This window comes from Carya illinoinensis, chromosome 6 (genome assembly GCF_018687715.1).
Source record: "Carya illinoinensis cultivar Pawnee chromosome 6, C.illinoinensisPawnee_v1, whole genome shotgun sequence".
Classification (NCBI taxonomy): Eukaryota; Viridiplantae; Streptophyta; class Magnoliopsida; order Fagales; family Juglandaceae; genus Carya; species Carya illinoinensis.
In genome coordinates, this window is record NC_056757.1 from 10,927,140 (window position 1) to 11,071,318 (window position 144,179).

The 144,179-nt window shown below is 36.4% G+C and overlaps 4 protein-coding genes and 1 long non-coding RNA gene across 7 annotated transcripts; 1 reads left to right on the plus strand and 4 right to left on the minus strand.

Annotated features, from left to right (window-relative positions):
* Nucleotides 1–8,006: 8,006 nt before the first annotated feature.
* On the minus strand, nt 8,007–15,325 carry LOC122313452 (protein FAR1-RELATED SEQUENCE 5-like). Of its 3 annotated transcripts, none has more exons than XM_043128479.1 (8): nt 14,909–15,325; nt 12,293–12,462; nt 11,352–11,486; nt 11,121–11,243; nt 8,699–11,017; nt 8,521–8,610; nt 8,374–8,438; nt 8,007–8,297 (listed from the first exon to the last, which is right to left on the minus strand). In XM_043128479.1, the coding sequence occupies exons 3-7, from the start codon at nt 11,412–11,414 to the stop codon at nt 8,391–8,393; spliced, it is 2,643 nt and encodes an 880-aa protein (XP_042984413.1). In that variant the 5' UTR covers nt 11,415–11,486; nt 12,293–12,462; nt 14,909–15,325; the 3' UTR covers nt 8,007–8,297; nt 8,374–8,390. The 3 variants fall into 3 exon arrangements, with proteins under 3 accessions (XP_042984413.1, XP_042984411.1, XP_042984412.1); XM_043128477.1 differs by having other exon boundaries at nt 8,374–8,448; nt 14,909–15,324; XM_043128478.1 differs by having other exon boundaries at nt 8,374–8,448; nt 12,293–12,558; nt 14,909–15,324.
* A 15,995-nt stretch (nt 15,326–31,320) lies between these two features.
* On the minus strand, nt 31,321–33,232 carry LOC122312622. Its single transcript, XM_043127280.1, has 4 exons — nt 31,823–33,232; nt 31,630–31,719; nt 31,467–31,541; nt 31,321–31,395 (listed from the first exon to the last, which is right to left on the minus strand). The coding sequence occupies exons 1-4, from the start codon at nt 32,321–32,323 to the stop codon at nt 31,321–31,323; spliced, it is 741 nt and encodes a 246-aa protein (XP_042983214.1). The 5' UTR covers nt 32,324–33,232.
* A 9,705-nt stretch (nt 33,233–42,937) lies between these two features.
* LOC122313453 lies at nt 42,938–44,455 on the plus strand. The gene is made up of 3 exons (XR_006243405.1): nt 42,938–43,712; nt 43,841–44,108; nt 44,205–44,455. It is a non-coding gene; the product is annotated as an uncharacterized LOC122313453 (long non-coding RNA).
* Nucleotides 44,456–45,439: 984 nt separating this feature from the next.
* Nucleotides 45,440–89,464, minus strand: LOC122313451 (nuclear pore complex protein NUP155). Its single transcript, XM_043128476.1, has 13 exons — nt 89,074–89,464; nt 69,543–69,712; nt 66,812–66,938; nt 65,173–65,435; nt 63,373–65,026; nt 63,081–63,293; nt 62,656–62,903; nt 62,081–62,495; nt 61,665–61,870; nt 51,524–51,881; nt 48,082–48,300; nt 47,613–47,941; nt 45,440–45,828 (listed from the first exon to the last, which is right to left on the minus strand). Exons 1-13 carry the CDS (start codon nt 89,230–89,232, stop codon nt 45,708–45,710), a joined length of 4,482 nt encoding a protein of 1,493 aa, XP_042984410.1. The 5' UTR covers nt 89,233–89,464; the 3' UTR covers nt 45,440–45,707.
* A 24,937-nt stretch (nt 89,465–114,401) lies between these two features.
* Nucleotides 114,402–120,609, minus strand: LOC122312480 (E3 ubiquitin protein ligase RIE1). Its single transcript, XM_043127101.1, has 5 exons — nt 119,905–120,609; nt 116,039–116,158; nt 115,641–115,773; nt 115,396–115,554; nt 114,402–114,974 (listed from the first exon to the last, which is right to left on the minus strand). Exons 1-5 carry the CDS (start codon nt 120,402–120,404, stop codon nt 114,813–114,815), a joined length of 1,074 nt encoding a protein of 357 aa, XP_042983035.1. The 5' UTR covers nt 120,405–120,609; the 3' UTR covers nt 114,402–114,812.
* Between the last annotated feature and the right edge of the window lie 23,570 nt (nt 120,610–144,179).

A 144,179-nucleotide genomic window follows, 5' to 3' on the forward strand; every position in this document is an offset into this window, starting at 1 on the left:
AGTGATGTTTCTCTGATGAGGTGAATGATTAATTGCTTGTTATTCCATATTATCATTAAGATAATTATAAAAGGAAACTACAAAAATTTTCAAAAGTACGAGAATGCACTTCACAATAATCACATTTTTAGTTTCCATACTCCCACTGATTTTGCCAAATTAAAGAAATTTGACATTTCAATTTTCTCAAAATTCAAACCATAAGTAGAAACAATACAACCTAGATCATTTGAATTTCCATAAGGGGAAGAGTTACTCCTACCATGAATGAAGATCTAAGTAGATTGTACACTGCAGAGGAGGTAAAGGAAGCAATGCAGCAGATGAATCCTTCCAAGGCCCCGGGTCCGGATGGCATGTCACCAATCTTTTTTCAAAAGTATTAGCATGTGGTGGGCAACTCAGTGACTGCAGCTATATTGGATGCTCTCAATTCAGGTTCTTTTCCATCTTCACTTAACCATACATTTATCTCTTTTATTCCAAAGATAAAGTCTCCATCTAGAGTTAAGGATTTTAGGCCGATCAGTCTATGTAATGTGATCTACAAGCTGATTGCTAAGGTCATTGCCAATAGGCTAAAATTGGTTTTAAAAAGTATCATTGGGGAATGTCAAAGTGCTTTTGTGTCGGGGCACTTAATAACTGATAATGTTCTCATTGCTTATGAATTAATTCATTATTTGAGACTCAAGAGAACAGGGAAGAAGGGCTTTATGTCTTTGAAATTGGATATGAGTAAAGCGTATAACGGGGTGGAGTGGGGATTTTTGAAATCTATTATGGAGGTTTTGGGTTTCAATGAGGATTTTGTAAAGCTGATTATGGTTTGTGTTAGCTCAGTTTCTTTTTCTGTGCTTATTAATGGTGATCCCAAGGGGCCTATTATCCCTTCTAGAGGTCTTAGACAGGGAGATCCTTTGTCCACCTATCTTTTTCTTTTATGCTCTGAGGGGTTAACAATGTTACTCAAAGAAGCTGGTCAAAGGAAGCATCTTTCAGGGGTTAAGATTTGTAGAGGGGCCCCAAATGTCACCCATTTACTATTTGCAGATGATAGCTTGATATTTTGTAAGGCTGATTTAGATGAAAACAGAAAAATTCAATCAATCCTGGAAGAGTATGAGGCAGTTTCTGGTCAGCGGATTAACCGAGAGAAAACATCAATGGTTTTAGTGGTAATGTGTCAAGTAGAACCCGAGAAGAAATTAAGAATCTTTGGGGTAATTATGAAGTTCAGCAGTATGAGAAATATCTTGGATTACCCCTATTGGTTGGAAGATCTAGAAACTGAGCTTTTCAAGCTATTAAACAAAGAGTGTGGCAAACTTGGAACGATCTAGAAACTGAGCTTTTCAAGCTATTAAACAGAAGTTGCAAACTTGGAAAGAAAAGCTACTTTCTCAAGGGGGTAAGGAGGTTTTACTAAAAGTTGTGACGCTCTCTATTCCTTCTTACTCTATGAGTTGTTTTCTTCTTCCATTAAGTTTATGTGCTGATTTGGAGGCCATAATGGCTCATTTTTGGTGGGGCCAAAAAGAGAATGAAAGGAAAATCCATTGGTTGAGCTAGAATAAAATGTGTGCTACTAAATCGTGGGGAGGTCTGGGTTTTAAGAAACTCAGGATTCATAACTTGGCTATGTTAGCAAAGCAGGGATGGAGGTTGCTTCAAGATGAGAATACTTTACTTCATCGGCTGCTCAAGGCTAAGTATTTTCCTTCATCGAATTTTTAGACAGCTGGTTTGGGTAGATCTCCTTCTTATTCTTGGAGAGAGATTAGGGAGGCTAGGAAGTGGGTTTTGGATGGATGCAGGTGGCGAATTGGAGATGGAAATTATGTTAGTGTTTGACTTGATAAATGGATTCCAGGGCATAATTCTTTGGTGAAGGAAGGCGTTGCGATAAGAGAAGGAACTGAATGGGATTGTGTGAATACTTTGTTTTCTGAAAACTCTAGATCATGGGATATGGAAAAACTTAGAGCTCTCTTTAATCCAAGCACAATACAAGATATTCTGAAAATGCCTTTTGGAGCTGTGAATAGTGGTGATAAAAGGGTTTGTGAATTTGAAAGAAGTGGTTTATTTAGTGTCTGAAGCTGTTATCGTTTTATCATGGATAAGCAAGGTCCTCATGAATCTGAATCATCAAATGCTAGCACCCACAGAAGTATTTGGAAATATTTGTGGAAGATGCCGGTTCCTAATAAGATTAAAATATTTGCTTGGCGTGCTTGTAAAGATGGATTGCCTTCTAAGACAAATTTGCTATTAAAACATGTTTCTATTGATGGGATTTGTAGCTTTTGTAAATAAGAAGAAGAAGGGACTTATCATGCATTGGTGGGCTGTAAGTTATTGGCAGCAACTTGGCTGAGAGTCTTACCTAGATTGGATATTGGAGCCTCTTCTACTGTTATTGATATGGCTCTTAAGCTTTGTATGGCAAAATTGTGGGCTAATTTATCTATCTTCTTCACTGTGGCTTGGGGTTTTTGGTATAGGAGAAATAAATTTTTTTATGATCAAATTGTTATTTCTTCTCACAATGCAGCTGAACATGCTTTATCCTTGATGAAGAATTATAAAGATGTGTATAAAAAGTATAGGCGGCAAGTACAAGACTTCTATCAATGGAAGGTACCTCAAGCAGATTTTCTTAAGCTGAATGTAGATGGATCTCTATGTGTAGAAGCTGGAAACGCAGGAGCTGGAGCCATATTGCGAGATAGTACCGGCAGAATGTTGATAGCAGCTTATATTCCAGAACTGGATGTTGAAGATGTTGAGCATATTGAGTTATTAGCTATTTTTCCTGGATTGCAACTATGTGCAGGTATGAGGATTCATCATATCCAAGTGGAAAGTGATTGTCTTATAGTGATTGAAGCATTAAACCAAGATAGTATGTCAAATTCAATGTATGGTGGTCTTTATCATGAAATTAAACAGTTGTCTTATTTATTTGGGGAATGTTTGTTTGCACATGTTTATAGGGAAGCTAATATGGCTGCTCATTCCTTAGCTAGTTATGGTAGATAGGTTGATAGTATCACCACGTGGTGCGATTGTATTCCAGACTTTTTATCTCAAACCTTATGGTTTGATTTATGTATGTAATCTTCTCTTTGGTTTAATGAAGTTTGAAGTTTGAATATAAAAATATATATATATATATACCCAATAACTATTATAAGATTCAACAATCTTTCATTTGGGTTATAAATTATTACTTTAATTTGACTACCCATACATGAATATGTCTTAAAACAATTCAACTAAAATATAAATCATTAATACCAAAAACACAATATAAGTTCTAAACCATTATAGAACAACTCTTAATATTTTTCATGACACTATTTCAATCAAATTCAATGATTTTTACTTTTCTATCTGATTGTAATTCCTTCCCATGAGAAGTACTACAAGAATTAGTAATGACTTGAGACTTCTCATGTAGCAGCTAGATACATTCATATCATGAAAATCATCTATAAAAAATAATAAAATACTATATCAAACATTATAGAGAAAAAGATTTACATGCGTCTATATGCATTATCTCAATAAACTCTCTATTCTTTGTACCATATTTTCTTGATATGTTTGATCTGAATTTCTTTTATATAATTCAACACACATCCATAGATTAGAAAACCTAAATGCGGAAAATATTTTATTTACTAATCTCTATAACTTTTCTTGAAGATATTCTCCAAACTTTTATGCTACAAATTATGTTTCAAATTCTATGCCATAAATTGTAAAAGTTTTAAGTTCAAAATTTAAATCATGCATTATCAAGAATTTAAACTATTATGAATGAACTGATAGTGTCATCGAAGTCCCTCCTTTGGGAATAACCCAAATACAAAATGTTCTCTCCAGTTTTAAATTCTGTGGATGAACTAGTTGTATCATCAGAGTTCTCATTTGGGAGTAAACTCTGACACACAAAGTGTTCCCTCAAATTTTAAATTCTGTGGATGAACTAGCTATATCATCAGAATTCTTCTTTGGGAGTAAACTCTGACATACAAATTGTTCCCTCCAACTTTTCTTTGATGGATGAACTAGTAGTTTCATCAAAATCCTCATTTGAAAGTAGATCTTGACACACAAAGTGTTCACTTCAACCTTGATTTAATGAATGAACTAGTAGTGTTATCAAGACCCTCCTTTGGGAGTAGATCTTGACATACAAAATTGTTCACTCCATTTTATCCACCTTATTATGAAATTTAATGATTTTTCACTAAAATTAAGAAAATCTTGTACCTTTGGGCAACCAGTTTATAAATCATTTGCCCCATATTCGATGGACAATTATATATATGACATAGTCAAAACAAACAATTCATACATGTATTTAATGATAATAGCATGTATATGACATTTAATAAAATTTAACACATGTAAATAATAACATGCATATAAATTTAATACACAGTAACATGCATAATTGTTTTTTAATATATGCATATAAATTTAATAAAGTTTTCATACCTATAGATAACAATAATAACGTATATAAGATTTAATAAAATTTATTACATGTATTTAACAATAATAACATGCATATGACATTTAATAAAGTTGAATACATGTATTTAACAATAATAACATGTATATAAATTTAGCAATAATAAAATTTTTATACATGTAAATAACAATAATAACATGTAAATAAAATAAAATTTAGATTTTTTAAATAAATAAATAATAATATTATTATTATTATAATCTGTCTGGTTTGGGTTTGAACAGTACCGGTTCAGCAAACTGGGCTAAGACCCGGATTGGTTCAATAAGCCGGGTTAAAACCCGATTTGCTTCACTAATCAGACTCCAGTTGGGTCTGACGAGACTGGGCTAGAGCCCATTGCACAGCCCACTTTCTCTTTAGCCTGTTAGAACAAAACCATTCCTTTCCCTCTGGTTGGGCCTGAATTTAGGGCCCAAGCACTTTACCCATCTGCTAATGTATTCATAACAGATAAAATCAATTGGATTGGGCCAAGGCCCATGGCACACAACCCTAAGCATCATATATGTTCTTCTTCCTCATAAAAAATGTTTAGCGCCACGCCATTATTCCTTCCCTCAAGCCTCAACACGCAGCTTCGCACTTCATGTAAATAATTATACACTTTGGTGCAATGGTGGACGTCACTGGCGAGGAAGAGACGATATGGCATCCCCAGCCTCCTCTCATCGTCAAGGTCCACCTCCCCTCACGGTTTCCCTTTTTTTAACCAACAAAAGAGAGGAAAACCACTAACGGGCAGCAACCATTCAGGGCATCACAGCCCCTTATGCCACACACTGCCGACCCACACGGTGGCCTTTCCTCAACCCCTTCTTTTCCCATCTCAGATACAATACAAACAACAAGTACAGTTCATGAAATCCAAACATGCATAATATCAATACGAAACCTTTTCTTATGAAGAACAATAATTTTACAAACAACGGAAACATTCCCCGTAAAGTTCCTAAGCAGCATATGTTCTTGTCTCAAACCGATTTGAAAAACAAAAAAAACCGAGAGAAGCACTTCATATAAAATATGCATCCATATGTTTATAATATATTTTATCAAGATCATAAAAAATCTGTAACCTGACTCTGATACCACATGTTAAATATTTTAACATGAACATTAATAATTAGATCTTTGATTTTATATGATCCATAATAATAAATAGTAATAAATAAACACGCACATTTCTCTTTAAGTTTGATGAAGAATTAGATCTGACTATGAGAGAAAGATCACCCTAACAACTTAGCCTCCAAGTATCTCCTGATGGCTAGAGGCACAATAATGTTGTAGGTGAGAACCCTTTAATCCCTCAGTGCTATTTATAGATTTCTGGCTATCATGAAATCTAGGGACTTTGTGTCTGATTATGATTGGATATAGAGGTATTCTAGTCTCACTATAACTTAATATATTAAGTGATAAGATTGAGCTAATCTAAACCCATTAGATATGGGTGTGTGGGACATAGAATTTAAATAAAACTCTTACACTAGCAACCAAAAAATGAAAAAAAAAAAAACAGAGCAGATACAGCTACATGTGACATCCTAAATCCCACCTTGTCAATTCAAAATGCAAGCCAAATGAAAGTTGGCTTGAAGTTGATAACCATCTAAATTGTCAACTCGTGGAAGGAAGATTTGTTATCAAAGTAACAAATACTAGAGCTAGAGCAATCGTACAAATAGATAGAATTCTTCATTTCCCCATGTTTTTTCAGTTTTGGTACATTTCAAGCACTGGGAGGGAGAAAGAAAGAAAAAGAGGCAAGAACAATGAACATCCCGACAGTCGTAGTGGGAGGGGAACTCAATTCAGAAGTGAAGCACTACTTTCAACGAGAAAAAACAAGAACACAGTTCAAATAATAAAATATGGAAAAAAATTGCCTAAGCTTCCTTGATCCTTGGAAATGTTTGTACTGGGACCCAAAATTAAAACATTCCAACATTAAAACATTGAACAAAATTTACTGAAGCACTATAGGAAACCCCCAAGACGCAGTCATTTGAGATAGGCTAATAATGAAACTCTGGTACCGATGTGTTTATATGAAAGCTTAACTGTGGTTGGGTATCACACTGAAATTTTGCTCTTCAAAAGTAGTTGATTCCACTTATACATTGCAAATGAAGTGGATCTAGCCTGTTCCACATTCAGCACACCCCAAATAGTCCCAAGAGAACACTTAGGGATTGGTTCAACTGTTCAAGTGGTAAAGGCCTTAGTCTTATGGTATGCTCACTCCAGATCTAAAGTTTAAATCCTTTTAGTTGTAAACAATTCTTAGGGACCATTGGAATTAGTTGCGAGAAATTCCTTGCCGAGGGCATGTGCACCTTGGGATTAGTTGGAACAGACACCCAGAGCCAATAAAAAAAGAAGAAGAGAAAGAAAGATAGTCCCATGAAACCAATGAATCCTTACCCTCCAGAGAACCATAAAGCAATAGAAAAAGAATATCAGCCTCCAAAGTTACTACTTCGGCACCCTAACAACCTTCTCAATCTTAATTGTATCGGTTCTTTAATTACTCTGTTGAGCACAGCAAAACATCTGAGGCTCTGAGCCAAATTCATAACTATAAGTGCTTGCTCTATTCGTTTTGTAAATAACTGAATAAACCATACCTATAAAAAAAATAACTGAATAAACTATATGAAAAAAGTTCTGTTGACAACATTCATCTTAGATAAAAGAACTGGAATGATAATCATATATGTAGAAATAACTTTAACATGCATTTGAAGGACATAACTGTCATAACTCTAACTCATATAGGGAACTGGGCACAGAAAAATGACATGTACGAGTGGCGTTGGGCCTTTTCTAGTTTAAAGGAGTGTGATATTTTGTAGCATACTGACCAGATATGTAACACTAATTAATCATTCTTGATTATCAATTTTGGGCGGCAGCCCATAGACTATCAATATGCCATGAATCATTGACATGCCGTTAGAAATGGGTGAGGGTTTTACATTTGTGTACTACTTAATCAGACAGAACATGCAAGGTGAACTTGCAAGAAACGTTTGAGGCCATAACCCAAAATTTTCATTTCTCACTGTAGCATGACATTCGAAAGTCAATTTGAGGATCCAACTGGGAAATGAAGGCTAACCAACAAAATGATCCCATATAACATAAATAATAAGTCTATTTATATAATAAGAGGAAAAAAACAATTCATATAAAAAGAGGAACATGAAAATTCACGAGTTTACCTATTTGCTGCCCTTGTGATCTTATTGTTCCAAAACCAAATTATCAGGAACCTGTGCAAAATTCAATATGACTCGCGTTGAACATTGCTTTGGTGAATTTTCTGATTAATTGGGAACGGATGCAGGGTGACGTATGCCTAACAGAGATTTGATTATGTTAGAATCATGGCTGCTTGAATCAAATATTCACTGAGGAACTTTTACCCTCGTCTAAAACACTCAAGGTATTGAGATAAAACACCTGGAGCCAACATCATATTTCCATATAAAAAGTCTCATACCATCCAAAAATAACTACAAATAAAAAGCTATCCATCCCAAAATACAAATAATTGTCCAATATAATCCAGCCATTGGTTCCAATACATAATACACAAAAATGTGCTGTGTCGTGTGTCCATGAATTATATTCAATACTTAAGTTTTTGGAATATTAAAATTAAACCATCTCATTGTGCCGATTGTGATCCATCCAAGTCAAGTTGCATTGGTTGTGATCCATTCAATCCAAATTGCATCTGTAACGAATAATATTCAAATATTAATGTGATATCGATATTACCATTCAAATATTTTAAATTTTTGTGAACTTACATTTTCTTGACTTGCAATCACTGTTTCTCGAAGCTGGGTTCCATTAATGTCAAAAGCTGAGCTCTCTGGAATAGACTGGTGATAAATACTCATCAGGAAACAGGAGAATATTGTAATTCAAATATAAATATATAACTATTAATATACCTGCACGCCACCAACATTGGACATATCTATCTCTAAAGGGCCAAATAAATTTCTGCAAGTATCCATGACTGGTGTATCTCGTCCATCTCGCTAATAATCAAGTAACAAATAAAAAAACACATTAGTCATATTTGCATTAATAAAATATAAACAAACATGTAATATTAAAAATATGCACCTCTTTACGTTTCCCCTTAACTGGCATTTTCTTCGTCTTCACTTTAACTTTCCGCATGTCTTTCTCTATCCTAGATGCTCTCCTCAGAGATGGAAGTCTGTCTTTCCCTCTAACAACTTGTGAACTGGGTACTTGTTTTGAACTACCAACTATAGTTGTATCCTTTGTCGTACAACCAACATTGGAACCCGTTAAGATCATCGATGGGGGTTCTTGGTTGTCACGATATAATTCAATCATTGCATATAACTTATTAATTGCATCCTCAGTATGCTCTTTTGAACCCGCTGCATAAGTAATCATTTGATAGCAGATATTCAATAGACTTGAATATCTGTTCGCATCTGCCCGCTGATCCCCTGCATCATAGCTGCTGTGGATTAACATATATCTCCTTTTGATGTCCTTTCGCCATCGATCTAAAATATACTTATTTGGCAATGATTTTATCCCGTTACACTTGAATACGGCCAAAATGTGCCTACACAGAATCCCCCTCATCTGAAATAACCCACACGAACACTTTGTAGTTGCATCTTCCTCACTAAAGTCCACAGAATGTGTAACCAGCTTGGTAAACTCTTCCACACAAATTTCATCCTCTACTAGATATGTCTTTATTCCACCATCCCTCTTAAGTAAAACTGGATCCATATCAATGATGCCGGTAATTTGCTGCTGAACTTCCCTGAATTTTGCATTTGTGTACAAATCTTGAAATCTCTTTTCAATTGGAGATCTAGATATGCAGGGAATTGTGGAGTTGAATGAGTGGAAGTTCGCGCTATTTTCATTCTCAATTTTCTTTTTCAACTCCTCGTCAAACTGGTCAACAAACTCTTTCAAATTTGTCTTAGAATGCACATAACTGTCAAAAAAGGCATTCTTGCTCTCATTTCGCTGGGTTGTATTCATTCCAGCCCAAAAAAACTCTTTTAAGAATGCCGGTACCCAATGCTCACGCTCAGCGAATAAACTCTGCAACCAGGCATTCTCATGCAAGTTATACGTGGTGATTAACTCATCCCAACATTTCTCAAACTCTTCAATAGTTTGGGTGTCATATACACATTTCATCAATTCATTTTTCAACCCACTTTTGTAGGAACCATGGGAGCCAAGCTTTTCAGGGACTTTCTTCATTATATGCCACAAGCAAAATCTATGTCGACTTTTTGGAAAAACAATAGCAACTGCATTTTTTATCGCTCTATTCTGATTTGTGATAATAGCTTTCGGAGCTATACCATCCATACAATGCAACCAGGTCTGGAATAACCACACAAATGTCTCTGTATCCTCACTGGAAATCAATCCTGCTCCCAACAGAATTGATTGTCCATGATGGTTTATACCAACAAATGGTACAAAGGGCATCACAAATCTATTCGTTAGGTAAGTGGTATCAAATGTGACCACATCTCCAAAATATTGATAGGCTACCCTACTACGGGGGTCTGCCCAAAAAACATTTTTTAATTTCCCGTCGTCATCTAAATCCATCAATGCAAAAAACCCGGGATTTTTGTACTGCATCCTAACAAAATACTCTCGAAGCGCTCTAGCACCACCTTTCCCAAGTTGTAGATGTATTGCCTTATCAATGTAATTACAATTGTTTTCCAAATACGAGATGTTCTCGAATCCACCCTCGCCAACGACAAGAGATCCAAAACTCTTATTCATTCGGATGCTAGCCAAGTCGTTTGTATCTAGGACTCTTTTTACGGTCTCACTCACTTCTCTATTACATCGAAAGAAGCGGGATTTCTGTGGATTGAGGCCATGATTATGGATATTATAAACTGTTGTCAACTGCATCTTTCCCTCAACTTTTAAGGCATTAATTTTTGCCTTACATTCCGTCTTTCCTGTCGGACGTGGTTTGACAACATTCAACGTCCTATTCCGGGCCTTCCCACCACGGGCACAAGCAAGAGTGACATATCTAATAGTCTCATCCTCTCCCCTCTCACTCCTTTTTGTCATTACTCCAAACCCACATTTCTTAGCATATTGCTTGTAATAGGTCATTAATTCTTCAAAAGAATTAAACTCCATCCCCGACTTTGGCTCCTCAATCATGTCACCACCATCCATTTGGACACACTTAGGTGTCCCAGCACTGCCATCCTCGATTTCCCGTGAATCTGGTCCATCCTCTTTACTTTCCTTATCAACTCTAGAAGAAATACATGGCGCTTCAAGTTCCCTACAATCGGGTGTATCCTCTATATGAACTCTTGAGCTCATTGTGGAGCTTGTAGTGATGAGAGGAATCGGAGGTCCCATCCCATATTGAAATTGATAACCAACATTCTGCTTAAAGCACAAAAATGAAAGCAGTTAAACTTCCAGGAAAAGCAAAGTTATAAAAAAATAAAAGAAGAAGAAGAAGACATAAACAGAGCTGCATCACCACCTGAATGTTGCTTGGATATTGGTTGCCATCTAGATGTGGCATAAAAGTCGATGACCGTGTAGGCCCTGGTCCATGCCAACCGTGCATGTAATTTGAATGGTTTGGAGTAGTTTTTGGTATGTCCTAACATAAAAAATAATAATGATAATTAGCAAGCACGAAGTTGATGTATTCATCCGATAAACATCAACTCAACACATTCCAACAAATTTTTAAAATAATATAACATACCGTGCTGGGAGGATTTGAGTTAGATGGTGTTAGCGGAGATGAGTGTTCTTCTCCTTTTTCCATGATGACAATCCCAAGGAGAGCTATATACGCGCTTCAGTAAATCCAGTGGATTTTAGTGATGACAGATATACCCTGAAAGATAATAGATTCCACACAACGTAGAAAACAATTCAAACATGAACTAAGACAAGACTGGCATAAATTCTAACCACACATCAAATACATCCGGGCAAGCATGTTGTCATAACTGTAGTCTGTCTTAAAATTGCAACTTGCAAGATTTCTGGATTTTTTAATCATATGAAGCACTATAAGTTCCACAAACAAGCATCTGCCTACCAGAAGTTAGATTTCCTAGCGCAAAGAACACAAAAAATACCTTTCTAACATATTTGCACCTACTTCAACATATTTAGTAAATGCTATCCCAGTTGTAAAGATATCTGTAAGCTCAACTACCACATGACCAGCTAAAGAATTTTATGTCTGAGTGAGTATCTGGCCAATGACCATGTACTTTAATCAGATTAATGTATAAAATATCATAAATGTGTATATTTACTAAAGCACAAGAGATTTGTATAAAATGCTTCGTTTATATTGTATGTAGATGGTAAATAACTTGTCATGTTACATATTACTCTAATAAATATACCACCATCTTGCTCTTAAAACCTTTCTTTATTGTATTTTATGGATTTTTTGTAATTTATACATCATTATTAATAATGTGTGCTTTACGTCAACCAGGCGTGTGCTTGTGCTTTGCGCCTCGCACCTAGGCTTTAGACAGTGTTTGAGCTTTAAGAGTGCCTCGCTTTCACTAACCACCAATACTGAGCAAATCACTTGCCAACAAGAGGATAATTATCATATCCAGGCAAAGAGCAGCTAAATTATTAAAGTAAATAATTCACCGAAAGTCAAGAAAATCTCACCACTTGTCAAAGTGCCAAAGAAACAAAGAATTATCTACCGATGCCCATGCCCGAGGAATCTCGGGAAAAATTCCACATAAGGCAGTTCCTTCCCCACCAGCAGCATTATATCTTTCAATCAGTACTGGAGGTAGCTCCGAAGTATCCACCACCTCAACCAAGGGAGGCCACTGCAGTGAATTTACACAACATTAGACTACGTGAAGATGGGAGTAAACAATCCATTTCCAACAATCCAGGATGTCTATAGAGGCAATCTTTACCACCTAAAATATCAAAAAGTTAACATAAAGAGCAACAAGCATTAGGAATGAACAGAAAATGAACATAACAATAATGATAGTGATAACAATAACAATAAAATATTATATTTCAATGAATGACATCGTAAGACATACACTTACATTAATACATAAGTTTATGGTTATTAGCAGACCAAAACAAAGCTAAAAAATCTCTCTTCGTGCATATTACAAAAAAAAGTGGAAGGTTGTTCAAAACTCCACCTCTCAGATTAATTCATTGAATAAAACATTCAATTAGCTAGAGGTTTTATTCATTATAAAAAAGAATATATATATATATATATATATAAAGAAGTAAACAAAGAAAAAAATTGAGAGCTCTATGGTTTCAGGAGGGGGATCAATGTACAAGTTCTTTGGTAAAGTGGCCAATTCATTAGGAGGAACAATACCATTGACTTATTATCTATTAATGGCTTCTTCAGATCCTTTGGAAATTAGTAATCACATCATGTAGTTTTATCAATATTTGTAATTGGAATAATTCACTTGGAGGCTTGTGTTGGATGGACTTTCCTTTGCTTTGCTAAAAGGGTCTGTCCAATGGTTGGACAGACCCTTTTAGCATTTGGATGGGACTAATATTTTAGGATTCCTCAAAATCCTAAAAGACAATCCAGTTTGGATGGAATGATGAGAGGGAATCCAAATGCCCATGAGAATCCAGATTCCGTTCCCAACCCCCATTTGAAGGGAATTTGGATTTTCCTAAATGAGTAAGAATCCACATTCCCAATCCCTTAGGGATTCCTTTTTATTTTAAATGGGCATATATACCCCTTTTTAGTTTTTAAATTACACGTAATTTTATTTATATATAAAACTAAGTACCTATTTGATTTCAAGTTTGAGAGCTTAAAAAGTACTTTTCATAGCCTAAAACTCTTTTAAAGAAAATGATACGTTTAGTAAAATTTGAAAAAGTGCTTTAAGAACCTAAAAAGGTTGAAAATCCACTTTTAAAAAAAAAAAAAAAAAAACACCAAATTGAAACTTTTGTTGAAAAGCAGTTGCTGAGAACGCTGAAAACCACCCTAACAAATTTATAAGCGCTTTAGGTGTATGTTTCCCAAACAATAAATAGCTTTTCAATGGTAGAACTTTTTACAAAGCTTTACAATTTAAAGCTTTGTTACCTGCAACAATCCCAAACAGGAAACCAAACTTATTAGGCCAGAAAGAATCAAAGCAGAAGATTTACTTATAGCTAATACACGTAAGTCTGATTACTTTTTTTACTTTGATCGATAACTAAAAATATGAATATGTGATTTAGGTTCTCATAGATACAGGGGCGAGTCCATTCTATATGCTATAGGTGACACTGATCTTTAGTCAATAACCTTTTTAAATCTTTCATTAACTTTTTCGGTTTTTGTTGGACATCATTTCAATTAATGCAATTTTATGCTACCATTTGACACAGAAATTTTATAGTAATATTTTATTTTTATTTTTTTTACTCGATGAAATAAAAAGAAGAAGAAATATTGAAAAAAACCTTATATAGCTCAAATAAATAATATATGGATATTTTGGGGAAAAAATTATTCCTCTAGGAATAAACCAAACGTTGGACTATCATGTTACAGTGAATCCCATCATATCTCTAGTTATTTCCAAAAGTGAGTTTAATCACATTCCTAGAAGTCTAGATTCCCAAGCATTACATTCCTAAGAATGAAGTTGCTGGATGAAATGTTAAGAGTCCGCAAACCAAATGCCACATTTGAGGAATGTAAGGTGTGGGAGGTAGCAAAAGCCATGAAAGGTGACAAGGCAATGTGCCCAGATAGTTATTCCAGGGCCTTTTTCCAAGTATGTTGGGATGTAGTGAAGGATAATGTCATGTAGGCGTTTTGGGATTTTCATTGGAAGGGCAAAGAAATTCAACATGGCGAGGGAAAGAAACTATATTTACATCACCAAAGAAGTTCACAGAACGCACACAATGGAGAAATCAAAACAAGAAGATAAAAGTCTACATCCCCAACTGAATTGACAAACTGCTCAAAGTGAGACAAAAGGAGGAAAAATCTCGGGTACCCAACCAATTAATTTCACTCTATTTATATATAGAAACATACATTCATATACATATACACTTTCAGAAATACATCTTGTTCATTCTCTCGGCAAATTTATAACAACTTAAACGAAGGAATAAAAATGAAAAATTCTTATATAAAAAGGAATAAAAACGAATCATTTCCAAAACTTCCAGTAGATCGTAATTCATAAAAATAAGAAAATAGGCGGTAATTCATACAATTCACTTCTCTTCAAGTATCCAAAGAAAATTTGAAATCACCTCTCTGGGAGGAGTCGTATACGGGTGGCTGGCGTATCTCGAAGCTTCTAGGGCTTATTCGAGATCGAGCTGCGACGCAACTTCTCGGCCAATGCGGTCACTTACAACGAGACCAGCATTCATGACATCCCGCATCACAATCTCTTCTTCCCAAGACATCTCTTTTAAAACCCTAGAGCCGACGCAGAAAGCCAAATTATTTCTGAATCCCGGAATGGCCTAGGGTTGTGAAATTGCGAGCTCGAATGGGTCTGCCTTCCCTCGCTTTCTAGGGAACCAAACGAGGGAAATATCGATTTGGAGAGAGAAAATCAAATTGTGAGGAGAGCGGCGAGTTTCATAGGGGTAAAGAAAAGTGACAACAGGGAGGGAAGAGCCGAAGAGTAGTCAGGACCGCGTAAGGAAAGGGTTTTGGCGCCGTTTGCAATTACTAGGCCTGTGCTTAAATGGCTTGGGCCTGATCCATCCGAATAACCCGACCCACACAATCCGTCAAAGACGGGTTCATCAGGTCAACAATTACTTAGCGGCTTGAGTTAGATGCAGCCCGTTGAACCCTTGCAAACCGATATTCCTCTGCCTCGTCTTCTCCCACTGCAAAACCCTAGCCATTGTCACTGTTCTCCGTCGCGTTCTCCATTGCCGTTCCACACTCTGAGTCTTTCTTCCCACGAGAAAAAATCCTAATCTCTCTCTCTCTCTCTCTCTCTCTCTCTCTCTCTCTCCCCCCATGATCGTTGCTCCAAGATCACGTTCATTCTCCTTGCCCGTACTTCCCTCTCGATTTTCTTTGGATTTAAAGACAACATCGACTCGATTTGAAGATCTAGAGATTTGGAGATCTGAAGATTCAAAAACTTTTCTAAATGACAATGGAAGTGGGATCTGCCTAAAGGTGGGTGGGTTTAGTTTCTAAACTAAAAACTCGCTGCCTGGTTCACTTACTCTTATATCTTGCGTTGCGTTGCTTCACTTCTTCAATGCTACGCCTATTTGGAGACTACAACGAGAAAAGATGCCGCCTAAGACGGAGAAGCATTCCAAGGCACAGGAGGACCTTTTCTGCACTCTTGAACAGGCTTCGGCCAAATTTCCTGCTCTTATCGGTATATTTGCTATAATTGGTAAAGTTTTTGGTGTTGTGCGTGAGCCCAAAGGCTGTAGAATTTGGCTCTCAGAGTGTTCCATGGTTTCTTCTTCCATTGTTGTTGGTGTTAGTGGTGATGGGGTGTCGGTATAGAGAAGAAAAAAGGGAAAAAGAAAGTGGTGAAACCGTAAAATGCAGTGTTTGGTTCTGGAAGGCGGTGACCTGGCCCGCAACATGTCGGGTCGGATCGGGTCATTTTCATCTCAGCTGATTACCGGGTCAGATTGGGTCGGCCCCGAATGTGACTACGGTGCATCGGGTTGCAGGCCTAGCAATTACCTTGGCATTAATGAAGCTAGTATAAATATATCTAAACTCATTTTAATAGTCGAATACATCTAAACTCATTTAATTAGATTTTATAAAATTTATTGTAGCATTTAATTCACTACTATTCATAAAGCACTCAACTCAACTTAACATTCAAACGGATCTTAAAAGTTTTATTACTATAGGGCATATTAAACTCTTGCTTTTAAATTAAGGAAAAATATTTTTACAAGCATACTTCGTGCACTAATTCACGCACCGATATTGATATATAAAGCATATATTTAATCAAATGATTTGAATTGAAGGTGGAAATAATTTTTATGAGATATAAGATTTTCTTTTTCTTTTAAATTTTTTATATTTTTTTAATAAAAAAAATCATTGGTACGCGAATTAGTGCATGAAGTATGCTTGTATCTAGCACAACTCATTATTAAATTATTTTAATTTATATATTTAACTTTATAAAAAAATTATAAAAAAATATTTATTGACAAAATTATCTTGAAAATTTTAACTTAAAATAGATTAATTTAGGTTTGATTTTTTTTTCATAAACTCTCATCTCTTCTCATTTAATCATTAAAAATTTCCTATGCTCCTAAACAAAATACAAAAAATAATTAAAATTTTTCTGATTTCGAAACTAAAATAATATTAAAAAAATTATATTCTAATGATATTTTATTCAACTTTCATTCTTGTATCTAATCTAATCTAATCTGTGTAATCAAATGAGGCCTTAATCTATATTCTAGTGACTTCATTTTGAAGGCCAAGTTGTGGGCAAGCAACATTCAAATAATTCAAATTGATATCACATTTAGTGATGATTATTCTTCTAATAAGATTTCATATTTACATTTATAGCTTAATCAATTTTTTTTTTAACATAATCAGACAGACTCTCATTAATCAACAATACAAAGACTCAGCAATTATGTGCTTGGACAAATTCTAGAACAACATCAATAAAACTCTATCTATATCTTCTATGTTTAGGTCCAAGGCAAATTTTGCCAAGTTATGAGCCACATGATTTACTTCTCTTAACGTGATAATTGAATTCTAGTATCTTTATATGAAATTACCATTGTTGCTCAAATCTTCACCTAGTGGTGGGCGACAGTTCACCCAAAATTGCCCTGCCTGCCTCATCCCGCTAGGGGATGAGCAAATGAGTTGAAGGTGAGATACCCACCAACTCAATTTTACACATCTGCCCATATATATATATATATAAACATCCTAAACTAGCCTTCATCTTTCTTCCCAGCTACCAACCTCTCTCCAAAGATTTTCACATTAATCTTCTCCTCCTCTTCCACTTTCTACTTTGAGAACTTTTGTCACAAAGAAACACACGGCATGGGTCACTACTCCTACAAAGACCCATGGTCGTGGGTCTTTATTTGAGCTGCATAATAAGTTTTGAAGAGTCAGTAAAGTGGAAACTCAATCCACATCTTTTAGTAGAGGCACTAGACAAGTAATGTAGCTAAATTCAAATAATATTTTTTGTTTAACGATTAATATTATATTGTTGTTTTATATTATGTTGGTTTGAAACATTTATTTTTTTGTGTATAGGAATTTGATTCATTTTAAACTGATAATCTTGTTGCCCGCGTGCAAAAAAGTCAACTAAAAGTTTATTTGGAAGAACCTAGGGTAGACAAAAATGCAAACCATGATGTTCTTTTCTTTTGAAAAGAAAATGAATTTCGTTATTCTAATCATGCTTATATGACTCGTGACATTTTGAGTGTTCCAATTTCTACAGTTGCATCTAAATCTACTTTTAGTGTTGTGGATGTATCATCGATCAGTCTAGGAGTGCACTAAAACCATATGTTATTGAAGCATTAGTTTGCTGCACAAAAGATTGGTTATATGGCAAGAAAGATAACCCTATTTTTATTTTATTAAATAACTGACTATAATGTTTTCAATACAGTTATTTTATTTGACATAAAATTTTACAAATGACTTTTTTTTTTTTTATAGAAATACAATAAATGAAACTGGACGAGCTAATTGAAGATGTTATGGAGCTGGACATCAATAAGTGCAATGAGGACGCTTATTTCCTCCTTCAAGTTCTAAAATTGTTTAGATCTGTGATTATCATTATTGGGTTGTAACATTAATATTATTACAATATGTTTATGCTTTTATTTTTTAGATTGTAATTTAACTCATGAAGTTATGCTCATATTTGGTATCGTTGAGGTTTTAATGTTGATTTTTTATTGTTTGGATTATTATTTTGGACTTATGTGGTTAGTTTTATATTTTTGGGGGATATTGTGATTTTAACTTTCATATAAAATTATGTTAATCAGGTCAAATAGGTTATTTGGGTTATTTTAATCCATTTACATAAACAGGTTAAACGGGTTTTGTCATATATATCTATTTTTCAATTAATCCATAGAGGGACAAAACGAGTCATGTCATGTCAACCCGTTATTTTAATAAACCATGTTAGGGTTTGGAAATCTAACTCGTAAGGTTTCATGGGTTGTATTTAGGTTGATTAACTTATGATGGTAGTTTTACTCAGTCACCATTAAATGGTTTTCGGCAAAGCACTGTGTTTGTGGTAACCACTACAAGAAATAAAGTTTTTATTGAGAAAAAAATTTGTCGCTAAACATTTTCGTCATAAATAGTTTTTTGCGATGGAAAAAAATCGTCACACATTCATCGAAAACATCTCGTCGTTGAAAGTTATTAATGACGACAAAAGCAAACCGTTGCGAAAGATACCACATTTAGCGACAACAATTTCGTCATAAGAAGGGTCTCATACTTGGTCCCAAAAAATCTCATTCAACCAAAATCATCACAAAAACTAGCGCAATTGTGATGAAAGATTTGGTCATAATTAATATTAGACAATCAATGTGTCGAATATATAAACATCGTAGTGACTAAAATAACTGTACTAATAGAAAACTATTTGTGAGGAAGTATTGTCGTCGTCAAACTAATTTTTGTCATCAAAATTTGTTTGTAACAAATAATACAATAAGATCGAAACTAGAGTACAGCAAAGATGATGAGTTAAATTCGTCTGTATTTTTTTATTATTGGTGACGATTAACTCTCGTCACTACACACCATGATTTAGAATTAGCAACAAATATTTATCATAATAAATGATGACATGCATGAATTAGTGAAAAATATATTTCATTACGTATGATTGCACAATTCTTCATTTTTTATAAATAAAAGACCAAATAATCGCCAATGATTTAATATGAAGGAAAACTTATAACAAATTCTAGTGATATAACAAAATGCATAAAATTAAAGTCATCATTTAAATCTAGTACCATTGTTCATAAATACACTCAAATAAAGTCTGTTCTTTGCAAATTAAAATAGAAATGTGAAATTGAATGCCTCTTTAGGATTCTTTATGAGTCTCTAACTGTGCCATAATTTCTAAGAGGCGATGATCATATTCACTTTGTTTATCTACCATATTGTTGATACTTGATTGCATAGATTATGCCATTTGTACCGACTGCTCCCATTTCTCCTTATAAACCTCCATCTCATTCTTGTATTTATCTACTTGTTCAGTGAGTTGGATGACTTTGGATCAACATGAAGATGATGGAATAGGGATGACATAATTTTCCAAATTCTTTGGCACATCCAGATTTATGCCCTAACACCTCGTTGAAAATATCTTCTGCAATCCGTGATAATCCAATATCATTTCTCTCGTTCCATAAATCTTTCATCTTATGCTGTAAAAGCAAGAGCAAGTTTTTCTTAGAAAACTAAGTTAGTATATGTATACATTGTGCTTGTCCAATTCCAATACATAACCCAAGTAAAATAAAATCAATTAACGTTAAGAAATAAAATATCACAAAAGAAAAAATAAACATTAGTAACATCTCAAAGTTGAAATTGACTTTTTATTTTTGTTCATTGTTGTAAAGTATAGTTTACAACCATGGTTAAAATAAGTGAGCAAGAGGTCTCATCTTAGATTTCTACTACATTATTTTTAAATAATCATAATAATCAATAATGCAAGAACATTCTAATTACATGGTGCCATAAAACACCAAATCTTATAACTAATAAACAACAATGTAAATATCAAACTCTTGCACATAAAAAATAACTTTGCATATAGAGTTTAAGTTATCTGTATCAAATCATCAATGAACTATAGTAAGTAAATAGTGCAAGATGGCATATTCTAACTCTAACTCAAAATGGAATTCTATATAATAACTTAGACAAAGACAATGACAAAAAAAAAAATATTAGATTCCTCAGACCAATAAAAAGAAAAAAACTAGAAATATAACGTCTACATGCTAGAGTTACGATAAAAAACCAAGACTCAAGTTGAAGTAAGGTATTTCGCTAAGAAAAATACATTACTTACATAATTTTCTTCTGTTGCAGGAATCGTGAAAGAGTCATCTGTCGAGTGTGTGAGTTTATGAAATTCAATCAAAGTAGTGTCATCCCCACGCTTCAATAGATTAAAAAAGCTCTCTATTATTAAAAATCACAATGTATAAATGGCACTTAAAAAACACATTTTCTTCGAGAAGTCGAGCAAATGATTTGATCCAGCCACATGATTAACTTTCAAGTTACTTCTATTCAAAGCATTTTGATCACACAATTTCTGTAAAAAATAAACCAAAAAATACAAGTTAATTCTAGGAGTAAAAACATAAAGAAAAAAAAAAAGAGCTGTAAAGTTTATGAGTAGGTAGCAGCTAGCCCCTTTGTCCATCTTAGCTCAATATTTATTTTATTTAGAAATGGAATTAGTACCAACCAACTAGTTTTACCCTTAACATATATACACATTCTCAAACTCCAATTCCATTACAAGCCTACTATATATAAAATGCCCACCATAAACTCCAAATTTACATTATTTGTAAATAATATAGACTTCAATTTACATTTGTTTTCTCATGAAAAAAAAAATTATGCATGCTTGTTAATGACGGAATTGATAGTATTGCCAAATAAAATAGCTTTAAATATGTACATGACAAACTTTAACATTATTTAGAAGTTTAAAAATCTGAGATACTTTGTATTTTGGCTCTGCCCATCGATCACATAATATCTCCCAATTAGCTTGATTCAAATCATTCAGGATATTAGCAATTGCTTCTTTTGTTGAGTATTTCTTGAATATCTAGTACAATGCATGGTGATAGTCATTTTAGCTTCTTTGTAATTTTGCTTTAATGCTCTTTTTGACTTCATCTTCACTTCAATCAAGAATGAATTCTCCCTAAAACATAATTGAATCAAACAACTGTATTACATATTTTTTAAACCAAAAAAATAAAATAATAAATAAGCACAACGATTGCTTACATGGACCCGACTGTACAATTCCTCCTTGTCTACTTCAGGGATGTGCCTCTAGCTTTTGTAAGTAATAAGGGCAAAATGCCTAGCAATATAGCCAACCCCGCTAATAAAAGTAGTACTATTTGTTCCAGTAGCTCCCTTATTGCTTGATTCTATCTTTACTGGAATGAGAGGAGTTTTTCTCAGTTTCTCAAATGATACGCATTGTGCTTTACCATAACCTCGTTTCACCTTAGAAGTGGTTGAAAAATATAGGAAGATATCATTTTTAGAATTACTATTTTGTAGCTTTTGTAAAAGATGCATGCATATATAATAATGTTGACATGTAGCAACTACTTTGCATTAGATACTAATTAATCCAATTGTAATTATTCATCTATTGTATTATATATGTTTCGATCCATCGTCAACAATGCATGTGGTCTATTTCTCAAAGTCTTGTCATTACATACATGTAACATGAGAGATTCACAAAATATATATGCAAGTTCAAAGATATTAGGAAATCATGAGGAAAAAAAATTTGAAAATAAGTAAAACTTAATAAAAAAAGATCACTAATTATTGTATTAACGGGCGATCTGAGATCAGCAAATTATAGCAATTTATACCCATGAACCCACCTTGTGTTTTTCTTCACTAAATATAAACCTTTAGCTACGGTTTTTATATTGTCGCTAAAACTTTTGTCAGTAAAAGCTTTATTTCTTGTAGTTAACATAGATTGCCCTTATCTCGGAGACAAATATGTAGGCAGTATAATCTTGGTCTTAAGGATTTATGTGAACAATAGGAACATATCCTTTTGATTAGAATCACAATTAGAAACAAACCCTTGATGATAGATGAGTTATGCCAACTATAAGCGAGAAGGCTTTGAGTTTAAATTAATGCCTAATGATAGGAGGAGGAATGATTCGTTTTGGTTATGAAGAAGTAAACTGGTCCTAGGTAGATAGAATTCCTTGAGGAAATAGAGAAAGTGGATTTAGTTGTAAATGAATTAAAATTTTTCTAACTGGATTACAAAGACACTTGAAGTGTATCACTTATATTTTTCTAAGGAAGAGCTTTGGGAGATTATCGACTGAAGTTTTAGATTCATAGAGTATATCGGTATGACTCAATGTAACACCCATTCTTGTAGTGAGACTTTTAGAAAATGATTTTAGAAAATAAGACAAGAATTATTGACTTTTTAAAACTTTTTATTTCCCTTCTCAGGATATAAAAGATCCCACAGTTAAAAACTTACATTTATAAAACTAAGAGAAAAGTTTGCAGCAAAAATTATTAAATTAAAATATAAAATCATTTTTACAAAATAAGATTTCATAAATTACATAAAAGGGCCTAGGCTTCGGTCATCTTTTTCTTGGGCCATGTTTGTCCTGACGCTTCATCCTCATTTCATTTCTGGGTGGGGTATACATAAAAATTAAATTAGTTGATTACTCAATAAGCCCTACTTCATACCGTAAAAATAAAAGAACAAAAGCTTCATTTATACATTCTCACTCATACACATACTTTAAATAAAATGTTTTCTTTTCTTTAAAATATTATAAGGTGGGATTTTTCTTTTAAAATGGTTTTCTTTCCTCAAAACATTATCACCTTGTACTTTCCTTCATAAAACTAAAACCCTTCAAGCATATAATTATTCTTATTACTTTCTTTTGACCGGTACACACTATTACGCCCCCGTGTGTTGGGGGTAGAGGTTTTTTTAACCTGATTTCGCTTGTGGTCGTGGGTTGGGAATCTCTCAGTTAAGAGGCAGCACTGAGTGTACTACCAGTACTACTTACCTGACATTGCAATATGCCTAACCCTTTGGCACCATCATTCATTAGTCGAGGCCATTACGTACATTCATACATTAAAACATATTCACAATCATTTCATTTCCTTTTATTCTTTAGGTTCATCAGCTCATTTTATAAAACCTCTTTTCATGACAAAAAACCATAAAACTTCATCATTCATTTAATGAAACATACATACAATACGTACTACATATAGCAATCATTTACATGCATACAACTATTCTTTGGGGTGCATAAAAATAGGCTGCCAAAGAAGGCCAGTACATATATATACTTAAAAATTAATACATTAGCATAGATTCATGAATAAAACTTTTCATTTCATAAAAGAACATTTTCTCATGAATGCATTTTACTAAGACATTCGTTTTCATTTTCATACTTTTAGAAAACTCTAAAAGAGTATGAACATAATACTTACTCGGACTCCATACTAAGCACATTTCATTCACTTTGCTTATGTGCGTGTCAGATGTCAACCTACATATATACAAAACCTCACGTCATTTACTTTCTATTTACATAAAAACCTTAAATTTAAAACTTGCAGAATAAAACTATTCCTAACTCTTAATCCATTATCTTCCATATGGCATTAACCTCTCAAAATTGGTCACTTACTTAGACTTTCTTCACTTAGACTAGTCATCTTCCAATTAATCTCTTTTAACCATTTACTAGCATGCTTTTTCATGACATCCCTATTTGTACAAACTTACACCTCTAGATATTCTAAATATCCACTCACTTCACTTACATGTGTCATCATCTAATTCTTGAAGTATAACCATTGCCATAAATTTTAGGCCTAGACTATGAATCTAGAAATTCCAACTTCATTATTTAACTAACAAAGTGAGCTTTTATGCCTTACTTTAATCTCTAAACAAAAATCAAGAGATATGGCCTTACGAAGTTTTGACCTTATGGTGATTTTCATAATTGTGTTTGGTTTTAATTTTTTTAAATTGATATTTGAGTTTAAGAAAAAATTTCTATGAAGAACGTAAATTTTGGTGATTTTTGGTGTTAAGATGTAAAATCTTTAAGTTAGAAATAAAATGGTCATTTTTCCACATGCAGAGGGTAAAATTGTAATTTTATTCTAAGCTAGCATATTTCATGCTTCTAAATCATTAGTGATAATATTTCTAACATTTAGAACTCATATTTACAATTTCTTGTGTTTCATGTTTTTTCTCGTAAAACGCGATGAACGTTGTAAGTTAACTTCTAAGTTACTGTCAGATTACTATGTATGTGTGATGGGTAAGTGAACTATTGTTTATGTACTTATTTTTATTATCTATGCCATGTCACTACATGTTTATCTGTTACACATAATATTCTATCACAAAATATTTATCTAATATACGATATATTCCATAACACAATATTTATCTGTTACACTATATATATATATATTATGTCACATAATGTTATATGTTATATGTTATATGTTATGCAATGTCACACAATGTTATCTATTACACGTTATGTCATGTTACAAAATGTTATTTATTACACATTCTGTCATGTCATGTGTCGTTTGTCTGTTTCATGTTACGTCAAGTCATGCATCTTGCCTACATGTCAAGTCACGTTACGTCAGGTGATCCGTCTTTTCATTTCATGTCACGTTATATCTCGAGTATAGTTTGTGTATCTCGAAACCAATATTTCCACGTCAGTCAAATTTGTTTACGTTTATTACAACCCTAAATACTAGCATGGGGTAATATCCTAGTGAAAATCATTTGTTCACTCTAGAGTGTCTAATCTAGTGTGAAATCCCATAGGTTGACAAAGTAAAGTTCAACGAGTTTCGAATAAGGCCTAATTAACAGGTCACCAGAGCGAAAAAAAGGGCACTAACACCATTGGTGCCCCCTACACATTTCAATTTTATTTTATACGTACTCGTGCTGGTGCAAATACCTAACACATGATACATTCATTACGTATTTCACAATAGGTGCATATACATGTGAACTAGCACGTATGTTAATGCACTCAAAACTGGTGCAGAACATGTGAACGTAAGGGAATGATTAATAATTAAGGAAGATTAATAAAAGTGAAATGTGGGTACTACATGGGTCCTCTTGAGCCGTGTGTCCCTACCGATTTCCACATCACAGCACGTATGCTCAATAATTAAAAAAATTCCAAGCCTAATTTTTAAAGTAAGCTTCTTTATATTTTGAAGTTCCGAAAAATAATATAATTTTATAAATCATATTATTTCTTTAGGAATATTACGTAATATTCACTATTTTGTCTTATGTTAAAAACTTTATTCATTTAAATGGTTTTATTTCTCTTAAAAAATATTTAGTAAATTTCATCATTTTATTTTATGATAAAAAATATTATTTTGGGATTAATTAAATAAAGTTTGATTTTAATTTAGTCTCATTTCATTTCTATTTTATCTTTCTATCATTTAGTTAGTTTATTTCTAAGTGTTTAATCTCCATTGTTGGATAGAGATTAGGGACATCTAGATGTAGGCTTAGGATTAAATCCCTAGAAATCCTAATCCCCTCATTTCCTCATCCTGAAGCTCACCCCGTAGCCTCTCTCTCTCTCTCTCTCTCTCTCTCTCTCTCTCTCTCTCTCTCTCTTCATGGCACCACTAGCCACCGCCATGGGTAGCCCCCACAAGCTCACCATTGAGCTTCACCGACCACCCCCTCCTTTTCCTCAGCCCCTCACTCTCAAATCTCACTAGACCACCTAACAATGCCGCTCGCCGCCATTTCTTCTTAGCCAGTAACACCACCTCCATCCACCGGCCTAGCAGCCCTACATCTCTCTCTCTCTCTCTCTCTCTCTCTCTCTCTCTCTCCATGGCCTCCTGCTCTTCCCACGCATCCGCTAGCCCCCTTTACCGCCATGACCACCCCTCTTCATCTCCCTTTCCGATCTCCTCAGTCATGGTCGCGCCACCTTAGACCAACATAAAGCCCCTCCTAATGGCCAGCGCCACGAAAACCATAAACTACCACCACCAGCAGTTACGGGTTGTCTCCATCCCAAGTTAAAGCCCTCCTTCAGTTCCACTATCGTGCACAACAAGCCCAGCAAACCCCAGCTCCAGCCACCCAAACATCCTCTTTTTAAGGCTATGAAAGTGACCACCAAGCCCCAATCTAGTTCCTCCTTGCACGTACATTGCCACCATTGTGAGACCATGTTGGGTAGCAAGTGACGCATCAATATCAGCTCCTCAAATTATGGTATAATTCCTATCCCTTTACATTAGGAATTATATTGATGTCAAGCTAAAATTGAAATGGTGTTGTGAATATGTGTGTTGTGAGCTGTGAACGATGAATGAAGTTGTTTGTGATGTGGCTGTGTAATTGAAGTGTTGGGCACTATTATGTAGTTGTGTTGTGGCTATAAGTAGTGTGAAGTGGTGAGATTAAGTGTGAAGTTGTGGAGTGATTGTGATTTGTGAAGTGTTGGGATAGTTGTGAAATATGTTATGTGGTTGTGTAGTTAAAGTGATGGGATTATTGAGCAATTGTGTTGTGGTTGTAAGAAGTGTGAAGTGACGGGGTGGTTGTGTAGTTGTGATGTGGTGGTATCTTATGAATGATAGAAGTTGTGATGTGAAGGATGAGGCAATTGCGTAGTTTGTGAAGTGGTCAGATGTCATGTGATGTGATGGAATCACTGTGCAGTTTGGAAGTGGTTGTGAAGTGAGAGGATATTGTCTAGTTAGTGATGTGGTTGTATGTTGTGTATGTCGTGTGAAGTATTGGGATAAGTTATGTACAGTGATATGTTGGTAGGGATTGTGTTGGCTAGTAGGAAGCTTGTAAAAGCAAGTGGGTGTTTGGGTAGACTATATGTTGATCTTAGGTGATGAAAATAGTTAGTTACATGTGTAAACTGGTTGGACGTATGTGCCAGACAGATTTACCATATGTAATGGATAGTCTGTCTTAAGCATGAGTGCATGATGTTTAAGCTTCAAGGTTGGTTTAAAGTTGTATATTATGCATGGGTAAGGTTACGATGAAGTGTTGATTAGATTGTGCATGAATGGAGGAAGAGATAAATGTATTGATTAGAATTGAGATGTATAACTTGGTTGGTTTAAGTTATGCATAGGAATGGATGGGTTGGTAGGAAGAGCGTGATGAAGATGATAGTGTGTCTTAACCTTTAAAGTGCTCACTTTAAAGGATAAGAACATGAAGTAGAATACTACGTGTTGGGAATGTGACCTCAAGTGGGTCCCAAGCTATGGATTTGAGAATCTAAAAAATTGATAAAGAAAAGCATAGAAGATAGAGTAGGATAGAAGAGTATGTCTAAGTGAAGGAAGTCTAAGTGAAGAGTAGTTTATGTAAATTTTAAGTTTTAGTTGCTTATGCACTTGAGAAAGAAAAATGCTAATTGCACACGCCGAAGGGGACACCCCGCGTACACGCGTTCACGTGGATATAAATTAATGAAACGGTGCGTAGCAGTACCAGTTCTCCTTCATTGATTCTCCTTCTTCGTTGCCTTTCCGCCCTTCAAACTTTCTCCTTCATCGATTCTCCTTTCCCCCTTCAGATGAGATTAGGTCACAAACCACGGATTGAATGCAAGTAATCCATTTCATCTCCTTCTTCTCCCTTCTAAAATCGGCTTCATCTTTTTCTAATATTTCCCTCCTCAATTTCTGGGATGAAATGTATCACTCACTTTCAGCTACCCACGGAATAGATTAGAGTTCAGCATCAAGCTTCCCCACAGACAACCATGAAGACAGGTTATTCTTCCCATATTTTTCTCATATTCAAACTCTTGGAAAATAGTTCTCTTATATTTGTAGTGAATCATTTACAATAGATTTGGAAATGCTAAAATGCCCAAATTATACAAGCATAAAAATTGTAACTGATTTTAAAAATTGGAAACCTAACCCGAAACCTCTTATACTTGTAGTGTTTCTTGAACAATAGATTTGGAAATGCCCAAATGTCCAAAATATACAAGCATAAAAATTTGAACCGATTTGGAAATTTGGAAACCCTAACCCGAAATCTCTTATATTAGTAGTGTTTCTAGAACAATATATTTCAAAATGCCCAAATGCCCAAAATATACAAGCATAAAAATTGTAACTGATTTGGAAATTTGGAAACCCTAACCCTAATTCGCTTATTTGTAGTGTTTCTTGAACAATAGAGTTCGAAATGCCCAAATGCCCAAAATATACAATTGCATAAAAATTAACTGATTTGGAATTAAGTATAATAAATAAAATTCTTGATTTTTTATATGTTGTTTTAATTTCTTGAGTTATTTTCAAGGTTGAGATCAATTTGGGAAAAATATGCATAATCATCTCAAACTACTACAGTCCACTGAAGCAATCATCCCCTAAACTATCAAAAACTTGTAATGCACTTCCTTCTTCCTTTAAAATAGTCCAAATTAGCCCTAACAACCTAAAGATAATAATATAAAATATAAAGTAATAAAAAGACATAAGTAACCCAGAAGAAAAAATAATCATTTTTATATTTTTCATTTTTTAATGAAGGGTTTTTGAAAACTTGTTTTACTTATTGTAATTGATTTCCAAAACATGACATGATTAATAAATCCATTCTCTTTAATCTTTGGATAGCACAAGGATTTATTAAGTTATTAGATCATTGTTTCAAGAAGCTAAAACGGATGGTTTGGGCAACATAATTTACTTTAAAATGCATGACCTCATGCACTGTAATTTGGCATGCTTTTAAGTTAATTTTATTGTTGGATGTATGAGTACTATAATATACTTTATTGCTTGATCATCTACCAGATAGTTTTCTGACTTTATCGAAAGTTAAACAATTACTTAGAAAGGATTCAAAATTTTATTATTTTAACAATTAATTAGTGTTCTATTTTTCTGACAACATTTTTCATGGCATTGAATTACTATAAGAATATGTCATCATCCACAACGACGTCCTCTACCACTTTTGCCAAACGAACTCTAGGTCATCCATTATGCTTTTGTGAGATTGAAGCCCAACTGAGATACTCAAATTAAAAAAAAAAAATCCAAGACAACCCTTCTTAGGTTGTCCAAAGTACAACAAAGAGGTAACTATATTCATATTTAGTTAAATTATTAATATTACATTCATCTAACATTTTTGCAAAAAATTTATATTCATTCACAAGGATTTCCATATTGTAAGTATTTCAAGTGGGTAGAGGGGGATGAATACAAGATATCGGATCGTCTAGAAACTCACAATGAATTATTAAGAAAGGAGAAAGAGCTGAAGAAAATACTCAACGATATTGAAAACATCATCATTGAGTTGCGTAAAAGAGCAGATGAAATCGAGTTGGTACTGTCCAATAGAAATGAAGAGTCACTAAAGGAGTTGGTGGCTGTTGTATGTGAAGCTGAAATAAGATGTTCAAGCACATTACTCCATGTGTTTTGGACTTTTGCATTTGTTGTAGCATATTACTTGATAGTACATAGGTAATTTCATATTAGTGTTAGAGACCCGTGGCTACTGTGTATGTAATGTTGTATACTAGTTAGTTTTATTTGTCAACCATGTAGATTGCAGCTAGCTAACAGGACTGGAACCATCCTAATTTTGTATTGTATTTCCTTTGTATTGTATTTCCGTTTGTCTAGGAAATGAAGTACCTGTTTCTATGATTTTGGTGTCAGGGAGAGGAAGGGAACTTGGCTATATTTAAACTTCCATTATGGCTCATGGACCTAACTTAGACTTGAGGCTATTTTGACTTTGGCTTGAGGCGCGAAATAAATGGACCTAACTTTGAGTTGAACTTGGCTAATTTAATAAAGAACCAAGCATGGCTTCACAGAGCCTTTAATTGACAGTGTACTCATAAAGAAGAGGTGCATATAACAGGACTGCAAAATACGTTTGATAGTCACTTAAAGGGAAATTTAACTTCCACTATAGAAAGTAAAGAAAAAAGAAAGAGATAAATTCACAATTCTACTCCATTCACAAATCTAGATCCTAGAATGATCACATGTAAGAGGAGCAAAATTTCAAAGAACATAATGAATAAAAATCATTCTATCAATCAATATATATCAATAATTTGTTACATTTTGACTTTACCTTCTAATACCATCGAAAACATCATCAAAAGTAGGCATTTTTCCTCTTTTCTTTGAACATGATTGTATTTCTCAATTCATTCATAATAACACCAAGTACAAATTTCTCAATTCAAACTTGCTTATAATCACTATGTGTAAATTTCCATCATTTACTTAATATCAAAACATACAAAATATATAATCACTATAATTTTTTCCATCATTTACTTAGTATCAACACATACAAAAATTATAATCAATATAATTATTTCCATCATTTATTACTGCACCATAATTTACTTAGTATCAAATAACATTAAAAATATTGCATTTCCATCACTACTTCTGGAGAAATGTTTCACATACAAGGTATATTTCATTCAACTCCCATTTATAATGTCATTACATACACCTCATGCCAAATCTATATTCAATGCTTTGGCCCTACACAGCCAAGTTGTACATCGACACATGAATGGAGAGCACGCTAACCAACAAAGATAGATTTGCAACGAACATTTTCCAATACCTAAAAAAAAATCCAGATTTTGGTAATTATTCTTAAGAGAAATAATGTGTTATTTAATTACTTTCTCACCCCAATGTTACTACTAATAATTACCAAAACATCAATCCGCTACGAGCTTGAATAACCACTTTACCAATATTGAACTTAAAAGTCATTGAGGTTCGCCGGTTGTGATCCATCTACCGCAACCGGTTGTGATCCATCCAACCCAAATAGCATCTGCAAGGAGTAATATGCAAATCTTAGTGTAATGTCAATATTAGACTAAGAATAAAATTATGAAATATTACGCTTTCTTGACTCCCGATCATTGATTCTTGGCGCTGGGTTCCACTAATGTCAACAACTGGACTATCTTCAATAGGCTGGTAATAACATTACAAACATAAAAATTCAATTGGACATCTAGCAATAACCACACATAAAAATATCTATATTAGGAAATTTTTATACCTGCATCAATCCAACATTGGATATATCTTCCTCTGACGGGCCAAATAAATTCCTGCACGTGTTCGGCAATGGTGTATCTCCTCCATCTCTCTAAAATATACAAGTAACAAAACACATTGAAACAAGTATGCATTAATAACTTATAAAACTGCATAATATACTATATTTATTGTTAACTAGCTTATTGAAGTACCTGTTTACATTTTCCCTTGACTGGTGCTTTCTTCGCCTTCGCTTTAACTTTCCTCACCTCTTTTTCCATTGTCGATGCTCTCCTCAGAGATGGTGGCTTGCCTTTCCCTCTTACTACTAGCGGACTGAGTACTTTCTGTGAGCCCGCACATGTAGGATTCTCTGGCAACGTACTTATAACATTGGAACCCGTGCATGTTCTAGATGGAGGTTCTTGGTTCTCACTATATAACTCAATCATTGCATGCAACTTCTGTGTTGCATCCTCAGTATGTTTTTTTGAACTCGCTGCGTGAGTAATTATCTTATAACAGATATTCAATAGAGTAGAATATCTGTTAGCATCTACTCGCTGAACCCCTGCGTCATAGTTGCTGTCGATTAACGTGTACCTCCTCTTAATGTCCTTCCTCCATCTGTCTAAAATATACTGATTTGGCAAAAATTTTATACCATTACATTTAAATACAGCCAAAATATACCTGCACAATATACCCCTCATCTGAAATAGCCCACATGAACACTTTGCAGCTGTATCCACATCACAAAAGTCCACTGAATATGTAACTAACTTAGTGAAGTCTTCCACATGAACTTCATCCTCTACAAGATACGTCTTTACTGCACCATCTCTCTTAAGTAACTCTGGAGCCAAATCAATAAGACATTGAAGTTCTCGCTGAACTTTCTTGAATTTTGTATTCGTGTATAATTCTTGAAACTTCTTTTCGATCGGAGATCTAGATTTGCAGGGAATAGTGACGCTGAATTAGTGAAAGTCAGAGCTATTTTCATTCTCAGTTTTCTTCTTCAATGTGTTGTCAAACTGGTCGACAAACTCTTTCAAGTTTGTCTTAGCGTGAACATAACCATAGAAAAAAGCATTCATGCTCTCGCTCCACTACGTTGTACTCATCCCCGCCCAAAATGAATCTTTCAAGAATGCCGATACCCAATGCTTATGCTCAGTGTATAAACTTTGCAGCTAAGCATTCTCTTCCAAGTTGTAAGTGGTGATTAACTGCTCCCAAGAGCTTTCAAACTCTTCAACATTTTGGGTATCATACACACATTTTATCAAGGCACTCTTCATTCCACTTTTATAGGCAAAATAGGAGGAAAGCTTTTTAGGGACTTTTTTCAGTATATGCCATAAACAAAATCGATGTCGACTTTTTGGGAAGACAATAGCAATAATATTCTTCATTGCTCAGTCCTGATTTATGATAATAGCTCTAGGAGTTATACCATCCATACATTGTAACCAAATCTTGAATAACCACACAAACGTTGCCGTATCCTCACTGGATATCAATCCTGCTCTCAAAAGATTTGACTGGTCGTGGTGCTTTACACCAACAAATGATGCAAATGACATCCCATATCTATTCGTCAGATATTTGGTATCGAATGTAACAACGTCATCGAAATCTTCATAGGCTGCTCTACTACGGGAGTCTGCCCAGAAGACATTCTTTAACCTCCTGTCGTCATCTAAATTCATCAACACAAAGAACCCAAGATTCTTGTATTGCATCCGTAAAAAATATTCCCGAAGCGCTCTAGGACCACCAGCGCCAAGTCGTAGATGTCTTGCCTTATCGATGTAATTTCGACAATCCATTTCCAAAAACGGGAGGTTTTCAAAAATTCCCGCATCAACGACAAGAGATCCGAAACTCTTATTCATTCGGATACCAGCCAGATCATTTGTATCTAAGACTCTTTTTATGGAGTCACTAACTTGTCGATTACATCGAAAGAAGTGAGATTTTTTTGGACTGAGGCCGTGGTTATGAATGTTATTAACTGTTGTCAACTGAAACTTTTCGTCAACTTTTAAGACATTAATCTTCGCCTTACACTCCATGTTTCCTGTCAGACGTGGCCTGGCGACATTCAACGTCCTATTACGAGCTTTCCCACCACGGGCACAACCGAGGGTGGCATATCTGACAGTCCCATCATCTCCCTTCTCAGTCCTTCTTGTCATCACCCTAAACCCAATATTCTTAGCATACTGCTTATAATAAGTCATTACTTCTTCAAAAGAATTAAACTTCATCTTCGACTTGGGCTCCTCAATCGTGTCACCACCAACTCCATCATCTAACTGAGCTGTCTCACCAATTCCATCCTCAGTTTCCATAGAATCTGGTCTATCTTTGTTGCTTTCTTCAACTCTAGCGGAGGTAGATGGGATTTGCCTTTCCCTATAATTGAGTGTTTCTTCTATATCACATTTTTTGCCTGTGGCAGATCCAGTAGTCATAACAGGAGTTGGGTAACCATCATTGTGCTAAAAGAAGAAGAAAAATATTTAAAAAACCAATGACATTAATCTTAAAAAGAAAACCAAAAATTTATAAAAATTCAAGAATACAATTGTATCACCTCTTAAATATTGCATAGATATTGGTAGCCATCTGGCTGTTGCATTAGAGCTGGTGACCATGTAGGAAGTTCTCCATAGTAACCATGCATGTGCATGTAATTTCTGAAGTTTAGAAAAGTTGATGGTATGCCCTAACATGTTATTACACAAGTTATTCATATAGAAATCCATGGATATCAGCCCAACATAGTCCAACAAATTTTAAAAAAAATATAACAGATCGTGGTTGGGAGATTTGAGCTAGATGGTATTAGCCGAGATGAATGTTCTTCCCCTTTTTCCATGATGAGAAGTTATGAACTGTATAATTCCACAAAAGTAGATAAAACTTGCCTTACAAGTAGTACATCTTTAATGAAAAACTCTAAAATAAACACAACTGAACTATAGAAGGGCAATTTAGTCATACTTAAATTAAATTGAAATAATACCAATTAATTGATCTACTCCCACAAAAGTAATTAAATTTTGCAAATAGATAATTCATTTGTGTGCTTAATTTACAAATGGAATTGGCAATGAGCTACACAAATTTGTTCTACACATTTAGATAAGTGAATGGTTAAATACTAAGGATAGTTTTCCCCTTTTGGAGGAAATGCAAGGAACAAGACTTTCAGCCACTGCGATGTATCAAATCTAGAGCGATATAGAAAGTTTAGGCCTATTCTTGTTGATCTTTTGTTAGAGAAAGCTTTTATGAACGAGTCAAAATATCATCATACATTGGGGGTCGGTCACCCACAATAATTAATTAGAATTTTTTTAAGTTTGGGCCTGATTTACTTTACTTATATATATATATATATATATATATATATATAAAACACTCGGGTATGCTTCTTCAAAAGGAGTCTTAAGAGTTTTGCATATCTTTGAAGCTATGCTTTAAAAAATATCTTAAATAGCACAAATTGTAAAGCTTTCGGTGCCATTACTTTATGCAGAATGAACCTGCTGACACATCTCATTAACCAAAATCTTACAACACCAACATATTCAACAAAAGGATTGAATAATCGTGCTCTTCAAGTTCTTGTAACCTATAGCTCTTTGGATATTCAAGTTTCGATAACATTAACACTAAAATCATATGGCTCTGGCATCCAACTAATGCAAATATGGGGCAAAACACCAAGCCATGAGTCTTTATTTGATAGATTAAAAAATATATATATATATATCTTTCATTATTCCACCTAATCTGAATACAACGCAACCAGACCAGTCAAAGACATAGCTGACAGCCAATACCAAGATTAGCAATGACTCTGTCTCCAAAACATACACCTGAAAATTGATAACATTAACACTAAAATCATATGGCTCTGGCATCCAACTAATGCAACTATGGGGCAAAAAACCAAGCCATGAGTCTTTATCTGATAGATAATGAAAAAAAAAACATCTTTCATTATTCCACCTAATCTGAATACAACACAACCAGACCAGTCAAAGACATAGCTGACAGCCAATACCAAGATTAGCAGTGACTCTATCTCCAAAACATACACCTGAAAATTGATAACATTAACACTAAAATCATATGGCTTTGGCATCCAACTAATGCAACTATGGGGCAAAAAACCAAGCCATGAGTCTTTATCTGATAGATAACGAAAAAAAAAACATCTTTCATTATTCCACCTAATCTGAATACAACACAACCAGACCAGTCAAAGACATAGCTGACAGCCAATACCAAGATTAGCAACGACTTTGTCACCAAAACATATACCAGAAAAAATAACAAGAAAGCACCTCTAAGAGGTTAAGTACATTTGTCTAATCCCATGCACTGAACAACCCCTTTTTTCAAATAAATTATATCCTAAGTAGCGCAATGTTCACAATAGAAATTTCAAGTTGATACTATGTTTGGCTGTCAAGAAAAATAAGGAAAAAAATAAAAATTATTTCTAAGTTTTAACAAGTACATGGAACAGATTTCCAATCTTGAGAAACTCACAAGAAAGTGAGATGCATTTCGATGTAAGATATATATGGTATGAAAACTATCATCAATAAACACCTAGACCAATAGGAAAAAAATGAAATCTAAAATAAGAAGAAAATAGACCAAATATTTTCACGAAGCAGATGAATTGTTTTCAAAATTATAAAAAAAAAATTGAATATTTGGAAAAAGGGTTAGAGAAGCATGTTGTTGAGCGGACGAGGAAAGAAAATGCCGATCTTGAGGGGAGGAGGAACAAATCTGATAGAAGACCCAACATTCAAAATCGTTTATTCAAAAATCTATTGGGATTTGAAAAAATGCAAAAGAAGAGGAAGAATAAACAGAGTACCTGAACAATGTAGTGGCTTTCGGAATCGACGACGAGGTTAGTGTGGTAGTTGGGCAAATTTCTGGTTTTGGCACTCGCGGATGTTTTCTCCACTTTCTGGGTTTCAAATGGGTTTCGTATGACATTAATCGACGTCAGCGATTCCGCAACAGGTACCCAACGGTGGGTACCTGTAGCAGTTCTGCTTGAGAAAAAGGAATGATGTTAAATTATGTATGTATGTAGGTTGCCATTTGACACGCACATGAATGGATTGTATGAAATGAATATAGCATGAAGTCTAGATAAGTATTATGTTTATATTCTTTTAGAGTTTTCTAATGATATAAAAATGAAAAATAAATTTTTCTCTTTATGATGTTTTATGAAATGAAATGAAATGATGTTTTATGAAAGTATGTTATGTATTAATGTTTAAACGTATATGTATGTAAAGGCCTTATTTGACAACCCCTATTTATACACCCAAAGTAATAGTTGTATGTATGTAAATGGGTGCTATATGTCGTAACTATTGTCTTCATTTTAAATATTGAAATGATGATGTTGAGGTTTATGCTTGATGCTTTGAAATTTTGTTTAAATGATGTGATGAAAGTGTATTAAATGATGCTATGAAAATATATTAAACGAGGCTATGAAATGGACTTTAAATGAGGCTATGGAAGGATGTTTAAAGAATGCTATGAAATGATGTTTACAATGATACTTATGCTTATGCTTTGAAATGGTGTTTAAATGACGATGTTTACACTTACGCTTTTAAATGATGTTTATGAAATGAAATGGACTGATGAAAGATATGAAAAGGAAATGACTGAAAGAAATGAATGAAAGGAAGGAAAGGAAATGAATGAAGAATGAATGTTTTAATGTATGAAAATACGTAAAGACCATGACTGAATGAATGAATGATGATACCAATTAACTAGGCAGATTGCAATGTCGAATAAGTAGTACTGATAGTGCACCTAGTGCTGACCCCTGATTCATAGGGATTCCCAACATGTGACCATAGACAGAATCCGAGTCCAAAAGACTGCTAACCCTAACACACGGGATGTAACAATGTGTATCAGGTAGAGGAAAAGTAAAAGAGTAATTGAATATTATGAATGATTTAGTTTCTTTATGAATGAATGTAAAAGGTGTAGAAAATATTTTATGAGAAATAAAAATTTTTTTAAAGAAAAACCTCACATTGTAATGTTTTCAAAGGAAATGAATGCTTTGTGTAAAGTATGTAGATAAATGTTAAATGCATGATTGAAAACCTATGTTAGTATAATTTTAAAATATGAAGTAATATTTACTAAATATTTGACTCACTTTGTTTTTATGTATGTCTCTCCCCTCATAGGAACAAAATGAGTAAGAAGCGTCACGACATACACGGCCCAAGAGAAGAGTGACAGAAGTCTAGGCAAGTTTTATGTAATGTATGAAAGTAAATTTTTGTAAAATGACTTTTAATTCAATTTAATAATTTTCACCGTAGATTCTCTTTTAATTTATAGAGTAGATTTTAATTTTAAACTTAAAATCATTCATATACTGAGAAGAAAAGGGAAAACATTTAAATGGATCAGTAATTTCCATCTCATTTTCTAAAATCATTTTCTAAAGGACATGCGTTATAGAAAAGTTTTCAAAATCATCTCCTAAATTATAGCTTTGTCCCCCAAGATAAATCATATCATCTAATGTCATTCCATTGTAAATTTTTTCCTTTTTCAATTTGATTTTTTCACAATCAATCATGCACATTTATTCCATCCACTTAGGTACACACTATTTTAAAATATTCTGAATACATATATTATTTAATTTAAAAGTCTAAAACTAAAAATATATATATTATCTTTTCTTATCACCGGCTACCAAAAGTTAAAGTTTTCATGTAGCATCACATTTCCTATTTTAATGCTATACTCAATGACTCTTACCCGTATATTTTTATTTGTTTATTTTCCTCCTTGCACCTTTCTAATGATTCCAAATTATAGTTTTTATTGGATTACTCCTATCTTGTTACTCTCACCATTCGCTCATTTGCAAAAGTCTCAAGCAAAATAAAATTTTTTTGCATTTAGAAATATGCATTTTTCGTATATGATGTGTAATCATTATTTTTTATATACTTAAAAAAGCAACTCCCTAGCAGCCTAGTGAGTCAATAGGGTTAGGACAATGCTGTCTCCATGCACAAGCCTACCTTAGGTGTGCCAGAAGATTGATGCCAATACCCTTTGTGCCAAAAGGGACTAAGACCCAACTCCCTCGTGCGCACAGGGGATGAGACGCCCACACACATAAAAAGAGGTTTGGTCTTTGGGAGCTGCTACGTACAGTCCCAATTCGGGATTGCATATGCAGACCTCATTTAAATGAAACGACGTTTCATTTAAGTGAGGTAAACGATTGCGTATTACTTTGGTAGAAACCAGACCTCCTGCATTTTCTCCTCAAGGAAGAAGTAAGAACAATCGGCAGCCTCCTCTTCCACCAGATTCTTCTCCTCCGCAATTTGGTTCTGGTCCACAAGTTGTTCTCGGTGCTTGTATTACGAAGTTATTCTGGGTGTTTTTTTTTTAATCATTTTGGGTTCGTGCATTTGACTACTTTGATTCACAATCCTCACAAAACCAAGAACATGTTCAGGTAGAAGTTACGGGCCATACATCCAAGCAATAACTACATAAACAAACAACCAAGAAAAATTCTATTTTTTCATGTTTCTATGCGAAACAAACAACCAAAAAGTAATTTTTTTTTTAATCATTCTGGGTGCATGCATTTGACAGTAATCACAATAATCTGCCTTCCATCCATTTCAAAGGGATACTTGCTCTAACAACGTCTACAAGCATTACTTAAACAAAAAACAAAAAACAACTTCTACAAGCATTACTTATATTAAAAATAAAAAACAACTTCTACAAGCATTACTGCAATTTTATCTGAGTCATGAGCACCTTTCTAGAATTTGAAGTAGGCTTTCCAATTTTCTCATAATACTACAACTTATATTTACATTGGCCAAGTATTGGGTTAGCATCAGATTAAATACATAAATGTTGGCACTTTTGTAGTTAGTAACCATTTAAACAAGAGACCCTTTATGCAACAATTTTACCTTGATGAGAAACTTGCCATCTGAACTAATTGCCAAAGACTGAAATTCTTGAGTGCCAACACACGCCTCCACAGAATCACATTCGAAAATCCCAGCCCTTACTGCAGCAACCACTATGTAAAGTGAAAATTCCAAATACTGTACAGATTATGCAGACAGAGTTTTATTGGTGGAAACTATGGTTTACTCAACACTACTACCTTTGAACCAAATCCAGATTACTAAAGTTTTGAGAATTTCATTTTCATTTTCAACAGAACATAGAATAGGGTCTAGATGCAAGGAAATGTGTTTGATACTTTCTGAACTGCTATTAAGATTTTTTTTTTCTTTTTAATTTTCTGTTTTATGCTCTCTTCATTACAGTGCTCTTCTTTGGCACCGATTAATGGGAAGAAAATCCAACTTTAAGCCCATCCCAAACTCAAGCTCAACCCAAGCTCAACAAATCTGAACATGAAAAATAAGCAAGAGATGCACGGAAATCACAAGATTATTTCTTTCTTCTATTAACATTTCTGATGCAAAATAGCCCACAAGGAGGAGGAACAGTGAAGGGGTTTTGGGCAGATTCAGTTGTTCTGAAAGGATGAAGAACGGTGAAGGGGCGACGACGAAAGGCAAAAGGCGAAGGGGGAAGGGGGTGACGGCGAATGCACGAAGGGACTTGGGGCTAGAGTGAAGTTTGAGGCACGAAGGGACTTGGGGCTTAAAGAGTGAAGGGGCTTAAAGAGGAAGAAAATGCAGGAGGTCTGATTTCCATACACAGTCGTTTACCTCACTTAAATGAAACGATTTGTTTCATTTAAGTAAGGCCTGCATATGCAGTCCCGAATTGGGACTGCAAATAGAATTATTATTTAAACTTCCTATCATGGCGCAATAGACTTCATTAATATGCGATTGAAATCACCCTTTGGGCAGGAGTAAACTTAGTAATACTAAAGCATGCAAATCTCTAATAATTAAAAAAAAAAAAAAGTAAAATCAATCATGAAAATAGATTTTTATAAGGCAAATGTCATTTTTATATACGAGCAATGCTACATATAGTCCCTATTTAGGGATTGCAATGTAAGTATAGATAATTTTATCTTTAAAATTTTTTTAAATTACTAAAATATTCATCCTAAAATGATGTTTTTTCTTCTTTAATAAAGAGCTTGTATATGTCGTCCTCACTTGAGGACTACAACTAGAATTTCCCTTTATATACAATTATGGAGTGCGCAAGCGTCGTGCAGTCGCTTTGAAAAAAAGTGACGTCTACTATTAAAAAATTACTTTCTTTTCACGTGGGTCCTGTATTTATTCACTTTTTTCAAAGTAATTATACGGTACTTTCACACTCATGACTGCAAGTATCATTTTCAAAAGACATACTGAGTTTGCACGTCTTAAATCTTAAAAAATAAAAAAAAAATATTTTGAAGCTGTTGCTGATCAATGCGAGATAATGAAAATTTTGAAATTGATTTTTAATTATATATGATAATTTATTCAATTATTTTGAAACTGAAGAATTTCATACTTTATACGTTACTTTTTTTTTTTTTTTGATAAACAACATGACTTTCCATTAAAATCAAGTCTTTACAATAGATTAATTATCAAGCCAAACATCTTGAGAAACAAAAGAAGGACAATCAACCCATAATACCAAATCTGAAAAATTACAAGCATTTCTTGCCAAAAGATGAGCCACAGAATTCCCTTGCCTACTAACATGCAGAAATTGTACCTCTTGAAAGCCCTGCATTAATATTTTAATATCCTCAATGATGAAAGCAAAGTCTGTTAAAATATTCTCAGCCGAATTCAATATATTCACAAGAAATAAACAATCTGTTTCTACCAGTAGCTTTGGAATACCCCATTGAGAATAAAGTTGTAAACCCCTTAGCACCACGATGGCTTTAATAAATTCTGGGGAGGACACCTCATTTTCAGGCTTATTACAAGCTACAAGAACATTCCCTTGACAGTCCCTTACCATGACTCCAACACCCCGCCTTCTGAAGATTAAAGAAGGTGGCTCCATCAACATTCATCTTAATGTAACTTGGAGGTGGAGAGGACCAAGTTAAAACTTTATGCATTGCCTGTCTATGGCCTTAAAAAATCTGCACTTGTCTAAAATCAGACAACATAGACAAAGCTCTATCAATCACATGACTCACACTAAGTGCAGAATTTTCATAAATAAAGCGGTTTCTTCTATACTACACTCCCCAAGCCATAGCAATGAAAGTAAGAAGACTTCCCTCTCCCCCTTTTTCTTTTACCAACAATGCTAAATCCCAAAAGGACATATCAGGAAGTAAATTATTCAGTACAGGCACATATTGTAAGCAAATATTTCGAATAGCTGAACAATAGAACAAAGCATGAGCTGCATCTTCATTAGGCTTCTTACAAAACACAACAATTTGCCACATCAAGGCCTTTCTTTACCAGATTATTAAATGTAGGCAAACATTCCGTACAAGTCCTCCAACCGAAAACCTTCAATTTAGGAGGAATTTTCAAATGCCTAAAACATCTCTAGAAAGAGGAAAACTGATGTGCTCTAGACCCCTCACATGCTAGTTGAGTCTTGGCAATTTGAAGCTGCTTATACCCACTTCTCACGGTATATATCCGACCTTTTTCAGACATCCAATACCAAGAATCCTGCTAAGACACTAACACCTGCAACTTCAAAATTTGATTTACTAATCTTGGATTGAAGAGAGCTCTCAAAGCACCTATATTCCACCAACCAATATCCATATCAATCAGAGTATTATGCTTTAAAGTATTATGCTTTACATCACTTTTTTTGTTTAAAGTATATATGCTTTAATTATTCGTGAAAAACTCTAACTAATTGAGTTTCACACGGTTTGAAATTCTTGAGACATTATCTTATTCTCATCCAATACATAAGTTGTAAGAGATCATACCATCAATCCTAATTGAAAACGAAACAAATGAAATTAGTTAAGCATATATCATCATAATAGTTATTCAGATTATTTCAAGACTGAAGAATTTCATACGGTTTTTAGTATTCGACATCACCTAAACCTCAAGATTGAATTTCACACGGTTTGAACTGAACTTCTTTACCTAATTGTGAGAATCCAATATATTTAGGGGTAAGAGATCATTAATCCAAATTCGTATACTAATGGGAATTGTCTCAATTTTGATCAACCCCTAGTACAAACATTGCTTTAGAAGAGGTACTGTATCGTTGGCTCTATTGTTCAACAAGCTATCTCGGTACGTACAGTAATCCAAAATAGTTTTTAATTCAAACTCGATCACTAAAATCAATGTATAATAGGAAAAGGATTAGTGTATTATAAATACATCCGTTTGTTTTCTATTTTTCATCACTTACTCAATCTATCAAATTCTCATCATAGTATTGCCGAGAATCACCATGGCGCTTAGGAACATCATCTTCTTTACAATCTTCTTGATTGCTTCCTTAATTTCTCTGCTAACTCCGTTCACAGCATCTCAAAATGTTAATGTCTTAGCTATCTTTGCCTTTGGGGATTCAACCATTGCTCCAGGTAACAACAACCACATCCAAACGTTATTTCGTAGTGACCACCCACCTTATGGCATAGACTTCCCCAGCCAAGTCCCCGCTAGAAGGTTTTGCGATGGAAAATTAGTTAAGAGACTTTTTGATTCTTCCTTGGGCATCAAGGAACTCTGGTCGGCTTACTTGGACGATTCAGTGATTGACACCGACTTACTTTTAGGCGTTAGCTTTGCATGGGCCGGTTTAGGTTGGGACCCGCAACCAGTAGTTATAACATAAGCTTTGGATCTTCCAACTCAGTTGAATAACTTTTACAAAACATTACAAAGTATGGAGGGTGTTGTTGGACAAGAAGAGGTTCGCAAGATTGTTGAAAACGCTTTGTTTTTAATCAGTATTGGAAGCAATGATATGTTGTTCAACTATTACGATATACCTACGAGGGCACTTGACTACTCACTTCCAGGTTACCACCAAATGCAGCTCCAAACCATGTATGGTTTTATTGAGGTACGTCCATCGTTCTAAATTATTATAATTTTAATTTTAAGGTACTATGTTTTTCTAAGATGATGGTTCGATATTAAAATTAAAATAAATAAAAAACTGTTTTTTTAAAAGGTGTATTATGCATGCAGAATCTTTATAAAACAGGAGCACGGAGGATTGCAGTGGCTAGTCTTCCGCCAATTGGCTGCATACCTGCCCAAGTGACAATAGGCAGCGTCCTACCAATTAGCACAAACTTTCTCTAACGTTCATGTGTCGACAATCAGAACATGGACTCTCATGCTCATAATCAACAACTAGAAGCCCTTACCTCAAGTTGACTCCAAGATTCCAAGATCGTATATGCCGATATTTACAGTCCCATCATGGACATAATACAGAACCCAAATAACTATGGTATTCTTTCAATTTTTTTTTTTTTTAAAATATTGCCATTTGTGTAACATAACGGCTGATCTTGGGTTTAATTAATTTTTTGGTGTTTTTATGAAGGTTTCGATGTGACACTTGAAGCATGATGTGGGACAGGGCTTGCGGAGGCAGGTCCATTATGCAATCAACTTGCCCCAACATGCCCAGATGCATCTGAATATATTTTCTTTGATTCAGTACACCTTACAGAAGCAGCATATCGGGCAATTGCCGATGTAACCAGAAAGAATTTGTTTCAGCGACGAGCGGTAGGGCCATAGTCTAAAGAATTGGGGAGTGATTTGAACTCAATTTAATTATTATTATCGAATTATTGGTTTTGGAATTGTTTATTATCAAGTTTGCATGCCTCCTTTAATTATCAAAGTTTATTGGAAAAGTGGATGCTAATTTACTTAAATTAGAAAATTAGCCTGATCCACCACCACAGAATAACCAAAAGATTTTAATTGACGCTCTTTTATTTCTCAATATTACTTGAAACCAGAACCCATATCTGATAGAATCAGTACTGATTCTTGGTAGCTATATACGTACCAATACTCTTATTTGACCAATGGTAGAAGGCTAGCTGTGAATTTTTCATATAATATATATAGCCATCTACAGATCTATCACTTTGAGAGAGAGAGAGAGAGAGAGAGAGGGAGAGAGAGGATTCTCAGAAAACATCTGCATTGCCATTTTCTTTTTTCAGAAAATTAGTTTTATCATACTGAGACATTTATGTCCATGTACAATGTGATAGGCTTCATTATTCCACTACGGTTAATACATTGATTTAACATAGAAAAATTCTAATAATTTCAAGGAACAATTGGCGCTCCCGCTACTGGTATGAACCATTGATGGGTAGGGACTAGAAAGCATCATGCTCTCGCAACACAGACCGGCATGACATAAAACAATCTGATGAAATTTCGGGGTAAAGAATCAATGAGTACCCTGCAGCTATGGACAAAAATTGAGAAATGATTCATCCCCAAAGAGAATTACAAAAAAATGTTTTACAAATCGATAAAATTTGATAAAAACAAAGTTCATTTTATTACAGATTTATCTTTAATAAACCAATGCCAATTTATAAAATTTTATAATTCTCTTTATAGACCTAACACTATTCAAAACATATTGACGCATTCTCTAAAAGAGAAATGTTCTCTCCTAATTCAAAGGGTATTAATTTTTTGAGGAAAGATCATGCGCTGACTTCGTCTTATGTATGACCCGAATGCATTTTTTTTTTTAATCGGTGAACAAAATTTTATTGAAATTAAAAATAGACAACGCCCAAGTACACGGAACATATGTATGATCTGAATGCTTCACTTTCTTGGATCAACATAACAAGACGGGCACTGGTGGACATCCACAAACATACCCGAATAGCCAAGTGAGCACAGGCAAGACCAACAACATTCTCGCTTGATTATTGGATGATCAAGTGCCTAGTACTCATAACATTATCATATCCAATTTGAACATTTTTTAGCATTTCTATTTAGAGAACCAATATAAAAAAGATAATGCTCGTACAATACCATAAACCGTAAAAGAAAAATGTCAAAAATTATTATTAAAAGAAAAAGGACTTATCAGTGACTCTTCGAGTTCTCGAAAGCCTCGGTAAATGGCCTCTGTCTGGTTCTGCGGAAGGGCCAACCTCCGAACCTCAGTCATATACCTGCCATTCCAAATTCAATGAGACCAAAAGTAAATCTTGAATATGCGTTCCATACAGTTCCTAAAGCATATACTAAAACTTGATGGTTTAGAACCTAGCTTATCTTTCTACTTGTAATGTGAAAGATGGACCATCAAATTGTGAGCTGAAATTCTTTTCTCTACTGCTATTAGGCATGGGCCTAGCAACCAAAAAAGGAAAATAACAGAGCAGATACAGCTACATGTGACATCCCAAATCCCACCTTCTCAATTCAAAATGCAAGCCAAATGAAAGTTGGCTAAAAGTTGATAACCATCTGAATTGTCAACTCGTGGAAGGAAGATTTGTTATCAAAGTAACAAATACTAGAGCTAGAGCAATCGTACAAATAGATAGAATAGCTAAAGCTCAAAATCCATAAGATACATAGCTAAAAATAAAATCCCCAACATCTGATGAGAAGAAAAACAAAATCCGGGTGCGGGGGGGAGATGTTCCCATCGAGGATGTTGAATTCTCATCAAATAATAAAATATGGAAAAAAATTGACTAAGCTTCCTCAATCCTTGGAAATATTTGTACTGGGACTGAAATTTTGCTCTTCAAAAGTAGTTGATTCCACTTATCCATTGCAAATGAGGTGAATCCAGCCTGTTCCACATTCAGCACACCCCAGATAGTCCCAAGAGAACCCCTAGGGGTTGGCTCAAGTGGTAAACCGTAAAGACCTTGGTCTTGGTGGTATGCTCTCTCTAGGTCTAAGGTTCGAATCCTCTTGGGTACAAACAATTCCTAGGGCCCATCCTCTTGGGGGATTTTTACCCTTGAATTACCCTAGGTGCACTTGCGGGAAACTCCTCGCCAAGATTGGTTGGAATACTGTTCCCAGCACCCGGTGCCAATTAAAAAAAAGATAGTCCCATGAAACCAATGGATCCTTACCCTCCCAAGAACCATAAAGTAACAGAAAAAGAATATAACTAAATGCGACATTATAAAAAATATATCAGCCTCCAAAGTTACTACTTCGGCACCCAAACAAGCTTCTCAATCTTAATTGTATCTGTTCTTTAATTACTCTGTTGAGCACAGCAAAACAGCTTAACCGGTCCTCATACTATCGAACTTATTTGCCAACACGATAAATTTGAGGCTCTGACATGACAGCGAAATTCATAAGTGCTTACTCTATTCGTTTTGTAAATAACTGAATAAACTATACCTATAAAAAAAGAACTAAATAAACTATATGAAAAAAATTCTGTTGACAACATTCATCTAGATAAAACTGGGATGATAATCATATATGTAGAAATAACTTTAACATGCATTTAAAGGACATAACTCTAACTCATATAGGGAACTGGGCACAGAAAAATGACATCTACGAGTGGCGTTGGGCCTTTTCTAGTTTAAAGGAGTATGATATTTTACAGCATACCAACCAGATATGTAACACTAATTAATCATTCTTGATTATCAATTTTGGGCACCAGCCCATAGACTATAAATATGCCATGAATAACGACATGCCATTAGAAATGGGTGAGGGTTTTACATGTGTACTACTTAATCAGACAGAACGTGCAAGGTGAACTTGCAAGAAACATTTGAGACCATAACCCAAAATTTTCATTTCACACTGTAGCATGACATTCAAAAGTCAATTTGAGGATCCAACTGGGAAATGAAGGCTAACCAACAAAATTATCCCATATAACATAAATAATAAGTCAATTCATATAATAAGAGGAAAAAAACAATTCATATAATAAGAGGAACATGAAAAATCACGAGTTTACCTATTTGCTGCACTTGTGATCTTATCTCTAACTCCTTGGTTAATGACTGCTGTTTGCTCAAGCGAAAATGTTCCACCTAATATTAAAGAAGCCCCTGTTGCGCTAGTACCAATTCTCTGTGCAAATACAGACATTGCCCACTCACGAAGTACCACTAGCACTGATCGGAGAAGGCGTAACCTGAGCTTTGGTGATGGCAAAATAGCTCCATTTGATAATAATTGGTCGTAAGTGTTCAACACAGGTTCTGTTGCACCCTTGCAAGCAGCTAGGAGAGCTCTTGCAACATCTTCTTCTCCAACGGATTCAATGCCAGATTCAGATCTCTCCTGAAATAAGAATGACACATGAAGGCAAAACTCAAATATTTCCACACGTTTCCAGGCATAAAAAGGGGAAAAAAGGCGACACTTTTGCTTGCTGTAAATATTAATTAGATAAAGCTGCAAAAATATATGCAAAAATCTACCAGTGCAGCCTTCTCAAGGTGAAGACAGAGAGTGTCCAAAGGTAAAACAGCTCCATCTCCGGGATAAATGTGGGAACCAACTCTTTTCAGTACTGAACATGCTTCAGCAATTCCGCCCCTTGAAAGAGCCTGATCAATAAGTCTAGCACAGGTTTCTCTTACAATGCTACTATCAGCATCACCGGAATAGTTTGCAAAGTACAGCATTTCCAGACATATCTGAACAAAGGAAAGGAAAGGAAAAGCAAGGGACTTTGTAATAAGATGGAGAAAAAAAAAAAAAAAAAAAATTCAATTACAGCACATTCAAACTTTTAAAAGATAAAACATATTGTTTCCTCTTAAGCTTGGATCTGCTGTTAATCTGGCCAAAATTAAATTTACTCCTAGTACACAAAATGCATTAACAATATAGTCTCGACATCAAAATCCATTAACTGGGCATCTGTGATCTGAAACAACCACGGACAGCCCATGGCAAAATACTGACTCGAATGGCCAAACACCACTAGCACCCCATTATTAACAAAACTCAACCCTGCTAAATCCTAAACACACGTCCATAATCTAGCAGTCTTTTTTTTTTTTTTTTTTTATAGATAAGAAAAAATTTACTAAAACGAATGCAGTAGGCGTTGCCCAAGTACACAGGGAGTATATAAAAGAAACACCTAGTTACATTCTAGGAACCAGAAAATCATGAACACTAGTTCCATTGAATACAAGCAGAAAACCAAATAACTAAGGTGTGCAAGAAGAGATTTCAAAGTTTCTCCAAAATGCGCTCCCCATCTTTAAAGCTCCTATCATTACTTTCAACCCATATCCACCACATTAAGACATAAGGGAATCATTCTCCAAACTGCAGCCACCTGGGGACTACCTTGGAGACAACTCCAACAAGCTAAGAGATCCACCACCCTCCTAGGCATCAACCAGTAATTCCAGTCCTACTGAATAGCTCTTACCATAATACCCTTGCCACCTAGTGGAGTCCTATGAAGGCATCAACCTCAAAATCATGGCTCACTCTTAAAAAACTGACATTCCCCTTGCAGGAACAACTAGTGACCTTTAATACATAAGCTATTAAGGCCTCCTATACACACAGCACTAAATACCTCTGGGAAAGCTTCTTTGGGGGTACTTATCCAAAAAAAAAAAAAAAGCTTCTTTGGGGGACCCATCTCAACCCCATCCTCTTTTGATGCCACAACCCTGCTTCATGGGTCCCATAAGCTTCACTAGAACACCATCCACCACAAGCATAACTCAAGGGCTGCAAACAAACCGAGTTGAGTTGAAATTGAACAAGGGTATTTGAGCTCGACATGTTTACTCATTCAAACTCAGCATGAACTCGAATATCCTTGTTCGAACTCGGCTCGTTAACCATTAATGTTGTTTGAATTCAGCTTGAGCTTGACTAAAAATAAACAAACAACGTGAGCTCGAACTTCTGTCTTTTTTTTTTGTTGGAAATTTCTGAATTTTATCTTTTGAATAATAATTTTTTTTTCAAATTTTACAAAAACCTCTAACCATTTAAATATTCAACTAAATTTTTATGATTACAAAATTCTTGTGGTAAAGCTTTTTATAGAAAAATTCTTCTGTATAGAGGCAACTTTGCACACGAAGATGCGCACGAATCTGACGTGGTGTTCTGCCACTTCAGCACACATTTTATTAAAAAAAGAAAAGAAAAGAGGAGAAAAACACGAAGAAGAAAGAAGAGCTGGTTCTGCTCCTGTGAGAAACCAGTGTGCAAACTGCAAACCCAGATCCAATTGACTTGGAGGAGGTTTTGTTTCTCTATTCCTCCGTTTCAGTGTGCAAACTGCAAACCCACCCCCATCCAAAGCGTCAGATCCTCACGGAGAAGAAAGAAGACAAGGTTCCTTCTTCATGACCCACCTCCTCGTCAGATCTGAAGGTTGGCTGCACTCCTCCACAGCTCTGCCACCACTCTGCGTCGTCTCTAGTTGATGCTCTTGCTTTGCTTGCGTCCAATTTTTTTTTTAAAGAAAAGAAGCCCATGACTATGAAATTAGAAGTAGCAAAACACATCAAATCTTTAACAAGGTATATCAACCAGAAAATTGCAAGGCATTGCATTTTTGTTTCCCTCTTGCAATGTGAATGGAAGACAGACAATAACTCTAGCAGTAAATGTAATAGTTGAGATGATCATATTCAAGCTATCAAACAGCTGGGAAAAGCTTATTCAGCAGGCATGGCAGTCCATAGAATTCACCATCATCCAACAGGGAAGGAGATGGAGGAGAGCAGGAGAATCGAACGGGGGAGTGGAGAAGGAAAGAAGGGGATCATGAAACGCACCGTATGCACGAATCAAACGCACCAGTTCGTTCTCATTTTTCTCTCCCACCCACATTCCTTGCAAATTTCACTCCCGCCCTCTATTTCTCTGATATGCTCCGTTTTATTTTTGAGCTGGCATGTCAGGTTGTTCATCCACAAGGTGTCCGCAAAATGGACTGAGGATAGACTTTTTCTTTATAAAATAACTTATAGTTATATATTAAAAAAATAGTACATAAGATAAATGTAATAAACCAAACTATTTAATACATATAGATCATATCATAAATCAAAAGTTCTAGTTGTATGATATATTATTATACAAAGGGTAGTGCTACTATGACACCCAAGTTTGCCCACTTGGTGTGCCTTCTAGTGCAAATTGCACTTTTTTTTTTTTTTTTGCTTTTTATTTCAAACATTTTTTAAACATGTTTAAACATTTAAAAAAAAAAAAACACCAATACACTATACAAACAATTTTTGTATTTAAGCCAAAAAATTAACAATTTCATGCAACTACAAAGCAATGCCTAGGTGGATTTAATAGTGTATCTATGCACAGTTTTTCTTATTAAATAAACACAAATTAAAAGAGAAGATGAAAGAGGGGAAAAGAATGCCTCTATATAGATAGAATGGACAGAGTAAAGAGGATGATAGAAGGACACAAGTACAACAACAAATATAAATGGCCAATTCATACTTATCATCTACCCCTAAGCAAGAAATACAATTTTCCAACAAAACTTAATGACGCATTGAAATCTATTTTGCAAAATAACCAGTTTAATAATGAAATTTCAGATAAAGAAGAAACAGCTTTATGGAATGGCATATCTTCAGTTTAAAATGTTTTGAACTCTCAAGGTAGTCGTACTGTGGAAATTATACAAAACCTAGCAAAACACCAAAGCCAGCGCAACTAAAATTGTAAATAACGATAGAATACAGAATTTAAGTATTTTTTAGCATTTATCTTTGGTTCATTATTATCTCGTTTCCTCTAATGCAGTAAGATGTATTCTTAAATAGGTATGATATTAAAAACAATTCAACTCATGTAAGAAAACTTCATTCCATAGTGCTTATTTTGTGAGGAACATAAAGAAAGTACCTCCCAGAGCTCAAACGGAACGGCATACTCATTATATAGTTGAGTTATGCTCTTTAATTCTAATGATAGCTCTTTAGCCTTTTCACGTGCAGCACTCGGAACATTGGCGGCATCAGCAGTCAAACTGCTTTCAGGGAGTTCATTTTGAGCAGACTCAGATGTGCCAGGTGAAGCATCTAACCTGGAAGCTATAGCTTCCAGTTCTTCTTTGATCTTTATCTGAAACCGAAGAACAGCAAGCTTTCCTTCAAGCAGATCTAGCAGTCCATTGTCAAAACCAACTTGTGCGGATCCAACCAGACCATTACTGTTACTTGCATTCTTTGCCTGTAGAACTGCATTACTAAGGTACTGATACCTGCGTTTGAAAAAACGTAAAAAGATGTCATTTACACAGAGCTAGGCCAATTTTATCTGACATATTTATTCTATTGAGGGGAATGGCAGTTCCAGAAGGATCTTTGCTTTTGGCAGGAGCCTTTCAAATTCGTCTTTATAGATAGACATAGTGACTGTTACATAAAAACAGGGAAGCTACAACAACTTACATTAGATTGCCTTCATTTCATAGTCCAAGTTTATTAGAGTGTTTGAGGGTCAGAAAGTGGAATCAGTAAATGTTCCACAGAAGGGTAAGAGTTGGTTGCTAAAGTTTGATTTAAAGAAGTTGAATAATGTAGTCTTTAGGCATACTGAAGTGCAGAAAAATCTGCTTTGGGATGAGTTGCTTGCTTTGGAGGATGGAGAGGAAAATGAGGAGTCATTGTTAAGGAAGAATGAGGTGGTGACTGAAATTGAGAAGGTTTTGTTGATGGAAGAAATTTCTAGGAGGCAAAAATCAAGGGTGCTTTGGTTGAAAGAGGGGGATAGATGCACTAAGTTTTTTCACAAGATGGCTAATTTTCACTTTGGCGCGCAATAATGCTATTGAGGTACTTCATTCTGGTACCAATGTGCTTCACTCCCCCGATGAGATTCGAGATCACATCGTGCAGTATTATGAAGATCGTCTAACTGAGACAGAGGAGTGGCATCCTAAGTTGGATGGTCTGAATTTTGACCAGCTGGATTTCTATGCAGCCAGCTGGTTAGAGAGGCCTTTTGAAGAAAATGAGGTGTATCGAGTGGTGAGTGGAATGTGTAAAGATAAAGCTCCGGGTCCAGATGGTTTTCTCTAGGGCTTTTTTTCAATAGCGTTGGGATATAGTGAAAGTAGAAGTTATGCGTGTATTCCAAGAATTTCCTTCTTGTCAGAAGTTTTTGAAGTCCCTAAATGCTACATTTATTGCACTCATCCCTAAGATAGCCAGTGGCTATGAGTTGAAGGATTTCCGTCCTATTAGTTTGATAGGTGGGATTTTTTTATTTTTTATTTTTTTATTATAAGTAAACAATTATATTGATATAAATAGGCATAGTAGACAAGATGGTATGCAAAAGGGTCACACCTAATTAGAGAGAAGAAATAGATACAAGAGAAAATCACGAAAAATGAGGCCACGAAAATCTACAGCTATGGCCCAAAGAAAAAGAGTGCTAAGAAAAAATAATCTGAGTTCTACTAATGAGCGCTCGTCTTCAAATGCCCGGTCATTTCACTACTTCCACAGGCACCGCATGATACAAATCAGGACCACTTTCCACACTGCTGCGATTTGTGGGAGACCTCGTAGATTTATCCAACTGGCCATAAGTTCTGTCACTGTGGCTGGCATAACCCAAGCTAGGTCCATTCTATTAAACACTTCATTCCATAACGTTCCAGCCACCTCACAATGCAACAGTAAATGATCCACAGTTTCACCATTTTTCCGACACATGCAACACCAATCTACTATGATCACCTTATGTCTTCGTAGGTTCTTTGTCATCAAGATCTTACCTAATGCTGCTGTCCATACAAAAAATGCCGCTTTGGGAGTCGCCTTGTTCCTCCATATATATTTCTCCATGGGAATTCTGTAATCTGTGTTTGTGTAAAAGACGTATAGAAAGAGCAGACCGAGAATGTACCTTTGCTGGTGGGAATCCACCACATCTTGTCTGCTCCTTGGATTCTCGGCCTCATGGAGTATAGGAGAGGAAAGAACTCGTCAATGCTGCCAACTTCCCAATCATAGGCGGCTCTAGTGAAGTTCCCAAATAACTCCATACAATCAGCCAGTGATGCGTCTTTCTCACCTACGATCCTAAAGACTGCTGGAAAAGAATCCTTTTAAGTCTTGGTCTACACACCATAGATCAGTCCAGAATTTTAATCTAGATCCATCACCCAACACTAATCTAGTATGCTGGTTAAAGATCCCCCACCCCCTTCAAATGTGTTTCCAAACTCCCACTCCATAAACCCCATGAACCTCCCTAGTGCACCATCCCCCCCACATGCCTCCATATTTGCAATCGAACACTAACTTCCATAGGGCTTCCGATTCCGTATTATATCTCCACAACCACTTCCCAAGCAAGGCTCGATTGAAGATCCTCAAATTTCTAATAACCAACCAACCAGAAGAGACTGGAGAACAAACCTTATATGACTAGATGATACTTGAATTTTTATCCTATCCCACCCCAAAGAAAGTCACGATACAGTTTCTCAATACGGTTCGCCACACTTCCTAGAATTGGGAATACATATAAAAAATATGTTGGTAGATTAGAAAGATTACTTTTGATAAGGGTGATCCTACCACCTTTCGAGAGATATAATCTCTTCCAACCTACCAATCTGTGTTTCCACTGAATGCCAAATCAATATAGATCTTGCAACTACCCCCAAAGGAAGACCAAGGTAGTTCATGGGAAGCGAGGAAACCTTACATCCAAGGATGCTAGCCAACTACCTGATGTTACGAACATTACCCACCGGCACCAATTCTAATTTATCAAAGTTCACTTTCAAGCCAAATACTGCTTCAAAATAAAGAAATAATGCCCTCAAAGTTTGAACTTGGTTTTGTTCTGCCTCACAAAAATAAGTGTATCATCTGCAAACAAGAAATGATATAGGTTATAGTGCCCCTATTAGGATCACCCACCAAGAATCCCTCAATAAAGCCACTGTTCACCAAGGCTACAATCATTTTGCTAAGTGCCTCCATGACAAGAAAGAATAGGAGTGGGGACAAAGGATCTCCTCATCTTAGGCCACGAGAGCTATTAAAGTAACCATTTGAGCAACAATTCACCGATATAGAAAACCTCACCATAGAAATACACCATTTAATCCACGAACACCATTTCTCCCCAAAACCGCACCTCCCTAGCACATATAGAAAGAACTCCCAGTTTCCATGATTATATGCCTTCTCCATATCTCACTTGCATAGGATTCCCAGCTGGCCAGATTTTAACTTACCATCCAGGCATTCTTTAGCAATGAGGACTGAATCGAGAATTTGCCTATCTTTAACAAAAGCATTTTGGGGTTTTGTAATGATCCTCCCTAAAACCTCAACTAGACGATTGGCAAGCACCTTAGAAATAATCTTATATATCCCATTCACAAGGTTGATAGGCCGGAAATCCTTCACCTCGGAAGCCCCAATCTTTTTAGGAATGAGAGCTATAAATGTGGCTTAAGGTTCTCAAATTTCCCGACTGAAAAGAATTCTTGGAACACTTTCATTACATCTGCTCTCACCACATCCCGACAAGTTTGAAAGAAACCCATGGAAAAGCCATCGGTGCCAGGTGCTTTATCTTTGACCATTCTCCTTATCACAGTATGGACCTCTAACTCCCCAAATGGCCGCTCCAGCCACAAGACCTGCTGTGGATCTATGGACTCAAAGGTTAGTCCATCGAGTGTTGGCTGCCATCCCACCTGTTCAGAAAGTAGGTGTTCATAAAATCCCACAACGTGCTCCCTAATCACCAGAGCCTCCATACATTCCACTCCATCTATTTTCAGCATCTCAATAGTATTAGTTCTCCTTTGGGAATTGACCACTCTATGAAAGAACTTGGTGCTGCGGTCTCCTTCTTTCAATCATAAAGCTCTTGATCTTTTATGCCAAGTGATCTCCTCCAATAACACCACCCTTTCTAATCCTATCTCTTATGCCAAGTGATCTCCTCCAATACCAAAAGCTTGAGTATTCCATAGCTTGAAATCATTTTTTAGATCTTTCAGTTTACCTCCAAAAATGAAACTAGGAGTGCCACTAAACATATAAGAATCCCACCATTGCCTAACCCTCCCCACAAAACCTTCAGTTTTCAACCACATATTTTCAAACTTGAAATACCGACGCCCACCTTGAATACCTCCACAATCTAGTTATAATGGAAAATGATCCGAACATAGACAAGACAACCTCTTTTGACAAAGCTCCGAATAATGAGTTTCCCATTCCGATGATACTAAAAATCTGTCCAATCTAGATCACGTATGATTATTGGATTACATGTAAGTATCACCCATGAGAGGAATATCCATCAAACCCACCTATGCACCATGGCAAATTCCACCAGCTATGAATTCCAGAAAGTTCTTCCCATAACATTCTTCTACTCCTGTATATATTCAGCCCGTAAATACTAGCAAAAACCCATAAATAATTGTCATCAACATTCCTAAAGGAACATGCCACAGTATACTCCCCAATAAATTCCTCCATTTTCTCCACCACCCTTCTATCCCACTACATATAAGTATCACCCATGAGAGGAATATCCATCAAACCCACCTATGCACCATGGCAAATTCCACCAGCTATGAATTCCAGAAAGTTCTTCCCATAACATTCTTCTACTCCTGTCTATATTCAGCCCATAAATACTAGAAAAAACCCATAAATAATTGTCATCAACATTCCTAAAGGAACATGCCACAGTATACTCCCCAATAAATTCCTCCATTTTCTCCACCACTCTTCTATCCCACATCACTAAATCGCCTCCCGAGACCCCGTCAGAAGCAAGATAAACCCAATCCACGTAAGTACAACTGCATAAGCTCCTGAAAATTCGGCTATGTCCAACTTCAATGGCTATTAATAAAGCCATGAATTGTTCCTCAAAACCCTCACACTCGATTCCAACACAATGATGGATCTCCTTCACTTTACGCAACACCCAGTTAGAGACATTATCCTGGTTTGCCAATAGGTGTTTTAATGGTATTGGCTCCCCCCCCCAACCCCCCCCCCCCCAAAAAAAAAAAACCCAAAAAGTCCATCTCATCTCTAAATGTCCACTGAGTCTTCATCGGCACAGCAAGATCTTTCCTTGTGGAAATCTTTCCTCCCCCTCTTAATGGTCATTTGCAACAACTAGGAGCCTAGAAGACCCCACATCTTCCCCCTAGTCACTCTTTGCCTCTGAAAATAGCACTCGAGCTACTTCCAAAGCTTGAAAAACAGTTGCCGGCACTATTTCTGATGGGAACTCGAGAGGAGGCTCAACCCCTCTATTCGTCGGCTATGTTTGTCCAAGAGTGGGCTGAGTATCGACACTCAGCTCTGCTAAAGCATTGATAACTCCATCAGCCTTTTCTCCGGCAATTTCTAAGTCTTCCAGCAACGTTATCTCCACCGACACCACCTGTTGGATCATCTATGCCACCTTCTCAACCGGGATTGAGGTCTACTCCGACGTCACCCCGTGCTGCTTCCCACCGATGGATGGGCCAGCATCTCCAGCATCTCCTCCCACCCTCACTCTCCATATGAGCTAGGCTTCACGGGCTAACGGGAGTTTCTCTTTTCCCTTGAGAAGCCCTGTGGGCTTTGGCCCATTATCCCAACCCTTTGTTAGGCCCATACAGGCCCCAGCATCTACACTGACCAGTTGCCTCGCTAGCCCCATCCCCCCTCTTGGTCCAGCCCACACCCTTGTCATGGCCCTCCCCTAGGCCCAAATCCACCTCATTATCCTCCTCAACGCACCGTATTAATAAAGAGACTTGCTCTTGCAGAGCCTTCAACTGCTCTTGCATTTTTTGTAAAGTTCTATGCACACCAGAATTTGACAAGCCGACAAAAGACCTGCCGCCACCTCCTTCCCTCTGCAAACGTGCTGTTCCAGCAAGCTTGTGCGCTGTGTTCGTTTTCTGACCATTGCTACTATTAGTCCTACCGCCTGTAGCTCAACCTCTGGGGTGTTCCCTAGTATGCGCCTGAACCTTCAACTACACCAGCACCTCCCTAAAAGTTCGAGGTTGCATACTTGACCTCACCTTCAATAGCCTCTGTAAACCTCCTCCCCTGTTAATCTCAGTTTTTTCTTCTAGAGAGATCTCTCCCATCATAGCAGCCATATTCCTCCAACCCCTCCCCTCTATATCTTTAGGGATAAAGACGAAGTTATGTCTTCCTCCTCCTCCATATTCCACCAGCACCATAAACCTTGCTCAGGCATTTGCGCACCTCTGTGCTATGAAGCTTCTGTCACCCTCCATTTTTGTTGCATACAGCTCCTTCATCCCACTCCTCAAGCTTTCCTCCAAGCTTTTGATGAACCATGGCACCACAACTTTCCCAAGTCCTAGCTCCTTCATTACCCTCTGACTCCTTTCTGTGATAAGCACCAAGACTCCCTCCTTCATCAGAACGAAGACTTTTGATTCAATGACTAAGATTAGTGGACCCCCCTTGATCAGCAACTAAAATCCTATGCATTCTAAACACGTGCAAACATACACACATCAAATAGTAAATGTTATTGAGTGAATATGGAAGGGACATCAAATTTTGGACTTGGTTCTGGTTGCAAATGAGTGTTTGGACAGCCGGATGAGGATAGGTATTCCAAGGGTTCTTTGCAAACTTGACATGGAAAAGGCATACGATCATCCGTGCTGGGATTTTTTTTTTTATATGCTAAGAAAATGTGGCTTTGGGAATAGGTGATGTGGATGGGATAGACATTGTGTTTTGACCACTTGGTTCTCTATATTAGTTAATGGCCACTCTTGTGGTTTTTTTAGAGTTCGAGGGGTTTGAAACAAGGGGATCCATTATCCCCCTTCTTTTTTATTTTAGTGATGGAGCATTGAGTCGTATGGTGGAGGCTACTGTAAGGGGGGGGTGGTTTCTCTCTGGTTTTTTGGTGGGAAATAATAACAATGGTGCTATTTCAATCTCCCATTTATTATTTGCGGATGATATTCACATTTTTTGTTATGCTGACAGTGGACAGATTCAAGTTTTAAGGGTTGTATTATTGTGCTTTGAGACTGTCTCGGGCCTCAAGGTGAATTTGGGCAAGTCGGAATTGGTACCAATGAGAGATGTGAGGAATATTAACCATTTAGCGGACTTGTTGGGCTGCAAAGTCGCTTCTCTTACAATGAAATATCTTGGGCTTCCGTTGGGGGCGTCGTTCAAAGTAAAGAATATATGGGATGGTGCTGTAGAAAAGCTTGAGAAAAGATTTTCAGGTTGGAAGCTCTATATCTATCTAAAGGGGGAAGACTAACCCTTATTAAAAGCATCCTTTCCAATCTTCCCACTTATTATCGGTTGGTGTGGCTAAACGGATTGAGAAGTTGTTTAGAGCATTTTTGTAGGGTGGCATGCGAATGGAGAATAAATTCCATCTTGTGAGTTGGCATAGGGTGTGCTGTCCGATTGTGAATGGAGGTTTGGGGGTGCAAAATTTGAGTGGTTTTAATAAGGCACTGCTAGGGAAGTGGTTGTGGAGGTATCAAATGGAAGGGGACTTGTTGTGGAGAGAGGTTATTGATTGAAAGTATGGATGTGACTGGGGGGATGGTGCTCTAAGGAGGGTAGGGGATGTTACGGTATGTGCTTATGGAAATATATTAGAAAGGGGTGGTACAGTTTTGTAAAACATATTAAGTTTGAGGTTGGTGAGGGTGCAAGAATTCGTTTTTAGTTCAATGAGTGGTGTGGTGAGTGAATTCTTCATTCTATTTTCCCGGTTGTTTTCAGCTTGGTTGGAAATCAGCAGGCTGTTGTTTCATAGATGTTGAGTCATGCTAATGGGATTGTGCATTGGAATGTTACTTTCACTAGAAATGTACAGGATTGGGAACTTAGGCCCCGTTTGGATAGTGAAAGTATTTCATCTCATCTCATCATTATAACTTTCCCAAGTTCTCACACATAATATAATAAAAAATTCAACTTTTTCAAATCCCTAAACAATAATAATATTAAAAAATAATATTCTAACAATATTTTATTCAACTTTTAACTTCCATCTCAACTCATCTCATCTCAACTCACTATCCAAATGGCACCTTAATGAGATTGCAGATTTTTTCAGTTTCTTATATTCTCTGATTATAGGAGGAAATGAGAGGGATCGAATGCTGTGGAAACACACGGGGAGCAAAAATTTTTCAGTTAAATCTTATTATAAGGTGTTGTCTGTTCAGCAGCAATTCTCTTTTCCATGGAAGAGTATTTGGAGGGCGTTTATGACATCTAAAGTTGTCTTTTTTACTTGGACAGCTGCTTTGGGAAGATTTTGACAATTGACAATTTGAGGAAACGTGGCAAGGTTGTTATGAAGTGGCACTTCATGTGTAAGAAAAATGGTGAATCGATTGATCATTTACTCTTTACATTGTGAAGTCGCTAGGGAGTTATGGGTTGGGGTTCTTAGTAGAGCTGGGTTGAGTTGGGTTATGCCAATGAGAGTGGTGGATCTACTAGAAAGGAATGAGGTGCTTCAACTACAAGGAGCGAACTGTTGAGGATATCTGGAAATTTTTTGTGTCTTCTTTGCTGCAGTGGTTTTCAGGGAGGGGATGCTCATGAGTCTTTGTTTTCTTTTCAGGTTTCTAGAATGTAATTAGGTGCTTCTTTTGTATACTTCTTGTGTACATGGGCTTCGCCTAGTTCCATTCAATAAAGTTTCTTACTTATGCTAAAAGGGTAAAAGTTGGGTGTCTTGTAAGAGGTATCGATAGACCAACAATATTCTCTGAATTTGTTTCTAGTAAGTTCTCTCTCCAAAATTTTACTATGATGGCAGGGGAAAAAATCTTGGAAGGAGATTTGGCAACTTGTGCACCTTCAAAAGCATCCAATTTCATTTTTCTGCTTCACAGGAACTATCGTCACTATGATTATTACTCCGTCCGTCCCGTATGAAGTGTCCATTTTTGCAAACCCAACTCAATACTTTGTATCCTTGTCTCTTGAAAAGATTTTACCATTGAAAAGTTGGACGGAGAGACAACCTCTAGAGGGTAATTCACAAGGTAATAAAATTTTCTATACTAAATTAAGAAAGCGGACATTCATTTTGGAAAGTTCACACATGGAATGGGCAGAGCAAATAGAGAGAGGAATATTAATCCCAAAATAGTGCTATATGTACAAATGCAAGAGTGACTCAACCCTGCACCTCGTACTTAAATGTCCAATTCAATGGAAGCTAAGGGGCCTTATGTACCTTCTTGGTGTACAAGAGGCGAGAACCGTGGAGGACTTCTTTAGTCAAGTTCGATTGGCTTGGGTCATGCTCAAAAGAATTATGGATCTGCTAGGTAGCAAGAGCCAACCTTTTGCACTTTTTCATAAATATTTATCCCATAAAAGAGGTGGGAATTGTAGTTAAGGTATTGGATGGCTGAACAGGAGATTTTTTTTTTTATTGGCACCTAGGTGTCCGAGAACAAAGTCCAAACTAATCCCTGAGGATGCACAGACCCTTGGCTGAGCAGGAGATTTGAAAATAAGAAGCGATGCCTGGTATGGAAAATAGATTATCATGCTTGGTATCAAGTGTTTGAAAGGATATAATGGACACATGTTCCAAAGAAAACAAGTGCCATTGCATGAATTAAGTTTTGTTTTTCTATGGAGCCCTTTGCTTGCTTGAAGGCCTCGATTTGTTATACAGCTCACTTATTTTCTTGAGTTTTTAGAATCATTATCTTATGTTAATTAACATGCTTTTAAAGGGTTCATTTTCTTGTCCGCTTGGCAGTATGCTTCCTGGACAGTTTTAGAATGGTGGAGTTCTTGATTACAGTATTTGATTCTGTCTTTGATTACTTGCTTTAGTGCAGATGTGTTTTTCTCTCTGGTAAACTAAAGCCAAAGGTCCATTCTATTTTAGGTTATTTAAACCAAAGCAAGTTGCAAAATTAAACAATGAACCATTCTTCTGTAAATCAAAACTCGGTAATAAAAAATAATAATAAAGTGAAGCTGCCAACCTCTTTTCAAGAGTAGGAACATCCCCCACATCAGTTGAACGCCTCTCAGCCAGTCTTAGCAAAACATGAGCTGCAAGCATATGCTGCCGTTTCAAGACATAGTACCGTGCCAAAAGATCAAAGTACTTGGATTGACTAGAGTGTATAGGTGCTCCTGATTGACCCATAAGAGAAGTAGCTGATGTCACAGAAGAAACAACTCTAACCTACAAAACAGATAATAGAAACATGATACTAATCCTCCAGAAGGATGCTTATACAAAGCAAGTATTTTCCAAGAAAATTGCAAGTTTTCAACACATAGTTGCAAATGTGTATACAAACAAAATTTAAGATAATGACAACAATTACCAATGCTTTAGATCAGGTCTCCAATGAAATAAATAGAAATAAAAATAATTTTAATTTAAGAAAACCTCTTGCATAGGTTCACGGCCAGCACTTTGCAGAAAAGGCACCAAATCAGGACCTCCATACTCCAACAACTCATTTTCAAGGCCAAACTCAATCATAGCCCTGTACAAATACTCATGAAATATTTTGTCAGATGATTGGACACCAAGTTGAACAATCTGGCATATATATTTCTTCCGAGAGGCCTGATCAAGGGAAGATCTTGCAGTAGCAGGCCTAGCAGGAGACCCAAATTCCCTCTGAGAAGCATCACCCTTCAAAGAACGCAAAGCACTGATAATTATCTCATAGCACTGTTCACGCTGAGCAAGAGCATATTCTCGAGTAGCTGTATCAATTTGATCATTATATGCATCACCTGCAGGGTCAAGAGCCTGTGCCTTCTGCAGCGGTAAACGAACAACAGCTTCATAGAATCTGCAATGCCCCTCTAAAGATCAGGTTCTTGACATAATAATCTTTTTTCAATAGGTAAAATGAAAAGTGTGAGGCATAATTAAACGTCGGCTCATATCAAGAAATCAAGAAATCAAAAAGGACTCTGGCCTCAAGCACTCAGCTTAAAAAATCAACTGACCTTAGATCCTCAAACCGCTTGCAGACAGTTCGTAAATCAGCAGACTCTGGAACTTTACTCAAGTAGTCAAAGGCCTCTCTAGCAAGGTTCTCCTTTTCCTCAGCATCTGGACTTACAGCAGCCCTCTCAAGACATTCGACAGCTAAGAAAAACTTGTAATCAGGCTCCTTGTAATAGCTTGGACAACCCTCCCTAAGTTTTGCACTGATATCATCAACCGTCCCTCTGCCATCAGGACCAGTATAATACTGAAGAAATGAAGAATGTCAAATTACAAAAATTATTTAAAATTCAAGATAATGTCAGATAAAACCAAAATTAGCCACTAAAATTTTCAGACAAGAATAGGAAGAAACTTGTTGGCTAGTAGAAGAGCTTGTGTAAGTGGAGCTTCATTAAAGGGTTTCATCTGAACTTCCAATTACCTCCATTAGAGCTGATATCAGCATTGTAGCAAGGCGGTCGCCCTCCTCAGAACAAACTAGTTGATGGAATGTCAATTGAACTAATGCCTGTCTTAGATTAGCATCAAATCCCTGAACCAAGCGTGTGACATGATGCTGAGAGAGAAGTTGGAGTAAAAACAGGGCTTCGCCAGATCTAAGAAGCAACTGCCTAATACATTCCATTGCCCTCACCTTTACCACAACAACCAAAGAGTTAGCAAATGAAATAATAAGTATAAAGACTATGTCTACATCAGCAACTTCAACCTACCTCCATGGCAGCCAATTCTGCAGGACTATATGGTAATCTTTGCCTTTTATTAGACGTCCCACCACCATTGGAATCAATGTTACGTGAATAAGAACCAAATAAGTTCCTCATCATACTCCGGTCACCAGTACCAAAGTCCGAACCAGTTCCATAAAGGATAGAGCCTGTCAAGTCTCCTAAACCAGCTACACAGCCATAAAGTCCCCTCCTTTGATTCCTTCTAGACCTTAGAAACTTCTCTAAAGAGCGAATCTTGTTTTCAATGACTTGCATGGCCCCAACAGAGAGTCTGCATACGACTATCCCATTTTCAGACAAGGCATCAGATGAACCTAAACCACCTTTCAGAACCATAACAGGAAGTTCCCACAGGGGAAAAAGCAACCTCGATGAGCACAAGCAGAGCCCTTCATGTGCACCTGAAAACATGGGCTCAGCCTCCTGTACAACCTGACCCATGCTAAATCCCCCAGCAGTGGTTCTAGTGCTTGACAATGCACTACTACCTTCAACTTGTGGCATTCCAACAAGTCTTGGGTCCTCAAAAGCTTCAGCTGCCTTCTCAGCAGCAACATTGCTTATAAGATTTTCAGAATGGACTATCCTTGCAGCAAGCATTAAACACATTCCAGCTGCCTCGCCAGCACCAAAACGATTGAAGAAATCTTCTAAAATTGATCTTGGTGAGTTGGATTCTAACAACCTCCTTAGAATGTCCACAGGCCTGTTTAAAACTAATTCCATCATGCCCATGGTACTGAAAATTGCAATTCTCCTCCTGGGCAAAATGTGTTGGGTGGAAAGGTCTCCTCTGGCCCAAAGTTTACCAGATACTTTTTCACAGGACTCCCCCAAGCTTTCAAATCCTCCAAATTCAATTTCCGAAAACAGAGACTGCACAGTATCTTCAGTATCTGGCACGGGTAAGACATCTGCCACAAAAAGCATCCTTCCCTCTACTGGTATAGAAGAGACAGATTCCCGTAATGCACGAGAACTCCTTGTACCTGTCCCTAAACTACTTGAGAGTGACGATTGTGTGCTTGAATCTCTGTTTACAATGAGAAGAGAAGACAAGGTTGGTGGTGATGAATCAGAAAGAAGAAGAGTTCCAGCAGAATAATATGCTGTCTCAACCTTTAGTGAGAGATCCTCATTCTGAGGTCTACCAGCAAGAGACATGGCTCCAAAAGCAAGTCCACTACTGACCCCCAAAGGAGGAGAAGGCCTAGTTGTCACAACTTTTAAACAGCTTGGTTTATGATGGTTAGAATTAAATCCACCCAAGTTTCCACTAGATGGAGAAGTGGAAAGGTACATCCTTCTTCCATCCGACAAAACAGCAACAAGGTGTAGCCCCTTTGATTCCAGCAGTGATAGAGTTGAAATGCAGACAATAGATGGTTTTGTCAACCGATTCGTCGTCGCTCTTGTTCCAGTTGATTGTCTACCTCCATAATGTGCATCCCTCTGATTGATAAGATTCTTTTCTTCTGCCACTTTCTTGAGTGGACCATCACCACTTGGTCCCGTGACAAAAACCTGAAGTTTCATCTCTTCAGTACGTGTGTATAAAATTTGTCTTTCATTATCAAAAACCATTTCGACAATGGGGTCAGCAGCTCCAAATTTAAATACACTTGGTACAACCCATCTGAAAACCAAGGGTATGTTCTAGTTAATATATAGAAGATTAAATCTCAACAACGCACTTTGATATCAAGAAATTATATGTTCATCATCAATGACAGGAAACTTTGACATTATACAACTTTTAAAGCATTAAACAACAAAACATACCTTGAAATAACACTTCCTAAACCAGTAGTAAGGCAGACTTTACGACAACGCTTTTGCCAGCCCGAACCAGTTGTGTAATGCAACTCATAAATGTGGCCATCACGACCAGCCAAGAAAATACGACCCTTATCGGTACATGTAATACAAGTCATGGTGACTCCATCAGATGGTATTGTGTACTCTGGCAAAGGTTGCAATGAAACCTCTGCAAACGGATCAGTACCAACCTCCCCTCCAGAGCAGCATACTCCTACAAGAATCAGCTGATAACGAAAGGACAATAAGAAAAGTATCATCACAACCTAGAGAATAAGTACTAAGTCTTGAGCCTATCACACCAGACATCCCACCGGCCTATCACACCACTTTTTTTTCTTACAACAGGAGGAGGTGCCATTTGAGCCAGAATTCATTAGCACAATAGATGAAGTTCGTGGCTTGCAATAAATTAATCCCAATCTTGGAAAAGAAAAGGATATATTAGCAAGAAAAGAAAAGTCAACAAACCTGATTTTTTTTAGAGAGAGAGAGAGAGAGAGAATCCTCTAATACTTTGCAAGAAAGTAATTAGGCATTTAAATAATACTCAGGAAAAATCGTAATCGGCATACATAAACGAGGATGGTGCAGTAACCATGTAGCAATAACTTTTACCAGCCTGCATTGAAAAGGTACCGTAATTGTGTTTTTTTTTTTTTTTTTTTTTACTTTTCTTTAAAAATAAAATAAAATCTGAACATCTCCCTTTCCTATGTTAAATATAAATCTCGTCCTTCCCTCATGCAGCATTTTATATCTCTTTTTAATAAGTAATGAAGAATTTTATTGATGAAAATGGTAGGCAGAGCCCATGTGTGCAGGATTTATATAAGAGAGACACCTATGCTTGCTCTTATATCTTTTTTTTTTTTTTATAATTAGAACAGGAATTTTACTGATAAAATAAATAGGCATATAGCCTCTGTTCCATGCGTCTAGCTTACATTCTTGTCACCAAAATCAAGTTAAGTGTTTAATTTTTAACACGTGGATCCACTTATGTAACAGAAGTTCGATGTGTTTCATCCTAAGTTCAAATGGGTAAACATGAAGGCCAAGGGACTTCAAAAACAAAAACGCTACAGATATACCCTACTTCATCGTAAACATGAAGGCCAAGGGACTTCAAAAACAAAAACGCTACAGATATACCCTACTTCATCGTACACCTCATTCCAGGAACAGGTAATGTCCAAATAAACATTAAATATTCATGGTTCCACCATTATTGATAGCTTTCTGAGGGAGAGCATCAATAACACTTGCAAGGAATATGTAAAGAAAACATATAAGATATAGAGATCTTTTCTTTAATCACTCAAGCAACGACCTTTACAGGTAAAGAAAACAGGAAATGGTGTGAAATTATCCCATAACTAATGCATAATTATTAACTGGATTGAAGGAAAAAAAAAAAAAAAAAAAAAAACTCCCAGAACTATTACTGTGACAGGCACATTAATAGCATCTCAACATCCTAGAATGCTAGTCAATTTCAAGCAACCATGTTAATTATGTGTCTAACTTAAGAAGAAATTTCACTGTTTGGAACTTATTACACTGTAAGAGAGAGAAAAAAAGGATTAGAAATCGTTACTACCTCAACGGGTGTTGCTAAAATTAAAAGATATTGTATAGCTTCAACAAAAACACCAGGTTTAGATTTGGCAAGGCCAACAGCACATATAGCTTGTTCCTCCCCACTGTATTCAGGACATTGACCATCCCTAATCAAGAGAGTTAGAAAGTAGGTATCAGGAAGTATGCAGAAAAAAAAAAAATCATAGGATCATATTTCAAAGCTCAATACAAAAAGAAAACTAATTTGGAAAAGCTTAAATGATTCTCAATATTTAAGTATCTAGTGCATCTGTCTCACATAAGCATCACAAGAAAGTACTTTGTATTCTTGGTAAGTTTAACAGGCTCAGGGTTGAATCAACAAGGGAAAAAGACAAGATCAGAAAGTAAACCAGTTTTAGGAGAGAATAAGACGGTTACTAAAGAACTTTTTTTGATAAGTAAAAACGTAAAAAGACGGTTAATAAAGAACTAAAAGGTAGTAGAGACATATATATTTTTTATAAGTAAAAAGAAATTTATTAATCCACATAATTAGGCATGGCCCAAGTACACAAGGAGTATGCAAGAACAAACACCTAATTACAAGCAAAGAACCAGAAAAAGCAACATAGAAATCATGAAAACAAGTCCTATCCAGTACAATAGCCAATACCCAAGTAATAATGTATGGAAGAAAAAATCTTTTTTTTTTTTTTTTAATAAGTAAGAAGTAACGACCATTCTCGATCTTCGAAATAAAGTCCGTTCTTCTCATTCCATATACACCACATAACACATTAGACATAATGGAACCATCTTCAAAACGGCTACAATTTGACGATTAGCCTGAATTCCTCTCCTACAAGCCAATAGATCCACCACCCTCCTAGGCATCACCAGGCAATACCAAGCCTATTAAATATCTTGTCCCAAAGAACTTTTTCACAATGGAGAAGCAGGTGATCCACAGATTCACCATTCCTTTTGCACATAAAGCACCAATCCATAATAAATAGACCATGCTATCTCAAATTATCTATAGCCAGAATTTTCCCATGAGATGCCAACCAACCAAAAAAAGTAACCTTAAGAGGAACTTTGCTTCTCCAAATGCACTTCCAAGGAAAATCATTAGGGGGTTGAGTCGACATAACCTTGTAAAATGATTTGACTGACAAGTTCTTATTCCCGGGATGAATCCAAAGCAATCTATCCCCCCCACCACTCTCCATATTCAAGGCATACAACATGCCGTAAAAATCTGAGATATCCCCCACCTTCCAATCCTGTACAGCTCTAATAAACCTCACATTCCACTGTAAAGAACCATTGGAGTTATACCTCTTGTATACCCCTTTGTGTACTTGGGCTATGCCTATTCTTATTAATACAATTGTTTACTCATACAAAAAAGAACCATTGGAGTTATAAATCTGCCACAGAAACACCCTGATCCAATGCAATCCTAAAAAGAGAAGGGAAGGCATTCATTAGGGCAGCATCTCCACACCAAATACCATGCCAAAATCTAATCCGAGATCCCCTACCCACCACAATTCTGAAATTGCTAATGAAATCCCCCCATCCATTCCAAATAAATTTCCACATTCCCACACCAGACACACCTCTCACTTCATTTGAACACCACCCTCCCCAAATGCTCCCAAATTTGGCGTCGATGACATTCCTCCAAGGAGCATCCCCGTCCTATTGATACCGCCATAACCATTGTAGTAGAGATATATAAACTTATACAAGAATTCTAAAAAAAAAAAAAAAAAAGTTAATAGAAGAATTAAACTAGCAAGATGAGTACCACTATACAAGACCTCTTTTTGTAATAAGTCTCATCATTTAGTCAGGTGGCATGTTTTTTGTGTCAGCCCTGCCCTGCCCTACCATTAACAGGAACCCTTTTGAGTCAATCGTGAACTAAAGAAAAGAATGAGCAACAGGAACCCTTAAGTGCAAAACACCAAGGCCAAAGCGCTTTGCTTACCAAAAGCAAGTGCATTTATAAAAGAGCGCTTTTTAGTGCTTTTTTTGTTAGCTTAAAGTGTAGAAATGCAGGCTTTTGTAATTTGGTTGGAAAAAATATCAAATATTAATTCAAAGACACAGAAAACAAGTATTCTTAAGTATTTATTTGATGCTGAAGATCATTGATGCACTACAGTGCCAAATGTTATCATATGTGTTATGCTTTGATCCCATTATAATAGTCCAAAATGACTTTCTAGATGGAATGACATTTGATTGCTTATGTTGGCATAAAAGTCAATACCTACAATTTTGTGATTTTCTGATCATGGCCTTTATGGTAGATTTTGATTCAACCATGGACTTTAATCCGATTAATGTATAAAATATCATAAATTTGTACATTTACTAAAGCACAAGAGAATTGTATAAAATGCTTCGTTTATATTGTATGTAGATAGTAGATAACTTAATTGTCATGTTACATATTACTCTAATAAAGATACCACCATCTTGCTCATAAAACCTTTCTTTATTGTATTTTATGGATTTTTTGTAATTTATACATCATTTTTAATGATGTGTGCTTTACTTCAACGAGGAGTATGCTTGTGCTTTGTGCCTTGCACCTAGGCTCTAGGCAGCATTTGTGCTTTAAGAGTGCCTTGCTTTCACTAATCACCAATACTGCACAAATCACTTGCGACAAGCAGATAATTATCATATCCATGTAAAGAGCAGCTAAATTATTAAAGTAAAAAATTCACAGAAAGTCAACAAAAGCTCACCACTTGTCAAAGCGCCAAAGAAACAAAGAATTGTCTACCGATGCCCATGCCCGACGAATCTCGGGAAAAATTCCACATAAAGCAGTTCCTTCCCCACCAGCTGCATTATATCTTTCAATCAGAACTGGTGGTAGCTCCGAAGTATCCACCACCTCAACCAAGGGAGGCCACTGCAGTGAATGTTCACAACATTAGTCTACGTGGAGATGGGGGTAAACAATCCGTTTCCAACAATCCAGGATGTCTATAGAGGCAATCTTTACCATCTAAAATGTCAAAAAGTTAATGTAAAGAGCAAGCAAGCATTAGGAATGAACAGAAAATGAACATAAACACAATGATAGTGATGACAATAACAATAAAATATTCTATTTCAATGAATAACATTGTAAACCATACACTTACATTGGTACATAAGTTTATGGTTATTAGCAGACAAAAACAAAGCTAAAAAGTCTCTGTTCGTGCATATTACAAAAAACAATGGAAGGTTGTTTAAAACTCCAGATTAAATCATTGAATAAAACATTCAATTAGCTAGAGGTTTTATTCATTATAAAAAAGAAAAAATATATATATAAAGAAGTAAACAAAGAAAAACACATATCGCTTCTTGTTCTTGCTAAAAATGCAATAAGATGACCTCAGTTAAACACAGTGCTGGGAACTATTATTCTTATCTATCCTGCCTCCATGCAGACAGATCCCAACATGACCCCTTTCCCATCTCTTACGATCCATCATAACCAAAAGGTTACAAGACACTAAAATTGGGTTACTTCTATATGTTACTCATTAAATACTGATGGCAGACTGCAGTAACCACATTACAAACCGAAAGACTTCTTCAAAACCATAAAAGATTAAGCATCCATGCAGGTAATGGGATCATATCAAGCAAGGAACACCATTAATCCTAACAACTGACTTATTGTTTCGGTAATATGTTTATATGAATTAAAAAACTACCAAAACATCAATATCAATCGGGTTAGTTATTCTTAAAATCACTAATTACCCACATATGATTTGGCTATACATATTTCACTAATTATAATCTGTGTATATCAGAAATGTTCTTCCAATACAGCCACAACATGCCTTTTTTTAGCTGAAGAACATGCCGTTCAACAAACATATGAGCATTACAAGCATCAAATATTTTTTAGACAGAAAAATTGAAAATAGAGATTTTCTAGTTCCCTTCTACAGCCCGTCATTATATTGAAAAAGGATACCCAACTAGCATCGACAACTGTAATGTAGTATGACTTTTGTCACATAACATCGGATACATTACCATATAATGACTGTTTTATGGTAAAGCCACCAGTCTGTCTCACTACAAAGCTGCTGTATGAAACAACTATGATAGACGTTTGATACATAAAACTACTCACATACATGTTCTCTGTGCCAATCCACTAGAAGCAAGTGTAGAGTAGACGCAGAATTTAAAAAATTAAAAACAAAAAAAAATTATCAGATAGAACAACTAATTTGTGAAAATACTTAAAAGGAACTCAAGGCAACTTTTATATTGATGTGTAATTCTCAAGTCTGATTAGTTCCTTTAACTTACTAAAGAGTTTGTCATACTAGGATTGGTTTAAACTGAATTGTGAAGATATTGTATGGGCATGTGCAAAGTCCTCACCTTACTCGTGGAGGTACCAGATCTGCATTATATGAACAACGATGGGCCCCAATAATAACTAGTACTTTTAGGATATCGCTTAAACGTCGCTACTGTTTTTTTTTTTTATTAGTAAGTAGGCATTTTATTAAATTAGGCGAAGCAAAGTACATGGGACATATACAAGAACCACATCTATGCACGATTGTCTAAAGATATAAGAAAATCATGTCATGGCACACCTAGTTTCATGGTGGCTAACAAATTAAAAGATCTTAAGTTTGACTTAAAGAGGTGGAATATTGAGGTTTTTAGACACACGGATGAGCAAAAGAGTATTCTATGGGAGGAGTTGCATTCTCTAGAAGTTGGGGAGGCTAATGAGGAGAACTCTTTGAGGAAGGTTAAGGTGGTGGCGAAGATAGAGAAGGTTCTGTTGTCGGAAGAAATCTCTTGGAGACAAAAATCTAGGATGATATGGTTGAAGGAGGGAGACAAGTGTACTAAGTTCGTCCACAAAATGGCAAACTCACATAGACAGAACAATGTAATTGAGGGTATTCAATCAGGAGATACGGTGTATCAAGCCCCGGAGGATGTTCAAGATGATATAGTGAGCTATTATGAGGAGCTTCTCAAAGAGACGGCGGGATGGCGCCCTAAACTGGATGGTTTGTCTTTCGACCAGCTAGATGATAGTGTTGCAAGTTGGCTGGAGAGACCATTTGAGGAGGCCGGAGCGCATCAAGTGGTGCGTGGTATGTGTAAGACAAAGCCCCGGGCCCCGATGGATTTTCTTTGGCTTTCTTTCAAGAGTGTTGGGATGTGATGAAGGATGACATGATGCAAGTTTTTCAAGAGTTTCATCTTTGTCAGAAGTCCCTTAATACCACTTATATTGCTCTCATTCCAAAGTTTGCAGGGGCCATGGAGTTGAAAGATTTCCAACCTATAAGTTTCGTAGGAGGGATTTGTAAAATCATTTCAAAGGTGCTAGCAAGTGGCATGAGTTTGGTGATGGAGAAAATAATCTCCAAACCTCATAATGCATTTGTTCGGGGTCAACAAATTACGGATTCAGTTTTGATAACGAACGAGTGCTTGGACAGCCGGTTGAGGGATGGTATCCCGGGAATCCTTTGCAAGCTGAATATGGAGAAGGCTTATGATCATGTGAGCTGGGATTTTTTTCTTTATAAGTTAAGGAGATGTGGATTTGGTGATAGGTGGTGTGGCTGGGTTAAACATTGTGTTTCAACTGCCTGGTTATCCATGCTAGTTAATGGGAAACCTTGTGGATTTTTTCAAAGTTCAAGGAGTTTGAGACAAGGTGATCCTTTATCTCCTTTTCTATTTGTTGTAGTAATGGAGGCACTGAGTCAAATGGTCGAAGCTACTGTAAGGGGCAGGTTCTTGGCTGGTTTTTCAATGGGAAATAATAGTCATGGGTTATCCATCTCTCATTTATTGTACGCGGATGATACTTTAATTTTATGTGATATGGACAGCATACAACTTTTTTTTTTTTTTTTTTTTTGAGAGAAGTAAGAAGCTATATTAATAAAAGAATAGGCAAAATGCCACGTTCGGTACAAAGAATGTCCTAAACGACGTAGGATCAATAGAAATAAGAAAATCATGCAGATTTTGGCCATTAAAACTCACAGCAATAGCCCAAGTACAAAGAGTTCTAAAAAAGAAGACTTTCAGCTCCTCCATTGATCTCTCTTTATCCTTGAATGTCCGTTCATTGCACCCCTGCCACACGCACCACATAATGCATATCAGAATCATCTTCCAAATCGCCTTAATCTGGTTGTTGCCTCCTAGACCTGTCCAGCTAGCAAGAACCGCCACTACTGTTTCCGGCATAACCCAACCCAAGTCTAGTCTACAAAAAACCTCATTCCATAACCCTCGAGCTACCTCACAATGTAATAATAGATGGTCCACGGATTCACCCCCCTTCCTGCACATACAACACTAATTTACAATGATCACCCTTCGTTTTCTCAAATTGTCCGTTGTGAGGATCTTGCCCAGGGAAGCGGTCCACACAAAGAAAGCCGCTTTGAGAGGCGCCTTGTGTTTCCAAAGCTTTTTCCAAGGAAATTGAGAGGGTTGCTCTTGTATTAGGGGCTTGTAGAAAGCACAGACCGAAAACAAGTCTTTTCCCAATGGTACCCACCACAACAAATCTAGAAGCTGGTTACTTGGTTTGGTTGAATACAAAAGATTGAAAAAGGCTTCAAAAGTGTCCATTTCCCAATTTTGTGCCGCCCTGCTAAAACTAATGTTCCACTAGATTTGCTCCCCCACTACCACCATGACTTCCGCCACTAATTTCTCTTTATCACTTGCAATCGAGAATAACGTCGGGAATAAATCCTTAAGCACACAATTACCACACCAGGTGTCATGCCAAAATTTGATTTTGTTCCCCACTCTTAAACAAAGCCTAGTGTAATGAGAGAAGACCCCCCATCCTTGTCTGATATGTTTCCACAATCCCACACCATGCGCCCCTTGTACTTCCTTAGTACACCAACCACCCCATAATCCCCCATACTTACTTTCAATCACCAACTTCCAAAGAGCTTCTGGTTCTCTATGATATCTCCATAGCCACTTTCCAAGTAACGCCTAATTAAAGATTCTCAGCTTTCTAATGCCCAAACCCCCCTTCGAGATAGGCCTATAAACCTATTCCCACCTGACTAGATGAAACTTGAACTCATCTCCTATTCCGCCCCACAAGAAGTCTCGTTGTAATTTCTCAATGTGAAGTGCCACCCTTACTGGGATAGGGAACATGGATAGGAAATATGTTGGAAAAGAAAATTATATAGAAGGGTTTTCTCTCCGTACTGCATGCATGCACACACCCTACCCTCCGGCGCTCCTCGCCAGAGTTGATCTCCTTCTCCTTCTTTCTCTCTGACTTCTTCCTCCTTCCTCAAATTTCTTCCCTTTTCTTCCTTTCTTTTATTTCCTTTTTACTTCATTCCTGTTAATGATGGATGCGGCTAGGCGCTTTACGATTGAATCAAAAACTTTCTTCTTCGCAAAGGTGGGTGCCAACCTCTTTCACATTACCGAAAGAAAAAGACGTATGGCCTTATTTTTACTCATTAACGGTGCGACAGTTGCATGGGTGGTTAGAATGGTGGTGGAAGCCACTGATTCTTGTTGGCGGGAAGGTTTTTTCATAAAGTTAAGGATAGGTAACGGGGTCTTCATTCTACAACTTCTCAAAAACTCAAGGGGGTGTTATCTATTGTTGGAGGAGTTTAACAACGACAGAAGAAAGGGCTCACTGATCATACCCGAGGGAGATAAGGGCAGTGGATGGGAGGGTTTTGCTTATCACCTTAAGAAGGTGGCTGAGTCTGCGGTGGCTGAGCCTTCAAAACATCAAAAGGTGGTGGCGCACCTGGAGGGTGGGTCGCGTAGGGGAGGGACTGCTGGTTCAAACCTGGAACCAAGCATTTCAGCAGCCTACTCTTCGGTCTTGGCTGGCTCCTCACCAGAACGTGGAAATTCTTCTTACCCAGCGGTCGCTAGGGAGTCTCCCGACGAGTGCACAAACTGGGGGATGTAGAAGGCATTTTATGGGTTGTCAGAGCTCAACTTTCAGGAGTCTTAGAAGATGTTTCCTTTTTGATGAAAAAGGTGGACCTGGGATTGAGTATGGTGATGGGACACGGCAGGGAGGTTGATCTAGGCAGAAAGTATGGTGCTGAAAAGGACCTACGAGAAGCATCAGGAAGAACAGTGAGTATAGAGGAGGCCGTAGGATAGAGGGAACCTATCTGCTCTCAATATCGGGCCTCAAGGCCCCAATTGCAGGCCGAAAGCCCACGGGACACAAAGCCTAGCCAATGGAGCCCTACACTTGGGCAGGCTAGTTTCAACTAAGGCAAGCCCTGCCTGTCCTCAGCCTCGGGCCTCAAGGCCTCTTTCACAGGCCGTAAGCCCACAGGGCTCAAACAAGCCCTCCAACATGCTCGAAACAGTCGTAGACCCGCTTCTCTCAGACGGGTCGGCTTCCCATAGTTCGATCAATGCTCCTCCACTGGCGGTAACTAAGACCAACCTTCTGATGTGGGTACGGAGCTTCCAACTCCACTGTTTCCATCGGAGAACACACACAAGCTGACTGTGAAAGATGCCTCACAACCCACCAGCACCCCGCGGCCGCCACAGAATGGGCCGATGGCCTCAAACGAAGCTGGGCATGGCACTTTGGAGCAGATACAGATCGTGGAAAGCAGGTCCAACGGGGTGGGGCTTTCGTCCGCACCTGGCCTAGACACGGGAGCAGTGCCCAAAACCCATTTTCTCTCTATAGGTCTCTCTGAGACCTTGTCCAGGGTATTGTGCACGATGGAAGATGAGGTAGACGACTTTTCTTTGGATGGGGGGTCTTCAAATGTAGGATCCCTTTGTGGGTCAGACTTATAGCTAGTGTGCAAGGAGCTAGGGGCTGGCATTTTGTCCACTGTATCAGATGAACCCAATGAAGTACCTAGCCCACTTTGCTCATTGCCACCAGAAGATTCTCCAACTGAATTACATTCGGATTGGGTCCTCAAGAAGGTGAATGATATGCGGCATTGCTTGGGTATGTCCTGCGAAGGCTTTGAGGACCAGTTGCAAGCTTTACTCATCGCTATGAGAGCGGGTCAGCCTTCTTTGGCTAAATCTGTTGCTAAGAAAGACAGGGAACTTAAAAGACTGACCTCTGTCCATAAACTATGATGCAAGGGAGGGCAGCGCGAGCAGGGGACGACTTAAAGATAGGGTGAATCTTGGTGATCCATGAAGCCAAAGATTCTAGCTTGGAATGTTCGGAGCTTGAATGACCCGAAAAAACGCCTCACAATCAAGAAATTATTATGGGAATGGAAGGCAGATGTTATTAGTTTTCAGGAAACGAAACTAAACTATATCGATAGAAACATCATTAGAAGCTTGTGGCATTGTTTGTATGCAGGATGGACCACTCTCGCTTCTAAGGGTGCTTCAGGGGGAATTCTGGTGTTGTGGGACAAAAGAGCAATTAACCTTGTAGATGAATGTGTTGGGGAATTTTCAATAGCTTGCTCTTTCGCTAATATGGATGATGGATTTTGTTGGGGTTTTGCAAGTGTTTATGGGCCTAACTATGATAGTAGTAGAAAAATTCTTTGGGACGAGATAGCTAGCCTTTGCAGTTGGTGGGATGTACTGTGGTGTATAGGGGGTGATTTCAACATCACTCGGTTTCCGAGTGAGCGGTCAGGGGTTCCTAACTCGGATTCAGCCATGGCGGATTTCTCCACACTCTTGTTTGATCTAGACTTAGTGGATCTCCCCTTGGCAGGGAGAGAATTTACCTTGTCAAATGGAAGGGCATGGTCGCGTTTGGACAGATTCGTCGTTTCTTCCTCTTGGGAAGCCCACTTTCCCACACTATGTCAAAAACGGCTCCCCCGCCTTTGCTCAGATCATTTTCCCATTTTACTAGACTGTGGGGGTATTCAAGAGGGACGCCGCTACTTTAAGTTCAAGAACATGTGGTTGAAGGTCAGTTCGTGGTGGGCATCTTACCAGTTCACAGGCACTCCTCACTTTATACTAGTTGGGAAACTAAAAGTTTTGAAAAATGATCTAAGAAAATGGAACCTAGAAGTCTTCGGGGAACATCAATGACCAGCGGAACAAGCTCTTCATGGAACTACAGCAATTTTATGAAAAAGAAGTAGAAAGGACTTTATTAGATGACGATAGGACAAGAAAATTGACTGTTGTTACTGAACTGGAAAACGTTACTGCTATGGAGGAGATTATGTGGAGACAAAAATCACGGGCCCTTTGGTTGAAGGAAGGGGATAGGAGCACAAAGTTTTTTCATAGAGTTGCAAATTCCCATCGAAGAAATAATGCTATAGAGGTCCTCCATGCAGATGGCAGAGTTTTACTGGATAGAGATGTCATCAAGGAGCATATTGTCCAGTTTTATGAGAAGCTTTTGACAGAGCAATAGACTTGGAGGCCCAAGGTTGATGGACTAGCCTTCAATTCCATTGACCACTCAAGCGCGGCTTGGTTGGAGAGGCTTTTTGATGAAAACGAGATTTTTGGAGTGTTAAAAGGTAAGAATAAAGATAAAGCCTCGGGAGCTGATGGTTTTTCAATGGCTTTCTTTTATGCTTGTTGGGACATTGTTAAGGAGGATCTTATGAAGGTTTGTATTGAATTTCATACCCTCACGAAATTCGAGAAGAGCCTCAATGCCTCTTTCATCGCCCTCATTCCCAAGAAGGTAAGGTCGGTGGAAGTGAATGATTTCCATCCCATAAGTTTGATAAGTGGGGTCTACAAGATCATTTCCAAAGTTTTAGCAAAGCGGTTGAGTGAAGTCTTGGGGAAGATCATCTTGAAGTCCCAAAACGCTTTTGTGAAAGGAAGGCAAATTCTTGACTCAGCCCTCATCGCCAATGAGTGCCTAGAGAGTAGAATCCGATCCGGCATTCCAGGTATCTTATGTAAACTACACATGGAAAAGGCTTTTGATCATGTGCATTGGGATTTTTTGTTGTATATCCTTGGTAGGTACGACTTTGGGGCAAAATAGTGCCAGTGGATAAAGCACTGTATTACAACAGCCAGATTCTCTGTTTTGGTCAATGGCACTTCTGAAGGTTTCTTCAACAGTTCTCAGGGTTTGAGAGAAGGGGATCCTCTCTCCTCGCTTTTATTTATTCTTGTCATGGATGTGCTAAGTAGAATGCTGAGAAGGGCGGTGGAAGGGGGTTTTCTCTCTAGTTTCACGGTGGGCGGTTCCACACATGGCAGCTTGATAGTCTCCCACCTTCTCTTCGCCAACGAAACATTGATTTTCTGTGACCCAGACCAGGAACAATTCCGCTCTTTACGTGCACTTCTTCTTTGTTTTGAAGCTGTATCAAGCCTTAAGGTGAATTTATCCAAGTCAGAAGTAGTCCTCGTGGGCTCAGTCAACAACCTAAGTATGGTGGCAGCCATCCTGGGTTGCAAGGTTTCATCCTTGTCTATGAAGTATCTTAGACTCCCCTTGGGGGCCCCTCATAAATCTAAGACAATGTGGGAAGGGATTATTGAGAAGTTTGAAGGAAAACTGGCAGGGTGGAAGAGAATCTACTTGTCTAAGGGGGGGAGAATCACACTTATTAAAAGTACGTTATCTAACCTTCCAATGTACTTTCTCTCTTTATTCCCTATGCCAGTAGGAGTGGCGAATCGACTGGAGAAGATTTTTCGGGATTTCTTATGGGGAGGTTTAGAGGATACAAAGAAATTCCATTTGATCAAATAGAATAAAGTATGCACCCCTCTGTCTTGCGGTGACTTGAGCATAAGGAATTTGAGAACTTTCAACAAGGCTCTCCTTGGTAAATGGTTATGGCGGTATCATCTTGAGGGAGACGCTCTATGGAAGAATATCTTAGAATATAAATATGGAAGTGTGTGGAGTGGCTGGTGCACAAAGGAAGTAAGAGAAGCTTATGGTGTGGGAGTTTGGAAACTTATCCGGAATGGATGGGACGATTTTCGTGGTCATTGTAGGTTTGTGGTGGGAAGGGACACACATATTAGATTTTGGCATGATATTTGGTGTGGTGATGTCGCTCTAAAAAATGCTTTACCTTCTATTTTTAGGATAGCGTTTGTTCAGAATTCCTCAGTGGCTGACAATATGTGCCCTACCGCTGATTCCATACATTGGTCTGTGAGATTCACTAGAGTGGCACAAGATTGGGAGTTGGGCGCCATCACTGACTTCTACAGCGCGCTACATGACTTGAAGTTCAGGGCTGGAGGGGAAGACAGACTATTATGGACATGCACAGGGAACAAGAAATTTTCAGTCCGTTCATACTACAAGGCCTTGACGAATCACTCCCCCAATGCCTTCCCCTAGAAGAGCATTTGGAGAAGCAAGGTTCCCCTCAAGGTCGCTTCTTTGGGTGGGTGGTGTCTCATGGTAAAATACTAACTATAGACAAGCTAAGGAAGCGTGGACTCTTCATAATGGATTGGTGTTTCATGTGCAAACACAATGGTGAATCAGTGGACCACCTTCTCCTTCATTGCGACGCAGTTAAGGTATTGTGGGATGAGATCCTCTCGAGGCTTGGTATCGCTTGGGCCATGCCACGAAGGGTGATCGATTTACTGTCTTATTGGCAAGGGCTAAGAGGGAATCAACAGATTCCAGCTGTATGGAAGATGGTATCTTTATGCTTAATGTGGTGCACGTGGACCGAAAGAAATGACCACTGTTTGAGAATAAGGAACGCTCTCCGGATGCTTTTCGAGCTTTTTTCTTTCACACTCTACTCCTTTGGGCATCTACTATCGTTTTGAACGGAAAGAGTCTAAATGACTTTTATGCTACTATCCGTAGCACTTAGATTGTAAATAGGCTTTTTCTTGTATACTCCCTGTGTACTCGGACTTAGCCTATTTACGTGGATCAATAAAATTTATTTACCTATCAAAAAAAGAAATATCTTGGAAGGTTAGAAAGAGTACTCTATTAGCGTAATCCGTCCCCCTTTTGATAGGTACATTCTCTTCCAACCTGCTAAACGTCGCTCTACTCTCTCAATCACTATATCCCATAGCGCAACTGCTCTCAAGGGGGCCCCCAATGGAAGGCCTAGATGCATCATGGGGAGTGTAGCAGTCTTACACCCCAGGGTATTAGCCAACTGTCTGAAACGCTAAACACCACCAATAGGCACCATCTCTCAATCACAGCAGACAACTTAAGGCCCCGCTTGGTTACACAGATGAGATGAAATGAGATAAGATGTTTTAAATAGAAATAAATAAAATATTTTTATAATATAATTTTTGAATATTAATTTTGTATTGGGATTTGAAAAAGTTAGATTGTTTATTATATTTTGTATTGGGATTTGAAAAAGGTGTAATGATGAGTTGAGATAAGATGAGATGAGATTTTTGGTTTTGGCTAACCAAACAAGGCCTTAAAGCTGTAAGGGCTGTACTCCTGTGTTTTGAGGCGGTTTCAGGTCTCAAGGTAAACTTGTGGAAGTCGAAATTGGTCCTTGTGGAGGACATGGAGAATATAGACCATCTAGCTGATTTGTTGAGTTGTAAAGTGGCTGATCTTCCTATGTGTTACCTCGTACTCCCTTTGGTAGCCTTTTTTAAAGAAAAATCCATTTGGGATGGGGTTGTAGAGAAGGTAGAAAAAAGATTTTTTTTTTTTTTTTTTTTTTTATAAGTGAGGTAGAAAAAAGATTATCCGGATGGAAGCGGCTTTACCTTTCAAAAGGTGGGAGAGTAACTCTTATCAAAAGTACCCTCTCCAATCTCCCTATGTACTATCTCTCTCTTTTTCCTTTACCCAAGGGGGTGGCTAATAGGATTGAAAAACTTTTTAGAGTGTTCTTGTGGGGTGGTTGGAGGCTTGGGGGTGCGTAATTTGGTTACCTTCAATAAAGCCTTATTAGGAAAGTGGTTGTAGAGATTTCAATCGAAAGAGGATTCGTTGTGGAGAATGGTAGTGGTAGGTAAGAATGGATGTGATTGTGGGTTTTTTTTTTTTTTTTTTTTTGGGGGGGGGGGGGGGGGGGGATTTGGGGTTGGAGTTCTAAGGAGGGTAGAGGGAATTATGGAGTGAGTCTTTGGAAGTTTATTAGAAAGGAGTGGAAGGTGTTTGCAACATACCAATTTTGAGGTTGCTGAGGGCTCAAGAATCAGCTTCTGGTTTGATGAATGGAGTGGAGAGAGAGCTCTATTTTCTGCATTTCCAAGAGTTTTCAGATTAGCCGAAAATCAATAGGTTGCTGTTTCAGATGTGCTACGTCGAGCTAATGGCATCGTGCATTGGAATCTGTCTTTTTCCAGAAATGTGCAGGATTGGGAAGTGGAGGAGTTAGTAGGTTTTTACAGTTTTCTTTACTCCACGAAGATAGGAGGAAATGGGAGAGATAGAATGCTGTGGAAACATTCAGGGAACAAAAAGTCTTCTGTCAAATCCTTTTATAAGGTGTTACAAGACAACCAGTCTATTATGTTCCCTTGGAAGAGTATATGGAGAGTTCCAATGCCACTAAAGTTGCATTTTTTGCCTGGACTGTAGCTTTAGGTAAGATTTTGACGGCTGACAATTTAAGGAAAAGAGGGATGATTGTGTTGGAGTGGTGCTACCTGTGTAAGAAGAATGGTGAAACGACCAATCATATTTTTCTGCATTGTGAAGTGCAGAGGGAGCTTTGGGATGGCATTATAAGTAGGGCTGGGTTGAATTGGGTCATGCCCAAGAGCGTGGTGGATCTTTTAGCATGTTGGAAGAGGCATCATCAAACCTCACAACGAGCTACGATGTGGAGGGTGATTCCTTTGTGTATACTGTGGTATCTTTGGATGGAAAGAAATGAGAGATGCTTCAACAACAAGAAGAGAATTGTGGGGGAAATATGAAACTATTTTGTATTTTCTTTGGTTTAATGGTTTTCTGCTATTGTACTAAAGGGAGGGAATGGTCATGAGTATTTTATTTCTTTTCAGCTTGCTAGAGTGTAATTAGGTGTCTCTTTTGTATACTTCCTGCGTAGATGGGCTTTGCCTAGTTGCATTCGATCAATAAAGTTTATTACTTATGAAAAAAGTCTATTACAATCGACCAATGGAATAATGTATGAAGAAAAAAAGTTCAAATCTTGTCCATTGTCCATTCACGATCCTCAAAACTTTGACCATTCCTCTCCATCCATATGCACCACCATATGCAAATCGGTATCATCTTCCACATCGCTGGGATTTGAGAATTACCTCGAATGCCTTGCTAACTGGGTAAAAAGTCAACAACCCTTCTTGGCATTACCCAAAAGAGTCCACTCTAGCAAAGATATCATTCCATAAGGTCATGGCTACATCACAATGCAATAATAGGTGATCCACAAACTCCCCACTTTTCTTACACATAGCACCAATCCATATAGAAGAAAAAAAAATAAAAATAAAAATAAAAAAATAAAAAAAGCCTTTAGGGGGCCTTAGTCTTCCATATGTTCTTCCATGGGAATGTTCTTATAGATTGTCACGAGGGACTTGTAGTATGACTGTACAGTAAAATTACCCTTCTTGAATTATGACCACATAATCTTATCCGTTGCTCCCATCACTCTACAAGTATACACAAGGTTGAAAAAATCTGTAATGTGTCAATTTCCCAATCTTGGACAGCTCTAACGAAAGTGATATTCCACTGAGGAGAGCCACTGGAGAGATCCATGTGCTCTACTACAGAAGCCTCCTTTCTTCGAGCAATGCCGTATAGTGTTGGGTTGGCTTCTTTGAGGATTCGATCTCCACACCATAGGTCATTCCAGGATTTAATTCTGGAATCAACACCCAACTACAAAAATGTGTATCAATGAAGATTGGTCCAGCCTCTTCTTATTTGTTTTCAACGCCCCACTCCATGTGATCTGCCTACCTCATTTGAGCACCATCCTCCACACAATTTACCATATTTTAACTCTCTAATCACCCTCCATAAAGCTCCCCTCTCTTCGTGGTGTATCTCCACAACCATTGACCCAATATAGCCTTGTTGAAAACCAACAAGTTCCAAATTCCCAGCCTGCCTTCTCGTATAGGAGTACAAACCCTAGCCCAATTCACCAAATGAACTTGGATTCTTCGCCTATTCCCCTCATAGGAAATATCTTCACAATTTCTCTATCCAGTGAGCCACTTTGCATGGTATTGGAAATAAGGATAAGAAGTAAGTCGACAGGTTGGATAGAGTACTTTTTATCAATGTAAGTCTACTACCTTTGGACAAATAAATCCTCTTCCAACTCAGCAGTTTACGTTCCATTTTTTCCAACACTCCATCCTAAACAGACAACGATCTCAAGGAGACACCCAGTGGAAGACTGAGATACTTCATTGGCAAAGTGGAGACTTTGCATCCCAAAATATTGGCCACGCTCAGAACACTTGGAACATTTCCAACCGGAACTAATTCTTACTTGGCGAGATTCACTTTCAAACCTGAAGCCGCTTCAAAGCAAAGTAAAAGAGCCCTTAAGGCTTGAATATGATTATGACTAGACCCACAAAAGATGAGTACCATATGCAAATAAGAGTTGAATCATCTCAAGTGTGCCGATTCTTGCATCCCCTATGACAAATCTGGATAGAAATCTACCTTCCACAAGACCTGCGATCATTTTACAGAAAGCTTCCTTTATGAAAACAAAGAGTAATGGAGATAGGGGATCACCTTGCTTCAAACCGCTCAAACTTCCAAAGAAACCCATTGGGGTACCATTCACCAAGACAGAGATGTACAGTGGAGATGCAAAATTTGATCCAAGAGCACCATCTCACTCCAAGTCCAAACCTCTCGAGCATGTGTAACAAAAATTCCAGTTTACACGATCGTATGCCTTCTCCATGTTAAGTTTGCATGATAACCTGGGTTCACCCGACTTGATGCGACTCTCCAAGCACTCATTGGCAATGAGAACCAAGTCAAGGATTTGCCAACCTCGTATGAATGCATTTTGGGGATTGGATATGATCTTCTCCAATATTGTACTCAATCTAATAGCCAATACCTTCAAAAGAATTTTGTAAATTGCACTCACCAAGCTAATAGGACGAAAGTCGTTAATCTCCACCACCCCAACCTTCTTTGGGATAAGAGTAATGAAAGTAGCAATTAGGCTTTTTTCAAAAATACATAGTTCATCAAACTCATGGAAGAAGCTCATGATGTCGTCTTTAAGCACCTCCCAACATGCCTTAAAGAAGGCCATAGTGAACCCATCAAGACCCAAAGCTTTGTCACCGGCCATAATTCTCACCACCTTGCGAATCTCCACCTCCCCAAAAGGCCTCTCAAGCTTCTTGTTGATTGATTGACTAAAAAACCAGGCCATCCAAACAAGGTCTCCAAGAAAATTGTTTTGAAAGTAGTTGTGCATAGTAGTTGGTAATATGATCCGTGATCTCAGACAGATTCGATGTAATCCTCCCATCTACCTACAAGGACTCAATAATATTGTGTCTTCTATGCAAATTAGACATGCGATGGAAGAACTTGGTGCATTTATCCCCTTCTTTTAGCCATAAAGCCCTCCATTTTTGTCTCCATGAGATCTCTTCCATTAAAGCCACCCTTTCAATATCTGAGGTGACTTGCTTTTTGCGAGCCTTTTCTTCTTCTGAAAGCCCCCTCCCCTCCTCCAAGTCCTCCAAACCCCATAATTCGTTGAAGAGGGACTTCTTCACATAACTCAGGTTGCCATGTATGAGATAGGAAAACCACCATTGTCTAACTCTCTCAACAAAGCCTTTAGATTTCAGCCACATTCTCAAACTTGAAATAGCTTTTACCTCCATGTATGCCTCCACAATCAATGAGAATGGGAAAGTGATCCGAACATAATCTTGGAAGCCATTTTGGATTAGATCCAGCAAATGTGCTTCCTATTCGGGCCAAATGAGGAATCTATCAAGTCTTGACCAAGCTAGATGTTCTCTATTACTAGGCCATGTGAATGTGCCACCCACTAGAGGAATGGCCAGAAGATCTTGCTTATAAATAGTCTAAAAAATCCGTCATTGCTGAGCTAGAGCTAGGATCTCCTAGTTGTTTGCTTCGGAAGCGAGTGACGTTAAAATCTCCCCCAATGCACCTAGGAAGGCTCCATAAGCTACAAAGACCAGCCAATTCATCTCACATGCCTCCTCTCAAAATTAGTATTAGGACCATAAACATTAGCAAAGGATCATTGATAACCATCTTCCACATTCATGAAAGAAGTAGCCACCGTATATTCCCCCACAAACTCATCCATTTTTTCCATCACTCTTTTATCCTACATTACCAAGATGCCTCCCAAAGCCCCCTTAGACGACAAATACGACCACCTAAATGACAACAATTCCACAAACTCCATACGATATTATGGGAGATGAGTTCCAGTGTTGTCTCTCGTAAAGATACAACATCCACTCTCCAACTATGAAGCTGGTTTTGTACTTTGTTGTGCTTATGTAATTCATTCAGCCCCCTTACATTCCATGAGACTATTTTGAGCTTTATAAAACCACCAATTTTGCCCTACCCTTCGTCCCACCACAACTTGCACTTCCTTCATAACTGGCCGAACAAGTAAGTCGCTCTAATTCCCTTTCCCTTTTCTTAGCTGAATGGCTCTTCATGGTTGCATTGGACTGCCCAGCTTCGATGGCAGCAAGTAAGGCCAAGAATTGATCTTCATAACCGATACATGGGAGCCCAACACAAAATTGAATCTCCTCGGCTTTAAGTAAAACCCAATCTGATGCTAGTTGTTCTTCCAGTGGGGACATTGAATTCAACAAAGTAGGCTCAACCCAATGATCATCAGCTCCAATATTCCTACCTGCTGCTACCTCCACCAACTGGAACTCCCCCTCGTTATTATTGTGTTCAGAGACTCTGGGCTTGAAATAACTAAGGTGCCAGCATTGGTTTGGTTGTCGCCCTTAGAATGTCCCCCATTGGCATCTTAGTGTCCATTAGAGGCTCCCATGCAAGCACAGCAGCTATAGGACTTCCAACTGTGCCAAAGAAGGTCACCAGCTCACTCTGGCCTCTTCCTCTATCTGGTATAAAAATATAATTCCGTCTGCCACCATTGCCATATTTCCATTTCGAAACCAAATTTCCATGACTACTCCATCCCTGAATGATGACATAATGATATCAAAATAAAGATGTCCGTTAAGGTACAACAGCGCAGCACAGGCCTAGATAAGGACGATGTGTGTCAAGTCCATGTTAAGTATGTATTACATTAATCTAGGCTTTACAAGGTATTACAAGCCAAGGGTAACTAGTCCTTTTAGACTATTGCACATACGTGATTATCGTATGCTTAGATCATTGCAAAAGTTGCTCTTATGAGGCTACTCTCTATACTTGTGTTGTACCTTTCTTTTTTATAAGAAGAAATTTTATTAGAAACAAAGTATAAGTGAAACCCATGTACACATGAAGTATACAAAAGAAAACACCTAAATACATTCTAGGAAAGCCCATGTACTTGCGTTGTACCTTTTGCATTTTAAAGAAAGATTTCTTACTCATAAAAAAACATCTATAGCTTAGAGAAAAATGTAGCACCACATCTATTTTTTGATTGGAAACTTTTAGGTCCATTTTTTGTTTTTTCAAGCCATGAAACACAAAAGTCAATAAAGGAGAATAAATGCATATGAAGTTCAAAACAAACAATTTAGTTCCAAAACTACACTAATCACAAAGCTTCTAGTGATATAGGACTAATGAAGTCCAACAAATTGTGTAAATACATATTGGAATTGGTCTTCAACCATATACGATCAGCTCAAACTACAACATTGCATTGTTCTTACAGTACACTCCTCTTTCTAGCTGCAAAGTGATCATTCTTTTTCCTTTGACAAGATAAGGTTATATTAATAACTAAGAGGATGAAACACCACTACAAAGGATGTATACAAGTGCTAAAATTTGATGGAATGTAGAAATAGAGGGCACTACACTATTGAGGACCACTATTCTTGATTGTGAGCAGCTTCAGGGTGGTAAACAATATTTCAAGTTAAAAAATATGTGAGCTAAAATCAGAATCCTGAGCAAACATTTAATGGTGGGATTGTTATAGTTTTCAAGACACTCCAAGTTATACTTTGGCATGTAAACTAGAAGCTAAGCTCTGAAAACGGATTTACAACTTTGGAATGCGGTAATATTCATTGATCTTGGTAAGAGAGAGAAGCTTCTGTTTGAAGAGTTAAAAGGGCATTGAAGTGATTGAGGAAGAAAGACTATTGGATGTTGAAGAGAAGTTTAGGAAGGAAACACTTACTAGTGATTTGGAAAGAACAAACTTGTTGGAAAGGAAGTGATGGAGACAAAAATTGAGAGCACTATGGTTTCAGGAGGGGATCAATGTACAAGTTCTTTTGTAGAGTGGCCAATTCATTAGGAGAAACAATACCATTGACTCATTATCTATTAATGGTTTCTTCTGATCCTTTGGAGATTAGTAATTGCATCATGTAGTTTTATCAAAATTTGTAATTGGAATAATTCACCTGGAGGCCTATGTTAGATGGGATATGAAGCCCGATGGTTGGACAAACCCTTTTAGCATTTGGATAGAACTAATATTTTAGGATTCCTCGAAATCCTAAAAAATAATCCAGTTTGGGTGGAATACTGGGAGGGAATCCAAATGCCCATGAGAATCCAGATTCCGTTCCCAACCCCCATTTGAAGGGAATGTGGATTTTCCTAAATGAGTGGGAATCCACATTCCCAATTCCTTGGGGATTAATTTTATTTATATAAAAAACTAAGTACCTATTTGGTTTCGAGTTTGAGAGCTTAAAAAGTACTTTTCATAGCCTAAAACTTTTTTAAAGAAAAATTATACGTTCAGTAAAATTTGAAAAAGTGCTTTAAGAACCTAAAAAGGTTGAAAATCCACTTTTTTTAAAAAACACCAAATTGAAACTTTTGTTGAAAAGCAGTTGCAGAGAATGCTGAAAACCACCCTAACAAATATATTAGCGCTTTAGGTGTATGTTTCCCAAACAATAAATAGCTTTTCAATAAATAGAACTTTTTAACAAAGCTTTACAATTTAAAGCTTTGTTACCCACAAGAATCCCAAACAGGAAACCAAACTTATTAGGCCAGAAAGAATCAAAGCAGAAGATTTACTTATAGCTAATACACGTAAGTCTGATTATTTTTTTTACTTTGATCGAAAACTAAAAATATGAATATGTGATTTAGGTTCTCATAGATACAGGGCAAGTCCATTCTATATGCCATAGGTGACATTGATCTTTAGTCAATAACCTTTTTAACTTTTCCATTAAATTTTTTGGTTTTTGTTGGACATCATTTCAATTAATGCAATTTAATGCTACTATTTGACCAAGAAATTTTATATTAATATTTTATTTTTATTTTTTTTACTCTATGAAATAAAAAACAGAAGAAATATTTAAAAAAACCTTATATAGCTCAAATAAATAATATATGGATATTTTGGGGAAAAAATTATTCCTCTAGGAATAAACCAATCGTCGGACTGTCGTGTTACAGTGAATCCCATCATATTTCTAGTTATTTCCAAAAGTGAGTTTAATCACATTCCTAGGAGTCTAGATTCCCAAGCATTACATACCTAAGAATGAAGATGCTGAATGAAATGTTAAGAGTCGACAAACCAAATGCCACATTTGAGGAATGTGAGGTGTGGGAGGTAGCAAAAGCCATGAAGATGACAAGGCAATGTGCCCAGATGGTTATTCCGGGGCCTTTTTCCAAGTATGTCGGGATGTAGTGAAGGGTAATGTCATGAAGGCGTTTTGGGATTCCCATTCGAAGGGCAAAGAAATTCAACATGGCTAGAGAAAGAAACTCTGAACCATATATTTACATCACCAAAGAAATTCACAGAACGCACACAATGGAGAAACCAAAACAAGAAGATAAAGTCTACATCCTCAGCTGAATTGACAAACTGCTCAAAGTGAGACATAAAAGGAGGAAAAATCCCGTGTACCCGACTAATTAATTTCACTCTAGTTATACATAGGAACATACATTCATATACATATACACATTCAGAAATACATCTTGTTCGTTCTTTCGGTAAATTTATAACAACTTAAACAAGGGAACAAGAATGAAAAATTCTTATATAAAAATGAATAAAACCGAATCATTTCCAAACCTTCCAGTAGATGGTAATTCATAAAAATAAGAAAATAGAAGATAATTCATACAATTCACTTCTCTTCAAGTATCCAAAGAAAAGTTGAAATCACCTCTCTGGGATGAGTCGTATACGGGTGGCTGGCGTATCTCGAAGCTTCTAGGGCTTCTTCGAGATCGAGCTGCGACGCAACTTCTCGGCCAATGCGGTCACTTACAACGAGACCAGCATTCATGACATCCCGCATCACAATCTCTTCTTCCCGCGACATCTCGTTTGAAACCCTAGAGCCGACGCAGAAAGCGAAATTGTTTCTGAATCCCGGAATGGCCTAGGGTTGTGAAATTGCGAGCTCGAATGGGTCTGCCTTCCCTCGCTTTCTAGGGAACCAAACGAGGGAAATATCGATTTGGAGAGAGAAAATCAAATTGTGAGGAGAGCGGGGAGTTTCATAGACAAAAGAAAGGACACAACAAGGAGGGAAGACAAGAAGGGTTTTGGCGAGGGTTTTGGCGTGTTAACTCGACTTTTTTTCTATTTTTAATTATTATTTTATTTATTTTTTATTATCATTTATTATTTTACTATTATTTTTTATTTATTTTTTATTATTATTCACAATATATTTCAATATTTTTCAACACACAAACCTAACCTAAGAGTTTTATTACTGCTAGCGGGCAAATTAAAGTCTTGCTTTTAAATAAAACTGATAAATTTACTTGATGCTAGAGCTTTAATTTATTTTATAATAAAAATATTTTATAATTTAATGTATTATATTAAATTATTTTAATTTATATATTTAATTTTTTTTAAATATAGTTAAAATATTTGATGTCAAAATTATTTTTAAAAAGTTAATTTAAAATAGATTATTTTAGGTTTATTTTTTTAACAAACTCTCTCATCTTATCTCATCTAATTATTATAACTTATTCAAGCTCCCAAACAAAATACAAAAAACAATTAAAAATTTTCAAATCCTAAAATAAAAATAGTATTAAAAATTATATGTTAACAATATTTTTATTTAACTTTTAACTTTTATCTCATCTCATCTCATATAATTTGTGTAACCAAACAAGGCCTTAATCTATATTATAATGACTTCATTTTGAAGGCCAAGCTTTGAGCAAGCAACATTCAAAAAATTCAAATTGAGGATAGTAAAACTCTAAGAATAATATTTTAGATATCACGTTTGGTGATTATTATTAGGCTGCGTTTGAATGTTGAGTTGAGTTGAGTTAAGTTGAACTGACCTCAGTTCTTTTTTAATAGTAATGAGTTGAGATGGTGGGATGACTTCTATGAGACCCATCTAATATGAGTTTATATGTGTTTGGATGTTAAAATGAGTTTAATACTTTTATGGAAAGTTGAAAAAGGTTGTGAGTGTCGAAGTTGAAACCCTAAATGGAAAAATTGGGCTCTCACTCGAGTGGGTGTTGAGCCCACCTTGAGCAAACAACCAATTGAACATTGGCTCAAGGGGTCTCTCGAGCGAACACTAGAGTTAGTACTTTGCTCGAGCCTAGCATTGTGCAAACCCTGAGCGAAAAATCTATCTAATCTTCGCTTGACCCCACTTTCAAGTGCACGTAGAGCAAACTCATGGGTTAAGTTTCGCTCTAGTGATAGTCGAGCAAACTTTCTATCTTAGCCTTTTATGCTCACAAAATAGGCTCCACATGCAACCCAACATGAGGTTAAATGGGGTTTGGAGTGGGTTGTAACCATAATGGTTGACAATACAGATTGGCCTTTTATGTCATGGTTTTGCAATAAGTCAATATTGGGGTGGTGAGGTTTTGCATGTTCAATGTGCAGCAAATATCCTTAATCTTATTTTGACCAACGGTTTAAAAGATGTTCATAGGTCGGTTGCAAGAGTTAGAAGTGTGGTGAAGTTTGTGAGATTTTCACATGATAGGCTTGAAAAATTCAATATTTTGTTTGTGTTGCAGGTATTGAATGCAAGAAGATGTTGTATCTTGATGAAGCTACAAAATGGAACTCAACCTTCTTGATGTTGCAAATGGTTGAGCAATATAGATTGTCCTTCGATGTCACGGTTTAAAGGACATGCAATATGTCAGCCACTTTGGATGATAGGAGTTCAAAGCGGGCCACCAATGATGATTAGGATAATGTGAGGGTTTTTATAGAATTTTTTAAACTTTTCTATGAGGTGACATGCACCATTTCTGAGTCTTTATGCATTACATCTAATGACTATTGTCATTAAGTTTGTCAAGAGAAAAAATAATTGGATGAAAGGAGTGAGAATGTTAATCCTACTTTGCATATTGTGGCAATAAGCATGAGGCTTGAGTATGAGCAGTATTAGAGATTTGAGTAGAATCAACATTTTCTATATGTGGCTATTACTCTTGACCTGTGGTACAAAATTGATGGCATGACATTTGGCTTGAAAAGCATTAATGGGAAGGCATGGGTGGATTATATAGTGGCAATGGTTAAGGACACCCACAGTAGCTTGTATATGAGTTCGCCAAATTCAGGGGTGTTAATATTCTAGCACCTACACCTGCCATATCGTCTCCACCCAAAGTCAAGATGCTGAAAAAATATAGGTGGGCTAAGAGGTTTGGCGAAATTTCCAAGCTTCGGAACTTTGGGAGGCCAATCGAACTTGGATGAATACTTGTCAGCATAGATACACCCATATACGACACAATTTAATATCTTACCTTGGTAGAATGTTAGTATTGTCAATTATCTCATCATTGGAGAGATAACCCATGATATTTTCGCCATCTATATTTCTTCCATAGCCTTAAAGTTTGCCTTCAGCACCAAAGGGCACATATTGTATCTATTTCGATGTTCATTGTCTTTTAGCACAGTGGAGGCGCTTTGGTTTGCACTTGGAATTGAATAAAAGGGAAGTCAATTCATATTACGGATGTGGTAGACTTTGCGGAGGCCTACGAAGAGGAAGGTGATGATTAGCCTATAAGTGGGAATCGTGCTTAATTCATTATTTTGCTTTTACTTATAATTGATTGTATTATAATTATTTGACAGACTTAATTTCACATTCAATTGTTGTAAAGGCAACTTCAAAAAATGAGGCTATATCTCAATCTACATCGGTTGCAAGTTGACTTTGATCCACCATTGCCATTGGTTTGTTAACTTTGTCTCTTAATTATTTTTAATTTTTTACATGTGTATATAATTTTATTAATTCATAATTTCATATTCTCATCTTTTTCTAATTTTATGTCATCGTCACTTGCCACTTCATTTGGAGTAACCATCACATCTTGCTACAAGCCTTCAAGCCTATGTTCATGTTACTTTTGTTCATTTTAAAAAAAAAAATGTATATCAACTCTTGAAATATTGTTATTGTAATTCTAATTTTTTTTTTCAGGTTTTATAATCTCACTTGCAAATCACAAATTAACCATCTCAATGATCTCATTTTGAAGATAAACCTACAACTACAAACTTATCCTCTCATTTTTATTTATTTATTTTTAAGATGTGTTTCAATTCTAGAAACTTAGAATTATTTTTGAAACATTTTTATTCATTCAATTTATTAGACCATTTGTAATATTTTTAAATAAATTTTTAATAATTTTATATTAATGTGTAATAGTCTATAATAATTGTATTAACTTGAAATTATTAGTTACAACTTAGAAGTTAGAACTAAGTAACTTTATTAGATATAATTGAATTTTAAGTTTAATATTTTGTATTATGTATTTAATTATTTTTCAATTATTTTGTATTGAATTAGGCAAATAAAGAAGGGTATCTAGGCCCAAAACGGTTGTTTTTGGGCCATCTTTGGGCCCAGAAACAGGTTCTGGGCCTAATGAGCCGATTGGGGTTGGACCAAGGGGCCAATTTGCCCCTAGGCAGAAGAGGCTGGGAGGGCCCAAACTCACCCTTGCAATGAGAGGTGGGACCAGGCCCAACTCTCGGTTAACTAACTGTCCCAGGATAATAAATGACCAATAATAGAATGTATGGGGAACCCTCTAATTTTTCTTTAATCTCCTGATTGTGGAAATTGTACCAACCCCTAGCCGCCCTAACTATAGTAATCCCTAACCCTCCACCAAGAAACGATTGACCAGATTTTCCCATGGAGAACCTGTCCCTTGAGGAGGGAGATTGTAGTGGGAATTATTCGTAGGAAGGGTAGAAGTGTTTCCATAGTTGTTTGAGATGGAAAATTTTGTTATGCAATCCTTTTATGTATAAGAAAGTTGTCTTTTATTGGTCATTTTGTCACGCAAGAAACAATCTACTTTTTATATATGGTTCATCTTCTTGATCTGTTATAATGTTCTTGACATATTCACTTCCATTAGCCACTCGTGCAAAGTGCTCGCCACCAACGTGCATTACAGAATATTATACGTATTCGCTACTTAGCGAGCACCTAGGAAGGATAGTGCTCACCAACTCGGTGAGGAAATATAAGAAAGGATGTTGCTCGAATGCTAGGTGGGCATTACGAGGCTCGATTACTCACCACACAGTGAGGAACATAGTGAGTGATATTGCTCGCCATCTCAGCAAGGAATTGCACGCCACCAACGTGCATTACATAATATTATACGTATTTGCTACTTAGCGAGCAACTAGGAAAGATAGTGCTCACCAACTCAGTGAGAAAATATAAGAAAGGATGTTGCTCGAATGCTAGGTGGGCATTACGAGGCTCGATTACTCACCACACAGTGAGGAACATAGTGAGTGATATTGCTCGCCATCTCAGCAAGGAATAGAGAGTGTGTGGTAGACGAGCATTATCATAGGTAAAGTGTCTATCTCAATGCGAGAATTATGAGGCTTAATAGTTCTCCCCTCAGCGAGCAATGCAAAGAATAATAGTATTTGCCATCTCAGCAAGCAATGTAAGGAGTAATAGTGCTTGTCATCTCAACAAGCAACCCATAGAGATAAGCTTGTACAATATGCGAGCAATGCCACAACACAATGATCGCTATTAGATGAGTATCATGGATATTGCTCACTTCTCGGCAAGCAAAAGTACAATTAAAGTGAAGTGCTTATACTAGACAAGCAACTTTGGAACAAAATGAAAAAATGATTCAAATGGAATGAAAATAATAAGTAATATTATTAATTTTGAGAAAACATTGTTGGGATATTATTAATTTTTTTTTTGGGTAATTAAAAAAAAAATCTAGGTCGTGACACCCATGATACTTCATTAACTTGGTCCGTTTCACCTACGTATCACATATATAAACCATACCACAAAATGACATACAACTCTTGATTATGTAGATACCAATTTAGTATTTTAGTGAAATGATCCCAAACTATAATCCTAGTTCTACATCCACCACTAGACTTATTACTTACATTGGGGGGAGCAAAGGAAGGCTTTGTTCTTGTGCTTGTGTTATATCATTAGGATTTTCCATAGTAGGTTTGGATAGAATTTCTATTTGAGCGTGTAGATAAACTACAATAAAATGAGTTGCGTGAAATAATAATCTAAACGGCATGCCATTTCACATAATTGGGGTGATTATGGTAACCCTTAGTTGATTTATTAAATTAAAATTTTATATAATTATATTCAATTAGCATGGTCATGTCCGAGGTGAAAAATCCACACCTTTAGACTAACAAAAGACTAGATTCTAGCAAATTCTTTGTCTAAGACCAACTAATCCAATCCAAGGGTTCAGTTGGTTTTTTCATTTCAAAACCCTTTTTTATAGCCCTACATTTGCATTCCACATCTACTACCAAATTTGCTCAACATAACTTTCTTAAGAAGAACTTCCTCTTGTTTCGTTAACTATCTCCTTCTGAAGTGATAAGCACTCTTAACCAAGAACTTGCCATTTGTTGAACATTTCAAAACATGTCTATCCTCACTATTTAAATAACATCGGTAGAGATTCAAGATTAGTTCAGTTTCCTTGATAGAGAAGATCTCCTTTATTAAATTTTCTTTCTCGTTGATTATTGACTTGATAATGACTTATTTTCCAGCATGAGATAAAAACAAATGACTTCTAGCTACTTAAGTCTTCCATATATTCTGTTTTCCTTAAGTCTTAACCCTTGACAGCTCCAACAAGTTTTCTTGTAGCTTTTTGCTTGTGTTCCTACTAAATCTTTTTCAAGAAGCCATCTCTTAAACTGCTAAAATCTCTTATAATCGACTCCATTCTAGTAAATGGTTTTAATGAAGAGTAAGCTGTCATTAGGAAAAAAATAAAAAAGCCGAGACACTAATCTTACCTCAACCTTAGAGAAAGCACTACTAAGTTCAGTTTATGTTATTAGACAACTTAAGACCTTCGAGGACAAAATGAATAAATAACCAGACAAAGAATTCTCATGGCCAAGTCCATAAGTGGGTTGAAATGATTGTTGGGGCTCACCATTAACCAAAATAGAACTGGATAAGATGTAACATATTCCATAATAAGACTGATACATTTGTTATTAAAACCCATCTTCACCATAATAGCTTTTATGAAATCTCATTCCACCCAATAATATGCTATACTCTTATCTAACTTCACTAACATATGACCTTCTTTTCCATGTAAACCAATGTTCATAGTATGGAGGGTTTCATATGCAGCTAGATTGATCAGTGATGATGCAACTTGAAATGAAGCACTTTGATTCAGAGAAATAATTTGAGGCTGACCATTTTGAATGTATTAGCAAAAGCTTTTGAGATAATTTTGCAGAGAATATTAAAGAGGCTTATTTGCCAGAAGTCACTTAGTTTTTTAGGATCCTTGACCTTTGGAATAAGAGATGCCTAAGTTCTATTGATAGACTCTTAAGGAAGAAGTTTCTTGTAAAAACTGCAAAATGCTTCAGCATACCTTAGCACCTACTGACTGTGAATGAAATTGAAAGAAACATGCTACAGATCCGTCTGGCTTTGAGGATTTCATTGCTAACATCTGGAACAAAGCCATTTGTACCTCTTCCTCTATATAATCTTTGATGAGCTCTTTATTTATATATGTTGTCTCTTTGTTCTCAATCGCTGAAGTGGAAGCTTCCCTCTAAATGTGAAGTAGAAAAAAGAATTTTAAAATGGTTGACAAAAACAAACTTTATAGCATTAAGATACTGTAGCAAAGTGTCATCTACATCTTCTTCACTTATTCAATTGGATTTCTTTCTATGGGTCGCACACATATAATAATACTTTGAGTTTCCCCACATCTTACCAGTCTTGTTTTGCCATTTGCTTCCATTTTAGATGTTTTTTTTTCCACCAGCATATTATGTTCGGGTTGTGCTTCCTTAACAAGTTTCATTTGCTGAGTAAATTCCTCCTTTTCTTCTCATTCACAAATAGAAAAAATAGATTACATAGATCAGAAATTTGAAATCTGACTTCCGATCCTAAAGGGATTCAAATCTTGGATACGATATGTTCCCATACTTATCTATCCAATCTAAATATTCAAATTACAAATCTTATAAATCTTATACAGCTGTACAAATCTGTCTATACCTAAAATATATAGATTTTCCATACTTATCTATCCAATCTAAATATTCAAATTACAAATCCTATATAGCTGTACAAATATGTCTAGATCCGAAATACATAGATAAAACATAGGAATTAATTCAAATAAATATAATCCACTAATAGCATCAATTTATGTTGGTGTATCTACTAGCATCAATTTACTAACTAAGAATTGATGTCACTGTCTAGTCATTGCTTTTGTGAATATATCAGCTACTTGAAGATTCGTAGAGATATAAGGAAGAATAATAGACTTAGCCTCATAGGCTTAACGAATATAATGACAATCCACTTTAATATGTTTGGTACGCTTATGAAATACTAGATTGACAACATATTGAATAATACTAGTGTTATCACCATGAAGAAGAGTTGGCTTGTCTTGCAAAAAACCAATCTCTTGAAGAATGCCCTGCAACCACATCACTTCAGAGTAAGCTGCTGATATAGCTCTATATTTAGCTTCGGTAGAGGATTTAGAAACACACTCTTGCTTCTTGCATTTCCAAGAGATGAGTGAATCTTCAAGAAATATGCACCAACTAGTTGTGGAATGCCTAGAATCTAGGCAACTGGCCCAATCTGCATTACTATAAGTCATAAGTTGTAGAGAAGTGCTAGCAGGAAAAAAAACCCACGATTAGGAGTCCCAATCAAATATCTGATAATACGACAAACAGCCACTAAATGCAAGTGCTGAGCTGTGTCCATAAATCTACTAACAATATGGATAGCATATGAGATATCCGAACGTGTGATAGTGTAACACCCGTCCTTATGGTGGGTCCTTTTCATAACGATTTTGATAAAAATTGGTGGGAATTACGATTCATTTGAAATTTATTTTCCATTCATGCCAGGATACAAAAGACTTCATGTCATAAATAAAATTCATTTTTCTTAATTAAAGATTTCAGCGGAAAACATTACATTTCATAATTGAAGTTTCCAATATAAAACATCTTGCCTAGGTCTTCGTGCTCTTCCCCTTCGGCTGTACCTGTCCTGACTTGTCATGCTCATCTTGTGCTTGGGAGGGTACACATAAAAACTAAAATGAGTCGATGACTCATAAGCATTACTTCATATAGTTCAAATATAATAACATAGATTTTCAATCATGCATTTATCATTCCATACATACATATCTTACATAGCATGTATACGTCTTTTAGTTCATTTGAAAACATTGCGAGGTGAGGTTTTTCTTTAAAACATGCTTTCTTCTTTAAAACAGTTCCCCACGCATCGCTGCCTTCTTTTCCTAAAAAGTCTTTTCATGCATTTATCTTTTTACATACATTCATGCATACATACATTTATGCGTCCATCTGTTCTTACTTACTTACGTTCATGCATACAGTCCATATATACATACATGCATCATTTCTTAATATGCATCCATTCTTTCTTATCACTTTCATTGGCCATAGCATACTGTTACGTTTCGTGTGCTGGAGTTAGTGGTGTTTTGGACCTGATTCTGCCCGTGGCCACGGGTTGGGAATCCATTCCATTAGGGTGCAGTACTAGGTGCACTACTAGTACTACTTACCCAGAATTGTAATTTGCCCCGTCCAGTCCATTCATTTGGTACCATTTCCATTCAGAACATGTGACCCTTACGTATTTTCATACATCATACATTCACTCCATTCATTCCCTTTCATTTACAGTCAATTCTTTTATTTCAGTCCTTATAGTTCTTACGTTTCTTACAATTCTTATGGTTCTTCATTTCTTTCGGTTCATAAAAGTTTTAATTAAGAAAAGGTTTTTCTCTCCTTTATTTTGTATAAGTCGTTTTAAAAGTTTTCTCTTCTTTTAAGAGAAAAAATAGTTTTCTTTCTTTTATTTTAAGAAAAGTTGTTTAGAAAGAGTCATTTTTAGGAGAGAGTTATTTTAAAAATATGTTTTCTTTCTTTTCTTTTCTTTCTTTTCATTTCAATTTCAGTCCTTAAAGCTTCATTTCGTTCTTTCCATGAACATACATACAATACGTACTACTTATAGCATCCATTCACATGCATACATGTACATACTTTGGTGCGTAAAAAGGGGCTGCCAAGGAAGGTTGCTACGTACTTATACTTGAAAACTTACGTTTCATTTCTTCTTCTTTCGTAAAACGTGTATTCGTGGAGAAAAGTTTCATTTTTTTTTTTAGAGAAAAGCTTTAGTTTTCTTCTTCGTTTGTATATAGAAAACTCTAGAAGAGTATGAACGTAATACTTACCTGGACTTCATGCCATACTCAATCCATGCAGTCCATTCATGTGTGTGTCAGATGGCAACCTACATCCATACACATAACCTTACATTATCATCTATCTAATGCATAAGGAACTATTCTAAAAGTAGAATTATGTCTCACTTGGAACACTCTCCGTCCATCCCTGGACTCTTACGTGCTATTTACCATACTAAAACTTTCAGGGTCTTACTCCTTAAAGTGAACTTTCGTGATTCACCTTAGGGTTAAGACACTACAACTTCCGTCTCGTTCTTCTATTTCCATAATCCGACGCATGATTCCAACCGACAGAGTCATGCGACCCAACCTTAGACTATTTACCCATTACTACCTTCACTTATCCTACCCCATACTAAATCCTCATTCCTAACCAGTCAGGTTATATGAATCCAAGCCAACTCTGGGGCTAAAACATCATGTAAACCATGATCAGGGCAAATTACCCATTACATATGGTAAATCTATCCGGCACACATATCTCACCAGAGACACCTGTAACTCATCCCCTTTATCACCTAAGAGCAACTTATAGTCCCAATGAACGCCCGCTTATATAAACAAGCTCCATACTCCAATATCAACTTGCTCAGACCCAGTCGATAGGACTCTTCCTACTTCCCAGCCCTGTATAAGTTCATCCCAACACTTGATTGGAGAGGATTGCATCCATAAATGCACCTCTGTCATGTCACGTAGTTCGAGATTAATCCCGAGCCACGTCACGATACCCATCATGCTTTCGCTGCACGTTCTGATACTTTTTTCACCGTTCCACACATACCTTCAGCCACAAGTTAGCCTCAAGGCAACACCTGTTACCTTGGACTACAACCATATCACCATTGCTTCGAGACACTATTACACAGTTTCTCGACGCTGCACCATACACTCCACACTTCTCTGCTACGCCATCCAACCCTTTGTGACACGTCATCCAGTGTATCACGACATAGTGTAGAGTACACTCACGTGAACTCTCTTCCATCCACATTACGACAAACATCACTACGATACTCGTCTCACGGTGCATCGTTACGTGACATGGAGTACGCGGCTCCTTTCGCTACGACACTTATTATCATGATGCACCTCACACTGTGCATCACCATACAACATGGAGTACGCTCCACGTGCACCCCTTATATTCTACGCCACACGTCACTACATCGCATGTCACACGGCGCATCGCTGCACTACGCAGAGTACGCTCCACACGTATTCCCTTCACACTTCACGCCGTATTACAACTACGACATCCATCTCACGCCCATACTTCACAGCACAATCCACAATACTATACAATCAAGCCCAATACTTCACAACTACACTTCATTTCACAACTATGCAGCGAACTCCACAAATACTAACCACACAGTTTACAGTCTAACCAATCAACTACTTTAAACGTAAATAACTAGAGATAGAGGGTTATACCATCGACGGGATAACCCGTGCGTCGTTCACTGCTAGTCACGATTAAAGCGTCGGAGAAGTCGTATGTGGCGGTAACACTGAGTACGGTGGCTGTCCACCATTTAAAGTGACGGTTTGGGCTTAAGAATAGCTAGGCGTGGCCTTGGAAATGCTCATGATGGCCTCATGGTGGTCAACGGTGCGGAGCACGGCAGCATCACGCCATGAATAGTAAATCTGAAATGGTGGGAGTTTGCTTGAGGTGGATGAAGGCCATAAAATTCCATGGGAGGCTAGGGAAAGGTAAAGGAAGATGTGGTGGAGCTGTGGTGGCGAGGTGGTGGCCATACGGTGGCTCACGACGGCATATCGACCTCTAGAGGTGGATTTCGTGCCGTGGAGAGTGAGAGCTCTGTACAGCTCCGTTGGGCATGGAATTTGTTGGGGAAGATCGTGGTGATGAGAGGAACAAGGTGGTGGTGGTGAAACACCATGGGTAGCCGTGTACGATGGTGCAAGGCAGTGCAACCGTACGTGTGTGAGTGAAGACCTATCGGAGAAAGAGCGAGAGTTAGGGAGAAAGGAGGACATGGGGAGGAAGCTCATGACGTGGTGAAGCCGTTGGTGGTGCTTGGTAGCTGTTTTGGCCGTGTATGGCAGCTCTAGGTGGAGGAAAAGGCTTGAGGACCCATTTGCTTGGAGGAAGAAAGAGAGAGAAGAGGTGGCCGGTGTAGCTCACCACCGGTACAGTAGTGGTCGCCGGTGGGGGAGGATCATGCCGGAGGCGGAGGGGGGGCACGGCTGTTGGAGGTGGCGCCGGCTGGAAGTGCAGACCGAACGGATGGAGGAGGAAGCAACATGCATATGCGCATGGGAATAGACAGAAGAGAGAGAAAGAAGAAAAGGAAAAAAGAAAAAATGAGGAGGAAAAGAGAGAGGCCTGGGTATAATCACAGTCCTATGCTTCGGGATCCTTAAAACGATCTAACGATGAGTTTAAATACTGATTTGAAAATGCATAAGTGTTTAAAATAAAACACTTAAATAAAACACTGAGAGGAATTAAGATATAATATTATTTTATGAACTAAAGTTTATAAAATAATATTTCTTCATCATTATTTAAAATGATAAAGTATCATTAATTATTCAAAGAGAATAAAATCATTTAAATATTATTCAAAGAGAATAAAATCATTTAAATATTATTCAAAGAGAATAAAATCATTTAAATTAAATAAGAGTTTTCAATGTAAGGTTAAACCTCTTAATATTTTAAAACAACTAAAATATCTAATATAAGTAATTATCCACAATTATAATATTTTCAGAGCTACAATTATAATATTTTCAGAACTCATTAAATTATTATAATTGTGTTATTTTAAAAACAAACTTATCTAATAATACTGGAAATATCTTCTACAGATATTTTCAAAATATTTAAAATATTCGTAAACTTTAAAATATCTATCTTACTTTGAAATCCGCTGAGTAACTTTCAAAACACGCCATTAAGGTACAACGCTTAGGATAAAACTCAACACATAGATTGAAGCTCGACACGTAGACCGAAGTTCAACACGTAGATCAAGACTCATAAAGAAGAAGAAGAAGAAACAAGGAGTAGATATCATAGATAGTGAGGTAGATCAGACTCCCAACAAGCTTCTTATATAATGTAGGATCAGAAAATAAATCACTCTCATCTTTCTGATACTTCACATTGACTTCCATAGGAGTATCAACAAAGTAGTCTCCCCCAACCCAGCCAACTGAACAAGGTCCTATGTGTATTTATCTTGATTAATAAATAACCCATGTGGCTGATTATGAATTTTCAACTCCAATAAAGAAGTTAACAATCCCAAATCTTTCATATGAAAGATCTTATAAAGATGCATCTAAACCTTTTGAATAAATTCAATATCGGATCCAGTAATAATGATATCGTCCACATAGACCAACAAGAAAGCAAAACCAAAACCACTCTTATGAAGGAACAAAGAAGCATCATACTCACTTTGAGTGAATTGAAACTCAAGTATAGTATTGTGGAGCTTTTCAAACCAAGCTCTGGGAGCTTGTTTTAGACCATACAATGACCTTTTCAGCTTACAAACATCATTAGCTGAGGAAAGGGGCATACTATAAGGAAGTTTCATGTAAATGTCATCTTTCAAATCTCCATGAAGGAAAGCATTCTTCACACATATCTAATGCAATCTCTAAGACTGAGAAGTAATCTTAGAAACAGGAGAAACGTCTCATCATAATCAATCCCATATTCTTATCTATTCCCCAAAGCTATCAAATGAGCTTTATATCTCTCAATGGACTCGTCTCATCTAAGTTTCACAAAATACACCCACTCACTACCAATTAGGGGTGCTACCCGCACCATACGGTGCGGGGTAGACCCCACCCCGCCCCCCGCCCCCGCATGGGGCGGATGGGGTAAATCACCCCCGTCCCCCGCCCCCGGTGTGCGGGGGCAGGGTACCCCGTCCCGCATGACGGGGTACGGGGTGGGGGGGCAATTCGTCCGGCCCCCCGCACCCCCCTTCTAGGCCTTGGGCCCAGGAGCATTTTCTGGGCCTTGGGCCCAGGTGCATCTTCTGGGCCGAAAATGGCCCAGAAGCAATTTATGGGCCATTTTGGGCCCAGAAACGGTTTCTGGGCCCAAAATGGCCTAGAAATTGCTATTTTTGGCCCAAAAAAAGCAATTGCTAGGCCATTTTCATTTTTCAGCCCATAAAATTATAAGTAAAAAGGAAAAGAAAAGTTAAAAAACCAGATTTAAAAAAAAAAAGTGTTATGAATGGTAAAATAATAATAACTAAGCTATTACAAAATTGAAAAGCTAAACAATTACAAAATTACAAACATAAAAGTGTCCAAGGGACATTGTATCAACCAAAGTTTTAAAATTCGTTCCGTTCCGGCCGGAATGGCCGGAATTTTTCGTGCCGGAACAGTGACCGGAATGGGATAGGTATCTGTTCCGTTCCGGGTCAAATTCCGGCCATTCCGGTCAAATTCCGGCCGTTCCGGTCAATTCCGGCCGGAATTCCGGTATTCCGGCCGGAATAGTAATTCCGGTCCGAAAAAAAAAAAAAAAAAAAAAAAAAAAACTTTTAAATAAGTTAAAAAATAATGAATAAAATTGTACATTAAGAATTCAAATACCCCTTTCCGTGCATTAGAAGTATTGTTACTTTTAATAATTTTTCTATTCTTTAATTTTTTTCCTTTATTTTTGTGTCTTAATTCAAGTTTGTGAATTTTTTCAATATATATTCATTTTATAAATCTTTAATTCTTCTATATATATACACATATATATATCACACACTTACATATATGTATTTATTTTATTAATTGTTAGTTTATATATACATATAAATATTTATATATAATATATAATTAATCCCGAAACGGTACACCGAAACGTACCGGTACCGAAATATTCCGTTCCAGTGGCTCAACCGGAATGGTCTCCGGAACGGATTTCAAAACTTTGGTATCAACATTACAAATTATTGAATACAAAATTCGAACAAATAATTAAGAAATAAATATTCTAAAGAGGCTTGTCAGCTGTGGCTTGTCTTTAAGTGAAGGGGTGTGACAGTTGGGGCGGCCCGGGCTTCAGCACATTTTTATGTTGCAGAGGTGCTAGACGTCTCATGTGTTACTACAAAAATTAATATTAAAATTAATAACGATGAAATTTAAATGAATATAAATAAATTAAAATAATAGAATAAAAAACATTTACCAGGTGGTCCAAATCCAGACTGATCACCACCCTCATCGGTCTCCTTAAAATCTAAAATATCCGGAACATGAATATCCTTTTCTATCGTCCAACTCTGTGTGCATATCAATGCCTCTACAGTTGTAGGAGACAATGAACTACGGAAAGGATCCAATATACGACCTCGGGTACTAAAGGCTGACTCTGAGGCAACGGTGCTAATAGGGATGGCCAAAATACAGCGGGCAATCTCAGAAATGATGGGATATTTCTTTGAGGCATTCTTCCACCATCCTAATATATCGAAATGATCATTATCATCTTGGACCATATCTGCTGACAAATAGTTGTCTAACTCAGAAACGACCTCCGTAGATTGATGGACTAGTGTGGGATTCTGTGCGAGGGTCTTAGTCCACGGCATTCTGCGCTTCTTTGTAGGAGGCCCGGTGACGGTGTCTGTAGAAGGCGTTGGGGTCGGTGTATGTGTCTTCGATGTAGTACCACCCTTAATTGTCATAAACTCGTCATACAATTTTTTCAGGGTCTCTCGGGCCAATTCACCAATAATTTCAGTCCATACCTGATCGTGAACAAGTCCCAACCCATATAACAAGCCTGAAACTTTCATACGGGGATCAAGAATAACAGCCACATATAAGAAAATATTCATTCTAGTCAAATCTCCCCAATACTTGTCATATTTTAGCATCATGCTCACTACCATCCCCCTCATCCTTTCATTGGAACCCCTACGCATATCTTCTAATTCTTCTTTTACCCTACATATTTGTTGACAAAACCCATGGGATGTAGGGTACAAAGAACCAGATATATTCAATGTGACATCATAAAATAATCCAAGAAAATCAACGAAAGTAGAAACTACCACCCAGTCATCATCATTAGGCTTTCGTGATCCACCGTGCTCATCAAAGTATTTGACATATTGGATGTCTTCATCACCCAATAATTGAAAGGCTGCCTTATATTCTTGGGCCGCCTCCAACATCAAGAAGGTTGAGTTCCATCTGGTAGGCACATCAGTACAAAGACCCTTCTTCGATGTTATGCCCGCAACCTTTGCAGCAACTTTGAATTTGTCCAATCTAGAAGGAGAAGACCTCACCCATTTCACAGCCATTCTAACTCGTGCCACCGAGTCATCAACATCTTTCAACCCCTCAGTCACAATTAAATTCAAAATATGTGCAGCACATCTAACATGCAAGTATTCACCACCCAAGAATGTCTTATTTGAATCTTTAAGATAATTCTTTAGATACCCCAATGCGACATCATTAGATGACGCATTATCAACTGACACAGACAAAACTTTTTCCAACCCCCACTCCTTTATTGCGGCCTCCAATGCCTTCCCAATCGTCTCACCCTTATGATCAGTTATTTGACAAAATTTAATAATTTTTTTGTGCAGAACCCAATCAGTATCAACAAAATGCATAGTCAACGACATGTAATTCATATTTTGGATTGAAGTCCAAGTATCGGTAGTGAGGCAAACTACCAAACCCGCCAATTGGCCCCTCAAAACATCTTTGTCACGGAGGTACATCTTCTTAATATCCTTTGCCACAGTGTGACGAGAAGGAAGTACAAATCTCAGTTCCAACTCTTGGACAAACTCTTGGAACCCTTTACCCTCCAAAAACTGAAAAGGCAGCTCGTCCATGACAATCATACGAGCTAACCTTCTTCTACACTCATCGGGGTTATATTTCGTATACCCCTTCAATGTTGGCCCCCCGGCCCCACTACTCCCATCCGCTATTTTAAAATCTAGTCTAGATTGACCCTTCTCTACTAAGGATTTTAAAATTGGACTCTTCTTGCATTGTTCCTCTAGATGGACCTTCAGCTAGGATGTACCATGTTTCCTATAGTGATATCCATACATTTTCCCACAATGATTACATTTAGCTTGTAGGTTGTTGAGGTCACCACCCTCTAGTTTGGTAAAGTGTTGCCAAACTATGGATACAGGTTTCTTGCCCTGTGTGGGCTTCGGAGCAGGGCAAAGTGTACTCGTTATAGGGGTAGGAGTAGGGTTAGTTTCTGGGGTAGGGGTGTTGGCTGGGGAAGGCGAGCTATCACTGAAATCCGAAGACATTCCTGGTTCTCCAACAAAAAAGGATAAAAATAAAATTCAAAGTGCAATCCAACACAATCAGGGCAAAAATGCATACAAACAGAACAAGTCAAACAGAATATTATAAAAGGAATCAGACTAGAAGGAATAAATCCAACACAAGATAGTCTTGTTAAGAAATGGCATGGCAGTTATGCTGATTTTGCAAGTTTGTGGTCTGATTTAAATTAATGGATCAGACTAGAAGGAATAAATTCAGTTTTGATAACCAGTAGTGACAGTTTGGAAAACTTTTGCTACTAATTAATGAAGTTCTATCTGCATAAAATTGTATGAAGAAGTTTGCATATATATTTTCCAAACATAAGACTTGGCTCTTAGCTAGAGCCAATCACCTTAAATAATTTTGTAGCATTAATTATTATGAATGTTTACACTTATGTCATTCCATTTATATATTATGTAATGCTTGTAAGAAGGCTGTAAGAATATATAATATTCTCCCACTTGACTAAAAACCTATGTGTTACAAATTAACCGATTGGTTTAGTAGGCTATAAGAATATATAATATTTTGATTATCTAAGACTAATCCAGTGGGTGTTTTGGTGCCATGGAGAATAGTAAAAGGAACTGAAAGACAAAATCTGAGGCACGGAAAAGGACGTTGGAGGAGCTCAAAACTGGGATATTTTATTTTTTTGTTTATTTTATCAATATTCTCTTATCCTGGACTGCTTCCACAGATTTTAATGTGTTAAACATACATGACTTTCTTGTATCTTTATCTTATTCATAGAAATTTATTTATACATTTTTGTGTACTTGTTTGCTTATTAATGAATTACTGCTTATTAAAAAAGATAATGAAAGGGTACAATGGCAGGGTACGCCTATTGTCCATTTCGGATGATTGACATTGGGTTTTGACCACATGTTTAGTCGATTTATTTGCTCATTGTTTGTATGTTGGCCTTGCACATTCTTCTTGATATTTGCTGAAACAATTTCAGTAGTATTTTTTTTTTAATTTTGAAATTAGTTAATAGGAATGTATACACTCATGTTACTTCCATTAATAGAGTATCGCATTCTTAAGATTAATTACATCAAGGATGGACAAATCAAATCATATTGCTAATCGACATGGCCAACTACATTCCAACATATCTCATGCTAGAGCTACAAATCCGAAACCCTAACCCCTAAATTGAAACCCCTAAATCAATTTAGGGGTTAGGGTTTCAATGAAACCCCTAAATCAAATTAGGGTTTCGGATTGGGACCCTAATTTATTGAAACCCCTAAATCAATTTAGGGGTTAGGGTTTCAATGAAACCCCTAAATCAAATTAGGGTTTCGGATTGGGACCCTAATTTAATTTAGGGTCCCAATCCGAAACCCTAACCCCTAAATTGATTTAGGGGTTTCAATCATGAAACCCCTAAATCAATTTAGGGGTCCGAATCACAATGAAATTTACAAAAAAAAAAAAAAAAACAATCCATTGAATCCAGATTCCAAACAATCACACAATCCGAAGAATCCACAGCACACAATCCAAACAATCCCATCCTCCATCTCCGATTCAGCCCCATCCTACCTCCAATCTCCGATCAAAACTAAAAATAAAAATAAAAAATAATAACCAAACGGAGAAAATCAAAAGGGGAGGAGAAATGTTACCGTGCGGCGTGCGTCCGGCCTCATGCGTCGTGCGAGAGAGAGGGATGATGGAATACGTGCGGCGGCCGGACTGGTTGCCGGTGGGAGGAGGGAACACCGAACACGGGGGCTAGGCAAAAGGGATTAGGCCGAAGGGGGGGAAGGGACTCGGGAGGGGAGGGGAGGGGAGGGGAGCGGAATCAGGGGATCCGGGGGGGGGGGGGGCTTGGGTTATGGGTTAGGGTACTAATTGAAACGGCGCCGTTTTGTGGTTAACAAAACGGCGCCGTTTCAATTAGTGGGTTAATAATAAAACCCACTAATTGAAACGGCGCCATTTTGTCCACCACAAAACGGCGCCGTTTCTCTTATATATCCAGTTATAAACTATATATATATATAATATATAATATATTATATATTTATATTATATATATATTTAACGGGGCGGGGCGGGGGAAAAACGGACCGGGGGGGTCCGTTTCCGTCCCCCGCCTCCGCTGGGGGTTGGCATACGGGCCGGGGGTGGTTCCGGGGCCCCGCTGCCCACCCCTACTACCAATTGGTGTCACAGAAAAAGGACAAGACACAATGTCTCAAGTGTCATTGGATGTAATGCATCCATTTCTACTTGCATGGCATTCCTCCAACTTTCATATTCCATAGCCTACTTATAAGAAGAGGGAATAGCAATAGAAGAAAGTGTAGCAGGCATAGAAAAATGAGATGAAAAACCATATCGATTCGGGGGTTTGAAGGCTCTAGAAGTATGCCGACGAGATGGTGGATCATAAGATTTGTCAAGGGATTGTTTAGGAGCCACGAGTAGATGCTTAGAAGGGGTAGAAAGAGCGGTCAGATCTGTTGGATGAGATGGTTTACACTTGGTGTAAAAACAACCAGGTTTAAACCGAGTGGAAGCTGGTGTAGAAGTTGTATCCTTATCTGAAAAATTTGACAAAACACAAAAACTACGAGGAATAGGGTTTAGATGAGTACGAAAAAATTGTTGTTTGTCAAAAAACACCACATTGCGAGAAACTTGAATTCGTTTAGCTTGATGATCATAACAAACAAAACCCTTCTGAAAAGAATTATACCCTAAAAATGCACATTTGACTGGTTGAGCAGAAAATTTATGTCTTTCGTGAGATGGAAGATGCATAAAACAAACACAACCAAACGAGTGCAATTGAGAATAGTATGGGGAGTGTCCAAATAGCAAAGAATAAGGAGAAATATTATCTAATACTAGAGTGAGTAATCTATCAATTAAATACACATTAGTAGACAAAGTTTTACACTAAAAACGAGAGGGCACACTCGAATCAATTAGGAGAGCCCGGACCATAACAACAAGATGACAATTTTTTTTTTTTTCAGATACTCCATTTTATTGTGGAGTATATAGAAAAGAACGTTGTGAAATAATTCATTAATCTTGACGGAACATTTGAAACTCAGTAGATATATGACCTCCTATTGAATCAGAGCGAAGAACCTTAGGAGAGGCAGAAAATTGATTAGTGAGATAAGCCAAGAAACGCTTGAATACTGGAAATACTTCATTCTTAGTGCAAAGAAAGTAAATCCACATAAAACGAGTATAATCATCAATAAACGTAACAAAATATTTATAACGATCATGAGATTCGACCGAGACAATACCCCATACATCACTATGAATAACATCAAATGCATGAGTGGCATGAGGCCCTTTTGAAGGAAAAAACAAAACTTTACTTTTAGCTAACTTACATGTATCACAATCAAAATTTAATTAATCAAAAGAATAGTGCTATTTATTGCCAACTAAATCGGAAGATAACAACTTATGAAGTATGTGAGAATTGGGATGGCCCAACCGCCTATGCCAATCCTTCACACTCAAAGTAATAACATTACAAGAAAACGAAGATAAAGACTTTGACTCAACAGATTTTGAATCTAAACATAAAGGAAACAATTGACCCTCTTTAGGACCCCTTGTGATCATCTTCTCGGTCACCTGATCCTGTACAAGACAACCAAAAGAAGTGACTGACACGCTACAATTGCTGTCAACTAATTGGCCAATAGAAATCAGATTGGTATTTAATGAAGGAGACACCAAAACATTATTCAAGGAAGGAGAAATGTCACCTACGACAGTGATAGGTAGGGCACTACTATCTGCCGTGTGAATTTTAAGTGGACCAGCATACTGTGAGACATTAACAAGAGAGTGAGAAGCACTAGTCATATGGTTGGTGGCACCGAAATCAAAATACCAAGGTTTAGAGGCAGATTTGGTTTTACCTGAAATACCAAAAACTGAAAGAGTTGAAATGATCATTTGTTGTACTATTTCTGATGTAATAGAGGTGGGATTTTGAGAAGTGGAAGCTAGAATATGAGAGGAAGTGGCCAAGGTAGAGCTCGCAGCACTAGTAGCCTCGGTAGCAGCTGAATAGGCAGTTTCTTGGCGACGTGGAGGACATATCGAGCAATCCTTAATGATATGTCCTTGCTTCTTGCAATAGTAGTAAGTTTTCTTAGAGCAATTTGTAGCAAGATACCCATAACCTTTGCAATTATAGCATTGAGTAGTGTGCAAATCCCTCCTTTGGGCTTTTCCTTGAGCTACATATGCCACAGGAGCTAGAGTAGCTTGTTCCATGTCTGTTTACGTCATCAATCTTTGCTCCTCTTGAAACATCTCTCCCAAACACATATCAAGTGGCGGCATAGGATCTCAGTTAATCAGATTAGCACAAATAAATTCAAATTCAGGCCTTAGTTTCATAAGAAACTGTGCCCGCATACTTGCTTTATGAACAGCTTGAATATCGGCCAAACATGTTGCTAGAATTGAAGTGTATACAATATCTGTATACTCAACCCATAAGTTACAAAAACCAGAATAAAACTCCTCCTCAGAGAGAGCTCCTTGAGTGAAATGCGACATCTTTAACTCGAGTTGAAATCTCCTATCTGCATTATTCTGAGTATATAGCCGCTTGAGATGATTCCATATATCACGAGCATTCTTAAATGAGCGTAAAATCAAGATAATATGAGGATCAATAGATATAAGAATCCAAGACATGACTAGGGTATCCTTGCATTCCCAAGAAGCCCGCTGATCTTTGTCCTTTCGTGCCACACTACTCCCATCAATATGACCCCAAAGTTCTTTTCATTTCACCAATAGTTAAAACTAAAAAGACCACATAGCATAATTCTTTCCATTGAATCGAATTAGAAGAGAATCTCTAATTTCAAAATACATGATAGACAAGAAACCCTAAATGCAACCCTTGAAACTAGAGAAAAAAAATAGCTGCAACTTTGGAAAAAAAAAACCCTAGCCGAAAAAATCTTAGAATCATAAAAACCTAGAATTCTTAACCTTTCTCTGATACCATAACAAATTTCTTTTGCTGAATGAATTCATCCTGTTTCTTCTCATTCATAAAAAGCAAAAATAGATTACATAGATCAAAAATTCAAAATCTGACTTCCTATCCTATAGGTATTCAGATCTTGGATAAGATATGTTTCCGATACTTATCTACACAATCTAAATATTCAAATTACAAATCCTATACAGCTATACAAATATGTCTATACCCGAAATACATAGATAAAACATAGGAATTAATTGAAATAAATATAATCCACTGATACCTTTATGGTCATGGTAGTGTCACTTCTTTCTTCCTACAACTAAGTGTAACACATCTTGGTTCTATGCTAACAATCTCCTTACCTCTTCACTTTTTTCCCTTTACTCTAGCAACCAAGTTTAGCTTTGCAATCATTAAGTTTTTGTTTGATTGCTAATAGGTCGTCAGCTTGAGCACGCTCTCTATCCCATGTTTGGATCACTTCCTGGCATTCCTCATCTACAATCCAACTTGCTTCATATCTTCACAGCATTATTTTATACTCTTATTCTTTCTTGAATTGTAAGACATACCATAAAGGGGTTATGATCTCAAGTTAAAGCTGGTATCACTGTTGTTTGAGTCTAGCCATAATAGATGTCTATTCTTTGGTTACCACTACTCGATCCCCTTTCTAACTCTTGTTTGGAAAGAAAAGTAGGACCACCATTACTCCCAACACTATTAATTGCTACCACTACTCCCAACACTATCAATTGCTAGACATTTCACAATCTGTTTTTATCTTTAAACCTTGTACACATCTATTTTGTAACTTTGTTTCCATTAGAAATACTGCCATTGTAGAAAGGGCTCGAATTGTTTGGGGGTTGCCAAGCCCCCAACATTTCCAACTTAGGTGACTCATTGGTCTCGGCACAAATGGGAACCAGCCGTAAAAGTTGTGAAATAAGCTCTTCTATTCTCATTTGACATGATCACTTAGTCGAGTTTTCTACAATCTTGTGTCATTTAAGGACTCATATCATTACTCTTATTAGTCTTCCTTTTTACTAAACTTGGCATAACACATTAAACTATTTTGTACCCTTCAATGAACTCATGCTCTTTTCTTTTCCATTTCTTAACCCCTTGGTTCTTTTGGTTTCTACCCTTCAAATCCTCCACTACATCAACTTGACTTTCTCTGTAGGATCTATAATAAAAGGCTTTGATTGGTTATTATTAATCAAATCACGTGGTCTTTTCTCATAATCTATCATTGGAACATACACATTTTCCTCAATTTCAAAGGAAACTAGTTTATTCTAAACTTCCAGTTTTTTCAAAGGAGATTTTGCCTATAAGATTTCCTCTGTTTTTGAAACTTTTATGGCCCTTGCATTTTCCCCAACCATATAATTGTTATCACCCACCATAATGTCCATGAGGGGCCACTTTTATCTAGGAAACGGTTAACGTCGGCCATGCCAGCTTGTTGCTTTGAATTAACAGCTCCCATCGACAGACGATAAGTTTTCCAACCTCAAGGTTTGAGTTGAGTCACGTCACTCATAGCCACACACCATACTGGTCCTTATTGACTTCTCTATGAATAATATTTTTTTGTTGAAACAAGCAGCCTTCTTTTGCATGTTTAATCACTCCACATCTAAAACAAAATCGTGGCAATCATTCCTATTGAAATGGATCTAATAACATTTTCCTTGAACCATCAGTTTCCTTCCTAGTGATAGAGGTTTTGAGATATCCAACAAGACTCTAACTTGCAAATATTTCCCCCACCCTACACCAAATTCATTTAAATGTACTTGTTCATCTTTCCCTATGAAAGACCCCATACCTTGCGATTCATACACTCAAAAGGTATGATGTGGAATTGCACTAAAAAAAGACTCCAAATTACACTCAACTTCTTGCGGAGAGACTAGAGCATCAAAGTCTTTGATACATGGCAAAAATTTGTCAAACAACCAGGGGCAATCATGCTTCACTTGGTTATATCCTTCTCCATTTCAAGCATGACCAGAAAAATACTCTCACCCACATCAGAGAAAGTGAAACCCCCACTAAGCTTTCATACTTTAGGCGTGGTTGTTTTGACGATATCTATATTCATCAATTTATTAGAAATTAATCTTCCTGTAAGGCAAATCGATATTTGAGTTAATAAGTCTTGGGTATCCGAAAATTATCTGTTTTTTCAATCTAAGTAAGTGCATTCCAAGCACTTACCATGCTTCCTAGAACCAAATGCAAAGTTCCAAATTTTGGTTTATGTTTTATGAACTCTTTTTCCTTTTAGTCCTCAAGTGAATTGTACCATCTGGTGGTTGGAAATTGATTACATCTACTTAGTTGTCTTTATGTAAACTTTGAACAATATAAGTTGATCAAAAGACACTCCTACCTGTGAAATTTACAATATTCGAATATTAAAAGAGAGGAAAACCTGATAATTTCGAGTAAAAATTAAAGGAGAGGAATTTCTACTTGTTTGATTTGGAAGCTTTTGCTAATTTGGCTATGTTTCTGGAAGTTACAACGGCTTCCGAGCTTTCGAAAAATAGTTGTTGCTCTATATACAGCTCTTATTCAGATTAGGTCACTTTCTTTGTTGGAGGTGAAAGACACTACTTTTTTACACAAACTTGAAGTACATATATGGTCCTACTGACTTTCGATCATGTCTTTATGTTGCTTCATCTACAACTCACCAAGATACCTACCTTTTACCAATCTTCTAAATGACAATAACATTTTCATGGACTCGACAAAAGAAATTTGTGCAGTCGTCACCCCAAGTTCAGATTGAACACCATTGTTCAAAAATCACAGGGTGACAACTTCATTGTGGACGAAGAAATATTTGCTTGTGAAGATGTGGATTGAAGTTTCCTTGGACGCGGTATTGAAAAAAAGTATTCTCAACCACAAGACCTTAATTCTATGCACAATCAAACCTCTCTAATTATTGGTGGTCAAAGATTCAACTTGAGATAAATAAGTTCTGTGATTACTTGGCTCAAACTAGGGTTCCTTCACACTCACTTTGTAGGAAATGCACATGATGTTTGGTCTGTGGATGCCCCCTCTTTACCCGATGATATCTTTGACCCTTCCACTGTTAACTTCTTGCTCAGGGTAAAAAAGAAAAGAGAGAGATGATACCAAGCTCAAACTTAAAACACTTGGTTCGGCTAGTTCGCACTTCTCAGAAAGACTAGGCAGTTATCACAGCTTATGTACTGTGTCACAGCTTAAGAGAATTGGCTCAAAAGCAAGAGAACATACTATTCTCAGTAATAAGAAAAGCTTCCCAACCCTCAGATTCATTATATCTAATTGCCAAAACCACATAGGAACAACCGCATATGTTTACCAGTCAAATATTACAAGAATACAGAGATATGTGAAGCAATCAATTTCCTTTCAACTACAAAAGCAGAAAACAAAGAAACTTAAGCATCTATGTAATAACTGCACATCAATTGCTCCATTTTCTGTGCAAGCATAAGAAATAAGTCATACAGAGGTAAGAAGAATGAAGGAACTCCAAATGGCAGCAAAACAGACAATGAGGCTCAGTTGACAAGTTGCTCTTGACAACAAAATTTGGAGAAGCTTTCCTGTTTCTGCCTCAATTTTCTGTACAAACAGACGAACAAATTGTGGATACATGAACCCAGACACTAGGGAGTTCCTATCTTTTCTTCATACCTGTTCACTTCCCTTAAGAATGTTAAACTTGCACAGTGGACATGTTGCATTCATTTTCAGCCATTTCACAATACATGTAGAATGGAAATGATGGTTGCAGGGAAGAGCATGGAGCTCTGCTCCATCCTCATATGAGGTGAGACATATACAGCATTCCTGGAAAAAGAAATTGTCAAAACCAAAATCTCAAGAGAAAATGAATTCTTTTATCAAATAAAATTGTTGGGGTGTTCGCAATTTAACTACTTTTAAAGAAAGTCAGTATATAGTAAATCCATGGCCATCATTGGGACAAAAATGAAGATCCTTCATACATGACCAACATCAAAGTCCTACATGTGCTTTGCATCAGGCTACTCAGTTCAAGTGTCTCAATATTGGCATACATATCCAACAAAAGATATTGAAAAATGGGAACTCCCGCCACTTATAAACCAAAATGGGCAGAATTTCTGATCAAATATATAAAAAGGTGATATTCCACAGAAACTGTAATGCAATTGTGAAAAAAATACCATTTTAATGAAAAAACTATATAATACCGGATCACTTATCATTAAAACAAAATAAAAAATACCGCATCCTCAGGTAGAAGTAATCGTTGATTTGCCAGGTATCCACTGTTTGTTTCTACGGGAACCATTGACCCTGCTCCCCCACTAAGCTTTTCCTCATTGCTTAATACTTGGAATCTATATTTTGGAAGTATACTGAGATCTGCTTCTGATGCTCCTTCCTATTTTATCACATAAGAAACAACATTAATCAGTTACAAGACTTTATTTCAGTACTTGATCACAGTTAATAGTTCTTTCTTCATACCTGTCCCGCAACAGCATAAAGAATTGCAATTATGCATGGCAAACAGCAACAGAGAGCAATTCCGATCAAACATGCCAAAACAACACAAAAGATCGCAAAGAAGACATCAAATGCCAGGAAAACAACAGCCAACCTGCAAAAATTCAGAATCAGGGATACCTCTGCAAAGAGTCTAACACGCATGAGAGAGAGAGAGAGAGAGAGAGAGAGAGAGAGAGAGAGAGAGAGGCATAAAAATGGATCTATAATAAAGGGACTATGGTTCTATTATAACAATGTGTCAATATGAGCTGATGACTCATACCTAAAGTTCCAAAAAAATTAGAATTTGAAAGGAAAAATATTTATATATAATAGTAATGAATAGTGATCCAGAGACATCAGTGGTTGGAGCATACCAGTACAAACGTGGAGCATTTTGCATAAGTTCATCGCCACCAGAGACAACCCAATAAAAGCCAACTATCCACCAGAGAAATGATGCCATTGTATTCACCGATTCACAACGTTTAGCGAAACTAGACCAATCACAATCAAATCAGGAAGGGAGGAGAAAATATTTTCATAAAAATTGTAATGAAGTTACAGCTGAGCTTATAACAACAAATGTAATTTCATATGAGACAGGAAGCACCAAATGAAAATAAAAGTTAACATTATAACATGCTCTGGCAAGACATTTTGCAGCTTTGTCAACTAGGGCAGGGATATACATTGTAACTGATCAGCGTAATTAATGAGTATTCATATTACTGAAAACAGAAGCTACCAGAAACCGTTATCCAATCATAAAGTGCTCTGAAAAGCAGCATCTCCAGCTTAGCCATTGATCGCTTGATGCCTTCAAATTTTAGAGCATTTCCCGCACTCCAAATGCATTGCATGAGACATTAAGGGCATGTTTGGGTAATGAGATGAGATGCTAATTCTGTGAATTGTAGTGAAATGATTTGAGTTAAGATATTTTATTAGGTTTTGGGAAATGAGAGAGAAATAGTTGAATAAAAATATTATAAAGTTAAAATATTGTTAGAATATAATTTGTGATTTTTGTTTTGAAATAAAAAGTTGTATTGTTTTTTGTGTTTTGTTTAGAAGTTTGGAAAAGTTGTATGATTAGACGAAAAAGTTGAGATTTGAAATTGAAAAGTGCTTGTGTAAGAGTGATGTTTGGGAAGGAAATTATGAAAAGTTTTTAGATGAGATGAGATGAAATCATCTCACTTCCCAAACAAGCCCTAAAACCTCATTCCAGATCATGCAATCTCAATACCTACCAAAATGCGCTCACCAACAAGTGACATTTACACAAGTCTTATGTATAACATACTTGTGCAAAAACAGTGAAAAGACTAGTGACCAAGACTCCTTAGCACTAGGAGAATGCAACATAGAGAGTCCTATCACCACTAAAGACCCCTTCTGCTCACACTAGCTCATCTTTCTTTCTTCATTGATCTTCTCACTACGAGAATCTTTCCCAACGCCAGCTACCAACCAAAATAACTATCAAATGCTTTTCAAGGAAAACTACATCCAATCTCCTTAGTGCTTTTCAGGCCCTCTATCACTGCATTTCTTTTATAATGTAAGAATTTTTTTGTTTACAAGTAAGAAAAATTTATTGATCCTCATAATTAGGAAAAGCCCAAGTACAAAGTAGTATACAAGAGAGATATACCTAATTACAGCCTACTAACAAAGAAAGAAGCATACAAATCGTTAAAATTAGGCCCCTCACAATAGCCTTAGCCCAAAGTAATAAAGACTGGAAAAAAAAGTCTCTAATACCCCCCCCAAGAGCATTCTCTATTTTCAAAGCATCGTCCATTCATCTCATTCCATATGCTAATATAAGAATTTTTTTTAATAGCAATCTAGGCGAAGCCCAAATGCATAGGACATATATAAGAGAAGACACCTAGTTAGGAAGAAGAGGGAGAAATAGATACAAGGAACTCATGAACATTAAGACTGTTAAAATTTATAGCCATTGTCCAAAGAAAAATGTCTTGAGAAAAAGACTTCTAAGCTCGTCCACGAACCATTCTTTGTATTTGAAGCTCCGGTTATTTCGTTTCCTCCAATCTATTAATGCATAATTATGGTTTCCCACAAAATGCTAGAAAACACCAACTCATTCTCAACCCAACACTACCCTAACAAAACCATGGTACAGTGAAATTTACCTACCAATGGAACACTCCATAAAAACCAACACAACTGTAAAATACAATTAAAAAGCTACAAAAAAGTTTTTAATGGAACCTTCCCTCACCAATAAATGTTTTTTTTGAATCAGTAAACAAGAATACAATTGATGATATAAATAGGCATAGTTTAAGTACACAGGACATATTCAAGAGTGACACCTAAGCATGTGTCCAGCAATACAAGAAAATCATGGCTATCTTGATTTATCTTGTTCACCACCCACAACCTCGATATGGGAGACACGACAATGTTGGTTTTAAGGCTATCTTGATTTAAGTTGGTTTGGGCACGAGCACTAACCCTATGATCAACATAGAAATGTCTCTACCAAACATGCACTTTTATACCAGAATTTAGTGCAAATTTTTTCCCCAAAGATGCTCCCTTTACTTATCTCTCATTCTTTCCATGAACCAGTCACCAGTGTAAATGATAACCCTTCCACACCTCTCCCTTCCTTCTCTCTTTCTTTAAACTCTTGATAAGTGAGGCAATTTATTAAGGTGCAAAGGGGTACAACCCACTGTACATGAGAGACATACAGGAAAAAGCACTCAATTAGGAAGAAGAATATTTCTTCACACTTACAAAGTTTTTTTTTTTTTTTTCCTTCTCTTAGACTCAGCTCATCGAGGACTTACTACCACCATCTATAGCAAATAACCTTTCTGTTGTGATTTTCTTTTGACACTTGGATGACTCAATATTGAAGGGATCTTAGAAACTAGAATACCATTGCAAGCTTTCCTCTGATGCGCAAAGTCTGCCACCAAGACACCAAGACATCTTCTAGGTCCCAGTTGAAAACTTGGTTGGCAGGAAAACTTTGTAAAGGATATTTCTACACCGATTCTAATACCAAAAGAGGTCTGAGATATTTCACATTATTCCACCAGTCATTCACCAATCTTGTGGTCTTACTTATGTTAACGTCCAAGACAAGGATATTTCACATTATTCCACCAGTTATTCACCAATCTTGTGGTCTTACTTATGTTAACGTCCAAGACAAGGAAAATCTTCTTCAGCCAATGGTAACCACAATGAACTTATAGGCAGTTCCAACTTGAATCGGTTAGTATAAAAAAACCCTGATAACTTATATTGAAACTTATAACCAACCTACACGGCAGATAATAAAAGATCCTTTTAAATGTCTTAGAGTCTCAAACATTAAGGGGGAGATGAGCAGCCATACATAAATCATGTTGGTATGAAACTCTTGCACCATTAACCAAAGAATATCTACTCTCACAAAATAATGCATCTTTTCTTAAAGGATGTGAGTCTTAGACCATGAATATACATCACTCCGACATCAATCCTCCGAAGGTAGAATTTCTAGGATCAAAACATGACCATCCTTTTAAAGAAGAGCCTTTTGAATGTCAGTGCTGCGACTAGGAACATGGGGATAGAGACAAAAATTCTGGGGTTGTAAGTTTTGTATGACAAAAGGGAGCCCAAAAAACTTGCTAATTATAAAAAACATCAAATTCCCACATCTATCAGCAGAAAAGTCAAAACTTATTACTTATCAGGAAAAAAAGGGGAAAGCAACGCGCATCCGTTTTCTAAAACTGAGGCTTGTCCCGAAAATGAATTTTCACTATCTCCAAAATTGACGACATTATTGGTTGGCCACTTCATAATTATAAAAGTAGCTTTACAACTTAAGGTATTACACTGAGTTTACTTTCACTGGACCTTTTTGTGGCTAAAGCATTTTTCATTACATATTGATATAGAAACTTCTTCACTTGTCTTTCTCTTGTTACAATAGATTAGTTAGTTCCACGCTGATAATCTCCCAATAGTGTTTAAAGAAGAGAGCTGTTACCAAAGTCAAGACTCAATTCCCATCTAGAGAAATAAAGTGGTAAACCTCAAGATACACCACAAACTCATCAACCATTACAGAATCGAAGCCAAGAAGTGTAATTCAGTACGAAATTCCAATTCCACTTGAGAAAATAAATAGCAATCCCAAAATAAATAAATAAAACTCGACCTGAAAATGAAATAAAAGTCGAAAAAAGAAAGCACTTACCTGGACCGGCTGACACTCGCGGAGACCCTGTCGACGCCATGCTCCTCGTCCTCGCTATCGTTGGCTTCCCCCCCAGCCTCCACCTGATTCTCATCGTCCGTAGACGCCCTCCGCGTGTTCCTCTTGCGAAACTCCAACCAGACGAGCACGACGTGCACGCCGCACTGCAGCGCATAGCCGCAGATCCAGAGCCGAATGGGCGTGTTGGGACTCTCGTCCAAAGTGCAAAGAAGCATGACGATGGAGACGACGACGAAGGCGGTGTTCCACATCATGTCGAGGGCTACGACGGGCTTAGAGTAACCCCAGTCGGCGCGGCGCTCCTCCAAGTGGCGGGCGGCGGTTTCACGGACCAGCATGGAGGGGCCGCGGCGGCCGGATGCGCGGCCGAGGAGGGAGGCTAGGGTGGCGGGGCGGGCGGGGGAGGGGGGAGAGTCAGAGTCACCCTGGCGGGGACGGAGGAGAGGGGCGTTGGATTCGGAAATGGACTGGGTCGACATGGCTAGAGAGAGGGAAGAGGGTGCACCGTTGCGGTGGAAGTAGCAGCAGAAGAAGAAGAAGAGAGTGGGGAGGGGGGCATCAGTACTTGTTTTGTGCTATACCAATTTACCAAACCACAAAGTCGAAGTTCCAGAAGTCTTTCTTTGGTGTTGAATGGTAGATACACATACATACATATGCCTTCATTTCTTTCGTTCTTTTCTTTTATTTACTTTTCGTTTGATTTGCGGGTGGGTGGGGGCAACGGTTTTGCTTTGTTTTTGTTGTCATAGGGGTATTTTCGTCGCTACATCATAGAAGACGAACTCATCTTTGTTTTCAATTACTTTAGTTATTCTAAAGAGTAATGTTGTGTACAATAATAAAATATATAAGTATTCTATTATCATTTTTTAAAAAAATAAAATTTATTATTAAAAAAATTAATTTTCTTTTTATATAGATCTTATATATATTTATTTTTTATAAAATTATTATGCAACACTTACATTCTTATGATTGCAAGTATTATTTTTCTATTTTAAAACCTCTCCACAAAATTTAAAAATTAAAATTAGAATTATGGTTAAATGTCATATTTACCATTCCAACTACCCCAATAAAGGCTAGTTTAGATAATAAAATGAAATGAGTTGTGAATAGTAATGAAGTCATTGAATTGAGATAAGATAAAATAGTTTTTGAAAATTTTATGTGTTTAAAATAAAAAATAAGATGAGATGGTGTTAATTTTTTAGAAATTTGATAAATGTGGGTTCCATCAATTTTTATATAGTATTTATAATAATTTTTTTATTTATAAATAATAATAGTAATTTATAAATTACCTCCTCAAATTTAATTTTTTATAATATATTTCATAATAAAATTATAAGATGACAATATTTTTATTAAATTATATTAATTTTATAAAATATCAAATAAAAATAGTTTTTGCCAAGAAAATAATTAAATATTTACAAAATATTTTTTATAAAATTATTATGCTTAAAATTATTTTCCATTTTGATGTCATTTTGCTTAATTTTCTCTTTTTTTCCTGAAAAGCTGAAATGATATTTTCTTTTTTGTGAAAAAGGGGACAGTTTTTGTTTTAGGAAGTGAAAATAAATTCAAATCAACCTCCATATCTCAGTTTTTGTCGTTTTGTAAAAATAAATTCAAACTCACCTCCACATTTCTGCTTACCGTTTGGATAGGAGATGATTTCTCCTTACAGAATGAGATACCTCTCCGGCATTTTTGAAAAACTGTCACCCTTCGACTACCAGCACGTGAGCCTCACATTTCGGTAGGGTTGAATCGCCAGCGACCCTATCATTTTGACATTAGACATCTAATTATGTTATTGTTTTCTCTGAACAAGGACACAGAGGTAGTGGACGTAGAAATCTCCAACAAATATGTAAGTCAGATAAATGTTACACGTCATTTCATATCACATCTTTTATATATTAAAATATTATTTTTAATTTTTAATTTTTAATTTCATTTTATTCTTATTAAACTAATTAAGTTATTTTATTTACCATTCATACACTACATATTTATTAAAATAAAATAAAATAAATAAATGTATAAAGTGTGAGGATGATAAAAAAAATTTTCCATGACAAAATAGTTGCTCGCAACGTCCCATTCCTTTCAACCCACTTCTTGGGCAATAACAAGGATCCAGACTATTGGTCCATTGCCCTTTTTTTTTTCTTTAATAATTATATGCTTACTACCTTCTACTATTCTTTTATTATTCTATTTTATTTATTTATTTAATAATTAAGAAAATAATTATTAATGAAGTTGTATAATTTTTTAATTTTTTTAATGATTAAAGATGTTAAAAAAATACTTAAAAGAAAATAATAGAAAAATTAAAATTTCAAATAAATTATAAAGTAGTAAAAGAATGGTAGAAGGATAATAAGTCTCGTTGTTTTTTTAATTGTAACGAGTATTCGTTCGGAGCATCTCACCTCCTTCTTTTGTAGCTCTATTTTTAATCTAATGCAAGTTGCTTGTAAAAAAAAAAAAATTTATAATATTTCAGTGACTTTACATGTTATGTCAAATATATTTTATAACAAAGTTTTATAATAAAAATTCAAGATCTAACCTAAGATGCCATATTATCAATTTATATGAAATTGTCTTTTTAAAATTTTGTAGGCCTAGTCTTACTGATAATTTCGATATCACTTTATAAAAATATTAAATAATATACTTTGTAAAGTGTATTTAAAGAAAGAACAAAAAAACCAAGTCTATATATATATATCAAAGACATTTCATTCAGGCAAACATTACATGTTTATACGTCCACATAACTTGTGAAATAATATCTAGAAAGGAATTCCACCAGATTGTATTATCTTTTACATTCCAAGCATGTTTTGCAAGTCTATGTGCAGATTCATTCCTCAAGCGTCCTGTATGTTGTACTCTGTAGAGCTGGACATTCTTCACCAAATCTTTTATTTCTTGTATTAGGTTACCCAGCAATGACAAAGAATCTCCGCCAGCTTGCAATTCTTTCACCATTAACAAGGAGTACTCACTCTCCAAGATAAGCACATACAGGCGGCCCAAAGGAACACACAGTTGCAACCCTGTAAACATTGCTAAAAGTTCAGTCTCTGTAAGGTCATTGAGTTCATTTTCCTTTTTATTAACGAAAAAATCTACGCAACCTCCCAACACCCCAACATCCCACCATTTTTCAATTTTTTAATTTTTTTTAATAATTTTTTTTGAATTTATTCTTTTTAAATTAATTTAATTATTTTATTTATTATTTATATATTAATTATTTAATAAAAAATAAAATAATAAAAATTAAAAAAAATGTGAGGTGTTGGAGTGTTGGGTGGTTGTGTAGCAAAACCCATGAAAAAGAGACCCGTCTGCATTTAGTTTCATTGCCCCTGGAGGAGGAAGCTGAACCCAGAAACACTTTCAGTTGATTCAGCTGCTTTGGTTTTCCTTGAGCTTCATTATGTACCTTTTGCAGAGATAAGACATGTTCAATCACTTGTTCAGGTTTTAGTTCTCTCTCTTAATGAATTCTCTGATTTCTTCTATACAACAGCCCCCATGCAATAAGAAAGAATTTTTCCAGATCCTCTTTACTCCCATTGTTCATAACTTGTCTTGCTAAATCCAGTATACTAATATAATTTTGATACATTATATATATTCTTCTAATCTTTTTCAATGGCGTTATGCCACAAAAAGATATACTAATCTACCCTTGACTGCCCTTGTTCATAACTCGCCTTAGTTATAAAACTATAACTCACCATGCAATGAGAAAGAACTTCTATTCTTTTGATATGGTTCTCAGATTTAAAAAATAAATAAAAATTATGATGAAATATTTAAATAATGTAAAGTATCAAAGTTAGGCACCTTGTCAAAATTTCACGGCACACTATACTAATATTAAAAGAAAAAAAGAAAGAAAGGAAGAAAGCACTGATAAAGCACTTTGAACAAATTATTTAGAAGCTTCAGTTATTAACATATCGAATATGGTGGAAGCCTATTGTGATGACCCGCTTTTGAGTGTATTTTTGTTGAAATAATTGTTTTTATTTTAATTAATATATTAGTTTAATTATTTTAATTTATTTGCGTTTTAAAATTGGTTTTTAATTTATTTGATGTTATGTTTTATTTCTTTTAGTTGTTTTGTGGTTTTTAATCTTTTTGGCGGTTTAGTTTCGTTTCCCAGAATGAGGATTGGACCTCATTTCTTTTTACATCTTTTTCCTTTTTCTCTTTTTTCCTTTTTTCTTTTTCCCTTCTTTTCTTTTTCCTTTCTTTTTCTTTTTTTCTTTTCTTTTTCTTTTTTCTTCTTTTTCTTTTTTCCTTCCTGCTCCCGCATCGTCCCCCCCCGATCTCTCTCTCTCTCTTCTCTCTCTCCCTCACCGCCGGAAACTTCAACAGCCCAGACCGCCGCCGTCCGGCCACCGTTTGGCTCGCCGCCGGTTCCGTTCGAACCCCCTCCCTCCGGTGCACCTTCCCACCAAATATCTTCCCCTGCCGGCCGGCCGTTTGGCCGGAAAAGCCATTTGAAGTCCCACGGATTTTGCTCCGATCCGCCGCCGTCGCTCCACCACCGGCCACCATTTCTTCACCACTTCATCACCGGTCCCTTGCCGTCCTAACCCACCCATTTCCGGCCTCCAACGACCACCGGAACAGCTCCTACGAGCTTAGTTTCCGATTTACGTTTTCCAGCCATTTCCGGCGATTCCGCCGCCACCCACGGCCGTTTATCACTTCCAATAGCTTCACAACCATCCCTAGACCATTCCCTATCAATTTCGTGTCCTAATTTGTCCCCGTTCAAAAGTGGGTTTTTCAAACCCACGGCCGCAGTGAGTTTTCACTGTGACGTTGCTTTTCCGCCGCCGTTTGCAACGCCGCTTGTTTTCTAAAATTACGGTATAGCGCTGTAAGTATTTTCCAAACCCTATTTTCAGATTTAAATATATATTGCTCTTTCAATAATTTATTGCTGCTGGTTGGTTGATTCCGGACTGAGTCCGAGGAGTTCGGGGGTCGGATGGATGGAGGACGGAGTTACTTGTTTTATTGATTTATGTTGGTTGGTTATTTTATTATGCATTGATATGGCATTACATGGTGCATGCACGTGTGTTTTTGTGTATGTGTGAAAAGCCTATGTGTTGGCGTAAGTGGTCTTACGGGTGCGTGTGTATCACGACCCCAAGCCGGGATGGGGTATTATCCCGGTGGAGCTCCTCTGGTCACTCGGGAGCGGAATAAACTGAGTGATGTCCCCTGAGTTGTCGCTAGACGACGGGAGCGGGGGCTAGGGGTTGCTTGGCTACGAACGCGCCGGGCGTGGAACCGAGCATCGCTCTACGCACCGACTCCGTGGCCCTTCGCTGGTGAGGGCTAGAGGATGCTTGGCTACGAACGTGCGGGGCACGGAACTGGGCATCGCTTGTTAGGTGTCACATGCGTGGTGGTACTCTGCGGTGTGGCACTGGAGCCAGGGTGTGCGGATGACCCCTAGGGGAGGTCATGGTGCATACGGATAAAAAATGTGATTTTGGCGTGTGTGGAAAACTGTGTCTTTGGGTTTTGTGCATTGGGCATGGTTCATGCATATTGTTTGAGTTCTATATGTGTTTTTATCTGGTAGTGTTTGGGTTTTACTTACCTGCGGTACCATTTTTGGTTCCGTAGCTTTTGGTGCAGAGTTAGAGGACGAAGAGGAGGAGGCTGAGCCCGAGGATGCGGCTCCGCCGGGTTGCTGATGCCATGTTTTATATTTGTCTAAAACTGTATTTGCGTTTCTTGTAATATTTTATTTATGTATGTTTTAAACAGCTTGTATTACGTTAAGAAAAATTCTGGTACTTAGTTATGACTTTCGTTATCCGCTGCGTGTTTCTTTGTACACATATGTTGCCTTGCACACACTCGGCACCCGTCGATAGGATGGTGATCCAGGTTGTCTCCATCCGGACGTCTCGATTTTCCCGTGTACGGGCGTGGGGATTTGGGGGCGTCACACCTATGGCTTTTTCTTTGCTGCTCATGTTTCTTCTGTTCCTAACTTTCCAAGGTTTTTCAATCATTTTTTTTCCCTTTTATTGATTAGGTTAAGTTAGGTACATCTCCACCATATTCCTCATGATCTTTCATAGCACTATCATAGCTTTCATTTATATTTTATTAACTCACTTATAAGAACCAAAAAAAAAAAAAAGCACTTCTCCAGAAACAATTGTGCCACTTTTCTCACTCTTCCATTTTACTTAAACCCAAAAATTAGTTTGCAACAATATCAACCAAAATTATAATGAGTAAAAATTCAAACAAATTGGGATTCTTGGGACCAATTATGAATTTCAGAGACTTTTTTTTTTTTTTTTATATGGGAATGTAACATTAATGCCCGTTTGGACTGAGAGTTTATTTCAACTTATCTCATCTAATTATTACAATTTTTTTAAATTTTCATATAAAATTTAATAAACAATTCAAAAAATAATATTTCAATAATATTTTATTCAACTTTTAATTTTCATCTCATTTTAACTCACTATCCAAACCTCACTTATAGTATCATTTTTCAAATAGTATATATCTTATGGATATATTGTATAATTATGTGGAAAAATCTTGTCCTAATTTGCAAAGACAATTAGTATTTAGACAATAAAGTAGATTTGTTGTAACTTTGAATGAACTACATAGGTTTTTAAGTCATTGCATGTCTGTGGACAATTTCTAGAAAATATTTTCCTTGGAATAATCTATAAGGCTTGTCTATATATAACGAAGTGAACTCCCATGCTAAGTCAAAGCGCAGAATTTTGGTAAAATTGATTTAGAAAACATTAAATTAAATGAGTCTTATAATATTTATTGAATATTTAAACGAAAAAAAAAAATTGATATAGGACTTGTTGTGTATATATAACATATATCTCTTTAACTTTGGATTATATAATCAATCAAAATCATAAAAATTACTAATCCATAGTTTGGTGTTACAGATCTTAGAAATGATTCTAGAGGCTTGTTTGGATAGCGAAATAAAATGAGATGAATTGAGATAATTTGTAAATAATAAAAAAATTGTTGAGTTGAGATGAGATGTGATTGTTTTTTAAAATTTTGTGTGTTTGAATTAGGAAGTGAGATAAGATGGTTTTAACTTTTTAGAGATTTGATAGATGTGGATCCCATCAATTATTGCATAATATTCGTAATGATTTTGTTTTATTTATAAATAATAATAGTAATTTATAAATTACCTACTCAAATTTAATTTTTTATAATATATTTCTAATAATATTATAATATGACAATATTTTTATTAGATTACATTAATTTTATAAAATATAAAAAAAATACTTTTGCCAAGGAAATAATTAAATAATTAAAAATATATTTATAAAATATTTTTTATAAAAATATTACACTTAAAATTATTTTCCATTTTGATGATCATTTTGCCCAATTTTCTCATTTTCTGCTTGGAAAAGGTGAAATGATATATTTTTTTTCCTCGTGAAAAAGGTGATAAATTTTGTGGTAGAAAGTGAAAATAAATTCAAACCAACCTTTAGATGTCAGTTTTTGTTGTTTTATGAAAATAAATTCAAACCATCCTTTACATCTCTACTTGACCATTTGAATGAGAGATGATTTCTTCGTACAGATTGAGATGAGATGGTTTCATCTCACTTCTGTATCCAAACGACTGCGAGATGAGAAATGAGATGATTTAGAGAGCTCACACGATATTGCGAGATGAGAAATTCTATTTTCTAAGTGAGAATTGCATGTGCAAACCTTTTTATTAAAAGGAAAAAAATATCATTTTACAATAGATATTTTAGTAATTTTAAAAAATTTTAAAGATAAAATTGTCTATTCCTATATTACAGTCCCTAGGACTGTATGTAGCATTGTTGTTGTGAGATTGTCCTTCAATTATATTACATTTCTTTTATTTTTCTCAAATTACATGTTACTCACTTTGGTATCATTTTTTGTCAATTTTTTATTTCAATATTTTTTTTTTTAACTTGAATTCAAACACTTTTTAAATTATAAAAATTATACTTTTGTGAAAAAAATTTTATTTAATCATTTGTATAGATTTTTGCAATAAAACTAAGGTCTAAAACAACTTTGAACAAAACTTAAAGAATCTTATCCCAACAACCAACTTTTCAAACCTTTATACATACTTTTGCAATCTTAATACAAAGTATATGTCAAAATAATTTGAGTAGTGATACACGAATTTACAATTTTATTTACAAAACTTAATTTATCAATTGTCTTTTTAAATTCAGATTTTAAATTTTAGATTTTACAATTTTCAATATATTAATAACTCATAAGTCATTACGTATTATTATATAAATAAAAATTATAAATATAAATATCATTTTTTAAATAATTTTATTAAAAGAAAAATACAAAAAATATATATTTTTTTTAAAAGCCTTGTCAAAAGTGTTATCATAACTCTTTTTGGCGGTGCATGGCTTTATGTCGCTTGTCATGTAATCGTATCGTGTAGTTGATACAAATGCAGTTAAAGAGTGGGGTATGACTACTAGTACCGTATAAAGGAATGGCATTAACCCCATCCACGAATGTGGAGATGTCATGTGGCGGCCACGTCATTCAAGTAGTGTCGACACTTTTTTTCCCCTTTGACCATTTTTTTTCATTATTTTATGAAAAGTTATAAGACATTTTTCTTCCCATGTTATTATTGATGTATAGTATGCCTTGTAGATAATTTCCAATAATTTTCTGTTTTAAAGATTTTTTACAATAAAAATTCTAAAAGAAAATAGACACAAAATGTGAAGCTCATAATAATAAATATCATCTAAAAACACTGATATGGTATGCCTTTTTTTTTTTTTTTTAAATATAAATAGATCTCATGATATGCTTTGTAGCTATTACACGTCATAAAAAGATTAAAAAATAAATTTATAAATTAACATAATTTTATATGATATATTATATATATATATATTTTATAATAAAATAAAATTTATAATCTAACGTATTACATCAAATTATGTCTATTTATATATTTATTTTTATAAAATTTATTTATGATTAAAATATTTCTCAGTTTATAAATAACATAATTAATATAAATATATGTATTAATAGCAACTAATACAGTACAGCTACGCCTGTCAATTTGCATTAAAGATTTTTTTTAATATATATATAATGAAACTGAACTAGAATTCAAGATGGATGAATGATAAACAAAGACGAACAAGTACACAACGTGTGGAGTTTGGGAATTAATTACCAGCGGCCAACAATCTAGTTCACGTGTTGAATCAACTTGAATGTATGCCTGCCGAACATATCGGCCTTTCTTTATGACTCTTTATTCAATGTGATCAGGTTTGGGATCCCAACCCCCACTATCTTTTTGGAAAATCATTAACTAATTAATTTAATTATATTCCCCTTACTGTATTCACTCCAATATGTATTTCTTACTATTACCATCAATTGAATTTGATGGGCTAATTTTTTTTAATATATATATATAAACACACCACAATAAATAATTAAAAAAACTATTATTTTTTTAATACTACTTATACTAAATTTATAGTCTTTTTTATTTAAAAATAAGAATTTTATGTGTAATCAATTTTACTTACTTTTTGTGCGATCCATTACTTTGATTGGATGTATCATATTTTTTTAATATAAAATAATTATTTTAGTCAAACACACCAGTCCAAATATTTAAGTTTTACGATAAATGTGATGACCCGCTTTTACGTGTATTTTCACTGAACTGTTGTTTTTATTTTAATTAATATATTAGTTTATTTATTTTAAATTAATGTATTTTAAATTGGTTTTAATTTATTTGATGTTGTATTTAATTTATTTTAGTCGTTTTACAGTTTTTAATATCGTTTTCGGCGGATCGGTTTTTGGTCTCCAGAGTGAGAATTGGACCTCATTTCTTTTCTTTTCTCTTTTTCTTTTTCCCTTTTCTTTTTCCTTCTTTTTCTTTCTTTTTCTTTCTTTTCTTCTTCTTTCTTCTCCTTTCTCTCCCGCGTAAGCCGAATAGCTTGTTTTTCTCCTTCCCGTCGCCGCCCCTTTGACCGCCCAGTTCTCCGCCGTCCGGCCACCGTTTGGTGCACCGTCACCACCATTCTCTTCCCCTTCCACCAGAGATCATTCCCACCAATTTTCAGAGCAATCGGACCAGCCGTTAGCTTTCGAGAGCCGCCGGAAGTCGCTGCACCTGCTCTATTTTTACCCCTGTTGCCTGTTGCTTTCGCAGCCCAGAACCGCCGCTCGCCGGCGGCGTGGCTTACACCACCCACCCAGTTTTCTTCTCCTCTCACCGGTGAACATCCCCACCAAGTTTCACCTCCATTTAAGCCACTGTTAGCCACCACGAGCTCCTCTAAGCCATACGGTTTTTCACCGATTCTGGTGCCGTCGCACCACCTCCGGCCACCATCTTTTCACAGCTTCTTCCCCTACCTCTTGCCAACCTAAACCACTCATTTCCGGCCTCGATCCGTTGCCGGAGCAGCTCCCACGAGCTCAACTCCGTTCAGCCCCTTTTTGACCTTCGACCGCCATTTCCACCACCACCCACGGCCAAAACTCGTTTCCTTTAGTTTCATAAATATCTCAAGACCATTCCCTATCAATTTCGTACCTTGGTTTGTCCCCGTTCGAAAATGGGTAATTTATTACCCACGGCGACAGTGTAAATTACACTGTTACGTTGCTTTTCTTCCGCCGTGTTGCCTAGATGACTAACATAAGAGGGGGGGTGAATTGAGTTGTATTAAAAAAATAACAATTATAAATCAAATATATAATATAAAATATAAACAAAATATGAAATAACAATAAATATAAAGAGTAAGGGTAAGAGAGAAGCAAACTCAGTATGTTAACGAAGTTCAGCCCCACTGCCTACGTCCTCGCCTCAAGCTACCCCTTGAGGATTCCCAAATTCACTATTCAACCTCCTTCAGGTGGAGATAGAAACCTATTACACCTTTGAACAACACCGCTACAAAGGATCCGTGTAGAACACCCTCTACACTTGTAATCACCTTACACGTGGTGATTCAACTATTCCCTGTGTAGAATACTTTCTACACACAAGGGTTATACACACCCTTTTTCTGATACAAAAGCTGATAGTGGGTAGGTTATCAGAAAACACTCCTCAACGAGTGAAATAAGAACAATACAGCGCAAACTATATCTCTCAAAATGAACAAGGATTAAGGCTCAATGTTTAGAGAAGAGAGAATGAAAGCTTTGAATGAATGTTGTATGCTCTTGGTGTTGTGAATGTGAAGCTCTCAAATGATCTATTTATAGGCATATGAGACTTCATATTCAAATTTAAAAAGATTCACATGTCAAAGACAACATCATTCACTTTTTCAAAAAAATTCAAATAAAAGGTTCTTCTTTTTTAATTGTCAAAGACAACATCATTCACTTTTTCAAAGAATTCAAATAAAATGTTCTTCTTTTTCAATTGTCAAAGACAACATCATTCACTTTTTCAAAAAAATCAAACCTAATCTTTTACTTTTGGCATATGACAAAATGAGCATACTTTCATTTTCAAAAAATTCAAACCTAATTTTTTACTTTTTGTATAAGTCTAAAAAAGCATCAATCACTTTTGAAAATATTCAAATAAAACATGCACATGTGAAAGATGACAATCAATCATCTTTAATATTTTCAAAGTTCAACCCTTTAATCAAGGCATGCACATGCAAAAGATGACAATCAATCATCTTTAATATTTTCAAAGTTCAACCCTTTAATCAAGGCATGCACATGCAAAAGATGACAATCAATCATCTTTCAAAATTTTCAAATTTAATTTTCAAAAATATTCATGCACATGTGGAAAATGTATTTTAATGCTTTATGATAAAATATTAATTTTGAGCATTAATCCTAATTTCGAATTTTGAAGAGATTTACAACATTACTCTATAATTTTAATGTGAACTTGTTCCCTTCTTGCTCATGCTTGTTTCCTTGATGTGCTTGACTCCATTGTGTAGACAACTTGAGCTTGAGACTTCTTTATTCTTTGAATTTATTTGTTATCATCAAAATCCATGTGTAAATATATAATTACACAAAACTTGAAATCTTGGGTTCAACAATCTCCCCCTTTTTGTGACAAATACTTGATAGAACCTGAAACCTGAATTAATACTTAAGCTCCCTCTGAGAATGTGCGTTAGTTTTTCAAGCAAAAGTATAAATATAATTCCAAATATATATAATAAGTTTAGCAATTCAAACGATGTTAATGTTCTAGTCTAACACTTCTCCCCCTTTTGGCATCATTAAAAAGGATCCGCAACAAGTAAATGGACCTGAAGAAAACGATGCGTTTAATAGTCACTGTAGATAGTTGAAAAATAGAGCCGTCCGTGACCCGACAAGTGCTGCAAAGCCTCGAGGCCTAACTCTATGAATTTAATACGGCTGAAGATTTAAACAATCGCCTGATGTTGTTGACAAACGGGATTGAAGGCTCTGAGTTTCTATAAAAAAATGATCATTTTCATCTATCGGATGCCAAAAAAAATAATTACTTCTTGACCTGAGTTCTGTTTTTCCACAACGATAGAATGGCTGAGCAATTCTCTTCCACTAATGTTCCAGACTTGAATCAGGAACCCTTGACGCATCAATCATCAATCTTCTCTCCTGAGGCCGTCAATACCATGATAGGAGCAGTGAACCGTTTTTCTAGTAAGGCTGATTCTGAGATTATTGCAGAATCAAGAATGCTCAGTAATCAATATGCTGCCTCTGTTACGATCATGTCTCGAAGGTTAATGGCGAGGGTGAGTGAGATTGATCATCTTAACATGCAAATATCTGAGTTACGACAGAAGCTTGCTAATAAGGATAGTGAGAATAAAAGGCTAAAGCAAGAAAACCAAGAGTTGAAAAAATTTGCAGATTGGTATGCTCATGATCTGCAACCACGAATAGAGGAGCTGGAACGAGAAAGGGTTCAGATATAAGGTTAACATCGGCAGATAACAGCAGAGGTTCATCGTTTACTAGAAAAATAGGGACAATCTACTGTTAATCTCGCTGGCTTAGTAAGAAAACTTTTGACAATGTGTGTCCAGCATATCTTGTATTTCTTTTGACTAAATAAGATTTGAAGAGAAAATAGTTTGTCTTATTCTTTATGATATCTCTATAAAATCAGTCCTGAAGTTCATCCAATCCGCATCAAGTTTTCATCTCATCTCTATAACTCATCTGCATTCCTTCAGCATTCTCGTTTTAAGCCTTCTATTCTTTTCTCAATTGCTCATTCTTCTAACATTTCTCTAGATCCATCTATGAGGCATTCTGCATCTCAACCTCATGTTCTTTCTGCAGCTACCATTGGTGCCATGTTGCAGCAAGAAAATAATAATCTGACTAATAAGTCAGATTCTGATGCTATTTATGACTTGGTGAGTCTTGGGACTCGCTACTCTTCCTCTATTGTGGCTTTTTCTCAGCGGCTACAAGCCAAAAATCACGAAATTGAAAAACTCAAAGAACAAATTGTTGTACTTCAACAAATTGTTCAAGAGTCTCACACAAGGGAAGGAATCATTCGGCAGAAGAATAAACAGTTGAAATCTTTATTAGATTCTTCATTCCGCTTGCCGGTTCCCATGAATAAGAATGACATGATATTGTATGAAGAGAATGAGCGTCTCAAACATGAGGCTAAGAATCTCAAATTTATGTAAAAGTATTAAAAAAAATCTATCTCTATTTTTATTGACTCTGGTCTATCTTTTAAGAGATATTCATAGCATGCATCATACCTATTTCTCTTCTGATCATACATAATCTATCTTCTGGTAAAGGTTTTGTGAAAATATCTGCTAACTGATCGTGTGTGTTTGTGAACTCTAACATTATATCACCTTTTTGCACATGATATCGAAGAAAATGATACCTTATTTCAATATGCTTAGTTCTAGAATGTTGTATTGGGTTCTTTGAAAGATTTATAGCACTTGTATTATCACATTTGATTGAAATGTGATTATACATGAGTTTAAAATCTTCAAGTTGTTGCTTCATGTAGAGAACTTGAGCACAACAACTACCCGCAGCAACATATTCTGCCTCAGCAGTAGATAGTGCAACAGAATTTTGTTTTTTACTAAACCAGGAAACTAATGCATGACCTAAGAAATGGCATGCTCCACTAGTGCTTTTTCGATCTATTTTACAGCCAGCATAATCTGCATCTGTGTAGCTGATTAGATCGAAAGATGTGTGCTTAGGGTACCATAACCCTAGGTTAATTGTACCACTAAGATATCTAAGAATGCGCTTAACTGCAATTAAATGTGATTCTTTTGGAGATGATTGAAAACGTGCACATAAGCACACACTAAACATAATATCTGGTCTACTAGCTGTTAAATATAATAAGCTACCAATCATACCTCGATATATCTTCGAGTCAACTGGCTTACCGGATTCATCTTTATCAAGTTTAGTTGATGGGCTCATTGGTGTTCCAATTTCCTTAACATTTTCCATCCAAAACTTCTTCAGTAATTCCTTAATATATTTTGATTGATTGATGAATGTCCCACTTTTTGCTTGCTTAATTTGCAATCCGAGAAAGAATGTAAGTTCACCCATCATGCTCATCTCAAATTCTTCCTGCATAGTCTTAGCAAAAACTTGACACATATTTTCATTAGTAGCACCGAATATTATATCATCAACATAAATCTGAATTAAAAGAATATCATCATTTTCATATTTAATGAAAAGAGTTGTGTCAATTTTTCCTCTTGAAAAACCTTTTTCAATCAAGAAACCACTGAGTCTCTCGTACCAAGCTCTAGGAGCTTATTTAAGTCCATATAGTGCTTTTGTGAGTTTGAAAACATGATTTGGGGAAATATGATTTTCAAAACCTGGAGGTTGCTCAACATATACCTCTTCATTTATAAAACCATTTAAGAAAGCACTTTTAACATCCATTTGAAAAAGTTTGAAATCTTTATAACAAGCATATGCAAGTAGCATTCGAATAGTTTCTAATCTTGCGACAGGTGCATATGTCTCATCATAATCGATTCATTCTTCTTGATTAAAACCTTGGGCTACAAGTCGGGCCTTATTTCTAGTAATGACTCCAGACTCATCTTTCTTGTTTCTAAAAACCCATTTTGTTCCAATAATAGTATAATTTTTGGGTCTAGGAACAAGTGTCCAAACATCATTTCTTTCAAATTGATTCAACTCTTCTTGCATAGCTAGAATCCAAGATTCATCAAGAAGTGCGTCATCAATATTTTTGGGTTCAATTTGAGATAGAAAAGCAGTATGATTACAAATATTTCTAAGAGATGATCGAGTACTTACACCTTTTGAAGGTTCTCCCAAAATTTGTTCCACTGGATGATCTTTCACAAATTTCCACTGTTTGGTTGCATCTTGTATTAAATTTTGATGATCTTTCCTGATGGCTCCATGTTGAACTTCCTCTATTGCTTTCTCTTTATTGAGATTGAGACTTTCTGTGTTATTTATACCTTCTGTTTCTTCATCAATAGATTTCTTGGAGAGTGGAGAATTAGATTCATCAAATACTACATGCATAGATTCTTGTACAGTTAAAGTCTTTTTGTTGAATACTCTATAAGCTTTACTATTAGTAGAATACCCGAGAAAAATACCTTCATCAGATTTTGCATCAAATTTGCCTAAATTATCTCTGTCATTTAAAATAAAACATTTGCATCCAAATACATGAAAGTAACCAATGTTGGGCTTTTTCTCATTCCAAAGCTCATAGGGGGTTTTATCTAATTTAGATCTTAACATAACTCTATTTATAACATAACATGCAGTACTTACCGCTTCGACCCAAAAATAACTAGGCAAGTTGTTCTCATTGAGCATTGTTCTTGCCATCTCTTGAAGAGATCTATTTTTTCTCTCTACTACCCCATTTTGTTGAGGAGTTCGAGGAGCAGAAAAATTATGAATAAAACCGTTTTCATTACAAAATGTTTCAATATTTTTATTAACAAACTCTTTTCCCCTATCACTTCGGATACTTGAAATAGTATAGCCCTTTTCATTTTGAATTCTCTTGCATAACTTGGTAAAGGCATTATGTGCCTCATCTTTATGAGCAAGAAAGATGACCCAAGTATATCTAGAGAAATCATCAACAATAACAAATGTATAATATTTTCCTCCTAGACTTGCAACTCTATTTGGTCCAAAAAGATCCATGTGTATCAGTTGCAATGGTCTAGTAGTGGAAATATGTTTCTTAATTTTAAAAGAAGTTTTTGTTTGTTTACCAAATTGACATGCATCACAAATTTTGTTTTTAAGAAAATATGTTTTTGGTAAACCTCTCACAAGATCATTTTTTGAAAGTTTGGAAATAAGTTCCATGTTGGCATGACCTAATCTTCTATGCCATAACCAACTAGTTTCATTTTGAGCTGACAAGCAAATAGCATCTTGTGAGGTAATTTCTTTAAAATCAATTGTATAAACATTATTGTTTCTAAAAGCAATAAAACAAATATTACAATCATGATCATTAAAAATAATGCATTTATCCATTTTAAAAGTAACTGTAAATCCTTTATCACATAATTGACTTATGCTCAAAAGATTATGTTTTAAACCTTCAACAAGTAGAACATCTTCAATTATGAGAGAAGATTCATTACCAATTTTACCTATTCCCACGATCTTCCCTTTCGAGTTGTCTCCAAATGTCACGTGTCCTTCTTCTTTAGATCTAAGATCAAAGAACTTAGTCTTGTCTCCCGTCATGTGTCTTGAACATCCACTATCTAAAAACCACTTATTTTTGCTTGTGGATGACTTCATGCATACCTATAAAAACAATTAAAATGATTTTTCTTGGTACCCAAGTTCTTTGGGTCCTTTATTTATTAGTATTAGAATAAACAAGATTTTTAGGTACCCATATGGCCCTAATAGTCATTGTATGATTTCTTCTAATAGGACAAGTATGATAATTATGACCATTTCTATTACAAAAATTACAAATAGCATGTGACATATATGAAAAACTTGAATGATTATAATAATATCCTTTTTTGACAAAATTATTTTTATGAAAAGAATTTTGAATATTAGTCTTTGAGGTAGAATGATTATCAAAGAAATTTTTATAAGGTTTGTATTTTTGTTTTGGCATATATCCCAAACCTGCCTTGTCAAAAACACATCTTTGACTACCAAGAAGTTTTTCAAAATTTCTTTTTCCATTCGTAAAGTTTTCAACAATATTTTCTAAATCGGTTTTCTTCTTATTCAATTCAAGATTTTCATCTTTCAAAATGATACTTTCTTTTCTTAAAATTTCAATTTCGTTTGTTAAAGAAGAATTTTTCTTTTTCAAAGCAGTATACTTGATACCCAATTTTTCAAATTCCTCATAAATCTCTTCTAAAACATTTTGCAATTCTTCATATGAAAGATTTTCAATATTATCAAGATTTGTTACCTCAATGTCATCTTTAGCCATAAGACAAAGATTTGCTGATTCTTCATTGCTTGCTTCACTATCTGAGCTACTTGAATCATCATCCCATGTAGCTTTCATTGCTTTCTTGCCCTTGTTTCGATCTTTCTTTAGCAGAGGACAATCTGGCTTGATATGACCAGGTTTATTGCATTTATAACAAATTAAAGTGTCGTTTTTACCTGAATCTTTCTTGAAAAACTTTTTGAAAGATTTCCTCGGAGGAGTTCTATTTTTCTTCAAGAACCTCTGAATTCTTCTTGTTATCATCGCAACTTCTTCATCTTTATCGTCATTTTCCTCATCTTCATCACTTTCACTTTCATGAGGAACAACTTTAAGTGCTAAGCTCTTCTTTGGCTTTCCTTCTTCTTCTCCTCTTTTCAATGTGTACTCATGGGTGATAAGTGACCCGATGAGTTCATTGACTTCGAGCTTCTTGAGGTCTCTAGCTTCAAGAATCGCTGTAACTTTTGATTCCCAATGTTTTGGTAAAGAGTTGAGAATTTTTCTTACTATCTCCACCTTGGAATAAACTTTGCCAAGAGCTGTCAAGCTGTTTATGATGTTAGTAAAACGAGTGTGCATACTAGAAATAGATTCATCATCATTCATCTTAAACATTTCATATTCATGAGTAAGAATATAAATTTTTGATTCCTTGACTTGCGAAGTTCCTTCATAAGTTACTTCCAAGTTATCCCAAATTTCCTTTGCTGTAGCGCAATTCATTATTCTATTAAACTCATTTCCATTAAGAGCATTATATAATAAATTCATAGCAGTTAAATTTAAAGTATAAAGTCTATCGTCTTCACGATCAAACTCTTCTTCTTCCTTTTTGACCTTTACTCCACCAACCACTTTTGTTGGAATATAAAGTCCATTTACAATACATTTCCATATTTCTCTACCTTGAGCTTGAAGAAATATTCTCATTCTAACTTTCCAGAATGAGTAATTATCTCCACAAAAGAGTGGAGGCCGACTACTAGATTGACCTTCACCAAATGAAGCTGCAATGTTAGCCATAAGATCTTAACTCAAAAGATAGTTAATCTTATAATAGAGCTCTTAGCTCTGATACCAATTGTTGCCCAGATGACTAACACAAGAGGGGGGGTGAATTGAGTTGTATTAAAAAAAAATAACAATTATAAATCAAATATATAATATAAAATATAAACAAAATATGAAATAACAATAAATATAAAGAGTAAGGGCAAGAGAGAAGCAAACTCAGTATGTTAACGAGGTTCGGCCCCACTGCCTACGTCCTCGCCTCAAGCTACCCCTTGAGGATTCCCAAATTCACTATTCAACCTCCTTCAGGTGGAGATAGAAACCTATTACACCTTTGAACAACACCGCTACAAAGGATCCGTGTAGAACACCCTCTACACTTGCAATCACCTTACACGTGGTGATTCAACTATTCCCCGTGTAGAATACTTTCTACACACAAGGGTTATACACACCCTTTTTCTGATATAAAAGCTGATAGTGGGTAGGTTATCAGAAAACACTCCTCAACGAGTGAAATAAGAACAATACAGCGCAAACTATATCTCTCAAAATGAACAAGGATTAAGGCTCAATGTTTAGAGAAGAGAGAATGAAAGCTTTGAATGAATGTTGTATGCTCTTGGTGTTGTGAATGTGAAGCTCTCAAATGATCTATTTATAGGCATATGAGACTTCATATTCAAATTTAAAAAGATTCACATGTCAAAGACAACATCATTCACTTTTTCAAAAAAATTCAAATAAAAGGTTCTTCTTTTTTAATTGTTAAAGATAATATCATTCACTTTTTCAAAGAATTCAAATAAAATGTTCTTCTTTTTCAATTGTCAAAGACAACATCATTCACTTTTTCAAAAAAATCAAATCTAATCTTTTACTTTTGGCATATGACAAAATGAGCATACTTTCATTTTCAAAAAATTCAAACCTAATTTTTTACTTTTTGTATAAGTCTAAAAAAGCATCAATCACTTTTGAAAATATTCAAATAAAACATGCACATGTGAAAGATGACAATCAATCATCTTTAATATTTTCAAAGTTCAACCCTTTAATCAAGGCATGCACATGCAAAAGATGACAATCAATCATCTTTAATATTTTCAAAGTTCAACCCTTTAATCAAGGCATGCACATGCAAAAGATGACAATCAATCATCTTTCAAAATTTTCAAATTTAATTTTCAAAAATATTCATGCACATGTGGAAAATGTATTTTAATGCTTTATGATAAAATATTAATTTTGAGCATTAATCCTAATTTCGAATTTTGAAGAGATTTACAACATTACTCTATAATTTTAATGTGAACTTGTTCCCTTCTTGCTCATGCTTGTTTCCTTGATGTGCTTGACTCCATTGTGTAGACAACTTGAGCTTGAGACTTCTTTATTCTTTGAATTTATTTGTTATCATCAAAATCCATGTGTAAATATATAATTACACAAAACTTGAAATATTGGGTTCAACACGCCGTTTGCAACGCCGCAAGCTTTCTAAAAATACCATATAGCGCTGTAAGTATTTTCCAAACCCTATTTTTCGATTTAAATATATATTGCTCATTCAATAATTTTATCTGTTGGTTGACTGATTCCGGACTGAATCCGAGGAGTTCGGGGGTTGGATGGATGGAAGACGGAGTTGCTTATTTTATTGATATATGTTGGTTGTTTATTTTTGCATATCGATATTGTATTTACATGGTGCATGCACGTGTGTTTTTGTTTAATTGAGAAAAGCCTGTTTATTGGCGTACGTGGACTTACGGGTGTGTGTGTATCACGACCCCAAGCCGGGATGGGGTATTATCTAGGTGGAGCTCCTCTGGTCACTCGGGAGCGGAATAAACTGAGTGATGTCCCCTGGGTCGTCGCTGGGCAACGACGGGAGCGGGGGCTAGGGGATGCTTGGCTACGAATGCGCCGGGCGCGGAACCGGGCATCGCCCTACGCACCGACTCCGTGGCCCTTCGCTGGTGAGGGCTAGAAGATGCTTGGCTACGAACACGCGGGGCGTGGAACTGGGCATCGCTCGTTAGGTGTCACATGCGTGGTGGTACTCTGCGGTGTGGCACTGGAGCCAGGGTGTGCAGATGACCCCTAGGGGAGGTCATGGTGCATATGGATAAAATGGTTTTTGGTTTGAGATGAGTAAAGGCCAAATGTGACTTTTGGCGTGTTTTTGGAACGGGTTTGTTGTTGGGCCAAATGAGATTTTTGGCGTGTGTGGAAATTGTGATTTTATGGGTTTTACGCATTGGCATTAATTCATGCATATTGTTTGAGTTCTATATGCTTTTATATGGTGGTGTTTGGATTTTACTTACCTGCAGTACCATATTTGGTTCCGTAGATTTTGGTGCAGGATTCGAGAAGGAGGAGGAGGCTGAGCCCGAGGATGCGGCTCTGCCGGAGTTTTGATGTCGAAGTTATGCTTTATAGTTTGGTTTAAAACTATATTTGTGTTTTTGTAATATTTTAATTATGTATGTTTTAAACAGCTTGTATTATATTAAGAAAATTCTGGTACTTACTTATATGACTTTCGTTATCCGCTGCGTGTTCATTCGTGCACATTTGTTGCTTTTGTACACACTTGGCACTCGTCGATAGGGTGGTGACCCGGGTTGTCACCATCCGGACGTCTCGATTTTTCCGTGTCCGTGCGTGGAGATTTGGGGGCGTCATAGTAAATAATGTTATCCACATGCAGGTTTTCAGGAATGTAAATTCCATATAAATATATAATATCACGTCTTTCTTTCCAAATTGAATGATTAAAAAAATACTTACATGATATAATTTGATTTAAAAGATAAATTTTTAAATTCAAATATTGCAAATTACATCTTATTATTTAAGTGATATAAATTGTGTGCTCTACGCACATATTTCAGAATATAATAACTCTTCAAATTTAGAAATGTAAAACAAGGAAAGAGCTGTCTTGCATTCAAAACAGAGTTGCATCACATGGCGTGGTGGATAAAAAGAATGCAGATCTTGAAAACATTAGGTAGCATCACATGGTAGCTAGTACATAAATCTCTTTATTTTCATAATTAAATTATCTAATCGGATTAAACAAGTAGATCTCTATTTTTAAAAGGGTAATGCCAATCTTTCCAAAAAAAAATAAAAAACTTCATCTACATGAATTGATTCTAAGAATGCACTTCATATGCTTCTTTGTATTTGCTAGAAGGTGATGGCTATAGGTAATAAGTAATGATGCCATGTGTTTATGCACGTTCTAGTAGATAATTATAAATATCCATTCCAACAACATTAATTATTTTTAACAAAAATGAAAAGGGACTTGATTGAATCGCACACACTACTTTACAAAAGGGCCTTATTTATATAGAGCCCAATAAAATAACGTACAAAGCATCTCCTAAACAATGTGGGATTTGATGGACTAGTTTAACCCGCCCCCTCAAACTCAAGTTGGTTTCTAAGATGGAGTACGGGAAACCAACTTGAGTTTGGTAACAAGATCGTGAAACCTTTCCAAAGGATGCAACTTGGTAAAAATATCTACGAGTTGATCATGAAAAGTAATGGAATGAAGTTGCAGTGAGCTTTGAAAAAGAATGTGACGGATAAAATGACAATCAATTTCAATATGCTTAGTCAATTTGTAAAAAATATCATTGCGGACAATTTGAATAGCGCTCATGTTGTTGAGGTATACAAGAGTTATGTGTATGAGAAGGAGACACTCATTTTTTTAATAGTCAATGCAACCAAAGAAGTTTGGATGTAATGTTTGCAAGTGAATAGTAATATTCGACCTTAGTGCTAGATGGCGCAATTGCAATTTGTTTCTTATTACGCCAAGAGACAAGGGAATTACCAACTAGAAAAAAATTAGCTCTACAACATTGATTTATAGGATCACCTACACAATTGGCATCAGCATAAACTAGTTGAAGAGGAGATCATATGTAAACCATGAAGCAATGTCTATTTGAGATAGTGAAGAATGGAGCATGGAGCAACTATGAATTGACTCGCTTGATGCACAACACATGAAATATTGGGTTGGGTAATAGTAAGATAGACAAAACTATTGTCAAATATTGACACAAAGTGGGATCTTGAAAAGGTTTGCTGTCATCAGGATTGAGGTGAGCATTGAGTTTAGTTAGTGTTTTAGTGATCGTATAATCTGTTACGTTGGCATGTGAGAGGAGATCATGATAAGTTTGTTTGGTCTAACTCAGATAGGAACCAGCAAAGGCAAAGGAAAACTCAAGGAGTCAAGACCAAGAAAATAACTAAGAGGTCCAAGGTCGTTCATCTCAAAGTACTGGCTAAGGTATTGCTTTAGCTCCTAAAAATCTGATAAGATTGTCTCCATTGATAACCATGTCATTTACATATAGCAAAAGAAGAATGGTGCCTCTGGATATGCGATGAATAAACAGGGCTGTCATCGGAGCTAATGGAGTAGACAAGACTAAAGACAGTGGTGCATGCTGAACTTTGCAAACTAAGTTTTAGGATGAGAAATCCAATCAGCGGCTACATATATACTTCTTCACTAAGATCGCCATTAAGTAAGATATTTCTTACATCCATTTGGGAAAGGAACCAATAACAAGAGACCGGACATCCAAAAGAGCATGGACAGAAGAGATACAGGCAATAGGAGCAAAGGTCTCTTCATAATCTATATTCTTGAGTAAATCTTTTGGCCACAACCTTGTACCTATCAACAAAACCATCAGAGCGACTCTTAATTTTAAAGACCCATTTATATCCTGCAATAGAATTTCCTGGACGTAAGTCAAGTAGGCACCAAATACAACTCTTGGATAAAATATCAAATCTCTCTTTCATCATAGCATACCAAAGAGGGTCAGTGGAAGTCTCATGATTGGAGTGAGGTTTATGCAAGTCAGTTAAAGCATGAAAACAATGAAGATCATGGAGATGTGATGGGAGAGGCCTTACCCGAGTGGAACGATAAAGGTTAGAGTATAGGAAGATAGGAGTAAGAGGTGGAGAAGAATTGTGTGGCAATGGAAAAATGTGGAATAGATGGCATGTCATGAAACTTGCCAACCTTGTGGAAAAACCGATGTTCTCAGAACTCGGAAGACTACATGGCGGGAATTATGAGACGACATGACACGAGATGATAACACCTATAGCTTTTTGCTCAGTCCCACCATATCCAAGAAAGCAACACAATCAAGAACTGTGCTCGAGTGAGCTGCACTTATGCAGTTGTAGTGAAACAAACAAGCAGAATCACGTATGTGCAGGTAATGATAAGTGGGAAAAGAAGCCGAACAACTTGTCATAAGAAGTTGTTAAATGGAGGGGGCGCCCACACGGGCAGACCCCCCCTTTATTGCTGCATGCGTTATAACGCATGGCTTAAAGCCATGCGTTACACAGCCGGTAAACGCATGGCTTTAAGCCATGCGTTTCCAGCGTATTGAAGGCTGGCCTTTAAGGCCAGCCGTGTAGGGGGGCTATATATAGCCCCCCTCCTTTTGATATTGATGCATCAATCACAATAGTGAAAATCTCTCTCTCACTTGTTCTCTCTTGAAATAGTTTATAGGCTGTGGATTTATTAAGTGTTACTCTAGTTTTATAA

What these genes read in the sequence shown, in the direction of transcription:
- LOC122313452 (XM_043128477.1), bottom strand. Translation starts at nt 11,414, where the DNA reads ATGGAAAAAGGAGAAGAACACTCATCTCCGCTAACACCATCTAACTCA. An exon ending in ACTCAAATCCTCCCAGCACG is followed by an intron (nt 11,244 to 11,351) that starts GTATGTTATATT and finishes TTTTTATGTTAG; the next exon opens with GACATACCAAAAACTACTCC. An exon ending in AATATCCAAGCAACATTCAG is followed by an intron (nt 11,018 to 11,120) that starts GTGGTGATGCAG and finishes TGCTTTAAGCAG; the next exon opens with AATGTTGGTTATCAATTTCA.
- LOC122313451 (XM_043128476.1), bottom strand. Translation starts at nt 89,232, where the DNA reads ATGTCGCGGGAAGAAGAGATTGTGATGCGGGATGTCATGAATGCTGGT. An exon ending in ATACGACTCATCCCAGAGAG is followed by an intron (nt 69,713 to 89,073) that starts GTGATTTCAACT and finishes CATTCACTGCAG; the next exon opens with TGGCCTCCCTTGGTTGAGGT. An exon ending in GCCGTGAACCTATGCAAGAG is followed by an intron (nt 61,871 to 62,080) that starts GTTTTCTTAAAT and finishes TCTGTTTTGTAG; the next exon opens with GTTAGAGTTGTTTCTTCTGT.
- LOC122312622 (XM_043127280.1), bottom strand. Translation starts at nt 32,323, where the DNA reads ATGAGGGGTATATTGTGCAGGTATATTTTGGCTGTATTTAAATGTAAT. An exon ending in CCAATGTTGGATTGATGCAG is followed by an intron (nt 31,542 to 31,629) that starts GTATAAAAATTT and finishes TGTTATTACCAG; the next exon opens with CCTATTGAAGATAGTCCAGT. An exon ending in TGATCGGGAGTCAAGAAAGC is followed by an intron (nt 31,396 to 31,466) that starts GTAATATTTCAT and finishes TACTCCTTGCAG; the next exon opens with ATGCTATTTGGGTTGGATGG.
- LOC122312480 (XM_043127101.1), bottom strand. Translation starts at nt 120,404, where the DNA reads ATGTCGACCCAGTCCATTTCCGAATCCAACGCCCCTCTCCTCCGTCCC. An exon ending in GCGAGTGTCAGCCGGTCCAG is followed by an intron (nt 116,159 to 119,904) that starts GTAAGTGCTTTC and finishes TGATTGGTCTAG; the next exon opens with TTTCGCTAAACGTTGTGAAT. An exon ending in AATGCTCCACGTTTGTACTG is followed by an intron (nt 115,774 to 116,038) that starts GTATGCTCCAAC and finishes GAATTTTTGCAG; the next exon opens with GTTGGCTGTTGTTTTCCTGG.